At 43.1% G+C, this 144,179-nt stretch overlaps 2 protein-coding genes across 3 annotated transcripts in view; both read right to left on the minus strand.

Annotated features, from left to right (window-relative positions):
• Positions 1 to 24,435: 24,435 nt before the first annotated feature.
• Positions 24,436 to 94,958, minus strand: NPS (neuropeptide S). The gene is made up of 4 exons (XM_084845657.1): positions 94,854 to 94,958; positions 68,862 to 69,007; positions 32,753 to 32,834; positions 24,436 to 24,615 (listed from the first exon to the last, which is right to left on the minus strand). The coding sequence occupies exons 1-4, from the start codon at positions 94,956 to 94,958 to the stop codon at positions 24,436 to 24,438; spliced, it is 513 nt and encodes a 170-aa protein (XP_084701783.1).
• Positions 94,959 to 121,683: 26,725 nt separating this feature from the next.
• Positions 121,684 to 144,179, minus strand: part of DOCK1 (dedicator of cytokinesis 1) — a 556,714-nt gene continuing 534,218 nt past the window's right edge. For both annotated transcript variants that reach the window (XM_084841443.1, XM_084841442.1), the window contains exons 50-52: positions 137,757 to 137,907; positions 131,939 to 132,084; positions 121,684 to 123,114 (exon numbers count right to left, since the gene is read on the minus strand). In XM_084841443.1, the coding sequence (XP_084697569.1) occupies positions 123,019 to 123,114; positions 131,939 to 132,084; positions 137,757 to 137,907 (393 nt within the window). In that variant the 3' untranslated portion in view covers positions 121,684 to 123,018. The remainder of the gene's footprint in view (positions 123,115 to 131,938; positions 132,085 to 137,756; positions 137,908 to 144,179) is intronic.

Below are 144,179 nucleotides of genomic sequence, written 5' to 3' on the forward strand. Positions count from 1 at the left end.
AAAGCTTTGAAAAGAATCCCTTTGTCTGTGTCTGGACTTGGCTACTGGATTAGACTGAGAGAGGCCTCCAAGGAGCCCTTGACAGTGACTTCCTTTTGTTCTTTTGCTGTTCGCATCTGATTCTATGCCTTTCAGAGGGATGGATCATCTCAGGCTCTGCTTCCAGCATTTGTGGAAATTCAGGAACTGCTTGGTTGCTCCTGTAATGGTTCCAGGGGAGGACTGTCAGCCAAGGCCTCCTGTTCCTTTCTTAGCTCTGGCTAGGGATGGCGGAGAATTCTGCCACAGATTTCAGTGAGGCCGAATGCACAGGCATTCAGCCCCCCGAAACCCGTGGCAGAACAGTCTCCCCGCCCCCCGCAGAATCCCCCACGGGACGAAAGCTTACCTGGGGCGGATGTTCCAGTGGTGGCGGCAGCAGCGGCAGCTGGTCTCTTGGCTGGCTGCTGTGGACTCAAATGGTGGCCACCACACCATGTGTGTAGCTGCCTTTGCTGTGATAGGCTACGTAAGTATCATGGCAAGCAAAAAACAAAAAACAAAACCACATATGCAAATGGCGGCGGCTATGGCAGCCGCCATTTGCATTCCTTTTTTTTTCGCCATAATAGCTTACGTAAATATTTACATAGGCTAAAACAGCGAAAAAAAGGGAACGCAAATGGCGGCTGCCATAGCTGCTGCCATTTGCATAGGGGGGGCTGCAGAAGGCTGCCCAGCGGCCAGATGTCCAGCTGCAGGCGGCCCTGGCTGGCGGCTCTGTGGAATCTCAGCAGAGCGGAGCCTGCCGGATCACAATTTCAGGGGGAGGTGCGGAGCTCCTCCCCCCCACTGCGAATCACCCCGTCGAAAAGGTAAATGACTTTTGTACATCCCTAGCTCTGGCTGGGCCCATTGTGCTGCTTCTCCCCTTCCTCTTCTTCTTCAGATGAATCCTCCTCCAAGTGAGGCATGACAACTTGCTCCCTGATCCTTTTAACTTAAGATGCCAGGAATTGAACCTGGACCTTCTGCATGCAGAGCATTTGCCCTACCACTGAACTATAGCCTCTCTCCTATCTGAACAGTATATCAGATGTTGAGGACCAACAAAGGAAGGCTGTGGCCTTCATGCCATACTTGTAGCTTCACAGTAGGATCTGGCTGGTCACCACTGAAAACAATACCAGACTAGATGGATATTGGGTTGGATCTAGGGGTCTTTGCGTGTTCTTAAAAATCTGCTGGCTTCCTAGTCAGTAGTGCAGCTAGGTAATTTTAGACCCTGGACTTAATGGTCTTACAGGGGGACCCTTTAGACAGCCATATGTATGACTTCAGTTGTGAAGCACACAACTAACATGTCACTTTTTCCCCCCTTCAGCCAGTCCCTTCTTTAAAACTGCTTCTACGTTCCTGACACGTTAGTGAGCAAACACACAAAGAAACTGGTTTGCTAACCCTGACTAGTCAAAGAAATGCTCTGAGCATGTGCAGTTTTGAATTTTAAACTCACTTAAATCACAACACAGCCATGACTGCAGGAATAAAATGTTTGCTTTGGCTTTCCTGATGCTGAACACATTTATTTGGAAAGAAGCACCATTAAAAAAAAAAAATTGAAATGAGCATCTGTAAACATGTACATGCCTGTCTAGCTGCCCCATGAAAATAAAATGTGTTTTTTTTTAAGAAAGAAAGAAAGAAAAAGAAAAGAAAAAGAAAGGTTCCTTCAGAGAGCAGAGTCATCTCTGTTGGGATGGGGCATGTCGCATGCCCATGCTGACCAAGGTGCTGATGCCAGGCTTGGATGCTTCTGCCTCCTTCATCTACCACTTTCTGAGTGGTCATTTGGGAGCTGCTGGGCTGTAGGGCCTGGTCAAATTATTTTTCTTTTCATGGGTCATTCTATTGGCAGATATAAGGGATAGCCATGGGATCCCCTATGGCATCAGGAGTGGTCAACCTACATATGGAGATATATTTTTTTTTAAGATAAATGTATTTTTACCTCTAATAATCTATATTCTCGGGATATTTTGAAATGGTGGCGTTATATTGATGATATTTTTCTCATTTGGAATAATGATAGCAATAGATTGTATTCCTTTTCTGAGTGGCTTGGCTTGAGAGACTCAAATATTAGATTTGAAATGCATTTCAGTAACACCCATATTAATTACTTGGATATTATGGTTGGAAAGAGAGCAGGGAAATTACAAACAGTAACATACAAGAAACCTGCAGATTGCAACACCTGCTTACATTTTCAGAGTTCACACCCTGGGCACAAGAAGTAAAACATTCCTGTGAGCTGGTTCTTGTGGGGAATTAACTTGGTGCAGCTGTTTCTTTTTTGACCCTGGACTTCAGCCCAAGGACCTTGGTTCTAAAGGAAGCAAAAGCCGAGTGTAGCCAAACGGGTACCCTGGATTTTAGGAAAGCCAATTTTAATAAACTCAGAACAATCATCAATAAGGTCCCATGGCAAGTGACTCTAACGAGAAAAGGAGTCCAAGATGGGTGGGAGCTTTTAAAAAAGGAAATTCTCAAGGCACAATGACAAACAATTCCAGCAAGAAGAAAAGGTGGAAGACAACAGAAGAAGCCAATGTGGCTTCACAAAAAGCTTAGAGATGACCTGAAAATAAAAAAGGACACATATAGGAAGTGGAGAGAAGGCCAAGCAACAAAGGAAGAGTACAGGCAGGTAGCACAGAATTGCAGGGATGGCATCAGGAAGGCTAAAGCTGAAAACGGGCTGAGGTTAGTGAGGGATGCTAAAAGCAACAAAAAGGCTTTCTTCAGATACGTGCATAGTAAAAGACAGAGGAAAGAAATGGTGGTTCAGCTATTAAATAAGGATGGCAAAATGATAACAGATGACAAAGAAAAGGCAGAAGTGCTCAATTCCTACTTTGGCTCAGTCGTCTCCCAAAAGAGAGTCTATAAGCCCCCTGGCAAAGGCAAAGTACAGGCTGAAGGGGCAGGATTGCAGCCTGAGATTGATAGGCATATGGCCAAGGAACACCTCATTACTTTGAATGAGTTCAAATCTCCAGGGCCAGATGAACTGCATCCTAGAGTAATAAAGGAACTGGGAGAAGAGCTCTCAGAACCACTGTCTATTCTCTTTGAGAAATCATGGAGGACGGGTGAAGTGCCAGATGACTGGAGGAGGGCTAATGTTGTCCCTATCTTCAAAAAGGGTAAAAAGGAGAAACCTGGGAACTACAAACAAGTCAGTCTGACATCAATCCCTGGGAAAATTCTGAAGCAGATTATAAAGCAATCAGTCTGTAAGCACCTTGAAAACAATGCAATGATTACTCGAAGCCAACATGGATTTGTCAAGAACAAATCCTGCCAGATGAATCTGATCTCATTTTTTGATCAGGTAACCTCCCTTGTGGACCGTGGGAATGCTGTGGACATAATATATCTCAACTTCAGCAAAGCTTTCAGCAAAATTGGGCGGGATAGCTAATACCTTGGAAGAAAGAAACAAAATTCAAAGTGATCTGGATAGACTGGAGCGCTGGGCAGAAAACAACAGAATGACATTTAATAGGGAGAAATGCTAAGTTCTGCACCTAGGAAAAAGAAACCAAATGCACAGTTACAAGATGGGGGATACATGGCTCAACAACACACAACAAGCGAGAAGGATCTTGGAATTGTTGTCGATCACAAGCTGAATATGAGCCAACAATGTGATGTGGCTGCAAAAAAGGCAAATGCTATTTGGGGCTGCATTAATAGAAGCATAGCTTCCAAATCCTGGGAAGTACTAGTTCCCCTCTACTCAGCACTGGTTAGGCCTCATCTGGAGTACTGTGTCCAGTTCTGGGCACCAAACTTTCAGAAGGATGCAGACAAGCTGGAGAGAGTTCAGAGGAGGACAGCAAAGATGATCAGGGGAATGGAAACAAAGCCTTATGAAGAGAGACTGAAAGAACTGGGCATGTTTAACCTTGAGAAAAGAAAACTGAGGGGAGATATGATAGCGCTCTTTAAGTACTTGAAAGGTTGTCACAGAGAAGAAGGCCAGGATCTCTTCTCGATCATCCCAGAATGCAGGACACAGAGTAATGGGCTCAAGTTACAGGAAGCCAGATTCTGGCTGAACATCAGGAAAAACATCCTGACTCTTAGAGCAATATGACAATGGAACCAATTACCTAGGGAGGTGGTGGGATCTCCCACACTGGAGGCGTTCAAGACGAGGCTGGACAGCCATCTGTCAGGGATGCTCTGACTTGGATTCCTGCATTGAGCAGGGGGTTGGACTCGATGGTCTTATAGGCCCCTTCCAACCCTACTATTTTATGATTCTATAATTCTATGACCAGCCCTAGAAGCACCACTGTTCCTAGTTCCTTGTTCCTTCATTGCACCCTATTTTCCTAATGGTACTACTGTTCCTAGCCCTGTCACGACCCCTTTGGGAGCGGGGGGTGGGGGGTGGCAAGGCATCCCTATTGTTCAATTTTTCACCTCTATTCCCATTCTTTGTCTGATTTGTATATGTAAATTGGAAGCCTTAGTCTTTCACTTTGGTGTAACTCCCACTGCAATTTATTGTTGATTTCCATCAGAACCTGTCGATGATTAAGACACCCTGAAGAAAATAAATATTCGGGGAAATAGAAAGTCAGTGCATTTTTCTGAGAATGTTTGGCAACAGTTTCTGAACATGATCATTATATATTCAAAGCCCTGTATCACTCACTTAATGGACTCAGCATGTTCAATTTATGCTGCTTTGAACGATCTGGAGAGACTGCTGCCAACTTGTTGTGCTGGACTTGTCTCAGACTCAGCCCAAGGACAAGGTAGTTACTGGGGAGGCACCATAATTATGAAGGGATTCTTTTGTTTCTTTCTTTCAAGTCCCACTTATTGAAGAATACTTACTTGGAGGTCAGAAACAGGTTAATAATTCTGGCATTCTTCTGACCTCACTCTTCCTGTGGAAATCTGTCCACTGGATTCAAGAGAGTTTCAACTGGCAATGATCTTGAAACAGCAGCACATGCAATTATCATACCACGAAGCCTGATTACTGTAATTCTCCTTTAGCACTGGCTTCCCGTCTAAAGCAGTTTGATCACACCATGGAAGTTGGCAGCAGCATCTGCAATGTTTTGTGTTCAGGCTTGAGCTGTCATTATCACCTTGATCCCGTTCTATAGCATGTCCATATACTAAAGCTCCTGGCCTTGAAGTTTTAAGGCTGATTTCTTCCAGAGCTGTTTATTATCACTTTTCCTGTCACCAATTTCCCAGAGATGCCTCAAGTCCCCCTGGGGAAAAATCACTCTCCAGACCACCCCTACAGAAATGTCAAGATGGTGCTATGTTTCCTTAAGAACAGCTCGGAGGACTGAAATCGGGACCAGAATTGGCTTCACCATTAGACAGAAAGGCAACCTAATTTGCGGAATCATGAAAGGGCAGCGCATTGTTAGTTATTTCATTGGTTATTGTTGTATTTTTACTGCCAGGGATAGGGGGAGAGGCAGTTGTGGGATTTCCTGCCTCAGGTACAGAACAGGACTTGGATACTTTTAGGGATGGACGGCTCAGTCTCACATGTGATCAGTTATAAGTAGGCATGGCGAGGAATTCCGCCATGGATCTCAGTGAGGCCGAATGCCAGCGCATTCGGCCCCCGAAATCTGTGGCGGAATGAAGCCCCCTTGCTCCCCCACCCAGCAAAATGGGTCCAGAAAGGAGCACCTACCTGCTGCTGTCCGCGCTGCATTGCGAATGCAATGCCACGCGGCCACCATTCACTTCTTCCATATAGCCGTGATAAGCTACGTAAATACTTACATAGCCTATCATGGCTAATGCAGGGATGCCATTTGCATCCCTGTGGAAGCCATGATAGGCTACGTAAGTATTTATGTAGCCTATCATGGCAAAACTAAGGGAACGCAAATTGCGGCGGCTACAGCAGCCACCATTTGCATTCCCTTTTTTTCCTCCATGATAGGCTACGTAAATATTTACGTAGCCTATCACGGCAAAACAGAGGGGCGGAAATGGCGCAGTGCTACTAAATCCCCTACGCCATTTGCGTTCCCACTTTAGCCGTGATAGGCTACATAAGTATTTACATAGCCTTTCATGGCAGAAAAAAAGGGAACGCAAATGGCGGCCGCTGTAGCCGCCGCCATTTGTGTTCCTTTTTTTTTTGCCTTGATAGGCTACGTAAATATTTACATAGCCTACCATGGGCCAGTGTAGGGATGCAAATGGCATCCTCTACACAAGACGCCATTTGCGTCCGCACCAGCCCGGCAGCGGCTGGAGGCCCCGCTGCGGGTTGGCCCGGCTGGCGGCTCTGTGGCCTGGCCATGGAGCGGAGCCAGCCGGGCAGGATTCCGGGAGGAGGAATGGATCGCCTCCCGCCCATCGAGGATTCCGGGGGGAGGAACGGATTGCCTCTCCCCACCTGCGGAACCCGGCGGAGCCAGGTAAGCGGGGTTTCGCACACCCCTAGATAAGTCCGTTTGGTCCTGTTTTCTATGCATTTTTTAAAAACATGCAAATTTGCTTTTAATTTGCATCTACTTTCCCCTGAAATACACATTTTTGTATGCATTTTGGAGCTCAGAGCAGCATCAGAGAAGTGCGCAAGCAAAATGTCTTGGGCTCCATGATGCAGCTGGGTAATTTTAGACCCTGAACTTATTGGTCTTAGGGGGAGCCCCTTAAGACAGCCATGTGTATTACTTCAGTTGTGAAGTACACTACTAATGTTTCTCTTTCTCCCCCTCCTCACTGCACCTGCCATTCCATGCTTTAAAACTGCTTCCACATCCCTGACATGTTAGGACAATAACAACAACAACAACAATAACAACAACAACAACATTGCTGACCCTGTTTAAAAAAACAAACTGAACATGTGCAGTTTTGCATTTAAACTCACTTAAGTCATAGCACCACATGAATACAGGAATAAAATGACGTTTGCTTCTGCTGCCCTGATGCCCTCATCACCTTCCACTCTCTGGGTGGTCATCCCCCCCCCCGGATCTGGGGCCCTGAACTTTGGCCCCAAGCTCCAGCCCTAGTTGCCCCACTGCTTGGGCCAGCCCTGGGGGAAGGTGTGTGCAACAGTGTGTGTAGCGGAGAGTGCATTAACTTGTATGGAATAGATTCCGTTCTGAATATTACCATTTCCAAAATATTTTGACATTTGTGAGGGGAGGCTGTTTTTGCATGGGACACCATTCATTAATAAGAGAATGGCACCCTACATATGCTTACATGCTTCCACCCTTCTTTGACATAAAGATCAGAGTGACATTAAAATGCTAAAAAAAAAAAAAAATCATAAAACGCGCATGCAACCTAGAAGTACAATAAAAAGCAAGAGGAGTTAAGAAAATTAAATCAGTTCAAAATTGTCAAAACTCTTTTAAAGCATCGGTTGAACACCCATCTTGGGCAAGAAAGATGAAACTGTATTCTTGCTTTGTTAATTTTCTGTTTTTAGTGCAAGTTGCTGTAGTTGTCATTCTTCAGGGCTCATCTCTCTTCCCAGGGTCTCTAGAAGTTGACAGAATGATCCAGTGTATATCTACTCAGATGTAAGCCCCACTGAGTACTCCCAGGTAAATATTCATAGGATTGCAGCCATAGGGACAGGATTGTGCTGTGAATCTCTTAAGCTGCAACCCTAGAACCCCTACCTTGGAGTAAGTGCTACTGAACTCTGTGAGACTTATTTCTGAGCAGACATGCATAGGATTGCACTGCTGGGTTCCTTAATGATGAAAAAAGGCAGGATCTAAGTGTAATGTAATGTAATTAATTAATTAATTAATGGGTAGCTGTTGTGGATGCATTTGTATAGTGCATAGGCATGTAAAATGCATGCACACAAACACTAAGGCACCATGCAGTATACAGCCTGCCATTGCAAACACTGGAGCTGCTGAAGTATATTTTGCTTACATATTGCAGGACAAATATGTTCTGCTACTATTTATTTCTTATTTTTTAACAAGATTTATATACTCTCCATCCAAGAGGATTCCTGAGCGGTGAACAAAGAAAGAAAACAGAATCAAAGTACAGCACTGAAATACTTAAAATCAGATTCTAACAATAAAACCATAGAACTGTGACGGGTCAATTGGGGAAGGCTTGTTTAAATAAAAACACCTTCAACAGGTGCCGAAAACAAAACAATGCCGGTGACATCCACAGGCAGGGAGTTTTCCACAGGGAAGGAGCCAGTACACTGAAGGCTCTACTCCGTGGCCTCCAAATGGACCACAGATCCACAGGGAACCACCAGGAATGCCTCATCTGATGACCTCAGTGACCAGGCAAGCTGGCAAGGGAGAAGGCACTCTCTCAAGTATCCTGGTCTCAAGTTGTTTAAGGCTATGTACACCAGTAACAGAAACTTAAACCTGGCTTTGTAGCACATAGGCAGCCAGTGTGGTTCACTCATTGAAGGAATTATATACTATATCTTTAGCATAAAAGATATAGTATGTAATGATCCTTGTTATGAAAGGGTAGGATGTTACAAGCTGGTGTAGCATAGCGGCTAGCAGACTGAGCTGAAAGTTTGATTATTGCCTTGGCCATGGACTCTCTAGGGGCACAATCCTATGCATGTTGACATGGAAAACTCCCAGCATGCCCCACCCAGCATGGCTGGCTGGGGAATGCTGGGAATTGTAGAACTTTTTTCCATCTATACATGCATAGGATTGTGCTTTAGGTGGCCTTAGGAAAGCCACTTTCAGCCTCAGTCCCCCTAACTACATTCCGGGGGATAATAATACTGACTTACAGGGTTGTTGTAAGGATTACAACTAAATAATGCACGTACAGTGCTGTGAACACTTAAAAGTGCTATATAAATGTCTATTAACATTATTATTATTATCATTATCATTATCATTATTATTATTATTATTATTGCTGCTGCTGCTGCTTCTGCTGCTATCTCCAGTATGTCCCTGATTTAATCTGAGAAATGTTGGAAGGTGCTCTGATATTCACATGTGCAGACTTCCTTGAGAGTTCACCATGAAAGGTGTACGAGCCATGGGGAGGGAAGTGATGGACCAAGTGATCGAGAGCAAAATGGGAAAGATGGTGAATGAGCAGTACCTTAGGAAAAACCCAATTTCTCTTCATAAGTAATGGCTAGTGGTGCATGTCTATGCTATTTCATTCTTATCACACTCTCCCTCTCTCCATTAGTTTGCAAAGCCTGGTTTGACTGGTTTCCTCCTAGGACAAGTAGGACCTGCAACAAAATGTGTCAGAGTGGAGCCCACCTGTTAAGGGCTCCAGTCAGCCAACCATGCCTTTTGTCACACACTGCATGCCACCATCACCCTGCATTTTTCTGTGCCTGTATGGTGCCATTTTGTCTTTTGTTTAGTTTAGGGAATTTTTATACCGCTTTTCGTTTAAAATAAACAAATCCCAAAGCAGTTCAGAAGATAAAATTATGATAACGCACAAGCAAACCAGTCGTTAAAACAATAAGGCAGTGATAAAAACAATAAGAGCTCCATTAAAATTATCAGGGGTAACTGAAAATGCTAGCAGTCAGGGAAACACCTGGGCAAACAAGTGTGTTTTCCATTGTTGGTGGAAGCACTCCACGCTAGGAGTCTGCCTGATCTCAGTGGGGAGATCACTCCACATGGTGGACACCACAGTTGAGAAGGCCCTCTGCTGCAGCACGGCCAGACAAACCTCCATTTGTTTGCGGCATAGCCAGCAAGCCTTCCCACTCAGAATGTAGAGGCCTCTCAGGTAGCCTGGTCCTGAGCTGTTTAGGGTCTTCTAAACCAGCAATAACACCTTGAACATGGCACGGTGGCTAATAAGCAGCCAGTGCAGAGCTTTCAACACACTGAGCAATCTGGTTGCTGCATTCTGCATTAGCTGCAGCTTCTGAACCAATCTCGAGGGCAGCCCCATATAAAGTCTACATATGAATCCACACTTGGAGAATGTGTTTGCTGTTAGCATATGGTATTTTTGAGCTCAATCTTATTTTTGACAGCTTTTCCAGATGTATTTTGTCTTTATGCAGATATACAATAACTCAAGGGCTAAGACAGGTGGGACACGCAGTCCAAACAAATCCATGTAATGTTATTTTAAAGATATTATGCAGGTATATATTCCAGAAATGTCACCTGGACAATTTTCCCCTCAAAAGCATAAAGGATTATTTGATTATTCCAACAGGTGATGTGATGAGTTAATTCAATGTGGATCTTTCATTCCACTGCAGAGTATTAAACTAACTGTGCCTCTAAAGGTGACTGGCTGTGCTTAGTTGTGTGATGAATTTTCCAAAACCTTAACTTCAAACATGTTTTTGAATCAAGGAAGAGGGAGAGAAACCAAAGTTCAAAATGGAAAACTGTCTTTAATATGTGCAGGAAAAAAAATGTGTTCCTGAGTCAGAGACTCTGTTTCATAGCCATAAAAAACATAAACCATCTATAATCCCATTCTAACATTCAAAAGGGTAATATTCATCTATCAAGGTGCTGAGGTGCTTTTACCATTCAAGGTTGTTTTTTTTTAAGGATGCCATCTGTCTTTATGAAAAAAAAATTGTGGAATACTAAACCACTGTGGCTTCAGCCTTACTCTAAAAAAAAAATTAAAAAAAATGCACCAAAATGTAAAGAGCTATGCTCTTGCTCTTGAGAACAGGGAAAGTAAAATATAGAAAAAATATTGGGTTGGATCCAGGATCTGTCTTCCTTTGACGAAAGGAAGGTGCCTCTGCTCAATTCTCAGGAATCCCCTCTCTACCTCAGCAGGGTCCCCTTACCCTCTGTGTAGAGACAGGGGATGCTGAAGCCTGGAAGAGCTACTATGGGGAGGGGGTGGTGAACTCCACTTCCAGCAGTCCAGTTGTACGTTGCTAAATCTGGATCCAACCCATTGTAAGGTATACCTTTGTCTGTGCCTGAAAGAGCCCTAAGTGTAAACACTACTGAAACTGCTTCTGTCATAATGGAAACCTTCTATCACCTTCTGTTGTTTCCTAGATATGAACTCTTTATAAATACTAGCAAGGCCTAAATTAGGCACCCACATTGTACAAGGCATTGTACAAACCCCGAGCAATCACTGGGACTTAAGCATCTTAATCGTGTCTAGGTTGGCAGGCACAGGGCATAACAATGGCCCTAAGAATGGGCCACTGTCCCGTGAGGCCACGTTGGCTTCAGTGGATCTGGGACTCACAGTGAGACACTACTGTTCTTCTACACCAGTCTTTTGTGCTACAAAGAATGGAAACTCAGCATGATACAGATAAACGAGCTGAAGAAATTGCAGAGTTCCAACATACATGCCAAGAAGCATCTGCAGAGCCAGGCTGTTCCAAACAAACAAGTGAGAACACGTAAAAAGTGTAGAACGATTGGATCAGAAACTGCCATCCTTGGCCTGACTGAACTATACCTTTAAAATATTCTCCCAGATGTCAGTGGGACAGATTAATAGTGCTGCAGCAAAAGTGGGGGAAACTATAATTCAGCCGTGCAAGTGATGTGGTTTAAACATCTCTCTACATACTAAAGTTAATTCACTGCCTAGGTCGGTATATCAGTGAAATTAATAGTTCCTCAGCAGTATCTAATCATGTCAAATGATGCATCTCTCCCAGTCATAAAAGTCTGCAAATACTGTAGATTTTCTATATCTTTGAATGCAGAAGCAGGCTCTTCCTAAAACAGTTCAAGCCAAAACAGCAAGAGTGAAAATGGAAGGATATCATAAGGAAAATGTTCAAGTAAGGGTGGTGGAGGTGGAGGGGAAATCTTTCCTAGTTCTTCTGCCCTTATGGAGTTTAATCCCATAAGACCACTGTCCATTGATCAGTACTGTGCTCCGGAAAGCAATACAGTATTTGAACACTGCTCTCTGGGGAACAGAGATAGCAACCTGTACTGTGTTATACACTTGCTTTCATCCTGACATCTTAGTGAAGATAAATGTAGTTCATTTCCCAAGTAAAGTGTATAAATAACACCGTAATTACTGATCATAAGGAATGATTTGCAGGGCTGGAATGCCAAAATGTCTAATCTGCTACAATACATTGTAAGGAAAGAGAAGGGAACAATCTATTCTTAAGTGAAGCTTCATCCTCAACCTGCAGTAAGCCTTAGCTTTCCGTGCATCCTCCCCTTGTCTTTGAATAATACATTTTATGATGATCTTACAGTGGCGCATCACTCAGCATCTTGATGTGAAAGTGGCAATTTTGCAGCAGTTGGTTAAAAAAAAAAAAAAGGAAAGGGGGGATCTAAATACAGTAAAAAAAAAATCTTATCTGAAAGGTTGAGTTTAATTCATGTATCTGTTCAAGGACAGTAGTTGTGTCATCTGAACCCAGGTGGCATTGCTTGTTGAAGGGGGAAACAACCCTCAAATAACCCATGCGCTGTTGTTGGGTTATTTGAGGGTTGTTTCCCTCTCCAACAAGACATGCTGCCTAGGTTCAGACAATACGACAAGCCGCACCCAAGCATGCAATTAGGCAAATGGCGCCCAGCATGTACTGCATGCTGGGCACCATTGTTTAAGCCATGGTGATATTTGGAAGTGTTTCAGGCTTGGAGCTTTCCTCAGTAGGGCTCTTTGATGGACAATTAAATGGGTGCATCTTGGATGGCTTGATTGCATTAGGAGCCCAGCAGGCAGGAAGGTATCCAGAGGTCTCATGGCTGCTGCATAGATAGCAAGAGTCCCTCCCAATCTGAATTAATGATGGAGCACAAATGTACACTATTCATACCCTGGGTGCCTAAACCTCAGCTTGGTGTACCTTCCCACACAATATTGGAATTCTGGAGTCAAGATGCTAGGAGATACTAAAAATGGCAGCAAGGCTGAACTGCTTGATTTGTAGTGTGTGTATATACACTATACAATCAAAGGTAAAGCATCTCTAAATTTAAAAAAAAAAACCCTCTTAAACTATACCAAATAAAGCTGTAGACCTCCTGATTACTTCAGGCTCAAATAACTTTTGGGGCATCATTTATGGAGGGGGCCCACTCTGTCATGTTTCAGAAACACATATTCAGAAACACAGCCAAGGCACCAATATTTATTAGAGTTAGTACTCTTGTGAGATATAAAAGATAACCACAACAAATGCCCTTAAAACTCAATGTTGGAGGGCGCCTGTGTGCATGCAGATTAAACTTGAATTTATCTAAGAACAGGCTTTTGAACCTCGCTATTAAAGTTGCCTCGCACAATTAACTGAAACCTAAACTTGGTGCTTTATCCTGGCTATGTGTCTTTTTTTAAACTTCCATGCAGGGCAGCAGGTGAATTTCAGAAAAGAAGTGGCTGGGTGGTTTAACCTCCCTTATCCAGGCACAGTGGTCCCAGTCCAGATCAGGGCCCTGCACGCTTACGCGTGAGTATAAAACAAAGAAAGGGTCAGCTGCACAAATATTTAATCTATCGTGTTGTTTGACCCTAACTGGTACTTTAAAAAAAAAAAAACTTGAGATGCCAGAGATTAAACCTTGGCTCTTCTGCATGCTCACCAGCCTCTTTGCTGGGGGGGGGGGAGCACCCCCACCCTTTATGGCATAATGGGATGCAGCGGTGTGGTGGGTTCATCCCACTTGTAGGCCATGAGTCAATGGAGCCTGTTTGCCTCTTATGGCTGATTCCACCCTCTGCTTGGCCTCTTTTCAGAGCTGCACAGCAAAGTGTGAGTTTGGGATTAGCCATCCGCCTTGAGTAGGATTTTTGTCGGGGGGGGGTGTGCCTGATTGGCCTTTGGGGAACCTTTTGTCAAGGGCTCCTTGGAGGCCTCTCTCAGTAGCCAAGTCCAGACACAGACACAAGGGATTCTTTTCAAAGCTTTATTCCTCTTTTATAACTTAACAACTCTACCATTAGCAACTAGATATGAGCAGCACAGTACCTATGCCCTAAGTTGGAACAGTTGGTCCCCGTTTGAAAGGGAATTACTGGCAGACCCCTGAACTTAAGGACTAGGGAGAGTCCCTCCCCTTTTCCCTTGGATCCTCTGGGCGCAGCCGTTTTTTGCGCGCCAACTGGGCACTACACCTCCTTTCTGCGCCCTCCATTTGGCGCCGCTCTCTGCGTCAGCGTCACGCATCCATCAAGTCTGCTTCCTGCGCTCTGTCACTCCCAGGACTGCTATCTAAGCTAGGAATGCTGGTGGGAGGAATCTCCGTCAGCTGTTGGCCCTGGGAAAGAGGAGCGCGCTCCTCTCCCAGGAGCGACTGCTCTTCCTCAGAATCAGAACTACTCTGGGATTCTATGGGCTCAGTCTCCACCCTGACACCTTTTTTCTCCTACTCCTTACTGGACCTCATGGTGGTGAGATGAATTTGGCTTGATTGGCTTCATTCAGTCATAGCAGGCAGGTAGTATAGGCACCCAGTCATGTTAATTAACACGCCTTGGTAAGCACCCCAAGGGACCTGGAGCATGGTGGGTTCATTCACCAGCCTAACTGTCATTGCTGGCTGTCTCGAGAGGGAGTAGAAGGCTTGGGGTGGGGCACCTTCACCCTAAATGTTTACCCCATTGAACACTGCCTGGTGGGGGTGCGGTGGAACACCTGGGGGCCCTTTGGCCCACTTTCAAGGTGGGTTGGCAAGGGAAGGCCCATGTGGGATAACGTCAGTCACAGAACCGCAAGCCAGGGTAGGATTGCCCTGCAAAGGGCTGATGGAGGCTTTCATCAGCCACAGACCGGGCGTCCACTCTTAGCCAATTTCACGTTGTTTCTTGTTGCAGATCTTTCTGCTGTTAAGCTTAATAAATCTGTGGTTCTTCAACACATTGCTATGTCGCATCACCATTCTGATAGGGGAGCAAATACGTGCTCTGCTACTAATCTAAGGTCCCTCCATGAGCGAATAACCTTGGCATTCCTCCAGTGGAATGAAATGGATGGAACAGAAATTTTTTAAAAAGTTCTAGAGCACTTTGTATGTTGTGCTTTTCACAATCCTGATAACAACCACACTATGAGGTATAAACTTTGAGGCTTCTTTCAGATGTATCACTTGCAATCACTTCATGCCAATGGGCTACATTTGATACCGAACAACCATCCAACATGAGTGGGGTTAAGGTGCACTGTTCCATCCTTTCAGGACATGTTTTTAGTGAAGTTAGATTTTAAAAGCAATTATGAACATGAGACCAATGAGTGGCAGTTACTTTGGATTAAATAATGCAGAATAAAATGGCGTGATACAATCTATGAGGTATGTGAGAGGCCAGAAATGGTATGCTTTTCAATAAAAAGAAAGTTATGTGAAAGAGGAGGAGGAGGAGGAGGAGAAAAAATGTATTCCACAAAGAAAGAAATCAAATATTCTCTTCTCCTCTAACTTTGGCGTTTTTGAGTCATTGTGCGGTCAATTCCCTGCCAATTCCTAATCATGTGACTGACTTAACATCCTTATTGACATGCCATGGTGTCTAGCACAACACAAATATTGCCATAATCCTGAACATGAAAATGAATTTAAAACTATGAAACATGAAGTGGCAGTTCACAGAATGCACTTTTGTAGGCATCGCTGAACAATAGCAAAAGCCTAGTAAAACATATCCCTTGTCATCACGCTGGTGAGCTGCTCAGATTTAGGCTGAATCTACACATAGGAGTTATACCATTATCATACCGCTATCATAGTTATTGGTGCCCATTGGTGTCATGTGTACCAATAGTTATGATAACGGTATGATAACAGTATAGCTGCTATGTGCAGATTCAGCCTTAATAAAGGAGAACTTCACAGTCCAATGTCTGTGATGGAATCGCTATTTAGAGTCTACAGGCAAGGGGTATTTCTTTTTGATCAAAGACATTTTAATGGTCACAAATATTCTTAAATCTAAAAATACTGGCTGACCATATACTCAAATTTATATCCCACCATGGTGATCCTGAGCTTGCTTGACAAGGCTACTGCCATTTTATGGCACCCAGCCTCCCTTCTGAGATCCACTGAAGCAGCTAGAGCTCCCTGGTATGTGTGCATGCATGTATTCATATCCGGTGTCTGGATCCTGTCTCTCACACCTATGGAGCACATAGTCTATCTTTGTTTTTCTTGCGTTCTCAGATTAAATGTTAATTCAATTCATTGTCTAGCAGAAGTGTGGTTTTTTGAGCTCTGGTGTATATAGCTATTCATGACTTGCCAAGCTCTAATACCCAGGGCTCTGGCTGGAAGTATGGAAGTACGAGCTTGTTACCAAAGTGGGACAATAGAAACCATGTGGTCAAAGTAATCTTGGACCCTTTGAAATGGCCAGAACCTTAACCAAGAACTTTTCAAATGTATAAGTCTGAGCTCTGCTTGATGGTTCCATTCTTAGGGTCAAAAATGTATTTAACAAAGACAGAAATCAAATATTCTCTTCTCCGCTCCTCATTCTCTGTTCTTGATTCTCCTAATCATGTGGCATGTAATGGAGGCTTTTCTTACTTTTTACTTTTGTGTAAATGCACACAGTCCTGATTCAGATTGCAACAACAGCACTCCAGGGGGGGAATGTTAAAAATTTCCCCTGCACCTCTTCCCTCCCCCCAGAAATCCCTCCCCATGGGGGAGGGGGCATTAGAAAGGAAAAAAGTCTCAATTGACTATAATAGAGATCTTTAACAAACCCGTGTGGGGAATTTGTGAGCAGGGGGGAGAGGGAAGGTTTAATCCTCCCATCCCAGAGCACTGTGGTCTCTGAATTGAGGCTGTTGAACACAGTGACAGCAGTGAGAAAGACTAGTCTGCAGCCCTACAACCCTGCCTGTGCGGCCCCACAACTCCTTTGTTGAACACATGGAGGGCATGTGTATATCTCCCTTACATAAAGGAGGGGGTCATGTGTATACTCCTGTAAATATGTCCCTATAAGATGTCCTAGCACCTTTGTCCCTAGGGTGCTACTTTTCTTCTTGCAGGAGGCATTTTTTCATAGGAAAGCAATAAAAAAACCCAGCATCCTCCCCCTGCATTCTAAAGTAGCATAGTCCATTCATAGGACCTCATTTTGCTACATGTATATTATGCAAGGATTCTAAGGCAGCATTCTCATGCACCCTTGCCCATGAGTAAGTCCACTAAATTCAGTAATACATATTCCTAGGAACATCTCTGTAGGATCAGGCTGCATACGACATCTTCGAAACCATTTCTGGGGAATAAATGGGACTTGCTTTTGATAAATGTCCTTAGCACTAAGATTCTAACAATGATTCTAAACATCACCTAAAACTATAATTCCCCAGTGACATTTCATAAAGACATTTTTATTTTAGAAATTTGTTCTTACGATGAAACTTTTAAATCCTGGAAATAAGACACAGTAAGGTTTTTTTCTTTCTTTTTTTTAAATTGCTTTGGAAGGCAACCTCCTAATAGATGTGCCAGTTTCTTTCTGCTCAGTGATTTTTATTTGTATTTTATTATGCTAATAATAACTAATATACCCTTTTCACATCTGTCTTGATCTTTTCTGCAATCAAAATTATATTTAGATCTAAAAATGGCAAGAGACTATTTCCTATTCTGCTTACAGTGGTTTGTGATAGTAAATTACCCATATATATGCAAATAAAAGCAAATTAGCAAATCTAAACAGAAATAACCTCTTTTTAAATATATGCTTGGTAATCATCAAACTCGCTGTATGCCATTACAATAACTAAGTTTCAATCTTGTAAGTAAATAATGTGTTTTTTCCAACTAGCTATCTAATTGCCTTTTTTTTTGGCCAATAATCTGCAAGTGGGAAAATGCTCCTTCTTCCCATTTCCCATGTTGCTGTCTCAATGGATTTATTCCTTTCATACATTCTTTTTTGTATTTAGGCCTGATTTGCACACAGTGAAAGCAGTGCAGCTGCAGCTTGAAATGCTACTGAAAGAGAGGCTAACTTGGACCAAAGAACTGATGCAGGTTACAAATATAGGGCAAAGTCATCCAATATTGGGCAATGCTGCAATCAATATCGTTACTTGTAAGGGAGTTCGTTAGAGGATTGGCTGACAAGAACCCAACCCTCAAGGTCTGACCCAGAGGCCTCCTAAATGCAGCAGATCAGTCACTCGCAGCCATGATCTTGTGCTGAGAAACTGGGTTTGATTAAGCCTTTCTGGATTTTATTGGGCCCTTGTGATTGCTCATTCATGGTAGTTTTCAGGTCCTTTACATGACCTCGTCATCCTCCACAGCCTCTCCCATGCTTTGCAACCATTATCACAGGTTTTTTTCTTAATGAGGAAAGTCTGATATTTTTTTTCTGAATGGCCTCTATAATGCCATAGAAATCTGGTGTAATTGCTCAATTCTGCGTCACCACAGTGCCACCTAGTGGTTGTATAGTGGAACATACAGAAAGGTAGAGAAAGAAAAACCCCAGCAAAAAACCCCAACAACTTGTAAAAAGTAGGGATGTACGAATCCCTTAGCTGGCTCCATGCAGGGGCATCCGCAGTGGGGGGAGGCACTCTGTCCCTCCCCCCAGAATCCTCCCTGGTCGGCTCCGCTCCACAGCAGATCCACAGAGCCGCCGGCCAGGGCCGTCCGCAGCCGGAGTTCCAGCTGCGGCCGGGCTGCTGCAGCCACAAATGACGGCCATTGTAGCAGCCGCCATTTGCATCCTTGCAAGCAGCCATGATAGGCCATGTAAGTATTTACGCTATTTGCACCCTTGCTCTTTGCCATGATAGGCTACGTAAGAATTTACGTAGCCTATCACAGTAAAGGCAGCCACGCAAATGGCATAGTGGCTGCCATTTGCGTGGCTGCCTTTACCGTGATAGGCTACGTAAATACTTACATAGCCTATCACGGCAAAGAGCAGGAGCGCAAATGGCGTAGCGGCCGCCATTTACGTCCCTGCTCTTTGCCGTGATAGGCTACGTAAATACTTACGTAGCCTATCACAGCTGCAAGGACGCAAATGGCGGCCGCAGCAGCCCGGCCGCAGCCAGCCGGGAGACCAGCCGCCTCCGCCGCCGCTGCTGCTGGAGCCGCCGCCGGAGCCGGTGCCGCATCCACCCCAGGTAAGTCCCGTCGTGGGGGGATTTCACCGGGGGGGCGGGGGCAGGAGGCCGTTCTGCCACAGATTCCGGGGGCAGAACGGAATCCGTGGGAGGGAGGAAACGTAGATATGCAGACGGGAGATCACACTGCATACTGGAAGGCGGATTCTCACTGGAATCCGTGGCGGAATTCTCTGACATCCCTAGTAAAAAGTTGATCTTAATCCTTCAAAGAATCAGGAAACTGAAGGCTTGGTAAAGGTGCAGAGTAAAAGCTTATATATTGTATATTACCTCCACTTATAAGTGTCCAGTCATGCATAGGATCAAGGTGTTGAAACTGTAGTAAAAGTGGGACAAATTCAATTTCCCAACCTTGTCACAGCATGTTTATGGGTAAAGTGAAGATTTTCTAATTGGTGTTAGGGGGAGCTCTTAAGAGGTGAAACATGATTGGTGCTCCCACATGGATATGTCCCAGGCAACTCCATAACAGCTTTCTTCACATGGAGCTTTTATCCTGCGATTGAGATTGCTCCTTCACAGACGTTTGCAGGCTCTTTACATGACGCCATGACCCTCCAGGGTGTCCCCTGCACTAAATGCCCTTTGTTCTGTTTTTAAATAGGTGGCAGATAATGAGCTATCAAATTACCCTCTTGTGTTCTGCTTCAGTTTCCTCCATGAAAAGAGGAAAAGCGGCAAGAACGAGATCAATGAAAGATAATGGATGACTCAGATAAGGGGAGAAGGAGGGGGGAAAGGAAGCAGTTGAAAAAGGGAGTCATTGTGACTCTGTATTTAAAGCAGAAGCAGAAAGCCCCACTTTAAATGCAGGATTTTAGGCTGGTGTAGAGATGCCCAACATTAGAAGTGCACATCAGGAACAGTCAACAACATAGTTTTTTATCTCAAGCTGTCATGTATGATCACACCATCTTATTGCAGGTGCAGCTCATTATGTTCTACTTTTGCTCTAAATGCAGAATTTCATGTTACCTATCACACTACCAAAGTTTTCCTTCTGCCTTCCAGTATGCAGTGTGATCTCCCGTCTGCATATCTACGTTTCCTCCCTCCCACTGTCACCTCTTCTCCATCCCTCCACCACCATTTCCTTCCACCCCCTTCTGTCTCCCTCTGTGGGCATGTGCGCAGGTGAGTCAATTCATCTATGTGCACAACTTTTTTTAAATGAGGAGGAATTGCCCAAGACTGTTATGGTGGAAGTTTGCAAATGCGCATTTTCAAAAGAGGGTAACTCCAGACGTGCGCAAGTACTGCGCCATAAAAATAAGGGGGAAACAACTGTTTTTGTACTTCGCCAACTGGAAATGGAATAATGCAAAGGGGAACAAAATTGTGCTATGCTGACACGCCCATTCAGAAACATCACACTAAATGTCATAAACCCCCCCCCCCTCAGAAATGCCTCAGAGTCCCCAAAACAGGGACCACGCCAATGGTTCTTTGCAGTACTTTGGCACACCAGAAAAAAATAATGGATTTTCCTTGTGAAAAAAATATGGGCAAAGCAGCGGCTGCAGGACATGACAATGTCATGTGGACAGCTCACAAAATCATGCAAGCAGGACGGGATGATAGCACGTTAAAAGCCTCCTCTGATCAAGCCCATAGTCTCTGCCCCTCTCTCTCCCTCACACACACACACACACACACACGTGCATGCACGCGCACAAACACTGGAGAGGGGCAACACTGACAAAGTCAACCTGGAAATTGGCCATGTGATTTTGCTGATCTCGTATTACAAGAATGATTCTTCCAGCAGCGCCTATTGAGTGGGAGGATGGTACAGAAGGACAAATATCACACACAGGCAAGGGATGGATCACAAAGAGCACAACTTTATTAATCACAGCATACAGAGTTTGGGGGTGGATAGGACACAGATCTAGTCACCAGGCAACCCACCTGCTGAGGACCCAGTCCTCGTGCTGGGTAATGCAAGGGAAGGTAGGAACTGAGCGAAGCCACATGGGTGTCTTCTGTATATGCCCTGGAAGCAAACAAGAGGGAAGACTTCCCTTCCTGGCTCCAGTGCCAGGGTTCCGCCCCCAGGACTCAACCAGCGTTGCTGATTGGCTCCTGGGGAGCCTCACTCTCTGCCACTCTCTGCTTTTCCCCTGGGTGGTCAGCGAGTTCATTATAGATCCAGATTGCAATTGAGCTCATAATGAAGGAAGTACACTATGTAAAGGTCATCACAAGATGGCTGGCTCTCTAGAATATAATAAACCACTCAGACTATGACAGAAAAGTATGCTTGAGTTGATTTCACTGATGTTCCATCAGGTTAAAGTGAGCACATGACCTTAAGGAAAACAGGCAACCCAGCAATTCTCCATGATTTCACTGGAAAAATTATTGAGCTCCCCTACCGGTTTCTGAGTTTGTCTATAGGTGTGTAAGGAAGCCACTCCGAAGACAGACGTTCAAATTGATGTGAGGACGGCTGGGATTAGTTTCTGAAGTGCCTAGTTTCGAGCGTAATACAGTGAATGACAGTTCAGTCTTCCCTTTCTCTATGTTGCATGTGCCCCCATCCTCCCCTGGTCTCCAAAGTCACTTCATGGTTACAGATTTTACACATCACAAAAATGGCCCCATGCAAAGCTGACATGGTTGGGAGAATGCTGAGGCCCATGCCCCAGTTGGGGCCCACTTCCCATTTCTGCTGCTGTAAATCCCTGCTGTTTTTGCTTGTATTTTTCCCCCCAAGAATGTAATGGGAGGATCAAGAAGAAGATATTCACAGTAACCTCTGCACACTTTGGGCCAAACAAAATGTTTTTCTAATCACACTGAAGTGAAGCTATGTGTAATAGGTTTCTTTACTCCAGTGTAAGCACATGCAGCCCTGATCTTTATCAGTGGAGTCAATGGAGATTTTTTCGGTTTTTAACTCCTCCCTCCATTGGGGGGGTGGATATTTCAGGAAGAAGATGGGTGGGGGAAAGGCTCCCTCTTCCTGGAGCACCATGGTTGCTGTGCGTACTTACACTGGAGTAAAGACACCTATCACACACAGCTTCAGAACACAGAACATTTAGTTTAGCCCTTTGTCCTCTGTCTCTGGGAGGGAGGTAGTGCTGATTGGGCCCAGAAGGAGAGTGACAACAGTGGTAAGGAGAGAAGTAGGTGGACCCAGTGAGGGAGGTGGGCCTACTGAGAACATCTTCCCTTAGGGCCCCCCAAAATCTGGAAATGACACTGCTCCCATATTGTTTATAAGCCTTTCTGCATGAGGCATTTATTGTGCGCTTGTGTTTCCTCACTCAAGAAAGTGTTTTACATGATGTCACCATTCTCCAGGGCCTCTTCCGTTCTTTGCAACCATTATAGCGTGTGTGTTTTCTAATGCGGGAAGTCTGGCATTTTAATTAATGGCAGCATGAACGCCTGGTGTATTTACTATACCACAGCACCACCCACTGGTTGTGTAATGGAATGTATAGAAAGGCAGAGAAAGGAAAACCCCAGAAAAAAACCATGTAAAGGAGCCAGTCTTAATCCCAGAAAGAATCCGGAAGCAGAAGCCTAAGTAAAGTGGTGGGTTAAACGCCTTGTGTAGAAAAGCCCTTTATTACTCTTCTGTTGAAAGATCCCTCATATGGGGACTCTCAATGCATGCAGAAGTTCTTAGCTATATAATAATTGTATCTAAACAACCAGTGACTATCTCCCCAAATCACTGGTTGTCCAAAAACATGGAAGACCGAAGTCTGAGAACAACACTCTTTGTTTTATTTGTTTGTTACACTGACTCAATGGAAATATTGGTAATCAACATGTATTAGAGGGAAGCTTTGCCTCTAAGGGCCAAAACAGCCATCACTTTAACTCCATATCTAGCAGCTACATCCTTTTTTCATTTTTATTATAGTGGTGGTACAGGGGACCCAGTCCAGATCAGAACCCGTGTGTGTGGGGGGGGGGGTTCCAAATTCGGTCCCCTGCATTCTTCTAGCGGAATAATGAATAAAAGACATAGGTATAGATTTAAAGTAATGTCCGTTTTGACCTTAAAATATACCAACGATTCTGCCAGTCTGGTTCCAGGTTTACTAAAAGCCTGTCACTCTTGTTGGTGATTTCTGCCACAAAACTGTCCACAAGTAAGCATGTACACAATTTTTATTCATATGATAACAGTGATTGATTACACTGTTCCCTTTTATTGCACTTCAAACAAATTAACTTTATTATTCCGCTTCCGCATCTGCTGTTACTAACAAAATTTTCTTCTTTGTGATGCTTAAACGAAACTCTTGAAACTACCCCATACAATGATGAATGTTTTGCTTTGCATTCAAAAAATACATCTGATCAAGTGCCTTCATAACATCTTCATTCCAGCACTCAAGGTTTGTTACATCACTTCTCTAAGGAAATGGCCACAAGATAAAAGTCACACAAATAATGTATCTCAGCAAATGACCTTTTCTTGTTGACAAAATCTACAATGTTTTGAGACTGCACAGCTAACCAGGTCTATTTTTGTACAGCAATGAAATAACGAGGAAGACCTAAAGAGGGAAATTTCTATCATAGACTCATCTCTATCATAGCACAGCCATAGTTTTGAAGAAAAAAACCTCATTGGATAAAACATTTGGCTCACCTCAGTATACATTTCTATAAATGAGAATATGATCTATAAAATGCTTTGAGGAAGAATCATTGACTGCCACATGCCTTGATGTAGTTTCACTGATGTCACTGTGACTCCAACCGAATCGCTCAAAATGTACTTCAGAATACTTTCTTGAAGAACCTGTGTAATGGAAAGCCTAGTTTCCTAACTCCTTTGTTTTCTGAATTTGCACTTTCTGTTCCATATAGGCTAGCCCTATATATTTCCCATTTATCAAAATGTTCAGTGCTTTCTCTGAATGAGATTGTACCGAAGTGTTATCGTCATGTAAATGAGAATCATGTCAGCAAAACCAAACAAAAAAAGTGCTTCTGTATACTAGCGATAAGCACATGCAGATTATTAAGATGATTTCTTCACAAGATTTCTTCACAACTGGTTCCAAACAAACATGTTCAAACCTGTTATGGATTTTGTGTTAAGACAGGTGGAATTAAACTGAATATACTTTTTATACCAATGCAAAAATGTATGATATTATGAATTTGAAAGAAACGCCTGTTCTGAATAATCACATTTGCTTCACTTGGCTTGCACCATTTCAAATAAACATCTGTTTACATTATGAACACACTGATAAATTTGTCTCTATTGGTTTCATTTATCATCTAAAATGCACTACAAACAGTTTTAAGCACATCCAGTTAAACTTTATACATTCTGACTTGTGGATATTTCTTCAGGCACTTGTTTACGACTTGGTTCTTCGAAAGGAAGCTTTTTTAATTCCTGATCCAACCCCATTCCGGAAGGATCTTTTAATATAAGACTTCTCCAGAAAAGGCTTTAACAATGCCAATTCTTCAGACCCATCCACCTGGGGTAAGCAACTATTCAGCAGGAGGAGACAGTAATCAGATTTCCCAGACAGCTGGCAATTCAAATAAAAAGGATTATTGCTCTGAAGATTAAAAAAAATCTTCGATAAGGACAAGCCATGTTACGGATTTATACATTTTTGACAGGTGCGCACACGTACCTACACACACAAACCCATTTAGGCTTTAAAAGACATGGATGAATTTGTATTAGCTCTAGATTAGGGCTATAGAATGTCAGGTAAGGCCCATGGATATGAAAGCACAGCTTGCCTGGAAGGATTGATGCTACTGCAGAGATTGTGCTCGGAAGCAAACTATTTTCACTGTAACATTAATAAGACTCTATTGTTCTGGCTTTCCTTTGAGACAGTTACTGGAATTTTTTTGCAGCTAATCATCTAACAATAATGTCATTCTTGGTGAAAGGAAAACCTTTCTGCAGCCAAAGCATCAGGGTACACTAGTGGTGCTTTTCAGGGAGGCTTGGGATTTTATCTTTTCCCACCCTGGCTTAAAGGCCCAGGAAGGCTCACGATATACATTCACCTCATCCTTACAACCATCCTTTGAACTCAGATAAGCTGATAATTAGCACCTGGCCCTGCCTATGTCACTTGCACTGGAATTTTCGCCTCCCACATTCAAAATAAAAACAAAACCTCAAAACCACTATGGCATGCCTGCAGAAGCAGGGCATCAGGGTGTGCTGCTCGAGTCTGGCTCACCATGCTATGGTGGCCAGGTGTCCTTCTTTACAGAGGACAGTCCTCAATTTGAACAGCTGTCAGATGATAGTCTTCTGTTTGAAGGTTTCCTCTGCTTTATGGAGGTGTCCAGGCCAAGTCTGGTTTAAAGTGAAAGAACCATAAGGAGGGATTTCAGGGGCCTCAAAATTGCCCATCAGCACTTCATACCTGGACGGCAGCCTGAGCAGGCACATAGGCCGTTGAGTCAGTCTTCCCCACTGTGGTGAAATGTGTTGTATTTCTATCGGAATTATAGTAATTATGTCTGTCTGTCTATCTGTCTGTCTATATCTATCAGCATCTGCAAATGTTATGCAAATGGGTATCCTTCTTTGTACTTTTTGTTGGTGCTGCATTTCCTCTTTTAGGTGATGCATATGTCACCACCCTAATCTTTACTGAGGCCCAGAGGATGTGGAAAGATAACCAGCCTGACTGCATAGCTCCAATCACTTGGCTTCTCCTCTGAAGCAAGAAGCTGAGTTGCAAGGGGAAACGGTGGACATGGGACATTTCTGGCTATGCCAGCACCAGGGTCGGGTGGAATTTCATTATGCCAACTATTGTGAGCCAGAACCTGTGCAGCTCAGCAAAGTGCTGAGCTGCTCATGGGAAGGAAATTCTGACCAGCCTTCCAGTCTTCTGCCTGGCTTTGCTTAAGCGCTGCTGCTTGGCCCAGCCTCTTCCTTGCATCAGTTGCATCTTCCAGGGCTGGCTCCAGGTTCCAGGGCACTCTGGGCCTCTGCTGCCCCCCACCTTGGTCAGTGGGCCCTGGTGGGCTTACCTGGTGGGCAGCAGAAGCAGTGCTCCAAGCAGCACTAGGAAGGTGGGTGTACCCACCATTTACATTTTCCACAATGAACCCAGAGAGGCACTATGGGGGCACTGTGAGACATTAAAATGGTGGCTAAACATAGCTGCCCAGCGCTACTTGGAGGGCCAGGCCAAACCCAAGAATGCGGAGTGTGAATGCCAGCCCTGACATCTTCATTAACACTGAGAAGCATGCGTCACCTACACCACTCAGCTGAATGGGGTGCATTCAGGTTCGGTGCAAGAGTCCAGAGGGCCAAAGGCTTCCCCTCCTCCTGCTCCTCCTCCCTGCTTTCTCCACCCCCCACCCCCCCACTCACCCCCCATTCACTCTGTAGTCATCCCCACCCCCTCCACTCACTGCCACATGTGCAGGCTGCAGTCAGTGCCTGGTTATGATGGATCCCTTCCTCAGAGCCAGGCAATGACTGGATAGGTGTCCAAGGAGATTGCCAGTGCCATGGGCGACATCCCTGGACACCTCTCCTCCTGAGCACCCATCCATCCTCTGTTTGCTCTTGCTAAACAGAGATCAGGCAGCTTCTCCAGAGCACAGGCAGTCTCCTGGCACATTTCTCCAGTCTCTACAGTACCTGGCTCTGAGGAAGGACCCCATAAGAGCCAGGCATTTGGGTCTGGCCAGCTCTCTGAAAACCTGTAGTGGCCACTTTCTTCTGCCAGCGCAACACTCCAGAGGATCAGTGGCGGTGGTGGTGAGTGGGGGTTCTTAAAGGTCAGCAGGGATGGGCCCTCCTGAATCCATTGCCCCCCCCCCAGGCCGATGGAACCTTGGCAGCTGCCTGGCCTTGCTGATCCCTGACACCAGGCCTGGGTGTATCAGCCCTGAAAGCAACCAGAACATTTGGACTCTACTTGCTTAGAGATGAGGATGCATTAGGCTGTATTTTAGCAATGGGCTGAGTTAGGAGTTCTGGGATCATGGGTTAAAACCTAAGCTCCCATCCCCAACATCACTCTGCAAGATTCCTCATCATGAGCTCTAAATCTCAAGGTATCCTTGCAAAACCATCTGTGTGCCCTACACCTGACTTTCTTTCCAGTGATTCTGAACAGCTGCAACACGGTTCATGCAAATAAACCTGGATTTCTAAAGATGTAATAACCAAACAGGGTTTATAAATAATTTATAATAGAACCTTTTAGAAATATATTTTAAAGGCAAATAGACAGTGAATATATGGAAAGAAGGTGACAACGAATGCTCTGAACATTTCATATTCTCACAATGAGACCTGGAAAGAAACATAGCTAATAAAAATAGTTGAACACTATAATCAATATTTAGGGAGGTGGTGGAGAAGGATGATAATTCTTGCACACAAACAGAAGACGATTGTTAGATAAAGGTTAACTGAAAGTCAATGAAAGTGGCATACTAGTGGGTTCGACTTTTACAGCCAATATATTTTATTAATTAAAATGTGATGTCATAATTGCAGTGGTGAAACCTCTTTTAGATCCATTTTGGTTCTCATGCCCTCTATAAATTGAAACATGGCCTTGAGATTGCCATAAGAGGAAGGTGATTGGTCACTTTTCAGGAATGGCACGTGTGCCCCCAGCAGCCTATCTCAAACCTCTTCTCTTTTCAAACGTAGCATGAATCCCACCCATCTGATAAATGCCCTGGCAAAAATAAAAGGACATCTCTGCTTGAACATATATTCATTTTCTGTCCCTTATACCTTTAGCAATCAACCCACTGCTTTAGCAATCAACCCGTAGCTGCCGCCGTTTGCATCCCTGTATTCAGCCGTGATAGGCTACGTAAAGACTTATGTAGCCTATCACGTCTGGGTTAAAAAAACAACAACAACAACAATGCATATGCAAATGGCGGCGGCTACGGCCGCTGCCATTTGCGTTCCTTATTTTTGGCCGTCTTATTTTCTTATTTTTGGCTGTCTTAGTCTACGTAAATATTTATGTAGACTAAGATGGCGAAACTAAGGGGGAACGCAAATAGCGTAGCGGACGCTATGACGAAAATAAGGGGGGACGCAAATAGCGTCCGCTACGCTATTTGCGTTCCCCCTTAGTTTCGCCGTCTTAGTCTACGTAAATATTTACGTAGACTAAGACAACCAAAAATAGGGAACGCAAATGGCGGTGGCTGTAGCTGCCACCATTTGCGTACGTGTTGTTGTTTTTTTTTTAACCCAGACGTGATAGGCTACGTAAGTCTTTACATAGCCTATCACAAATGGGGGGGGGGAAGACTGCAAATGATGGTGGCAGCAGCCGGTCAGAAGACCAGCCGCCGCCTCCACCGAAGCCGCCGCTGGAGCCGCTGCCGTCCGGAACATCTGCCCCAGGTAAGTCTCATCCCGGGGGGGATCCGCGGGGGGTGGGGGGGTGGCAGGCCGTTCCACCACGGAGTTCGGGGGGCTGAATGCACTGGCATTCGGCCTCACTGAGATCTGTGGCAGAATTCTCTGACATCCCTAGGAGAAAGCTGTAATCAGAGTACATCTGACCCTGTGTAAAACGAGTGGTCAAACGCCCTCAGGTGACTGCTTTGTGACAATAATATACCTGCCTGAGAGAAGAAAAATTGAAGAATGAAGAATTGTACAATATATCCTTATAGTTGTCAGAAATGCAGAAACAGAGAACGTAATTGTTGTAATAAAAGACGTTCTAATTGGGCATTATAAAGCATGGATGATCATCTTGGACAATATATCTGCTTTTCAGTAGTAATTTCTTTTGGTTCACAGACAATTAATTCATTTCACTGTACATTTGACTCTGGTCCAAAGAAACTCAGGAGCATCTGGATATTCCAGCACATTGTGTAAACAGTATCTATTCTATGCCGACTGGGCACATGGGGAACCTCTGGGGCTAATGAATGGGGATGGGCACGTGTTATCCCAGTGCTGGATGTGGTGCTGTTCCCCTACCTGGTGCAGTGAATACATACATGGAAAATTGTTTCAGTGCAAGATTTCATTTTTGGATCTGGAAGCATCATCGCCTTTTTCTCCACTGAAATATTCAGGCACATGTGACTCAACCCCCCTCTAGTCATGGTTTTAAAAATGCTTCTGTGCATGACTATTTGCAGCACAGCGTGGAAGGGGATGCTCCTGTGTATCTCATCAGAAGCAGTGCTGTGTGCGTAGAAGGCATCAGCACACTGACTTAGAAATAAGTCCCATCGGTGTCAGGGCCTAACTGCACATTGTGCGGAAGCCTCAGATTGGTTCTCCCAGTGTTTTTTTCTTTTTCTAAGAGCAGGTGCTGATGGATGGAGTAAGTTTAATCAGGACAAGAGTGCAGGGATAGGGGGATTTACCCACCCCCCCTGGCCCCCACATATTAATTCCCTGATGCAGGCACAATGCCAGTGCCTTTATGTTTTCCCCTACACAGGAAAGAGGAGGTGTGTGATTTGCATCGGGGAATCAGCACAGAGGGGAAGGTTGTAGGGTGATGGATACACACAACACACCAGGCTCATCAGGGGTTGTTTAACCCCTGATAAGCTGTGGGGCATGCTGGGAAACATTTTGAATATGCAAGCCCTGATTGGTGTAATGGGGGCTGGGCTTGTCATGTCATGCAAACCCAGCCACTGTGGGATATTTGTGGGTTAAATAAGTCTCACATAATCCTTGGTTTGTTGTAGGGTTATGTGAGAGTTGTTTAACCCTCAAATAACCCTTGGTGGCCTGATTCGCATGACACAGCAATCCCCAAGTGGGGATTGCATATTCAAAATGTCGCACCATATGCATCGTGTCTCATCATGGGTTAAACAACCCCCGATGAGCCCGGCATGTCATGCAAACTGGGCCAATGGGTTGTATTCAAAGGTTCCCCGCCATCAATAGAGGGCACTTTCTCCAGAGAAAGGAGTCTTTCCATCAGCAGGTGTTCTTCCATCAAAGGGAAAGAACCCATTGTATCCATCCTTTTAGCTGAGCATGGGAAACCCAGCGTCAAATCCTTACTCATCCTCCATAATACTTACATCATAGAGTTATCAATATAAAATATACATTGGAAAACACAGAGTACAACCAACACTGAGTACACCATTTCCAATAACTGCTGGATCATTAATTACAATGAAAATTGGAGATTAATTTCTTGGAACCTTTAGATTAATTTTTCTTTTATTAGAGTTTTCATTTAAAACTTTCAAATTTTATAGAAGGTATTTTGGAGTACCAAAAGGACAAGGAAGCATCCTGAGGGTTTTTAAAGCATGTTCTCAGAGACCACTGAAATAAAATCTTTAGTTTCCTATAGGAATGTAACGGTGTTGTCCATAGGTTAGTTTTCAGAGATAAAAACATCCCAGATGTAGAAGAGATCAATTTATTTTTATTAATGCCAAAAAAGAAAAGAAAAGAAGATTGGCTATCTACATATACTGAAACTATGATTAGTTAAGGCTACAATCCTAGGCACACCTACCTGGGAGTAAACCCCAGTGAACTCGATTTGCATGATTGCAGTGAAGGAAATAAGCTACAGTGACTTATTTCCCCTGCCATACTTGCCAGTTATGTGCTGGCTGGATTTCCCTAATTACCCTCACTGGTGCGGCTTGCCATGTTATCCAAACCTGGGTGGCATGCTTTGTTTGGGTTGGGGGGGGGGATCAACCCTCAAATAACCCAACAACAACCCATGGTTTATTTGGGGGTTGCTGCCCCATCAAACAAGCCATGCCACCCACATTCAGACTACATGGCAAGCCGTGCCAGAGAGGTAATTAGGGAAATGTGGCTGGCACACAACTGGTACGCATGGCAGGGTTAACAAGCTACCGTGGCTTGTTAACCATGCCGCAACTGGGTGAACCAGGTCAATAGGGTTTACCTCTGAGTAAACCCACATAGAATTATATTCTAAGGGTGCAGTCGTATACATATTTATACAGAAATGACTTGCTAGGGAATGCTGGGAATTGTAGGACTTATTTCTGTCTAAACATGCATAGGATTGTGCCCAAAGTCCTTTTTTTTTACCTACAACAGAACATTGTGCCTGTTTGAACAATCATGGAGGGGGAAAGAACTCATGGTGGCTTATTTCCTCTGCTGCACATGTTGGGGGATTTGCATAATTACCCTCACTGGTGCAGCTTGCCATATTGTGAGAACCCAACGAGGGTGGCTTGTTGCCATGGTTAACAAGCCACCCCAGAATCCTACAACAGCTCATGGGTGGCTTATTTTCTCCTCTGTGATCATGCGAACCCAGTTAATGGCTGGGCTTGCATGATCAGTGGGGGAAGCCATGTAGTATCGATTGTTTCCCCTGCCCCTGCCCCTGTCCACCATTTGCTTAATTATCCACACCACATTGCAGGTTGCCATGTCATCTGAACCTGGCATGTGATGTGGCAGGGGTAGCTTTTAATCCATCCCATGACCCATGGCTTGTAGTAGGGTTTGTGGGGTGGAATAGAAGCCAAGCCACCTCTGCTGTGCCACATACAGAGTTTGGACGACAGGGCAACCCATGATGCGGCATGGATAATTAAGCAAATGCCGGGCACCGGGGCACGCAAGCGGCACATGCAGGGATAGGGAAAACAACGCATAGTGCATGGTTTCCCCCTGTGGTAATACAAACTTAGCCATTGTCTAAAGATGATGTTCTACAGCTAGTTTCCCGGCCAATGGCACTATGGTTTAAGGTACATTGACACCAATAATACACAATAATACATAACAATCATTATTAAAATATTATTTACTGAGTTTACATCCCTGAGTCTTAAACTCTGAGAAATACTTTGTCTATCTCTCTCAGTTCTTAACCAAATGGAGTCCTTTGGTTGTTATATACAACCACAACTTTCAGAAAATATTAGTACTCATTTGCCAAAATGTCATTGATTTAGGGCACAATCCTATGCATGTGTAGACAAAAAAAGGTCTGACATGCTGGCTGGAGAATGCTGAGAGTTGTATGACTTCTTGGTTTAAACATGCATAGGATTGCACCTTATTTATATAACATCAGCAACAATGCCATCCTACTGTTTTCAGATCTATAACAGTATGCTTGACATTATAACAAGTCTCACTCATAGAATAAGTCTTCTCAGGTTTTAAGTAAAAATAGACATTTACAATGCAGTCCTATGATGTCTACTCAGTTTTAGGTCCCATTGAGTTCTGAAATAGGTCTCATTGAGCTCTAGGCAGCAATCCTATACAAACTTACACAGGAGTAAGTTCTATTAAATTCAATAGGACTTACTGCTGAGTAAATTTAAGTAGGATTGCACTACTAGTCATATTGAAAAGTAGTGATGAAATAAAAAAGGATCTATACTAAATCAAGTCTATAGCATTTAGCATCTTAATTCTCAGTTTCGTGCTTCGATCACTGAAACAGCATACTTCACATAAAGTGAATAAATTCACTTCATGGAAATCAATAAGTGGAAAATTCTTAGAATTCTAGTAGACACACAAAAACAATTAATAGAGCAAGTCAAATGCAAATATGTAGTTAAATTTACATAAAGATTGACAGTCAGATTTATGTTAAATATGTTTGATAATGCTTTTTTAATATGAAGTTTTAAAAATTAATCACATAGTATATCTCTAGCTAAGTGAAGTTTATTACTTACCGTAGAAGGGACAATAGGGTAACACCTCCACATTTGCATTGTCGAAATCCAGAGAAGTAATATAACATTTAGCCTGAAGAGGCTGCAAGAAAGCTCATATTAATTTGATTTTCAGAAGGCAAAAATGTGCATCATTGCTGATTTTCCAAAGATAAAAGTTTAATATATTTACCTGATCATTTCTTTTATTTTGTTTTACAAAACTTTCAGCTGTAAGTGGAAATTCACAGATGTATAACCACATTCCTTATCTTTCTCACTAGTCATTTCCTAAACGACCATTTTATACCAAGAGTTCAGGAACAAAAATGTCACCGAATCGCATTTAAGTATGACTAATTGGTCATGGGCTGGCCTTTATTCTTGCTAAGTGGAAAAGTGGCAAGGACACATCTTCATTGCCAGTGTGGAGCTACCGAGCACCAAATGACTAAACTGACAACATTGCCATTAAGAGGCCTTTTAAAATAATTCACATCTGGCCTCTATCTTTATGGCATAAATTGTCAAAAGTCTACTACACACACACACACACACACACACACACTTTATGCTAAGATAGATATAGATATATAGATATAGATATAGATATACACACACACTGTATGCTAAATTACCTCTGCTTGGTGTATATACCATTTGGGATAAAGGAAAACGACAATCCCTGGTGTCAGGTTTCCGTATCCCTCCAGCACACACGCTCAGGCATTCTGACACCAGACATCTAAATCAATGAAATTCCTTTATTGTAGGAAATCCCATGGCAAAAGTTTAATGGTTACATTCTTCAGAAATCATATAGCTGATGGTCAGTAGCTATAGGCTCTATGTAATTCCAGAACGGTCCAAAGCTAAACACTACCACCGTGACTGAGATCCTCATCAACATGGTTTCCCCACTTCCATCTCCAGGACTCTGAACACAAGGGAAGGGACTCAGGATTCCTGGTGTATGTAACCCAGGTAATCCATATACATGGGTTTCCAAACCTCAGACAAGGAATGGGAATGATTCCTGGAATGATCTCTCAGGCAATCAAGGGGTAAATTCTTGAAAGGCCTAAACAAAACCATATCCACAGAGAGTTAGTCCAACTTTGAATCTTTTGCTGATAACTCTAGGCTGCATGGCTGAGGCCTATCAAGACCAAGGGAAGGTTAAACCCAGACATGCAAGGAGTTCTGAGCCACCAACTTTGCATTGGTAACTCCACAGTGCATGAGTCCAGGCAGACAAAAGTCCAAAAGTCATAGATCAAACCCATCCTGCTGGTATGCTGAGCTGATGACAAACAAAGATTTGTCTGATGACAAATCTGAGCTGATGACAAACAAAGATCACAGCAAATGAGAGTTCAAGTCTATGAAAAGCCTCACACTACTTTTCATGGCAAGTCTTTAGTAAACCAAAGTTCCAGTTAAGGGAGAGTGAAGAGTGCCTCCAAAAGCCCAGACGATGATGGATCCAAACAGAGAAGGCTTCATGCAATGAAGATGAGATGTTCTTAGCAAAGGCTCTTTGCCTTTGCATCAGCTTATAAGGGGAAAGCGTGATTGTACAACACCCCTTCCAGATCCTTTGACAGACAAAGGCCTTTAGCCTTTCAGCAAGGCTGCTGTCTAAACAGGGCGTCACTGCTCAGCCTCCAGTATTGATGCTTCAACCTGGGTGACCCTTCTGCAAACCCTACCCCACCCACCTCTGTCAGGTTCTCACGGACAGCTTCCAGCCTCTCTGCCTGCCAAGGCCAAACTAACAGGTGGACAGGCAGTTGGGTGACTCCCCCTGGCACTGCTCACAGCACACTGACAGAGAGAAGCTCACACAGATTCTGACATTCCAGAGGCTGAATAAACTCAAGCACTTTCAGGCTACTTCTAATCAAATTTGTCTATAACCTACAAGGCCCACTGCAGTGCTGAAGCTGAGCCCTGATATCCGGCCACTTTATCAGACAGTGAAGCATGGGTATTTTAAAGAATTTTATTTCACTGATGAGTATTTTCTGTTGTTTTATACTTGTTTATTAGACACCAAAAAGCATATACAGTACTAATTCTAACTCCCCAAAATGCAATTATTAATCTGAATGGGACTAAATCTGATCAAATTTTGCTCTTTAACAACATGAAGCTACTGGGACAGGTTATTTGGGGTTGGGTCTCATCTCATAGCTATGCTGATGGTATCTAGCTCTACCTCTCTTTTTCAACTGATACCAAGGCAACCGTGGAAATCCTGAACCATTGCCTAAATGCAATAATTGGTTGGACTGGGAGAACAACTTATTCTATATAGGGTTACACTCCCTCTGAAGGATCAGGTACAATGCTTGGGAGTGCTCCATCCTGGATCCAGCTTTGCTCTTGGATGCTCAGGTGATGGCTGTGGCCAGGAGCACATTTGTCTAACTTCAGCTGGTGTACCACTTGCACCAGGAGAAGACACATTTGGCCACAGTGATGCCTGCAGTAGTCATTTCCTATTTAGACTATTGCAACATGCCCTGCATGGGGCTTTTCTTGAAGAGTGTTCAGAAACTACAGCTGCTGGAGAATGCTGCAGCCACACTGCTTTCTGGGCAGAATCTACACTCACGGGTTGTCATGTTTCCAAAGCATTTCCACTCGGCACTCCCCCCCCCCCCCCCGTAATTGGCTATGTAAATACTTACCCCTTCTAAAATGCCGTTTTGGAAAAATATCTGAAATTAATCCAAAATGGCAGGTGCAGTTTCAGATCAGCTTTAGTGATAGAATATAAATTCACATTTCGCCCAACCCCACAAAAGTGCATCATTATTCATAACAGTCTTGATATCTATATGGAAATTGCCCACTTTCCCCCATTATCATGATTTTCTCATATTCTATAAGTATTAACAGGCTAAAGAGGGATACAGTGTATCCACTGGGGAAGATAACTAGTAATAAATAAACTATCACTACTGTTGTGGATATTGTATAAATAACTGCAACACAATATCAGAAATGTGTTTTCTCTTATTCTTAGGCATTCCCAGGTATTTTGAACTTCAGTTCCTGAAGCCTGACTTCTTTCCCTCAGTTTAAAGTTATTCTACATTAAAAATCAAGGTTGCAATCCTGTGCACTGTTACCTGGAACTAAGCCCCGCTCGGCCTAGTGAGACTAACTTCTGGGAAGCTTAGGATTGGGCTGCAAGAGTCTTATACATTTGCACAACTCACTAGACTAAAAAATGGCTGCTATTAAATATATACCTTTTTTTTTTGTTTACCTTGGTTCTTACAGACACTGACAAGCAGCTTCAGTCATGCAGACTGTCAGGGGAATATTTGACTATTTAGATATTCAGCAAATTAAGCCTTATTCAGAGAGAAAATCCTGTCATTTGACTGGAACAGCAAGCTTCAACAGGTGCACTAAGTTCAGCCCTGAGAGATAAGCGGATTAACTGGATGGTTCTGGCACAGTGCAAAGTTGTATAGGTTTGAGTCATCTTTAATAAATTTTACTCGCGGTTTTAATTGTATCTGCATTTACTGAGCTCCATTTTCATGCAAATTATGGCTGATATCCTATTGGTGAGAGCAAGGAAGCAGCTTCAGCCAGCAAGGAGCTGAGGGAATCAAGTAGCGGAAAAAAATGTCACGGGCTCACTGCATATGCTTCTCTGTGATGGAGCCTCCTCTTTTGCAAAGCATCAACGAATCCCTTCAATCTCATGTTCCATGTCCTCCAAAAGTCCTGAGCACAGACCTGCAGATTTATGAAACAGACAGCACAGTCCTCCTGACACAGCTCTAAGCTGGCCAGCTGTCAAAAACCTTCTGGCACTGGAGCTATTCAGAAACCATTCTTGACAGGTCAAGCACAAACACTCAACCAACTGGCTCTTGCCTACTATGCACCTTCCTAGCTCTATACCTTTTCTCTGGTCAGAACAAGGAGATGACCACATAACCTGCTTTCCTTTTCTTCTCTGCACACTTTATTCTATTGTTACCCTGCAATTCTATTTACCATCTTATTCAACTGCATCACATGTGGCCATTTGACATGTTACACAGCCTCCATCATGTTGGCTCCCTGCCACATATAAACATGTATGTGCCACCCTTCATCATGTTAGATTTCAGGGAGCTGTACACTTTGCTCTTCGTGTGCATCTGCTATCACATTGGTCTTCAATGGGTGGTTCAGCTGGGGACCCATATATGGTTTTAAAGAAAAAAAAAATCAAAAGTAGGTCTCATACTGTAGAGGTTAATGTTACACATGGGTTCCAGGTCTAGAAAAGTTGGTAGAGGATACTGCAGTGCCACATGCAGAATTTGGCTTTTGGCACACCATGGCAAACATTGCTTTTTGAGCATTTGCTGTAGTGTGCAAAAAGTCAAATCCCAAACACAAAGATGGGAGAAAACATGAGAACAGCCTTTCCCACAAGCTTCAGTTTCTAAGTGTTTATGACAATAACCCTTCATACTTCATCCTTCTTTCTGAGATGAATCCCCCTGCCAATGAGCCTCTGGCATGTTTTCCAACAATGGGGATTATCCCATGCAGTTTGATTGCAAGGTTGTTCATTCAATGAGAATTCCTTACACCTAAGCCCACTGTACCCCCCGAAAAGCATCTCCTGAGAATTGGGGGACCCTCACACAAGTGGCCTCCACCCATTTTTCCTGAGTCTTCACTCCTGCTGCGGACCCTGTGCACATTCCAGGCCTTTCCTCTACATCCACCAACACCCAGGGTAACTTTTTGGGGTGCATGGAACTGAATTGGGGAAGTGTGAGGAATTCCTCTTGCACAATAATCCTTGCACAAGTGCTCCATTGTACATAATGCCATGAAATCCAGGGCCAGTTCACACATTACTTGTTGTTGTACAACTGAAGACCAAGCTAGACATCATCTTGTCAGTCCATGTGGGGACACCAAGGGATCCATATAAAGTAGGGGTGGGCCCTGAAATGTTTCTAATATATACCAAGAAATGTCAAGTGTGAATATGACAAGCATGTGTATCATGTAGGTGCTGTTGTCAGGCAGCTATGATTATCGGGCAGATATCCATGCTGAGCATACACGCGGCAGCAAACCCAGGTTTGCTTATGTGTAATGTGTGAAATTGCCCTTCAGTTTCTGCTTACCTAGATTCTCCCATAACATTCTTTATTCATGTCTCCCATCACTCCAATTGACTTTAATACAATATCCCCAAAGTGGCTCACTACAGAATTGTCCTGCCCCAAACACAGAATTTCAAGAGGGGCCCAGAAGTCAACGTCATCTTCCATTTGTAAACCTCCATTGTTTTCCCACTGCTTCTCCTGTCTTTTTTCTTATCATGAAAAAACTCTATTAAGGAGGGAAAGATGGAATAGCTCCACAATGCCCTTTGATTGGTAGTGCTAAGACTTGTCTGTATGGAAGCACCTCCAGTGTGAAATCACACCAAAACCTGCTTCTTTTCTATCACATAATGCAAAGATTTCAAAAACAGGAGCCAAAAACATCCGTGGCTATGACGGGTTGTGTGCCTGTGTACATCTTAAAATATAATGATTCAAGACATTCAAGGACAAGCCCTAGAACTATTAGTGAAGGGGGAGGTGTTGGGAGTTTTTTCTTTTCTTTTTATTGTGTTAGCAGTGAAGTCTCAAGGACAATCCAGAATTATTGCATTAGTGTGTTCTTGTTCTAACATTAACACTAAAAGAAAAATCTTTTTTCTCAATGATTCTTTTATCTCTTAGCTTTGCTCTAAAGCAATTTACTCTCATCTTTTTAAAGATGTGTCATTGCCTCTCTTTTTTTCATACCATGCACCCATTTAAGCTTTATTGCTTTTATTAGACCTTATTCATGGACAAATAAACAGATGGTGCTTGAAACGTTATCTAGGAGAAGTTTCTAATCCTCAGATACTAAAAGCCTGAAGAAGTTCCGCTAAAGTGGTTTAAGCTAATTGTCTCCTAAAGTTATCCATTTATAATTGCTGGTCACAACATTAAGACCTTGCTAGCATCCTGAATTTAGCCGCCAGTTAAAGACCAGAGGAAAGTGTTAACAGTGAGTAACCTAAACCACAAATTGTGAAATCCTCCATTGCCTCAGTGCTGTCTCCAAAACAAACAACAGGAAAATTTTCTCTCCAGTTGTTGTATATCAGGAAAGGACATTGTGGAGCTAAGCACTACATTAACGATGATAAAGAATTATATTTTTGTTATTTGGTTTACTGGCAACTTCAGTTTTTATTGAACTTTCTGTGTATGACTTAATAATGGGTTTGTTGTTTATTCGTTCAGTCGCTTCCGACTCTTCATGACTTCATGGACCAGCCCACGCCAGAGCTTCCTGTTGGCCGTCTCCACCCCCAGCTCCCCCAAGGTTGAGTCCGTCACCTCCAGAATATCATCCATCCATCTTGCCCTTGGTCGGCCCCTCTTCCTTTTGCCTTCCACTTTCCCTAGCATCAGCATCTTCTCCAGGGTATCCTGTCTGTGATGGGAGGACTACACATATACCTAGTTGTAATTAGTCCATTGAATATGACATACTTGAGAGCGTAATACAGCTTGGAGGATTTTTGGAATCTCTGGACCCAATTTTGGGGCTCCTTCACACCAGGCTTTTATCCTGCAATTGAGATGGCTCCTTCAAGGAAGTTTGCGGGCTCTTTACATGACACCGCGACCCTGCCATGACCCTCCTGCACTAAATGCCCTTTGTTCTGTTTTTAAATAGATTGCAGATAATGAGCTATCAAATTACCCGCTGTGTTCCTCTTCAGTTTCCTCCCTGAAAAGACTTAAAGTAGCAAGAAGAGGAGTGAGATCAATGAAAGATAATGGAAGACTCAGATACGGGGAGGGGTGGGGGGAAGGAAGTGCATGTAAAGGATTCAGTGGTGATCCTGCATTTAAAATGGAAGCAGAAAGCCCTGTTTTAAATGCAAGCTTTTAGGCTGATGTAGAAATGCCCTTAGAGTCTACAGTCCTCTTCAAATCTGCTACATCACTAGCATCACTGGTATGAGATGATAGCACATACTTCTGATGTTTCTCTAGCATTCATACAGCTGAAGCAGGCCTTCACAAGGGTGAGGACTTCATGCTGATCGGGCAGTCAGTGTTTTGCCATCAGCAAAGCCAGCTGCTGCAGAAGCCAACAGGGTGTGCATGGGAAATCTAGAAGGAGGATGAAATTTGCCAGATCTTAAGACTGAGAGAGAACCTGTTTGCAGGGAAACAGGACATTGCTAGGCCTGGTCCCATAGGCCCAGTCCCCAAACGTATTTCCCAGGGCCCTCAAAGCGCAGTCCTATACATGTTTCGGCAGAAAAAAAGTCCTTAGGGCATGCTGGGAGTTGTAGGACTTTTTTCTGTGTAAACATGCATAGGATTGCACTCTGAGTGTCCACTGGTGCCAATAGTTTTTTTTCTCAGCTTAATTGCCATGCAGGGGGGTGATTTTCTAGGGTGATTTCACTAGGGTGGGAAGGGTTAGATCTCCCTTCCCACATGCTGCAACACACACACACACACACACACACACACACACACACACACACCTCTCCCTGCGTGGCAATTAAGCTGAGAAAAAAACCTTTTCCATTGGTTTGGGATGATCTGAAGCAGGGTGCAAATGAATTCAAAATTTATTTTATCTGAGTGATTTGGATGAGAAATTAATTGGCTGGCTGTGAAATTTAATTAAATCCTCATAATTATTTCTGTACTTACATTTACAGATATAAACATATGCACATTTTATGTCGATTTCTGTCCTATTGAGCCTGCAGCCCGAATCTTTTAAGTGCCTAGTGGAGCCCCCGTTGGGAAAGGAGGATGAAATCCACTGAACCCAGGCAAAGTACTGGTGTCAAAACCATTTTTAAAAAATGATCAGCTTTATTTTAGGCACTTAACTCACTCCTAGGTTTTAAGCTTCATTATTATTGTAGTTATAACAGAACAATGTGTTAGTTTGTAAACCCCTTTTTCGCAGAAAAAAAGGACTTGGAACTGCAAAACATTGACTGGATCATGCCCTGTGTTAGACTACAACCAGACAGATTCTGTTTCATTCACTGGGGTTCTGAACTTGCAAGCGAAGGACTGTGCTCCCGGTCAAGATCCTGCTGTGTAACATTATTCTAACCTGTCGGAGTTCAAGGTGTCTCCTGGAGGTAATATCTAATTTGGGTATAGCTATATATTCCATGTAAAACAGAACCTATGTAAGCTACAATTTGTGTTTGCTACAAATCTATGCTCATACTTTGGGTCACCAGTACAAATATTGTAATGGTTGGTCCCCAAATTTTGGCTTATGTAAACCTAACTAGCAGAAATTGAATCACCCTCAAATATTACGCAAAATAACAATGATAACAATAATAGGGCTGCAGTGCATTGTCGCCCAGCAAACGTAGGTCATGATAAAACACTTGAGATGCGAACAGTGATTTTCTTAGATCTGACTTAACCACAGCTGATCTGTAAGATGAAGTGATCGCAATAGTGTGTTCCTGACCATAGGACCAGCAAAATGTTTGAAAGTTTGACCTGAAGCTGTCATTTGTCATCCTACTGAGATGCCCTAAATTGAAAGTGTCAAGTCTTCAGCCTGTAGATCTAACCTTTGCTATCTTAACTTACCCTTCTTGTATTATATACAAGTTCCAATATGGTTCCTTCTACTAGCAAGCATTATAAGTCACAGATAATAAAGAAAAGCTGTGCATTAAAATGAGGTACTGTTAAAAAAAACTCAAATGGGAATTATGCAGATTCCCATCATATTCAGATGAATTCTGAATCCCAAGCCAAAGCCATCTGCTTTGGAAAGATTCAGGAGAAATCTGAGGAAAAGTGAATCTGGATCCTCTTGAAGCTTCATGAGAGACACAGAACATTTCTCCCCAAACTTTCTATATAAGGAAAATGCCAGAGGGAGGGGGAGAGGGACAGGGAGGGAGGGTTGGGAAGGCGAGTGACATGTGAGTGACATGTCTAGCTTTTAATCACAGGAGATGAGTTTACCAGGGCTCTCCAGTCACCATGCTTTGGGGGGGGGGGGAGATGTTGAAGAAACATATCAACTTGGTTCTAGTCTGTTCTGTGCTCTTTGCTAGTTCTCTGTCTTCTGAGTTAGGCCACTAAATGCATTTAGGTGGTTTCTGGCTTGTGTTTCATATTCTACCAGTTTCCTTCGTTATTCCAGCCCTTTTCTTTCCAATCTAGCCCTATCCTAAAGCCGTTATCCTTTCCTCCAATCCAATTCTTGGCTCATTTATTTTCTGCTGTTATTTGAGACTGACTTGAGTATTAGTTATTGTTGTTTTTAGTAGCTACAGAGGCAGAGTTGCTTCCTTCATCCTCTGTCTCCCATCCCCCCAGGAGTATTGACCCTAGTTGTACAGGTTTGATTTTAAGTTCAGTGTTCTTTGTTTTGGGGCATCTCTACACCAGCCTAAAATCCTGCATTCAAGACGGGGCTGTCTGCTTCCATTTTAAATGCAGGATCACAACAGACTCCCTTTGCACCCACTTCCCTCCCCCCTCCCCTTCCCCCCCTTCTCCCCATATCTGAGTCTTCAGTTATATTTCATTGATCTCATTGCTCCTCTTCTTGCCGCTTTAACTCTTTTGACGGAGGGAACTCAAGCGGAACACAGCGGGGTAATTTGATAGCTCATTATCTGCAATCTATTTAAAAACAGAACAGAGGACATTTCGTGCAGGAGATGCCCTGGAGGGTCATGGCATCCTGTAAAGAGCCCACAAACCTCCGTGAAGGAGCAATCTCAATTGCAGGATAAAAGCTTGGTGTGAAGGAGCCCTTGGTCTGTGTTTGTCTCTAGTCTCTGAGTATTAGAATACTTCCTATCTGACTCTGTTTTTGGGCGCAGGGGAATGAGTGTGTTGTGTTTGACCAGTGGTGTAGTGGAAATGTTGAAGTGCAGACACTCCTCATGACGGTCGCCACAGCTATGCAAGGGGAGTCCAAAAGTTCAGGCGGCTGTGTTGACCCATACCAACAAACCAGTTCTATGACTTTTCATCTCTACCAGGAGTGGGTCTTTTGTAAAGCTAATGATTCTTAATTGACTATTGATTCTTAATTGCCAGAAAAAGCTAATTGTATTAATTGGCCTTTCAAGACTAAGCCACCACAAAATACTTTGCATTACAACTAGGGATGGACGGAACACTTACCTTCCATTCCGTTCTGTTTCCGCGGTGGGGGGAGGCGCTCCGTCCCTCCCCTGGAATCCTCGATTGGGGAGGAGGCGATCCGGTCTTCCACCCCGGAATCCTGCCTGGCCAGCTCCGCTCCACGGCCAAGCCGTGGAGCCACCAGCCGGCTCTGGCCGCCCGCAACCGGACATCTGGCTGCTGGGCAGCCCTGCAGGGATGCAAATGGCGGTTGTCGTAGCCGCCGCCATTTGCATCCCTGTATTTAGCCGTGATAGGCTACGTAAGTATTTATGTAGCCTATCATGGCAAGGGGGGGAAAAACCAGCGTACGCAAATGGCGGTAGCCGCCGCCATTTGCATACACTGGGTTTTAACCCCTTCCGTGATAGGCTACGTAAATACTTACGTAGCCTATCATGGCCTCCGCAGGGACGCAAATGGCATCCCTGCATTAGCCGTGATTGGCTACATAAGTATTTACGTAGCCTATCACGGCTATGAAGAGGAGGAAGCGAATGGCGGCTGCAGGGCGGCCGCCATTCGCAAAGCAGCGTGGACGGGAGCAGGTAAGTGCTCCGTTTCATGTGCCTTTTGTGGGTTGGGGGCGGCAGAGACTTTGTCCCATGTGCCTTTCATGGGTTGGGGGGTGGGGGCTTAGTTCCATGACAGATTTCGGGGGGCTGAATGCACTGGCATTCAGCCTCACCGAGATCCGTCGCAGAATTCTCTGACATCCCTAATTACAACAGGGGTAGCTCACAACAATGTATTGATGCTGGGAAAACTCATTTTCCCCCAGCTACTGTGACAATTACAGCTAAGCTCAAGGCAACAAGAAATTACATAAGAAGAACACAGGAAGAGCCATGCTTGATCAGACCAAGGGTCCATCGAGTCCAGCATTTTGTACACATACCGGCCAACCATCTGCCCACGGGAAACCCACAAGCAGGACATGAGTGCAACAGCACCATCCTGCCCATGTTCCCAGCAACTGGTGTACATAGGCATACTACCTCTGATGCTGGAGGTAGAATATAGGCATAAGGACTAGTAGCCATTGATTGCCTTCTCCAGGAATTTGTCAATCTCCTTTTAAAGGCATCCAAATTGGTGGCCCTCACTACATCTGGTGTTAGTGAATTCCATAGTTTAACTATGCGCTGTGTGAAGAAGTCCTTCCTTGTATATGTCCTGGATCTCCCACCAAACAGATTCATGGGATGACTCCGGGTTCTAGTATTATGAGAGAGGGAGAAAAATGTCTCCCTATCCACTTTCTCCCTGTCCACCCCCAAATTCTGATGGGATGGCAGATGACCTCACTGACTCTGCTGAATAAAAAAGTGCCAGCTCTGCATCCCTGCGAGCCCTGGCTTCAGTACACCACTATGTGCGACCATGATACAGGCACACTGTCCTGTACACAGTGTGCACAAGAAGCCTATAAAATATGCACACCGTAATCACGTTTTACACACTATTAGTCTGCTCAGCAGCATGACTCGGGATGGCAAATTGCATGGTGTCCCCAGAGGCACAGATGGCAGAGTGTTTGGCAGCGGCCAGATCATATTCCCCTCACCCACCAAACTGAAATTTACTGTCTTCACAACCGTAGGCAAAAGCAATGACAGCGTGCAGCCTTGACAGAGTTCTATACTTACGGCTTTTCTACATGAGGCTTTTAACTAGGAATGGCACGGGCACCCAATTTAGTCCAGGAATCTGGTGGACCTGCCTGCGCACCCAAGCCCCGCTCGCTGAGCCCCTGCCCCTGCTCACCCCCGCCCACGCTTGGCGAATGGCCTGCACTCACCCCAGCAGCCTTGTTGAGCTTCGCGGTCGCCATTTTCTGAGAAATACAATGGCAATTGCAAAAATGCACAAATTTGCGCACACACAAAAATGTGCATTTTGCAAATGTGTATATCCACGCATGCGAAAATGCACATTTTGCTAATGCGCAAATTTGCGTATGCGTGAAAACACGTATTTTACAAAAAATGCACATTTTCGTACACACAGTAATGTGTGCCTTTGCAAAACTGTTCATTTCACACATGAGAATATGCACATTTGCAAAATGCACATTTTGTGCATACAAAAACGTGCACATTTTTGCAATCGCCGTTTTATTTTTTTTTAGAAATGGTGAACGCAGAGCTCGACGAGGCTGCTGGGGTGAGTGCAGGCTGCTCACCAAGAGTCGGAGGGGCTTAAGTGCAGTCCAGGGACCAGTGAGTGGGGGCAGGGGCTGGGCAGGAGTCTGGAAAACCCAGACAGGGGTGAGTTCACACATCCCTACTTTTAACCTGCACCTTTACTGATGGTTCTGCTTCCAGATTCTTTGCAGGATTGAAATCAGCTCTTTTAAACGTGTTTTTTTTTCCCCCATGGTTTTTTTCTTTCTCTGGCTTTCTATATGTTCTATTACACAACCACTAGGTGGCCCTGAGGTATAGAGGAATTGCACAAATACACCAGGGTTTCATGCCGCCATTTGCAGAAATACCAGACTTTCCTCGTTAGAAAAAAACCCTGCTGTAGTGGTTGCAAAGAACGGGAGAGGCTCAGGAGGATGACGATATTGTGTAAAGGACCTGCAAACTACCAGGAGTGAGAAATCATGAGCACACAATAAATGCCTCATGTAGAAGGGCTCTTAAAGGTGGCCTAAAAATAATTTTAAATAAATAATTGCAGCAGGGAGAGCCCCAATAGATTCCCCCATGCTCTGAGGCTGCTACTCTTGGGAGCCAGCCCACTCCCACTGCAAAGAGGGCTCCTTTTGTTCAGGGCAGCCAGGCAGAAAGTGTTTGCTCAGCTGCCAAGGAGGACAGAGCCAGGGAGGATGGGCTTCACCTCCAATATATGGGGCAGGCAGGGTGGAGTGCATGCGGGGAAAGGAGCATCTAGCATTGGTGCGACTCAGGAGGCAAGACACAGGTGGGCAGAGGTCCTTCGGGCAGCAGTTACGGATCAGCCCCACATGGCAGCTGAAATTCCGGCAGACATGAACCACACGGTGGATGGGTGGATGGCTGGGCAGCAGCTCTGCATTTATATGGTGACAAATGTGTGGGTACAACATAGTCATGGCAGTGCGTGATGATGGGTTTGTGAGCATTTTGAAGTGGAAGAAAAGCGGGGGCTAATGTGACATTGGTTGGTACTATCTGAGGAAGTCATACACTCTGTCACTAAAACAGGGTTAGGCAACCTTTTTAGGGCCATGGGCACATTTAGCAATTTGGGATACTGTTGTGGGCACCACCTCAAAATGTCTGCCATGGGATGCGTGGCTAGTCACACAGGACTAGTAACCTGCCCAAATGACTGTGTACAAGGCAGAGGTGGGGTCTGACCTACAAAACACTAAACAGCTCCACTGGACCCACAGTTTTCAACATATTTTTCTCTTTCCCTTCTTTTTCTTGGTGGCTGGGTGAACAAGAAAGCATAAGTCCCCTGGGGTGGGGGTTGGCAGGGAGAGAGTGGGTGAGGGTTAGAGCTGAAGCCCAGTTTTCTCTCCCCTGACCACCACCCCTCAACTCTACATCTGTTAGGGTGGGGCTAGGGAGAGGAGTGAGGAGGGAGAGGGAAAGGGAGGGGGAAGGAGTTGTTGTCTTTTGTGATTTGACATTGTCATGACAGCAAAGGACTAAGCCATGTGACATATTTGAAGTGCTTAACCACAAAAAAGGGGCATAGACCATGGCTGCTTTGCATAAAGGGGAGGTGTCTGGGGTGGTGTAATCTTAAAGTTTGTCTGTGGAACTAAGCCATCTGCAATACTGACTTTTGCCAGTAGGGGTGTTGTGGTGTTGGGACAGAGGGGGATGCACAAGATGGTGGATTTTCACAAAATGGCTGCCATTCTTTGGATCTCTGAATCCGAGCCCTGCACACCCCTAATAAAGGGTCCCAGAACCAATTCTTGGCATCTCCAGATAGGGTTGGGAAAGAGTCCTGTCTTAACCCTGGAGATGCAGTGCCTTTCAGTGTAGATAGACAAGACTGAGCTAGATGAACCAATGCTCTGCGTCGATATAAGGCAGTTTCCTATGATCTATATTAATTCAGTGTAATCTTTACCAAAAAACATTACTCAGCTGTGGCAACTCACCTGATCTTCTGGTAGATGGTCAGAAAAGAGCCCAACCACAGTTGCCAGCCATCCCCCATGTCTTCCTCTCGCCAGGGAGGACTGCTCAAAACTAGCCTGCATGGAGACAGTGGTGAAAAAAACCTGTGTACATCTGGAAGGCTAAGCACTTCCACTTCAGCTGACTATTTGGTCACTTATGCAACTACTGATGTGGAAGCGAAATAAGCTGATGAGAAATGCCACAGCGGGCAGGACCCGGGCACTATGAGGCTGTGCCAAGGGGCTGCAATGTTCAACTGCCTCCAGTTTCAGGTGGCACTGCTGATGCCTGAAATGGCAAGAAAAGAGAACACTGAAGCAAATGCGTAACCAATCAAGACTTTTGGCCAGGGTGTAGCACTCCTGTGCAGGAATTATTTACTCTCGATGGGTTTTGAACAGGACAAGTTCCTGGTGGATTTTGTCCATAGACTGTATTTAAAGTTCGTTCTCAACGATTTTGTGATACTCTCACGACTCGGTTGATGTTTCCAATCATAGAGCTACAGAGCCGAAACTTGTTTTCTAAGCTACATGCTTAGTTCCTTTCGGAAGACAACTTTTTTTTTTTTTTAACATAAGGTGTTATTGTTAAGCGTTCAACAACAAAAATCCCCCATCAAAATGGTATGCCTTACCTGTCACTAGCTAGGCTATGCATTAAATTATTGCCCAAGAAATCAATACACCACAACAATTTTGTGGTTGGTGGGTCAAAGCAAGGAAAGAGCAATGTTTCTTCTCTCTGAATTGGAATTGCTGGGTACCTCAATATAAACATTACATTGTATTTTGCTGTGGTATGTTGGTGTAAATACCAGCTTGCTTCTTTATTTTCTGAAATGTGTTGATCAAAAAATAGAAGAGACAGGATTGTTTGGGTTTGGACCATAGCAAAGTGCAAAATGGAAAGTAAACAATCTCTGGCAAGTTGCAAATGTGGTTGTGACTTGGTGATAATGGAAATCACAGCAAGATACAGAGCTAACAGAGAAAGACAATTTGAGAAACAGGAGAAGGCTCATTCTACTGAAGAGCTTGTTGAACACTCACTATTAGTAGTGGAGAGTGGAGAATTTTATAGTAGGAACATAGCAAATCATTTAACCTTTTGTGAATCAATGCACTCATTTTCAAAAGGTATGCATCTCCTTGTTTACATGGCTGTATGCGTATTCTGTGGCAAGAAGAAGAATGGCAAATACTCAGCCAATGAAACCCAAATTTCATTAGCAAAATGTGCAATATAAAGTAAGCAGATCAGAAAATAGCCACTTACTCTGTGTACATTGTTCTGCTTCCAAGAGCTACACGTCCAAATAACTTGGAATGTTTTCTGTTTGAATGGAATGTGTATATATAGACACTGAAATAATATTGAACGTTCAATAATATTATAAAATGTAACTGAATAGCCTAGTTTATTACCATGCCTTAATTACATTATTGGGATGTTTCTGAGCCTTTTCTCTTAAAAGATGAATTTGCCCCACTTGTCCATGATAATGCCAAGGTCTACACACAGTTTCCAAGCCCAGGTAATAAAATTTTCCTTTCTGAGCAGTACAGTGTTGATGATTTCTATTTTCAACTTTTATTTTAATCATCTTCTATTTTCCCAAGCAGAGTACTAATTTCCTAGGTTCCACGACCACCACCACCACTTCAAAATGACCACAAAAATCTCTAGGCAGAAGAAGCTGTGGCTACTTCCACAGATTTGTTAAAATGACAGATCATATATGATCTCTGGGTTGCAGTCTGGCAACCCAAATGTAATGGAATTTTTTAGCTTTTGAAATCCATTCCAGCGCTATGTGCTCCCTCCCCACCCAATTCTATCTATTAATGCTATCTAAGCATTTATCTATGGTGCTCAGCCTTTCCCCTTTGAAAATTCATTCTTTGACATTTGCAGTACAATCCCAAAGTCTACTCAGAAGTAAGCTCCACTGAGTTCAGTAGGGGTTACTCCCAGGTAACTGTACAGGACTGCAGCCTTAAGGTAGGAATATATAGGAAGAGGCAAAACAGTGGTGTTGTTTTTGAGTCCACATTGCATTGTCAACAATTAGCATTAAAAACAGGAGTCCTTGCTCTGATATTATAACCAGGCATGTAGTTAATGTAGATCCCCCCCCCCCCCGGCTTGTCACAGCATGATCATTTAACCAAAGTGTCTGCTCTAAAAATGACAGAAATAGAAATTATCTGTACGGTTACATTTTGTGGATCCTGTCTTAAGGAGATGCAAAAATATTGTTCACTGTGTCATAGTCATAGTTCTCTTTTTATAAAACTTAATTCCTAATATGTAATTATATTCTTTCTTCCCTCAACTTCCCCACCCCATTACAGTTTAAATACACAGGAAGTGTGTGGGAAGACAACGTGTGAGTTCCTTTGCATAACTCTGACAATATATGTCAAGTCTGTCTTGGTCTGTCTCTGGGCAGAAACTGCCAATTATGTCAATTGTGCTGGGTTTGGGGCCCAATCCATCTACTTGACGAACATAAACATCCATTGACATCTCTCTCACATGCCTTCTGCAAAAAAAGAGTAGATTTCCACAGGGACTTCAGTGGAAGCAACCAGACCCATATTTATATAATCTGGCGCATGGCAACAAGAATCTATTTTCTAAAAATATCTAAACTGCAACCAAGCATTCCAAACCTAAAATGTTATAAATACTCTCAAAATTCCAACGGATAACTAAAGTAACGTTACTACCTGATCTGAACACTATGGAAGCTTTCGTAAATCATGGGCTTATGGTGGGGGTTTTGGTTTTGGCTCACAATACTCCAAAGTACAGGTCTATATTATTAGATAAGATTGAGTATTGGCAACAACACCTCAGCAAGCAAAATTCACACAGTGAAATTTGAGAGCCACTAATGATTAGCATATCTGCTCTGTCTTTGTGTGTGCGTCAATATAAATTAGGCTTCCTGGAGTCTCTCAAATGGATTGCTAAGAAAACTGCCATCGTCAAAGGAGATATCAGCCTCCAGCTGAAGACATCTGTCAATGCTGAAACTTAATTTTGAGTCAGATGAGAATAGGTGTTCCAGTGGTCATCTGTGAAAAGATGGCAAACAGTTTTGAATGGGACAGCAAAGATGAGTCCCTATTCAATGAAAAGAAAATATAGCATAGCACAACCGTGAAAATCGATGTTTCAAGCAATGTCAGGAAAGCTGCTGTCATACCGGCAAAAGGAGGGAAAATGAGATCCCACTTCAATAGCTGAATCCACAACCTAGTTAAACCAAAATATCTGAGTTGAAGCCAGTTCTATTCCTACCGAAGGCACTGGTGGTAAATCAACTTAAATCCAAGCACTTCAGCTAAACTGGATTGAACTACAAAGAAAGCAATAAAAAGCATCTATACAAACTGTATGGAGAGAGGCTCAAATAGCAACAGGGTAAATATGTTCAAAGAAAAGCTTATTAAGAATGCATCCTTTGCTACATGCTAAATTACATCCCATTCCCATCTGTTCCAAGAAACAAATGTAGAGGAACTCCTTGGCTCCAGACAGGTTCATACTGAAAATGAAAGAGAATCAAGTCTCAATCCAGTGGGAAATTCTCCAGTACAAGCCCCATTTAAATGAACGGGAGTCGTGACACTGCACAGTATTATATCAACCCTTTTTCCCCTCCATTTACCCTACGGAGAAAACATGCAGCCTAAAAGAAAAGTCTTAGGCATTGCAAAAAAGAAAAGAAAACGCATCCTCAAAAAGAAGACAAATGAGACAAAAAGCATACAAAGATTTGCATAGATTTCACATATGCTAATTGATATGTAAAGATGCACATTTAGAAATAATGATGGTAATTGAAAGATAAACACAATACATCACATCATAGCCAGGAAGACAGTAACCAGGTAACCTGTGTATCTCAGGGATGGGCGAATTTTAATTTTCTTCAGTTTCTCATTTTTCTGACCATTAATTCATTTTGGTCTGTTTCTGCATCAGTTTGTGAATTTAGCCCCCAAAAGATGGAAAATTCATATTCATTTTCATGGGCATTTTTTCTAATATGTGCATTTTTGTACACCCCCTGCCTTGTGTGTGCACTTTTTGCAAGCAAGATCTCAGAAAAGATGTCTCAAAGACTTTGAATCTAACCAGTACAATTATGGGTACAGCTGAAACGATTTATGGAAAAACTGCTGCTTACAAATTATGTCACCAGTGGCAGGACTTATTCTTCCAGACTACTTTTCAGAGATCTTTTCAGGTTATTTACAAATTCTAAGTAAGTACACGTAGACACACTATTAACATGTTTATGTAGTCTAATACGATATTTTAAAATGTTTGATGTATACTAATGTGTTGTGTGTAGGGATGTTGTTGTTGTTCAGTCGTTCAGTCGTGTCCAACTCTTTGTGACCCCATGGACCATAGCACGCCAGGCCTTCCTGTCCTGCGCTCTCTCCCGGAGCGTGCTCAAGTTCATATTCATTGCATCCGTGATGCTATCTAGCCATCTCATCCTCTGCCGTCCCCTTCTCCTTTTGCCTTCAGTCTTTCCCAGCATCAGGGTCTTTTCCAGGGAGTTTTCTCTTCGCATTAGGTGGCCAAAATATTGGAGCTTCAGCTTCATTATCTGTCCTTCCAATGAGCAGTCAGGGTTGATTTCCTTTAGGATGGACTGACTGTGTAAAATCCACTCTGTCTGTGTTTCGCAGATTGTCAGGTACCTTTTGTTTTGTCATCTGCCCACAGACAGATGCAAATACTTTTTTTTGCCATGCGGAAAAATACGCAAATAATTATGTAAGTATTTACATAAGTATTTACATAACTTACCTTAGTATGTAACATTTAGCATATTGTCCCCCATTCCATTCAACATTTTCTCAGCAGAAACGTGCATATTTTCCTACAAATTTATCTGCGTAAATTTCAGGAAAGTAAAAAATCATCTGAAGGTCCACGGACTCTGTGCAGCCTGAGAGGGTTACTCTGCAGCAGATTCCTCAGTTCAGATGCTTAGAAATCCAAGCTCATTTTAGTCCATCTCGAATTTCTCCAGCATCCCTCATTGTGTGTCCATATGTTTTTATAGGCCCTAAAGAAGGCCTAGAAATATATGCCACAGGGCTGAAACAGACTGAGCTACTTTGAAGAATAAATCTTTATTTTCCTACATCTTGAGACTTGTTCTCCCTTTTCCATTGGCCTTACCTGATGGGCAACTTCAATGCTCCTAGTCTCCCTTCTTCTGTTTCTTTATCATTAAACCAGATTTTGACTGGGCAGCCTTCAAATGGAGGATGCCTTCAAATAGGGGACAGTCCTTTGTAAAACAAGACGTGTAGCCACCCTAAGAAAGCCTCCATCCTTTTTGATGCCCAGCAGGATGGAATGCGAGTCCCCTTTCTCACTCTGTCCACAGGAAATAACATAATCTGGAAGAAAAGTGTTGTATCCTATGTTAGTCCTACTTAGAGTAGACCCATTGAAATGAATGGGACTTAAGTTAGACTAACATAGGATATAGCCCCAAAGGCCCATTCTGCTGGATCACTATTGGATAGCAGTTCAGCACCTATCCTCCTCTTCTATCATCTCACAGGAATGGCCAGCATGGGCAGAGCAGAAGGACAACCTTGCCAAAAGCCTCTAGCAGGGTCTTGCTGTTGGGATATCTTTGTTTGCTGAAGCCCTATGTCAAGTGGATGAAGAACATCTGGACATTTTTTAAGGGGGAGCAATAAATACTAGAATTCACTAACATGTCTCACAGATGTCATCCATTTAAATTTCATCCTACAGAAACTCTCGCACTGGGAGATTTTGCAGCACTGAATAGAAGGGAGCAGGCTCTCTCAGTGCGGAAGAAAAGTTCCATCCCAATCCAAGAAGCCTGTAGGCATTTGCCTGCCTGATGACTTGTGGGTTGTCTCCACAGTCAATTTGCTGCAAGCTGGCTCCATTTGGAGGTCGTTTGGGGCACATGATATTGTGGCTATCCCGCAGCTACCCTAGAGCTTTTTGCAGAAAAACTGGGTTTCCTGGGATTACTTTAAGTCCTTTTCCTTAAGTCAGGTTCTCCGCACTATAGTTGCTGTGTGCCCCAACCTCTGCATTTACCTCGGGTATGCTAGCCCTGCACAGGGGTGTGCCTTTCACAGTGACCCCGGTCAAGGGGTGTTTCCCATCCCTGTGTTTCCCATCACAAACCAATTAGTGTCTACTCAAAAGTAACTGCCATTGTGCTCAATGAGGCTTGTCCCCTAATGCGCACTTCCAAATTTACCGACATCCCCCTCAATCAAAATAGCATATTTTAAAGCACTAATTTCCTAAAGGCTGTGAAGCGCTATCTGGAAGATGCATTTCTTTGATGTTTGGTTGATTGCTCTTAGGAAGTAATTAATGCACAGCTTCGATCCATCGCAGCATCGTGTTAGAAAGGGGGCTGGTTAGAGCCACAATTAAGTGTTTATAGAGATAGATGCTGACTGGAGTGTCCCCTAAACAGGAGCTTAAGGGGGAAGGAGAAAGGGAGTTAGAAGGGTCTGGTTGGAGCATTTATAGAGTGAAAGGCTGATGGAGGTCCCCTAAAGGTTGTGAAGCACTATCTCAAAGCTGCGTGTCTTTGATGTTTGATTCATTGCTTTTTGGAAGTAATTAATACACAGCTTCAATACTTCACAGTATTGAAGTATCACATACCGGGAGCTGGAGGGGGGGGAGGGGGCTGGCTGGAGCCACCGTATATCAAGTTTTCATAGGGTCACATGCCTGTGGCCCTATGAAGTACACCCCCCCCCCCATGGCTGTGAAGCGCTAGGTCGAAGCTGTGTGTCTTTGATGTTTGGTTTACTTTTTGGAAGTAATAAATAAATAAATTCAGGGAGAAGGAGGAAGGGAGGTAGAGCCTGGATGGGGGGGGGGGTGGAGAGCCTCTCTTATTGGTTGAGCAGCCCCTGCCAGTCTGATGATGTTCACTCCAATCCCTCCACCCCACCTGGAAGTATGTTGCTCTGAAGTGACTTATAATGGTACAGCGCACTCATTTGTGGAGCCCTGTGCAGACCAAAGCCGATTCCTTGAAAAATCCAGGTAATCCTCCATCCGTGTCTGCTTCTGTTTTCGTGGAGATCCCCACTTAGTGACAGTTTGATGAGGCCTTGCTTGGACATCGGGCCTGAGAGCAGAGTCCAGTGAACAGCATTGCCCCTTGACTGGGGTGGGGAGTGGAAATGAGAGGTCCCCCATGCCCAGGAAAGCCCCCCCCCCATGCCCCAGGAAAGGCCCCAAAGTGACCTCAGTGGTGGTGCCAAACTGGCTTCAGCTTGAAAAATGGTGACTATCAGTGGACCATAAGATCACACGTCGGCTTCTTTCTCTGTTCTATGGCTTCTCCAACCCAATCATGTGCTACCTTTCACTCAGTCCTGAACAGTGAACTGTGTGGTTTAAGCCCCCTGTCTGGGCTGCACATTCCACCTCTGCCCACTTCCTTTGCTTCAGGTCATCTGCAGCTTTTCCAGACACTGCCCCCCTCAAGGCCTGATGTACTGCTGAGACCATGGCCCAGGTTGCACGTAATTAGAAGCCACCATGGGTGATTTCTCATCACATGGGTGATTTCTCACTGCAGTGGTGGCCACCATTTTGAATATTTGGTGTGCAGCAGGGGCATGCCATACGTAGCTTCTTGGTAAGTATGTACCTGGTAAGGGTTGTTTTGGGGGGTGGTAGGCAAGCCACCCGCAACCCTAAAACAGCCCATGAGTTTGGGGTGGTTTGTCAGCCACCTCAACAACCCACCCTCACCGGGTTCACACATAAAGAGAAACAAGGGGGTGCTTGGATGGGCTATGGCTAATAAGCCACGGTGGGCTGTGGTGATGGTGCCCACCAGGTTACTGAGTAATGTGACTGCCTCTATTTGTCTCCTTTGTGGCAAAATGGAAGAGTTCAACAGAATCCCTAATTTCAAAGGAAGGGAGACGAACAAATCCTTCCAGAGTCTTGAAAAGGACTTCAGTAAGATGTAGCCAGCAGGCGGCATCTCTTTAAATTTGCATGAACCCTTTCAGCCTCTCACTTCCACAGCAGGTATTCTTATAGGCAAGATTGTGCTTCAGAAGACAGCGCCCACCCCGAATCAGCACAAAGTCCTTTCTCTCAGGCTTCTCCTTTCCATAAAGATGGAAGAGTGCAAAAAGCAGGAAGGCTGCAGAAAGCCATTGAGCAGTTTTCCGTGGCCACCTAAACACCAAGGCGAGCGTCACAGAGAAAGCAGGGAGAAGGCATTTACATACATTTCTGCTGAAAAGATCAGAATCAGACCTTCATTGGCCTTGCCAGGCAGGATTCAAGCTGGAGACGGAAAGACGAAAAAGCAGAGAGTAAGGAAAGGGAGCAGGTAGCACAAAACCTACACATTTCCAGTTGTCACGTATCAGACGTTACCCTTTGTTAAACTGATGAGTGACAGCCAGGAGCTTTACTACTAGTGGAAATGTCACCACCAGATCATTATTTGATGACTATCATTGCTGGCATAAAGGTCCTTGTGTAGAATAAAGCTAATGTTGCTGTCGTACAATTCAGTGCCCAGCCTGACATGCCTTTTGTCTGAATATAAGCTACTGAGCCTCTTCCCATCACATGCCTCAGCCAAGAATATCATGTATCAAGGGATGGGCGATTTTACATTTCTCCTTTACAGTTGGCTAAGGTGATGGAATGTTATCCTCTTGTGTGTGTGTGCGTCATTTTAGCAAATAATGCTGTTTTCTCATACTAGCCCAATTCACTTCGTAAGGGTCCCCTTTCTGTTCTCTTCCCAACTAACCGTTATTTAGTTTATCCCTCCTCATCTTGATTAAAATTTTAATTATTCTTAATGTTGATATAAAGTTTACAGATATTTAGAAGACGCCTTGAAGAGTTTTCCCACATGCTGTGATGGTTCAAGGGATTAGAAAGAGCCATGAGACGGCGTTCACGCACATGCATTGGGACTTTGGGATGCTCTGCTCCCACAGTATCCCCACCCAAAAGCCCTGCCAGTGCAGCACAAGGGGCTACAAGCAAGAACACGCCTCAGAAGATCATCCAAAGCCAGTACATAAAACCCAAAGTGATTGGACAAACAAGATCATACAACTCTGTAGTGTAATGGGGATGCTTTTGGATGGTGCCAGGTGAAGCAAGACAACCCCTGCTAGGTGTGTGCATAACTAGGTAAAGATGTTTGTTTCTTTATGGGTTCCTGTGGCTGGTGACTATTAGCTATAACGTAGCCCTTTCCTGGTCAGGTAGGTGCCGGACAGGAAAGGTTTGCCTGTTGGAATGTATCCAGCAAAGGAATTTGAGTTTTTCTGCTGGCTGGCTAGCACTATTTGTCAAGATGCATGGCAGTTCCATATTTCTAAATAAACAGTTGTTACATATTTATTTATTCATTTCATAGATTTATATCCCACTTTTTGACTAGAGTCTCGAAAGTGGATTACAATATTTATAAAATACAGCATACAGAAAGAACCACATGCTCAGAAAGCAAAACTGAACAACACAATCAGCTGGGCTTGAGCAGATGCCAGCATCTGATGTTCCTTCCCAAAGGGTAGATGATGTTAATTAGGCCTATTGGGGGTAGGGGAGGCCAACTGGAGTAGGCCCTGATGTTCCCTTTGCTTGCTCCAGTCTCCCTCGTTCTTTCTTTGTTCCCTCAGAGCAGTTGTTATTAGTTGGTCCTTACAAGGGACTGACCTGTAAAATGTTGTTCCACTGAAACTTCCTACCACTTGGAGAGCCATGAAGCAAGTTTTAAAAAAACATACACATTTTAAGGTTTCGTGCTTGCAGCATTTTGCCAGAGCAAATTCATTCATTCTACTCTGACAGAATTATTTGAGGATCAGGTTTCCTGTCGCAGTTTTAACTGCAGTTTTTATTACAGAGATTAGTCAGAACAGAAGAAACACATTTTATCTTTTATTTGAACTCAGTTCACAGTAAAAACAAAAAAAGTCTACATTATTTTGAGAGATTTCTCTTTGAGAGCAGCTGGCTAAAATAAGTAGAATTTTTTTAAAGGGAATGTTATCTGGAGAGCGGCTACTAAATAAAATGGCATTTAACCAAGAAAGTATGGCATGTATACAAATATAAAAGCAAGCTGAAGTTGATGGGATACTTGTGAACTGTCTTAGGTTTGGAAGAGGTTTTTTGTTTTGTTTTTGCACGAGTATTTAATGATCAAGGTTTGCAAAAGAAAATACATATAAAAAGTGAACGTAGAGCTTAAAAGGGGCTGATAACAAGCCGGACCTGAAACAAAAGGTTGCAGTATGTCTTCACCTCCTAACACAAATGACTCCAGCCAACCAGCCAGGATATTGTACAGTGTAAGGCACCCAGGTGTGGCATTCCACTCTCTCCCCATCCCAAACAGACATACACACACACAAGCTTTATGTTTGTATTTTTCAACTGACACTCAACATTTTATGGTTACTGGGCATGTTCAGTTCTCAGTGGACTGTTGTGGGGGACGGTGTTCTGCTTTTTTAAAAAAAGAATTGTATGGCTACAAACATTGGTGTGCCCCCCAAAATGCTGATAACCGCTCTAGTTTCTACACATCCCTGTTTGGCATCAATTCCTGTCAACACTCACCATCTGAGTTAGAGGGAGTGATTATAATATTGTTCCATTCATAATGTATTTTACCAGACCTTTTACGAAGTACTCCAATTCTAATAATTTCTGCTAGCATATCTTCCCGTGACACCGAAATGTAACATCACTGCGATTTCAGCATGAAGTTAATATTTTGGAGTGTTGTACCGGTGTAACAATTGATATGCCACACTCTAAGCAAGCACTTCTATGCTGGTGCAGCAAATCTTAGTCAGGAAAGGGAAACATCATTATGTCGCTTATTTATGCATGATAATATAAATGGGACAGAGCTGATATAAAGTGTCATAATCATTTCAGAAACAAATACAGATAAGAACTTTGTAATCTGCTCAGAAGCACTCTGTCAACAAAGATAAAGGTGTTGTTTGACAAATCATTCGTTTTGCTTTATTATCCATTCCAAGCTACACTCATTTGTTCTACAAACCTCTAGGATGATATCACTTGTAAATCTTATATTTAATATTGGAGATACCAGACTCATGATTTCAAAAAGTCTAGACAGATGAAATAAGGATGAGGACTTCTCATCCTGCTATGTGGAGGGGCAGAGGAAAATCAAATTATGTGCAAAAGGACATTTGAACCTCAAATCATAACAGGGAGGGGACCATACCATGGTTAATAGAAATCTTTCTTTTAAATTCACTCTGTATTGGTATTTCTGGCATACCAAGTCTTGCAGTGGTGAATTTTGAAGTGCAGGCACTCATCATGACATTCCCCATAGCCACACACCCCAAGGAGAGTCCAAAAATGCAGGCAGTTGTGTTTATCAACAAACTGGTTCTAGCAGTTCCCATCTCCACCAGGAGCAGATCTTTTGTAAAGCTAATGATTCTTAATTGCCCACTCAAGACCAAGTCAGTCCCAAAATACTTTGCATTGCAACAGGGATGGCTCACGACAATATACTGTTGCTGGGAAAATCCACACACCCCCGCCCTGCCATCCCCTGCTATTGTCAAGACTGCAGCTAAGTTCAGAGGAAATAAGTTCTGAGGGGGTGGCAGATGACATCAACGTCTCCTCTGCTTATCAAAACATCCTGGCGCTTCGACCCTGCGAACATCAGCTCTACTAAAACATTGTTCGCACCTTTAACTCAAGGCAGATGGCAACTTTCATAAGAGAGAGACCCTGCTCAGGCATTCTTCTTCCCAGTTTCACTGACCATGTGAGGAAAGGAGTGCTCCAGCCCTGTCCCACTCCTTGTGCGTTTCTGTCACCCTGCGTGTGTGGAGGGCCACAGGGTGAACAGGAGAGCCTCCTGTATGCGTGAAGGTCTCCAAGCGATCCAGGACCCCAATTTTCCAGGGCCCCAAACCATTTAGGGCTTTAAAGGTGATGGCCAGAACTTTGAATTCAGCTCAAAAATAAACTGGGAGCAACGGAAGGTCAAATAATATTAGAACAACATGTTCTAAAAAGCTGGCCTCCAGCTATGGACACAGCATTTGGCAGCACCAGCGGAAATTTCTGACCATTTTTCAGAGGCAGCCCCATGTTGAGTGCATTGTGTTAGCTTCAGCTAGATGTGATCAAAGCATGTGGACACTGGCCAGATCTGACTTCCTGAGAAAAGGGTGCAGGTAGCGCACTAGCTGAAGCTGTCCAAAACCACAGCTTTGGAACTGTAGTTGGTATTTCTCATCTCCTCCTGAAAGTGGCCCTTAATCAGCCCTAGTTTTTCTGGCCAATGCATCCTGCTGCTTGCCTGGGATCCCTGCACGTCTGTAAATGTATTCAGGCGTTCTGTCCCCATCGGTACCGAATACGTGAAGGGGCTGTCCAGAACCCATCTGCTGGCCCGGCCCCTTAGACAACAACATGCCCTCTCAGCCCACAAAGGATCAGAAGCAGTGTGGAAGGTACCAGATGTACACACAGGACTCTCTCCTTGGTGATGGGAACCCTGACTGAGCAGGCCTCCCATCACATGGAAGGAGCCCTGTGCTTCTACATCCAGGCCCCCTTCAGACTGGTGCTGATCATGCATCGGTCAGGGTGCAAGCGAACATGTCAGCATCTAGGACAGCCTCCCCACACTTGGTGTCCTCCAGGTGTGTTAGACTACAACTCCCACAATCCCCTAGCCAGCATAGTGGGAGTTGTTGTCCAACACATCTGAAGGGCACCAGATTGAGGAAGGCTGATCTCGGAGGTGAGCCTAGCCCATGCATTCTCAGTAGCCCCAAATGCTTGGACAGGGTGTACGTCTCTGTCTGTTTCTATTCACCTTGAACCATGAGAGGTCTTCTCCCTACACCAGCTTTCCCCAGCCTGCTGCCCTCCAACTATGTGGGACTACTGCTCCCATCAATCCCAGGCCATACTGGCTAGAAATGATGGAGGTTGTAATCCATCATGGGAGGTTGGTCCCAACACATTGGGAGGGCTGATAGCCAGCTACCTATACATTCTGACAGCACATACCACACTTTTGCTGCTTTGACATGGGCGCTAGATGAATCATTTCAATTTTTAATTGCTGCACAATTATGCTATGCCAATGCACATCCACAAGTTTGCTTTTGGTATTTACATGTATTGATTGGTTAATAAAGCCATTTGTTGTTGTTCAGTCGTTAAGTCATGTCCGACTCTTCGTGACCCCATGGACCACAGCACGCTAGGCCCTCCTGTCCTCCGCTCTCTCCCAGAGTGTGCTCAGGTTCATATTCATTGGATCGGTGATGCTATCTAGCCATCTCATCCTCTGCCGTCCATCCCCTTCTCCTTTTGCCTTCAATCTGTCCCAGCATCAGGGTCTTTTCCAGGGAGTTTTCTCTTCGCATTAGGGGGCCAAAATATTTGAGCTTCAGCTTCAGTATCTGTCCTTCCAATGAGCACTCAGGGTTGATTTCCTTTAGGATGGACTGATTTGACCTCCTTGCAGTCCAGGTGACTCATAAGAGTCTTCTCCAGCACCACAGTTCGAAAGCATCAATTCTTCGGTGCTCAGCCTTCCTTATAGTCCAGCTAATAAAGCCATTATAAAACTTCAAAAGGAGTGTGACATTCTTTTGTCAACGTCAAATAAATACTAACTTTGCAAATCCAATATATTACCTTCCCCTCCTCGACACCCGTTCCTCTCTTAGCTGCTGCTGCATGAGCAGAACTATCTGAACTTTATGAACTGATCCAAGCCAAATGAATGTTAATCTTTTGTGCTCTGAGAAATGTGAAACTCTCAAGCAGGAAAGGCCGCAAAATGGCAGGAGTAGATGCTCTCCTGCAGTGCTCTCAGTCTGTTTAATCTCCTCACAACTCAGTATTGGATTTCAACAGCATGCAAAGGCAGAGAAGCAACACCCGCACATCCAAGGGCTCCATGCTGCATGTTTCAGTGAAGTAATGATGATGGCCTAAGTATGTGTCACTCTTGAAGGCCATCTATTAAAAAAACAAGATAATGTGTCCTTTATATTATTTGAATTTAATGGCCATATTTCTAGGGACTATGATCAGAGTGACAAATGTCTGTTTCTAACATTATATACCTCATCAATCACACTCGTGCCGAAAAGACAAAAAGGCATTCTTAAGGGTGCTCCACACATCCTATATTCAATACAACACAAAGGGAATCCAAAGGCGAAATATATACACTAGGCCTTATGGTATGGCACAATGGTTTATTTTGCAACAAGGAGATGGCCTCAGAAAGGTGTTTTATATGCTGGCCCATGTATTCACACCAAATTAACTCTCACATGACATTTCAGAAGTGATACTGTGTGGTTATCATTACCCTACATAGGGCTCATTACTGTGGAGGAAAGATTCCACATGTGAAATGAAATGGGCGGTGCGGGGGGGGGGTGCAGTCAGATCTTATGCATGTTGGAATAATTCCTATTGTGTTTGATGGGACTTCTCTCCACAGAATTTCAACCTCAGTAAAAATTCTGAACACAGAGCTACTTATTATCTGCACAGGGAGTAGAAGTTCAGTCTGTTGGGAGCCACATCAGTCTGAAGTTCAGTGGCTCCCAACTACATCTGGTGGCTGCACAGGGAGTAGAAATATGCTATTTCCTAAATGCTTGCTCTTTCCAGCTCCCTTAGATTAGCACTACATTGCAACAAACAAAGATTTCCTCTAGACTTCTACAGAGAAAAGTCTGAGGGATGGGATAAGGCCTCCGCAGCCACCACCAACAAGGGTAAGAGATTTGTTTCTATGTCATACCAGCCAGGAAGCAGCATTTCCTTGAAACCATGAAGACATTTTTGTTGCCTGGAAAACTTCCCCCTTTTGTTTGCAGTATCACAACTGACATATTGTATATATTTGTCTTTAGCTAAGATTATCGCCTTGCCTCTATATTGCACCTAAAGGGGGAATCCCTCTAGAATGCTTTCACTGCAGTCTGCTCAAATTCATCTCTATGTGGCCTTCTTGATTAAACATATTACATTTTATCCTTATTTACAAATCACAGCAGCTAGATTCCTGGGGTGTTAAAGCTAAATCTAGGAGTCTAACCACATGTTACACACAAATGTGTGAATTAACACAGCGACGCCTTTTTTAAAAATAGGAAACGCTGCTTCAGAGAGGTGATGAAGTGCAGAACAGCAGCATGGGAGTACTTAACTCTTTCTTGGCAGCTATTTTTGCACTCCAAATCACCCCTCCAAAGCAGCCATCCTGGTGGGATTCAAAGTGCATGTTTGTGAGAACAAACATGCATTTTAAATCCTGCAAGAGGGGAGAAAGATGCTAGGGGCAATTTAAAGTGGGAAACAGTGGTGGGGCTGAGGGATGGCAAGTGACTGCCCTCCACTTCTCTGTTCTCAAATTGCGTTCTCCAAAGCACATTTTTTTAAAAGATATCAGAACTTCAATATAAAAACTTATGTTGTTAAACCATCTGTATTATCAGCAGTTCAGGTGAGATATATAATTAAAAGGAGTGGATTGTTTGTTTTGTTTTATTGCATTTATATCCCACCTTCCCCCCCCCCTCTGGGAAGGAACCCAAGGCGGCATACATAATCCTCCTCCATTTTATCCTCACAACAACAACTCTGTGAGGTGAGTTGGGCTGAGAGTCTGTGACTGGCCCAAAGTCACCCAGTGAGCTTCCATAGCCGAGTGGGGACTAGAACCCGGATCTCCCAGCTCCCAGTCCAACACTCTAGCCACTACACCACACTGGCTCTCAGCTGGCTCTCTAGCCACTCCCATCTTGTTTGAAAGCAGAGTTAATTCTGTTTAGGTAGCTTGGCTGTGAATTGAATGCACATGCATTGAATGAGCTTCACTAGAAGTGTACTTTCATTGAATTGAGGAACAACCTTCTCCATAAGCTATGCCAGCGGTACTCCCAGCTTACCACCCAAACACCATCTCGATATGTCTTTATTCTATTTCTTATGTTGACCCAAGTGTCTGGATTAATTTTGGCTTTGTGACTGCACGTTCTGCAAAAGGGGTATGTACCAGTTCTGATAGTTGGTCAACTTATCATGAGGACTGAGCATGGCTCTGTGAAAATCCACTCAAGAGATGGCATACCACAAGCACAGTGAGAGCAGCTGCTGTTGTAGACACTCCAGGTGTACAGCAGCAAGGATAATACTGTCTTTCCATGGAGTACATGTCACTTGTTTCTCCTAAGATGGTGGCCCAAGCACATTCTCTCTTTAAGGCCATCTGTTCATAGAAATAGTATAACATGTATCCTCCAGTGTATTAGAATTTGAGGGCCAAATTTCTAGAGCCTACCATTCCATGAAGCATCATGCACACTGATGGCATATCATTATCATTAGAATTAGCATTAGCATTCCATTGTATATATAGAACATTATACATACAAGTTGCTAGATATCCCACATAACACCAACATTAAATGAGGAACCCATTCCTTAAACCCTAACTTGCAGCATGGGGGTGGGGCGGAGGCTCTTCTATGGAATGCTTGACACAGTAGCGCCTGGGCAGGGTGTTCCAGCATGCTTTCCTCCTAAGTACTTTCTATTTTTAAGGACAGCTTCCTCCCCTTACTTTTGTTGTTGTTGTTGCTCAGTCGTTCAGTCGTGTCCGACTCTTCGTGACCCCACGGACCATAGCACGCCAGGCCTTCCTGTCCTCTGCTTTCTCCCGGAGTGTGCTCAAGTTCATATTCATTGCATCGGTGATGCAATCTAGCAATCTCATCCTCTGCCGTCCATCCCCTTCTCCTTTTGCCTTCAATCTGTCCCAGCATCAGGGTCTTTTCCAGGGAGTTTTCTCTTCGCATTAGGTGGCCAAAATATTTGAGCTTCAGCTTCAGTATCTGTCCTTCCAATGAGCACACAGGGTTGATTTCCTTTAGGATTGACTGATTTGACCTCCTTGCAGTCCAGGGGACTCGTAAGAGTCTTCTCCAGCACCACAGTTCGAAAGCATCAATTCTTCGGCACTCAGCCTTCCTTATAGTCCAGCTCTCACAGCCATACATTACTACTGGGAAAACCATAGCTTTGATTAGATGGACCTTTGTCTGCAAGGTGATGTCTCTGCTTCTTACTATGCTGTCTAGGTTTGCCATAGCTTTTCTCCCAAGGAGCAAGCATCTTTTAATTTCATGGCTACAGTCACCTTGGATCTTGGAGCCCAAGAAAATAAAATCTGTCACAGCTTCCATTTCTTCCCCTTCTATACGCCAGGAAGTGATGGGGCCAGATGCCATGATCTTAGTTTTTTTAATGTTGAGTTTCAAACCAGCTTTTGCACTCTCCTCTTTCACCCTCAACAAGAGGCTCTTTAGATCCTCTTCGCTTTCCGCCATTAGGGTGGTATCATCTGCATATCGGAGGTTGTTGATAATTCTCCCAGCAATCTTAATTCCGACCTGTGATTCATCCAACCCGGCGTTTCTCATGATGTACTCTGCATATAAGTTAAATAAGCAGGGTGACAATATGCAGCCTTGTCGTACTCCTTTCCCAATTTTGAACCAATCGGTTGTTCCATGTCTGGTTCTTACTGTTGCTTCTTGACCCTCGTACAGGTTTCTCAGGAGACAGGTAAGGTGGTCTGGTATTCCCATCACTTTAAGAATTTGCCACAGTTTGTTGTGATCCACACAATCAAAGGCTTTAGCATAGACAATGAAGCAGAAATAGACGTTTTTCTGGAATTCTCTTGCTTTCTCCATGATCCAGCGAACGTTGGCAATTTGATCTCTAGTTCCTCTGCCTCTTCGAAACCCAGCTTGTACTTCCGGTAGTTCTCGGTTCGCATACTGCTGAAGCCTAGCTTGTAGGATTTTGAGCATCACCTTGCTGGCATGTGAAATGAGCACAATTGTGCGGTAGTTTGAACACTCTTTGGCATTGCCCTTCTTTGGAATTGGAATGTAAACTGACCTTTTCCAGCCTTGTGGCCACTGTTGAGTGTTCCAAATTTATTGGCATATTGAGTGCAGCACTTTAACAGCATCATCTTTTAGGATTTTAAATAGCTCAGCTGGAATACTGTCATCTCCGCTAGCTTTGTTGTTACTAATGCTTCCTAAGGCCCACTTGACTTCACTCTCGAGGATGTCCGGCTCAAGTTCAGTGACCGCACTCTCATGGCTATCAGGGACATTCAGATCTTTCCTGTATAGTTCTTCTGTGTATTCTTTCCACCTCTTCTTCATCTTATCTGCTTCTGTTATGTCCCTGCCTTCTTTGTCCTTTATCATGCCCGTCTTTGCACAAAACGTTCCCTTGAGATCTCCGATTTTCTTGAAGAGATCTCTAGTCTTTCCCATTCTGTTGTTTTCCTCGATTTCTTTGCATTGTTCATTTAAGAAGGCCTTCTTGTCTCTCTTTGCTATTCTCTGGAACTCTGCATTTCTTACTTTACTTGGCCCCAAATGGCATCATCCTGGGATGGATAAGCAAAAGGTGGCAGATCTTGTCCTTCTTCCCTCTCCTCCCAGTTCTGGTTGGAAGGGAAATAATTTAACATTGCCCCACCTCCTGACAAAATCAAGAAAGGCATAAAAAACAAGAACTGGCCAAGGAGGATTTTAATTTTTCTATAGCAAGCTATCTAGGGAGGCCTGCCTTGCACTTTGGGAGCCATGCCACTGGATGGATCAAGCATCATGATTAAAAGAAAAATAAATGGACAGACTGCACTGAAGTGTTCATCCTGCTGCATTGTCCTCTGCAGAATGAGTACTGCTTCCGTACTCTGTTAAATGCTTTTTTTGCAGTATGATCAGCCATCTGAGCAGTTTCTGAGCTCCAATGAGAGACTTCTAAACAGGGTCTGGACATTGTGGATGAAGACATGAAATGCTTTAGCACCAGACACACATTTTTTGATGACAAGGAATGAAAGGGAATGTGAAGATGATGATGATGATATAATTTTATTCAGCAGCTCATGCCAGTTTCTGCCTTTGGCATTCATTGGCAGTTTCAGCTGGCTGCAGTGGGGATTGCATACACTCATCCTGAGAACAAAAATCACCTGTATGTCTTGTGCCCTACATATAATGAGCATACAATAGGGAATATTCAAAGAAGCATGTAAGGATTGAGAATGAGCCGCAGCTTGCGGAAAAAAATATTTTGCAAATAAAGAAGCCTGTAGAAGTGAGATCTTTTTTTATTTCAACCAAAATACAACACAGGGTTTTAAAAAGTTTTCAGAGTGTGTAGCTGGGCTCTTTACAACTCTGATATATGTCTCCTTCTCTCCAGCACAAAACGTGGGTGAAAAAGAAAAAAAACTGAAACCTAATACATCACGACTAGCAGCATTGTGCCCACCTGGGAATGTTGCATTGGTGCAAAAGTGTGCAGTTGGCCCAGGAGGAGCATGCAAGGAAGCTAAAGTAATGGAGAGGGGGCATGGCAGATGTCATGATAGAAGATTACTCACATGGCCTTCAGCCACTCTTGAACAGGACCGGCGTCAAGGGTAGGCAAGGCTAGGCACCTGCCAAGGGCCCACACCCCAGCAGGGGCCCACTGACAACAGCCCCCTGGAGCTGCTCCTCCTCGTCACCATTGCAACCTGCTTGTTCACCTGCCTCTCGCTCTGTTCCTGACAATGGTGGTGGTAAGAAGGAGGGGCAGTAAATGCCACTGCCTACTTGACCATTTTCTCCCTGTATGTCACACATGCAAGTGATAACAATGATGAGAAAGAGGGCGCAGAGCAATAGCTGGTGACAATGGTGGTAAGGAGCTAGATTCACTGAGGAGGGGGCCCACTGAAAGTGTCTTGTCCTAGGGCCCTCAAAAACTTGGAGCCAGCACTGCTCTGGAGCCAGTCTCATTGGTGAAATCCTACGTACGTCCTGTTCTATAGGAAGCTGTTGAATTGCAACCAACAGGTAGCAAAGCAGGATGAATTTACCCTGCATAAGTAATTTTTCTATGCTATTTGGTGTTGCCAAAGTTTGTGCTTCCTTGGCTTGCGATATGAAACATGGTAACTCAAATGCTCAACGTTAAGCTGAATGCTGCAACCCCAGAGTTCTTTCTCCTACTCAAATTTTAATTCAAGCCAGAGAACAACTCAACTCCTTCCTTCCTCCCACCCACCTGCTCACCTGGCTGCTGCTCAGGTCATGATGATAAGAAGAGAGATCCCACAGCCATCCTCTGATACTTGGGGCACTGCTACAGCAGTAACCAAGGCACCAATATTTCTGGGAAATGTAATTTCCCCAGCTCTACTGATGTCCATTGGATGTTCTATGAATATCAGTAGCCCTGGGAAAATTGCATTTCCCAGAGCAACCTGTGCCTGGGTTACCATCATAGAAGGTGCCAGTGGGGTGGAAGAGATCTCTTTTTTCCATCTGCCGCTGTTGAAGCAGCAGCCAGGAAAGCAGGTGAGAAGGAGGGAAGTGAGTCTGGAAGTTGACAAGTGCATGGGAGAAAGGGATGTTAAGGTTCTTGGATGGTTTGGGAAAGGGGCCAGAATGGTTCACATGCCCAGTTATTTCAGATGGAGTGCGAAGTGGTTTGATATCACTTGTTACTGAGCTCAGAATTAATCACACTATTCTCCACTGGAGGCAGGGAGCTCAGTTTGCTGGACCCAATGACAAATCAAATTGGGAGGGAGGGTGACACAGCACTCATTAGAACATGAAAAAAACTTTGCCGGATGAGACCAAAGCTCCATTGTGTCCAACCTTTTTTATCTTTAAAAAGCAGCACCACCTGGTATTTACCCCCAACATCCAGCATTCAGAGACATACCATTGGTGTACATGAAGGTTCCAGCATCTGTATGAGGACCATGGTGCAGGATGATGTTTGACCATTTGTATTCCATAAGGTTTCTTCTGTAACAGTTACTATGGTGGAATTAGGGATGTCAGAGAAATCTGCAACAGAACCAAATGAGTTTGGATTTTTATGAATCCAACCTGCAGATTCTGCAGTGGGACCATTTTTCCCATGTTGGGAGGATTCCATGGACTCACAGACCATTTTTCTAACTTTCCCAAATTTTACCGAAATTTCATCGTAGAAAAACACACACACACAAATTTTTAACCAGCCAAAAACACACATGTCCACAATAGGCTAAAGTGTTAAAATGTGCATTTGGAGAGTATTTGAAAATGTGCATCTGGGGAGTATTTGCGCATTTTGGGGGTATTTGTACTTTTTTTGCATGTGCGAATTTTTGTGTAGATTCGCATTTGTGCAAATGTAGATACGAAAAGAATCTGAGTGTATTGACAGGTGGATGCCAAAATGAAAGGCATCTGACAATCGACGAAACACAGACAGAATGGATTTTACCCAGTTTGTACATCCCTAGTTGGAATGAATTGAATGCCATGCCTTACATAGTATTTTCAGCAGAGGTACAGATGCCTAGCCCAGCACTGTTTCTCCTGCTATCAGTGTTCTTCTCATCTGGATCCTCCACCTGCCACAGCCAGTTATAATTACAAAAAGGGAAATGATAGGAATAAGAATATAAAACCAGGACTTCCTATGTAATAATTCTATCATTAATTTGAAGGGTTTCTCTTCTAGCACGGGTCACTTAAGAATCTATTAAGCTTAGCGCAGAATCCTTCATACCCTGTAGGCAGCTTAACTGCAGGATAAAGGAGTGTGTATTCCTTCAGAGTTGATTGGCAGGAGTCAGGAGTGCTGTTTGATGTCGCTTTTTCTTCTTCTTGCAAAACCATCTCAACAGAAATATTACCAGAATTATTGGGATCATGCTGTTAACACAGATGAAATACAGAGGATAAGGTGCTTAAGGGTGTAATGTTGATAGGTGCTTCGTTTGCCTGTTTGATGCGCTTTTAGTCAATTACGCAGGATTTGCATAAGCCCTTCAACTATCTGGCACACCATAAACCACAACATATACTTACGATGCAGGGTATATATCACTAAATACTATCTATATGCTTCCAATGATGGCAGTCATTTCAGTGTGCAAGCTTCATTCATTTCTACTGCTGCTGGTCCCTATATCATTGCACTTGGCTAATGAAGTGTAATATATAATTTTAACATTTTGCGCTTAGTTTTCAATTTTGTGTCCTGTTTTTCTCTTTTTCTTCACATTACAAATACACGTTTGAGTGTGTTGCCATCACCTATGTGCCATGCAGCGTTGGTCTTGGATCAAGGAGACCTGGGTTCAAATCCATGTTCAGCCATGGAGCTGACTTAGATAATTTGGGCAATTCCTTTTCAGTCTAGCCTACCTTCAAGTCCATGGGGGAATGGAGGATGGAATATCCAGGTTGGCTTCAGAAGTATTAAACTGGGTTCTCTGGCAGCAGGACCTCCTTAGTCTCTGCACATCCATGGCAGCTTGCCAGAGGAGGGGGCTGCTAGCTCGCAATGTGTGGTGTTGTAGCACCACCCCTAAAGATGGCAAGAGGGTGACATTGCAGCTAGAAATTAAGAAGCGATCATGTGACAGAAGGAGCCAGTAAAATTCAACCTGTCCTATAAAGCTGCTAATCCCAGCCTAGCTCTCAATCTCAATTTAGCACTCACTCTCAGACTGAGGTGATCTCAGACTGCCTATCCCACCTGCCTGTATAACATAACCCAGATACACTGCTCTGAACTCCTTAGAAGAAGAATGGGATACAAATACAATAAATCTCTCCCTCCTCCTAATGCAGAGATGCACAACCTTTTTCATCCTGAGGAAGGGGGCTGGCAGCTACAAACAAGCATGCTCTCATATATACACCCTCTCCCCAACACACATCTCAGTGTACAGGGATGAGGAAGTTTAAACCACCCCTCCCTGACTGCTGAGATCTAGGGATCTAGGAAAGTGGGGTTGCTGGGTATTGGGAGAGTCCCCCAATGAACCTCAACAAGATAGCTGTTTCTCCACCACCAACAGCAGTTGGAAAACAGCGGTCTTGGATGCAGTGTTGCTGGAGGTCAGGAGAGTTTTTTGCCTTTCCCATCTTTCAAGCTTTTCTACATGAGGCTGTTAATTGGCTGTTAATCCACTGTATCAACTTTCAGTTTCATTGCAGAATTCATATCCAAGCACTACACAAGGAGCATTTCCTTTCCAGCTTTTCCGGTACATAGCCTCTAGGTGGCACTGTGGTATAGCAGAATAGTGCAAATACACAAGAGGAAATTGCACTTTCTGCCAGTTTCACAATTAAATGCCACATTTTCTCTACTCTAAAAAAAACTCACCAAAAGTGCTGATTAGACACAGAAGCAAAACTGGAGGGTCACAACATCATCTAAAGAACCCGTAAATAACTGTGAGTAGGGAATGATAACCACGCAATAAATGTCATGTGTAGAAAAGCCCTAACTCTCTACAGAATTGGTATTGACTATTAGGGGTGCAGGGGTCAACTGCCTGGGCTTTCTTTCTCTAGGAGTGATGTCTTTACACCTCATGACAGAATGACAGTTTCACTGGAGATCCACCACCAAGTAGGGGTGTACAAACCCCCACTTACCTGGCTCCGCCGGGTTCCGCAGCTGGGGGGAGGTGATCCGTTCCTACCACCCAGAATCCTTGATGGGGGGAGAGGTGATCTGTTCCTCCCCCCAAGAATCCTGCCTGGCCGGTTCCGCTCTGTGGCCAGGCTGCGGAGCCGCCGGCTGGGCCAACCCGCAGCAGGGCCTCCAGCTGCTGCCGGGCTGCTGCGGACGCAAATGGCATCCTGCAAGCCCGTCATAGGCTACATAAATATTTACATAGCCTATCACAGCTAAAGCAGGGACGCAAATGGCATCCCCTATGCCATTTGCGTTCCTGCTTTAGCCGTGATACGCTACGTACATATATACATAGCCTGTCACGGCCGGCGTAGGGATGCAAATGGCGGCTGCTACGACGGCCACCATTTGCAGCCGCAGCAGCCCAGCAGCAGCCAGAGCCGCCGCCACCGGAGCCGGAGCCGCAGCCAGGTAGGCTCCGTTCTGTGGGGCTTTCACGGGGTGGTGGGGCGGGTGGCTCTGTTCTGCCACGGATTCCGGGGGGCCGAATTCACTGGAATTTGGCACCCCGGGATCTGTGGCGGAATTCTCTAACATCCCTACCACCAAGCAATGTAGACAATACTGAGATAGGTGGACCAATGCCAGTTTCATGCCAGGATACTTCCTTGGGCATGACACCCTTAATGGGCCCTTCTGCTCCAGTGAGTCTGCCTTCTCATCAGCATTGTCACCTGCTGCTGCCGCTGCTCCTCTTCCTCATCGCTTTTACCATCTGCTCACTGGCCAGGGAGAGAGCCAATAAGCATGCACACCGTGTCATCTACCGCTCCTCCTTCACACCACCACTGTTGTCTAAGCCAAGTGAGAGGCAAGTGAAAAAGCAGGTTGCATGGTGAAGAGGAAGAGGTGTCAGTGGGCCCTCAGCAGGTGCCCAACCATGCCAACCCTTGACATTGGCTCTGAAGTGGACCAATGGCCTGACTTGATATAAAGCAGCTTCATATATTTATCTAGTGGGATTTTGTGTCCCGTGGCTCATAGGCCCAGGTCTTTATGTTCCACTATAATAGTATAATACTGCAAAACCTCTCGGTAGCTTTTGTATAAAGCATACTTTGAAGGCAAATTTGCAAATATATACTTACATAAAGATCTAAAAAAAAAACCCTCTACAACGCCGACGAGCACCTAGCACTATAATCATACTACATAGACTTTGCTCGGTATATAAACACATGTTGTTTGCAACAACAAGACAACCAGCGTGGTGTAGTGGCGAGAGTGTTGGACTGGGAGTCGGGAGATCTGGGTTCTAGTCCCCATTTGGCCATGGAAGCTCACTGGGTGACTTTGGGCCAGTCACAGACTCTCAGCCCAACCCACCTCACAGGGTTGTTGTTGTGAGGATAAAATGGAGGACGAGGAGGACTATGTATGCTGCCTTGGGTTCCTTAAGGAGGAAAAAAGGTGGGATATAAATGTAATTAAATAATAATAATAATAATAATAATAATAATAATCTGTTTTCTGTCCTTTTTCCTGACCATCTCATAACTTCAGAGAAGTATGTGTTAGAATGTGCTATCACATGGTGAACAGAGTTCTGGTTAGAATACAGATGTACAGACTTTGTTAAATCTGTTCCATCTGTGTTTCACAGATTGTCAGGCGACTTTCGTTCCACTCATTAAAATAATTGGATTTTTTTCTTTACCAGAATTTTCATTCTACTTCGCTAATTCAAATCAGCTCAAATCTCACCCCTTAAAGTGACAAACTGCTACACAAGTCCACAGAATCCACATGACTTGGAAAAACTAGTCTGCTACAGAAGCTGCCGATCAGATTCATAGAAATCCAAACCCATTTGCATCCCTTGTGGATTTCTCCGACATCCCTAGGTTGGAAGGCTGTATCCAAAACAGGAGTAGGAATTAACAGCCTATTACCATGTTGGGAGATCCATTCAAAAGTAGTATGTTCTAGCTGTAGTGATCATGCTTATTGCATTCAAAATTTTTATTAATGACTTGGATGAAGACATGGACGATATGCTATCAGATCTTAAAATGATACTAAAGCGGATGGGACTCCAAACAGCACAGAGGCCATGACTAAACCTACCATGATATATGCTAAATCTATACAAAAGGGAAGGAAACTAGCTAAGCGATAGTGAAGGCCACATTTATGGAAACTAATGTGACAAATATGAAACAATAATGAGGTAATTGCATTGCAAATATAATTTCAGGCTGCATAAACTAGAGACTTCATATAGTAGAAATGGAAGGTCATCGTAAAACCTATGCTCATTTAGAATGCAGGCAAAATGGTATCTTGGAAGAAAAAGTGGAATCTCAAAGAGAATGTTGTAGCTTGGGGTTCAAGTTTGTTGAAAAGGTGTTAATATTAAGCAAAGGACCAAGGGCACAAAAGATACAAGTGCTGCAAATGGAGAGGTTGTAATACTGCACATTATGGGTGTGGGTGTGGGTGTGGGTGTGGATGGGGGGAGAAAACCTGTATATGGGATAATTCTGGCTTCCATACCTATGTTCTAGGTCAGCCTTCCCCAAGCTGGTACCCTCCAGATGTTTTTGACTTCAACTCCCATCATCCCCAGCCAGCATGGCCAATGGTCGGGATGTTCGGAGTTGTAATCCAAAACATCTGGAGGGCATCAGGTTGGGGGAGGCTGTTCTAGATGGCTAAATGCTGGTGCAGTTAGCCTTGTCTGTGTAGCAAGATTCTGTTATGGGGAGCTATGTGCCACAACCTGCCAAATACAAGAACTGTCTCAACCTGGCTAATTCAGCTCAACCATGTGAGAGAATGCTAATTAAGCCAAGCATCCTAGGAAATTAACAGAAACAGTGTGGTCTATTGGAATAGGTAAATGTTTGTCCTAGGCCATAAAGGCACAAATTAGTCACTGTGGTACGCTGGCTTTGCTATATTAAATTTGTCCCATGTTGCTTATCATACAAACTTTATTCATAGAATTATAGAACAGCCGGGTTGGAAGGGGCCTACAAGACCATCGAGTCCAACCCCCTGCTCAGTGCAGGAATCCAAGTCAGAGCATCCCTGACAGGTGGCTGTCCAGCTTCATTTACATGTGATCTTTTAAGTGAGCATTAAGACTTTCTAGAAGACTTTTTAGAACATTTACCATGGTACATTGATTCTGAGTTTTTCATATTTTATCTCTGGGTTGTTGGTTTTTTACCCTGGCTTGATTTAATTGGAATCCTCACACTGGATTCAGTGAAGTGCTTCGTATATGAAGTAGGCCTGAGATTATTTTTTTTAGAGGTTACTTCAGATGACAACCTAATAAAAAAAGGTTACTTCAGATGACAACCTAATGCTATAACAAGAGAGGAAATTTTGGAAAGAACAACCATTTTATTATCTAAAGAAGTCTTGTTTAGGGTGCAATCCTATGCAATTATTATTATTATTATTATTATTATTATTTAGGGTGCAATCCTATGCTATTATTATTATTATTTAGGGTGCAATCCTATGCATTCATTATTTATTATTATTATTATTATCGTTGTTGTTGTTGTTGTTATGGATGCAGTCCTATGTATGTTTAGGCAGAAATAAGTCCTACAACTTCCAGAATCCCCCAGGAGCCACACTGGCTGGAGAATGGTGGGAGTCATAGGGCGCATTTCTGTCTAAACATGCATAGGGCTGCGCCCTGGAAATAACTAGCAAATACTGCACCTACTACACATATTCACACCTACACAGGTCTGTTGAACTCAGTTGCTGTAGCACAGCAGCACATGCTTTGCGGTGGAGCGCCTTTGGAGCTCTAACTTGTTCTGACTGAAACCCGGAGCAGAGTCACCACCCTACTGACATCGGAGCCACCAGCCCCCACTGATGCCTTGCCTGCAGAAAGGTAGTGCATCAGTCCTTGCACCTCCAGATAGTGCTGGCAAAGATACCTATCAGAGACCACAGAGAACCGCTTTCAGTCAATGTGCCCAGGACTGACCTAGATAGACCAATGACTTAGCATGAAGCAGCTTCCTATGTTCCTAAGTTGATTTTAGGTTTCCGAAACAGGCACGTGCATTAGGAATTTGCAGGGCAGTGCTTGCAAACAGCAAAAACCTTTTTCAACAAATAATGACCTAACTTTATTCTCTTTAAAGACTCTCAGATATTGATGGCTTCAATGGCATATGTTCAATTTCTGTCCATACTTTGAATGTTCAAATTAATTAAAGTAACATTTTAGACATATACTGGGCAGTTGGATTTGTTGGGTCTATTGTGGCTCCCAACTATGATTTCAAACCGTTATTAGGACGGTTTGTTTATTGCATTTTGTACTCAAACATCAAATTACAGCATGCCCATATATAAATTGTCAGTTTTGACTGCCAATCACCCAACAACCTGATCCTTTCAAAATCACTATCCTTGTGTACTTTGCAAGAAAAAGCCATGATTTATCTACATGTGGGCCTTTCATTATATATAAACACACACACACACACACTATATTGTTCAGTGAAACTTCTCAACTGTCACATTGTATGACACCAAACAAACAAATCTTGTTATTTTATATGCAGTATAAGACTAACTTCCCTCTCCTATCTAGTGTCTCCATGGAGGCCTTTCATGAATGATACTGTATGTGTGTGTTTTCTATTCAAGAATTAGCTTCATATGAAAGACCTCTGCAGGCTGACAGAATTCTAATGGAATACTAGTGTGAACCAGCTAGGTCATCATTATATTCTTAAACCTCCTTTGTAAATTTGTTCCTGATTAAACAGTACATTCTAATTAAACGTGATACTAGTCAACAGAGAATACTGAAGTTGCCCCTCGCAACCCTTTCAGCATGGCTCATTTATGAATGAAAGAGAAGCCTCCATGGGGTTGGAGAGCAAGTCAGGCACTCTGTTCAAGTTCTTCTCTACTCAGAGAGAGAGAGACGTTGAGTTTCTAATTAGTGCTGTCTACAGCGCTGTGTTGTGGCATGGGTGCCAGTCATCAAGGCTACCGAGTGCCCTCACAGAGATTACCACCAAGCTACTCTATTTCACGTGGGCAGGATTCAAGCTCGCAATCAAGAAGTGACTGAATTAATATCCATGTACTAATTGCACAATGGCCGGGTTTGGATAACATGCTGCAACTCGTTGTGGGTTGTTTTTTAGGCTGCAGCGCCCTAAAACAGACCATGGGTTGTGCGGCAGTTGTTTTACCCTGACGTAACCCATGCTCTCTGGGTTCACACAACATTACAACCCCTGAGCAGGGGTTTCATATTCAAAATGGTGGCCACATGCACCACAGCACAGCCTCACCCTGGGTAACCCTGGAAGGTAGATGAAATAACCCACAGTAGGCTGCCATGCCATGCAAACAGCCCCAATATATCCGGCTTCTTTCAGCTAGCTTTGCTTTAAATGGGGGCCACAAGACAAGGATATATACACATCCTCAGAAAGCCTTTGCATTTTGTTAATAGACCAAGTTCAGTTTTTTTTTTAAAAAAATTAAAGGATAGTTCACTGTTTCCTTATAAGTGAAAACTGAGACATAAAACAACTAGTCCTCCCAATACACATTTTCTGTGACAGTGATTAATAGCAACCACTAAAAGCTAAATGTGTATTTCAGTGCATGTAGTCTAGAGGAAAATGTAAGAAGACATCCTTCATTTCTTCAATCTTCCCTCTTTCTATACTCTACTATGGTTACATATGAAAATGTCTTTGAATTTCTAAGTCCACAATTCCTAGGAAACCTGGAATTCTTCATGAGGGAGGGAAAAGGAAAGGAGCTTATGAATATACTGTGTATATTGTAATTAAGAGGATGAATTTGGAACTGAAGGGGTTCCAGACCAGTACAGAAACCCTGTCCCAAAAATGACCTGAGTCCAAAGCATATTGAATTGAACATTAGCCATCTCTCATCAATTCCTATCCCCATGCAAGCAAATTTACCTCTGTAAAGTGGGGGGAGGGCATGTTGCAGAGAGATTAGGGCTTCTAGGGCTCATCCTCAAGGCCTTTATGGAGGGTCATGGGAGTTGTAGTTTCCTATAACTCACATTTCAATGAATTGGGCTGGAAGGCAGAGGAAACAACATATCACATACATAGGGATGGCAGAGAAATCCGCCACAGAATCCAGTGAGGCCAGATTCTTTAGAATATGGCCCCCCGGAGTCCATGGCGGAATGGACTACCCCCCGCCACCCCCCAAAATCCCCCCGGGACAGACCCTACCTAGCGGCGGCTGGTCCGGGTCGTCATCTTCATTCTGCAGCCATCCGCTGCCAGGCTGCAGAACAAAATGGTGTCCAGTGTTGTTGTTGTTCAGTCGTTCAGTCATGTCCAACTCTTCGTGACCTCATGGACCATAGCATGCCAGGCCTTCCTGTCCTCCGCTCTCTCCCGGAGCATGCTCAAGTTCATATTCATTGCATCAGTATCTAGCCATCTCATCCTCTGCCGTCCCCTTCTCCTTTTGCCTTCAGTCTTTCCCAGCATCAGGGTCTTTTCCAGGGAGTTTTCTCTTTGCATTAGGGGGCCAAAATATTTGAGCTTCAGCTTCAGTATCTGTCCTTCCAATGAGCACTCAGGGTTGATTTCCTTTAGGATGGACTGATTTGACCTCCTTGCAGTCCAGGGGACTCGTAAGAGTCTTCTCCAGCACCACAGTTCGAAAGCATCAATTCTTCGGCGCTCAGCCTTCCTTATAGTCCAGCTCTCACAGCCATACGTTACTACTGGGAAAACCATAGCTTTGATTAGACAGACCTTTGTCGGCAAGGTGATGTCTCTGCTTCTTACTATGCTGTCTAGGTTTGCCATAGCTTTCCTCCCAAGGAGCAAGCGTCTTTTAATTTCCATCACAAAAAGAGCAGGGACACAAATGGCATCCGCTACGCCATTTGCGTCCTTGCTCTTTGCCATGATAGGTTATGTAAATATTTATGTAGCCAATCACGGCAAAAGGCAGGGACGAAAATGGTGTCCCCTACACCGGACGCCATTTGTGGCCGCAGTCCGGCAGCGGACGGAAGTCCAGCTGCGGGCGGCCCTGGCCAACGGCTCTGCGGACTCACCGCGGAGTGGAGCCAGCCAGGGAGGATTCCAGTGGGAGGAACGGATCACCTCCCCCCCCCCCGCAGACTCCCTCAGCGGACTGGTGAGTATGTTCCGTACACCCCTACACATACTTCAGCTAAGGTGGCCAAATATGGTCAAAAAGAGGACAAAAAAGGATGCCAATCTGTATAAAATTTGCATATGCTAATTTTTTTATGTAACAATGCAAACTTAGAAATAATTGTTATAATTTAAATAGAAACACATTATATCTCACCACTGGGTGGAAGGTTGTGACTAGGTGACCTCTGTGCCTCGCTCAGTCTGCTTTGATGGCTGACTTCAAGGCCCAGCTCCTCCTTCTGATGCTCCTTTATCATTAATCCAGACTTGGACTGGATTGCCCTTTAAATAGAGAATGCGCCTTCAAAATAGAGGGCTGCCCTCTGTAAAAGAGAACACATGACCACCCTGGACAGAAATGACAGTCCTGAGCATGTTCAGGAATATGCAGGCCTTAACAATAAGCTCTATAAGAACTCTTCTGTCCACAGTTACCCCCTCCCAGCCACTGCTGCTGTCTCCCCCCACCCCCTACCCCACCTCTTCACTGGAAGCTGGAGGTAAGATCCTTGCAGTGTGATGTTTCCAGGGTCTTCGACAGAAAACTCAGAAAGACCCAAGTTCGATATCTTGGGGGCAGGGGCATTATTAGGTTCTTAAAAGATACTGGGCACAGGCCCATAACACAAATTTGCATGCATGCATATATATATATATATATACACACACACACACACACACACAGTCTAAGCGCACGTTTAATGTGTGGTGTGGTGTGGTGAGTTTATAGATTAAACATCTTCTGATTAGGATCTCTAATCCTCTGGGTGACTTGACAGTTTTTACTTTTTGTTTTAGATTTTGAGAAAAGGAAACTTTATGCATGGCTAGCGCAAAAGCCACTGTACCTAACTGTCTGAACTTTGGCAGGCTCAGTCATCTCTGTAGGGGCTGCCAGGTCCCCAAATTCCATGCACATATGTGGAAGCACAAAAAATATGTATAGCTCTTTGCTTTGACGCATTTTCTTGAAAAAAGCAAACTTTACCTGTGGCTAGCACAAAAGTCACTGTACATAACTGCCTGAAATTTGGCAGGTTCCATCAGCTCCATGGAGGCTGCCAGGTTGCCAAATTCCATACACTTATGTGGAAGAACAAAGAAATTATAGATCTTTGCTTTGACACATTTTCTTGAAAAAAACAGATTTTACCTGTGGTTAGCACAAAAGCCACTAGGCCCACCTGTCTGAAATTTGGCAGGCTCAGTGAACTCTATGGGGGCTGCAAGATTCCCAAATTCCATGCACATATGTGGAAGCACAAAAAAATTATAGCTCTTTGCTTTGACAGATTTTCTTGAAAATAGCAAATTTTACCTGTGACTAGCACAAAAGCCACTGGACCTAACTGCCTGAAATTTGGCACATTCAATCAGCTCCATGGGGGCTACCAAGCCTCTAAATGTCATGCATTTACCCTACAAACTAAAAAGGTTATGGATGTTTTTGTTTTCCAATGCAAGTCAATGGGAAAATGTAAAAAAAAAAAAAAAAAGGCAATTAGGACAGCTCAAAAGATGTGGGGCACAGCTCAAATGATCTGGGGCCCATTCCCAGGTGGCCCCTTCTCTAATGATGCTCCTGCTTGCGGGGGATACAATTGTGGGAGCTAAAAAAGAAAAGAAAAGGGGGGGGAGCCCTTCCATTGGTCCCAATGGAGGCTTTTTTTCTTTCTTTAGCTCAGGGTCGGGGGAGAAGGATTTAGGAAAACAAGTGATCAGGAGGCTTGTATAACCAAGGTTTATCTAATAGGGCATTAACAGTATAGATTCCCTCCCCCCATCCCAATTAAATTTCTTTATTAAACCACATGGGAGACAGATATTTTTCATGTATAGCACAAAAAAATGTGTCATCTGAATAATTTTCTTATAAGCTTTCTTAAAGAGTTCTATTTCATCAATGCATGGCCTTGATCTAAAGATAATAATAGACAAAATTGTACTATGCTCTGTACTTTGATGTGATGAGCTACTCTGTGAGGACAGATAAGTTATCTGTCTTATATCATTATTATGCCCATTTCTGTACACAGAAATGGATCTGCAAACTGGCTTTGCTAATCCAAGGACTGATCTACACTTATGGTTTTTTTCATTTCCAATGGGGTTTCACCACCCGTCTTTCACACTACACAATACCCACCTCGAATTGGAACCGGAATTTCCCACTTCCATGCTCCCATTTTCAATACCCTGATATCCCGGTATTTCCCCTTAATGTGCTCTGATTTTCTGCCTTCACTACCATATCTGGTTATAATCCCCTCCCCTGCCTGTCCATATACGGCGGTGTTTGATTTCCCTCCTGTCCAATCACAGTTCTCGACGGCCCCATGTTGACTTCCGGCTACTGATCACATAGCTTCCTCAGCACTCAATGTTTCCTCAGCAACAAGCAAAGAGCTGGATGTGCGCGTGCTTGTCTGATCTCAGAAGCTAAGCAGGGTCGGCCCCGGTCAGTAGTTGGATGGACGACCACCTGGGAATCAGCCTTCCTGCATTCCTCCAGTTTTACCCCCTTCTATCCCCCGCTTTGGCTGTGTTGTTGTTTTTTTTAATTAAGGCGTTATCTTCTAAGAATTGTGGCTTCTCCACAATTTTTTTTCCCTAATTCAGGTAGGGATGTCAGAGAATTTCGCCACAAATCTCAGGGAGATCTCAGGGAGACCACAAATCTCTGGCATTCAGCCCCCCGAAATCGGAGGGAAAACGGTCTCCCCCCCCCCGCCCCCCTGGGACAGGACTTACCTTGGGTGAATCTTCCTGGTGGCGGCGGCTGCAGCAGCGGTTCAGCGGCGGCCGGTCTTCTGACCAGCTGCCGCCACCGCCATTTCCAGTAAAAAAACAAAAAACACAAAAAAACGTGATAGGCTACGTAAAGATTTACGTAGCCTATCATGGCTAGATTTTTAAAAAATACCGTGATAGGCTATGTAAATGTTTACGTAGCCTATCACGGCTGATAGGCTATTTGCGTTCCCCTTATTTTCGCCGTCTTAGTCTACGTAAATGTTTACGTAGACTAAGACGTGTCGAAATAAGGAACGCAAAAGGCTGAGCAATGTACCTGCTCTTATTTTCCACATGGGTGGGATCTGAATTTAGGGATGTCAGAGAATTTCTCCACGAATCTCGGGGAGGCCAAATGCCAGCGCATTTGGCCCCCCGAAATTGGTGGAGAAATGGTCTGCCACCCCTCCGCCACCCCTCCGCCACCCCCCCCCCCGGGACGGGACTTACCTTGTTCGAATGTCCCTGGCGGCGGCGGCTCCAGCGGTGGTGCGGCGGCGGCAGCTGCGGCGGCCGGTCTTCCGACCGGCTGCCGCTGCCGCCATTTCCAAGTAAAAAAACAAAAAAACAAACAAACGTGATAGGCTATGTAAAGATTTACATAGCCTATCATGGCTAGATTTTTAAAAAACACCGTGATAGGCTACGTAAATGTTTACGTAGCCTATCACAGCTGACTTTGGGGGGGGGGGAAGCGCGTACGCAAATGGCGGCGCCCATGGGCGCCGCCATTTGTGTTCCTTATTTTGGCACGTGTAGTCTACGTAAACATTTACGTAGACGACGGCGAAAATAAGGGGAACGCAAATAGCGTTGCTCTGATTTTTGCCGTAGTCTACATAAATGTTTACATAGACTACACGTGCCAAAATAAGGAACGCAAATGGCGGCGCCCATGGGCGCCGCCATTTGCATACGATTGGGGGCTGCAAACATTAAACTGTCCTATGAATATGTCCCTACTGCAAATGGAAGAGGAGTTACTGGATTGGGAGCACATCTTTAGTTTGGGTTCCAAATACACTGCTGTTCTCCTTGTTTCAAACTACTGGACAGGGATATGTTGGGTCACCTAGGGTGGAGTTCATGGAGAGCAGCCTTTATATGGATGCTGTAAAGCCCGACTGTTCTCTGTAGATTCACCTGAGTTTTCAGCATTATCACTGAAAATATTGTAAATGACAGTTTGTTCTAATGCACACCAGTAAAATAAAAACCATGTTCCCAACAATGTGGAAACTCTATGGATAAATCTGCTGGAATGAGTCAGCATGAGAAATACCAAAATACAACAGAGTATTCATTAGCAAGGACTAGGTAATTTTAGACCCCGGACTTAATGGTTTTATGGCAGCAGGGGGCGGGGGCTTCAAATGGCCATTCATATTACTTCAGTTGTAAAGCACAAAACTAACATTTCTCCCCTGCTTAAATCCCCCCTTCCATGCTTTACAACTGCTTCTGATATCTTACAGCAACAACACTGTTTGCCAACCCTGATTTTTATATATATATATATATATATATATATATATATATATATACACACTCTGAGGGTGTGCAGTTTTGCATTTTAAACTCATTTAAATCGTAGCACCATCATGACAACAGGAATAAAATGCCCTCATTACCTGCCACTCTCTGGATGGGGGTGGGGAGGGGGCTAGGTTGCAGTGCTGCACCACCAGCAAGAACGGCAGGCAGAAAGTACCACACAGGTTTTCTATAGATCAATACTGCAGACCCTAAATACAGAAGAACATTTTGCTATTTCAAAGGTTCTTCATTATGCTATGACAGAGGAGACAAGTGAAAACTGGCAAGACAATAAAACTGAGATTATAACTTTGCATATCAACCTTTATAACATTAATTGGGAAGGTCTGGAGATGTGTGGCATAATGATGGTGGAAATGACGGATGCAATTAATGATTGTGTTTCAGAGGCATTATTGGAAGCTGTTAATGCTAAGATCTTGTTCCAGCTAATGACCAGGACAGTGCTAGGAAATTAGAAAGAGTTGAGATGCAGGGGTCATGAAACCACATTGTGATTAATATGATCCAGCAGAGCAACCATAAACAGAGAGTGCCTAAACTCAAAAAGCATGACTTCAAAACAGGCAGGCCAGCTATGAATGCAATATTCACACGTTGATTAAAAGCATCAGCAGATATTGGGGGATTGTTATTTTTTACTTTATTTGGTAGAATGGCTACCAAGCAAAATGTCCTGTTAACCTCTGTGCATAGTACAGATTGAGTTCCTATATGACTTTTCCAAGACTGCTTGCCAGAGAAATAACATCTCAAAGTGCCACAGTTTAAATGTACACCATACTTGCACTATGTGATGACAGAATTGTTCAAGTATTTTACAATGAGCAAGTGACAACTGTTCCTGGATGGTGCTGTAGCACTCCCCCCCCCCCATAACAAAGCAGAATGCATTGCTGTTATATAAAAAATAAAGAATTCATATACACGTGATTGAGGTGGTAAGTGCCATATGGGTTGCTTTTGCTATTAATTCACCACACACCAAAGGACAAGAAACAAAGGCAACCTTAAATGGAGTAGCAGATGGAAGCTGAATTACAGAGTGAATGTGGAAGGGAGAAATACTGGAGGTTTCTTTGATGTTTCCACTGTGGCTGCCGACATTGCTGAAAAGGCAGGATGCCTTTCCAGTTTAAGAAAAAGGATAGCCTCTTCAGCAGCTCAAGTGGCTGAAGTGGGACTTCTAAAGAGTCCCTGTCTGTGCTCACGGTGCTTGCTGTGTGGTTTCTGCTGCCTCTCATTGCATTCTTCAACTTCCAACCCTTAATAATATTTTAACCCTGTTATATTTCCCTTTGGCTGTTAACTGGATCTGTATTCTTCCATTTTTATTTCGAACAGTGTATAAGGAGCAGAAAAGTAACTAGCAGTGCAACCTACAGAGCACTTACACCAGCACACATGCACTTAAATCGAGTCAATTTCTTCTGGTTAAGTACACTTAATAAACGGTTTGTCCATCACACCCCACGGTTTCATTCTAGCAGAGGGTTGAAGTTGGACCACCTGCTGCCAGACACAATTGAAGGGTTCTGACGACATCATCTAAAAGACCAAGCCTGAAGCCCAATATTTTCTTTTGGTACAATCTGTTTGTATTCATAGAATCACAGAATCATAGGGTTGGAAGGAGCCTACAAGACCATCGAGTCCAACCCCCTGCTCAATGCAGGAAGCCTGATTCTCAGGAAGTCTCTCATCCAAGTACCAACCAGGGCTGACCCTGCTTAGCTTACCACAACCATTTCCAGATGCATCAGAAGTAAAGTTTTTTTTTGGGGGGGGGGGGTTAATAAAAAGTGTGCAGAATGAGCAAATCTGTCCTATTATTCATTATTTTTATATATTCAGTTAGGGCCATCAGTGTAGAAAGAACTGTACAGAAAACAGAGCTGGGACTGGGTGGGGGGAAGGGGGATATGAAAAACCTAATGCTAGGAAAACCTGAAGGTCCTCAAAGCAGAAGGAAAAGTCAAAGAAGTCAAATGCTAGAGATTAGTGTGCAGAGAACTGTTCCCCCTTCATCTACTGAACAGATGACCCAACCAACAATAATCGTTGTGAAAACTGACAGAACATAGCATAGATAAACCACTTGCAGCATAAACCACTTGCATAGATAAACCACTTGCTTATAGAGCATAGATAAACATAGAGCATAAATAAAGATAGAGCATAGTAATGAAAAATAACAGAAACATAGAACATAGATAAACATAGGGCACAGAGCACAGGTAAACCACTTCCAGCACAGATAAACTACTTGTTTATCTCCATGCACATGGCATGAAATTGAGAACAGGAACGGCATGTATTAGTATTACGTCCATTGCCAGCTTCCTGGATGTGCAGTTCCAAGAAGGACTCTGCACATGGAAGCTTTCCTCCACCTACCTCGTACCCCAGGTGGATCAGAGCCTTGGTATTTAAAATATGTCCAGGTCTTCTGACCCAATATCATGATTTTTCTGAAATGTGGAAATGAAAGCAATACCAAGCTTTGTACTCCTTGAGCTGGTAAGAGATTTCAGCATCCTGCAAATTGTTTTCCCAAAGGAAATATGCCACGTGCCCCAGTTTTTGTTATGGCAGTGTACATATTGGTACAATTTCATTTCAGTTTTTTTGAGATTTGATAGTTTCCCTCAAAACAACTGAGGAATTGGCTCTTTCCTTGCTCAGGAAATGGTAGCAAAATCCTGTCATCTCCTTCAGCAATGGCAAAATGGCTACCACCATATATCGTAAATGTGGTCCCAGAGCACATGACGCAATCAACCTGCTGAAACTAAGCAGGTCAGGGTCTGGTCAGTGCCTGGATAGGAAACTGCCTGGGAACCCCATGTGTGCCACCTTGAATTCTATGATGTTAGAAAGGCAGGATAGAAATGCACTAAACAATCTAGCAATTAAATAATAAAACCCAATTCAACTATGTGCAAATTAAAGCATGCAAATGGGATGTGATTCTTTCTAGAATATAGAAGCCTTTGATGTATAAAGGCATCAGCTGTCCATCCCTTAAAAAATGTACTCCTTTGTTATATATATTGTACATAATATACTGCACAGGGCATATGGCTGTACCACACAGCTAGAATGATATGCAGTGGTATTATAAAGTCCTTAAGGAGTTAATATTTTTGCTCTTGGCAAGACTAGGGCAAGGTATTTCTCCTTTTCAAATCAGCCAGCAGAACGTCAATGGATTTTACTGCTGCTGCAGAATAATACTGCAGAAAACTATGCAGGTGGTGTTTTGTGAGTATATAAATGAGAGATTACAGATGCATATTTACTAACTGTGTTCAAAATTGTGTGCTAAATTATGCCAGAAATCTTTACAGGCCTCAACAGCTTGTTCGGCTGCGATATTAAAAACAATGCAAACACTATCAGGAAAGCAAAATGAGAATAGTTCATGTATACTAAAACTCCAGAAGGGCACGATCAGCATGGAGAAACTAGCTAATGGCCCTGAATTCCTTAAGAGGGTTTAAGACAGTGATAATGACAGCGCATACATAATCGTTTATTTTGATTTGCAGAAAGACATTGATAGACTGTTCCTCCCGACAGGATTTTACGTAAGATGTGAGCTTTTGGACTGCAGCTCTAGAACACAGAAAATTGATAAAGAGCTGGGTCATATGATAAAGCAGATGTTATTTATCTGTGGAAAGCCCAAAATGAAAACTTTGCCATGGATGCACATCAGAGGAATTGCAAGCATAAAATATGAATCAAGCGCTATTCAACAGGTTTCAGAGCTCATTAATAAATGGAACAAGTGGCACTAATAAATGTGAAGCATGGCACAGAGTATAAAGCTAATCAAATGGAACTCCAGTGGAAGGAAAGGAGAGAAAAATGTTGGAGGATTATTTGTGGTTGCAGTGGGGAGTAGAGAGGAAAACACCAGAAAACACCAGCACATAGCTGGAATGAAAACAGGCCTCAGCCTTTAGTAGTTCGGAAGATAAATGGCAAGAACCTGAGTAGGGTGGCCACTTACACATTGCCAAAAATAGAGGAAATGCATCACAAAAACAAAGAGGACAAAAAAGGACACTGATTTGCATTAAATTTACATATGCTGATTTGTGTATAGAGACATATTTAGAAATAATTACTGTAATTTAAACAGAAAGTCAAGAAATTTCACCATAGTGGGGAAGCCTGTTACCAGATGACCTGTGTACCTGCTCAGTCTGCTGTCCAGGTGAGGGGCAATGTGAAGGCCCCTCCTCTCCCTTCTTATGGTTCTTTATCTTTAAACCAGATTTGGACCACACTTCCCCTCAAATACAGGACACCTTCAAACTGAGGACTGTCTTCTTTTAGTCCTTCAGACTGTCTTCCTTTAGTCCTTTACTGTCCTTTGTAAAGTAGGGCAAATGGCCACCCTCACACTTGAGTGTGATGGTGCCCATTCTGGCTTCTGGGTATGAAACTTGGAGAAGAATGAGGCAAGGAAGAGGCTGATGTATGTCCTTCCATAGGCCCATATCCAGCCCCAGTGGGCATGGCTCCTAACCATTCCTCAGTCATGGGACTCACTCAAAAATCACCCAGAAAGCACAGCCCTGAGATGCCCAAAACAACACACTGTCTGCTGACCAAGGGGGTCTTGTTACTGGAGGAAACAAGAGATTAAATTGAAGTATACTATCTGGATGCCTGTATTTGCATGTATCACCTTTGCAAGCAGGTGTAAAGGTATATCTACCCCTAGAGTGCCATCAACCTATGTGCTTGAATCAGGTATCAACCATGATGTTTTCATATCATGGTTGATATGAGAACATATCATGTTTCATATGACGAGTCAGTAATTCTGCAATTTCATATCCAAGTTCTTTAAAAGCTTTTAGATAAAAGCCAGTAGGGTCTGGACATCCATTTTCTGCTTAAACTATCAGTTTGCTCTCAGTCCTCTTCAGAACCCAATAAGTGAAACTTCCTTAGATTTGACATTAAGGAATAGTTCAGGTGCTGGCACTGGTTTTGCATGGATTTTTTTTTAAAGGAAGACAAAGAATTGCCAGTAGCATTGCAAATCTAGTGACTGGAACGTGGTGTTTTAAATCTAGTGACTGGAACATCTAGTGACTGGAACGTGGTGTTTTAAATCTAGTGACTGGAACATTATTGTATCCCAAAAACATTGATTGAACTGGATGTTTGGATAAACGGGAATAAGGTTTGCATACGGTTAAATTGTCGTATCTCACACAGGTGACACAAACTCAGTTCCGACAGGACATTTGGATAACTGAGGTATGGATAATGAGATTCTACAGTATAATCAGTGATCTATAATACTGTAAACATATTAATTGAATTACTTCTTCAGAAGACATTAAATGCATCAGGAAACACATCAGGCATTGACATGGCAAATTTGCCATATAATAGTTGACAATGAAAATAATTGTTTTATTATTAAACAGAAGGTAGCTGTGATAACAGCATTAAATAACCTTTCATTTCTGCAATCACTTTCTATTTGCATATTATTACAGGATTAAAATAAAATGAAATATTTTCAAATATATATGTCATATATATTTAACTTTCAAATATATTTGAAGCATATTTGAAAACTATTTGAGAAATGTTTAATGGGCTGCATTTAAACACAGGCTCCCAACAGTAAAGAAAAATAACGGAGAATGCTTCAGCAGCAACTAGAATCTAAAGGAACCATATTTTTTTTCCTGAAGCAATATAATGTGAAGGCATGAGAATGTGTTGCGACATAATTGTCTCTCTTGGATGATAAACTCAGGAACCATGCAGGAATAACAAGGTCAAATGATTCAGGGCGTACAGCTCATTCATAATGATCTATCCAACACTGAGCAGCCAGAGAGCATAATGACTTGAAAAAGCATAAACATTCAGAACTGTACGTTGGCAAACTTATAATCATCATCTAGATTCAGATGAGGACACTGACAGACACTCCTTTTGGCAGAATCACCTAAGAAGGACAGAAGTCCTCCCATGGTCCCATCCTAACAACATTTAAATTACTTCGGTGGGATCCTACTCCTAGCCCCACATTTGCTTAGAAGGAAGCACCGTTCAGCTATATGGGACTTGGTGTGAGTTCTCTCAAGTATGTTCATTATGTGATAACTGCAGCTGTGAGTGATGACTGCTACATGCCAAACAGCCATCGCAAATCAACCACCAGATGCAGAACTTTCCGATCACCTGATGCTACTTCAAACATAATACTGCTACCCTTGCCTACTGCCATCATTTGCTTTTCCCACCTGCCTTTGCATGCTTATCACTGTCATTTTTATTTAATGATCATGCGTAATAACGGCTGGCTAATGCTGCCAACTAATAAAGGTGGCATTGTCATATTTATGGCCAGTAGTCCTTGTTAAACACATGCATGCACGTTAAAGTAGAAATGACAGTAACAGCCAGTTATCGTAGTCAGCTGCTGAAGCAGAGGGAAAGATGGGGAGGGGGAGAGCAGCCGGAGCCAAATAACCAGGCCTGTTTCATGAGCATCATGCAGCTTAGCAACTTTTGCCACCACTGGTAAGTAGAAATGCAAACCCACAAAGAACTACTCTGAAGGTTCAGAGGCAATTCATAGTAAATATTCCCCCAGATGTCATATGGATATGTGAAAGATTTGTCTATGATAGCGTAGCATTAAGACACATGCCTTGTGGCTTAAAACAGAGAATTATAATCAGCTATGCAATGTATGTGCAGTAAAATAATAAATCTGAATAGTAAAGGATTGAATCTAAATCCAATAAAAATGTAGAAATTGAATTATGCTTCCCCCTCAACCTCTCCTAAAATTTAGGTGAAGTTCACCTTAAGCATTAGGGACCTTGATTCATTTGTAACTGGGAAAAGTCACTCCTAAGATTTAGTAGAGGGCAAAGCTGCCTCAATTACAACTTGCTCAAAGTAAATGTCTCAGTGAACTGCAAACTGATTACTTTGTCCCCTTGGGCCATTATGACTGTCACAGAATTACAAAAGGCAGAAAGATCTAGATCAGCCATATTGGTACCACATTGCTCTCATCTTGGTCTTTTAATTATAAATTAGATGGTAACATGTACTGTTATCAGCTCACCCAAAATTATCTAAAATGGATTACTTAACCCAACATAAAACCTTAGTTTGGAAACAGAAGGTACAAAGGTTATGGGGGTATAAATTAAAATTGTGGCTAAGAAGTCTCCACAGCTTGTGTTCATTGCCTAACATGGCAGAAAATATAGAATTTGTTCCAACAGGCATATTAAACAGTGTTTACATATTTAATAAATAAATCTTGAATAATTCCGCCATTGTACAAAACAGAAAGTATTTGCTGCAATCGTTCAGTTAGTTTTGCTAATGAATAAGATTAACTACAAGCACAAGTCTCATAACCGTGGCTGGATCTGTTCATTAGATAGTGCTATATATTGCTGGATTTTTCCCCCTTCCATAAATCTACTATGCACAATGAACTTAAAGTGTCAGCAGAAATTCAGCTAATCCTATAGCAGAGAGAGGGTAATTTCAAAAGGTAATTGATGTCTTTTTAACCTAGAAATGTCAGATTGTATTGAGAATAATGGGGCCTGACAAGTCTAAAGTTAAAAGAGAAATTGCAAAATTGATCCACTTTGGGTTCTGAATTCTTAAACTAAGTTAGCATTGTACTCCTACCAAAGTATTATTACATGAATATTTTCCTCTAGGTTTTAAGGCTAACTCCAGAATGGCATTTGGCCTGCTGGAGAAAGGCAGTAACTTCTCTCTCTCTCTCTCTCTCTCTCTCTCTCGCTCTCTCTCTCGCGCGCGCACTCTTGCTCTCTTGCAGAGCTCTGAAAGATTGGTTTAAGACCCTATTTTGTTTGGTATATGACTGCTTTTCCACTACCTGGCAGTGATTTGGACTTTTGTTGTTGTTGTGTAAGCATGCATAGGATTGCACCCTAAGTCTTTTTATAGCCCCTTTTAAGTGTTACATCGAACATGCATGATCCAGCTACATCCACCACCCAAGTTCAGTGTAACATATGAAAAGAGTTGCATTTGACAATTTATTCATTTCAGCTCTTTAGTTACTAGTGAAGGACAAAGAATGAAGAACTGATCATTTTGGGGGTTGTTTTGACAGGATTTGCAATAGAATATTACTAAGAATTCTACTGTTATAGCTTCATTGGGAACAGCAGGAAACTCCAATAGGGACAAGAAACTAGCTGTAAGGGATCCGGAAACTAATATGTAATACATAGCCCTTCTCATCAGAGCTGGGCAATATGATGAAAAACAACTGGGCTTTGCGGTGATTCCTATAAAGCACCATTTGAATCATGTGGGGAAATTTGCAGTAAACTAATTAAAAGCCAGTGCTTCACAGTGGGAATTCAGCGCCACATCAAACATTTGCATAAACCTTCCTAGATGGAGATATTCTATCAATAATTAGTTGTATGACTGAAGACACACCCACGTCCAGTCGATTTCCAGCTGTCCAGTATCAGCTGGCCAACTTGATACCATCTACTGTTGAAAGTACATGAAGAAACTGCTAATATCTCTGACACCTCAAGTGACATTTGCTCTGTTTCCCTTTTTGGCTTCTTTTAAAACTGAGACCTTTCAAGAATTTAAAACAAAATAAAGGTTAATATTTTTGCACAAATGCCTTGGATTTCTTAGTAAATTTCCATAGTGTCATTTGCTGTTGATTACACAGCTCTAGTTCAGATAGAATGTTCTCATAAGCCATGGTTTATTAGATGACAAACAGGCATTGTGACCACACACTCTATCCTCCTGCATACAGTAAAGCATCCAGGGATTATTAAATCACAGTTTCTCATTACAGCTTAACTTGGAAACGATGGTTTAATTTTGGAGTACTAACCAGGATATGAAACCAGAATGTGATCTATATTACAGAGCACAAGGGAAGGGAGGAGGGAAAGGGAAGGTGGAGTGCATTTATTAGCACAACTTTCATTCCAGACCAAGATCATTCCATCTAAACCACGCTATAGAATCCTTTCTTCCTTAGTCTCAAATATCTCATTCTAATCACTTCAAAAAAGCAGTAATATTCAGAGTCTGGGGACATGGGATTTTTTGGTTTCTGGGCTCCAAGGTTGGAACCAGGGCTCCAACCTTCGAGCCCAGAAAGTGCCCCTTCATAGCTGCCATACTTCTCTCCGCACTGGCTTTGTCTCCATGCTCCATGCACAGAGACGGGGAAAGGGGTCAGGGAGGGGAGGAGACTGTGGAAGCCACATTTCACAGCTTCTTATGTATGTCCTGACCTTCCCCCTCCCCCTCCCACTCTGAAGCTCCCCAGCTAGACAGGCAAAATTGCCTGTCTAGCCAAAACTGCAGGGTGGTCAGAGCACAGAGGCAAGGGTCACCTCCATGTTCCGGCTGTCCTGCACTGGATAGTTGTCAGCCTCCAAGTTCGCAGGCAGACAACTATTTCCATAGGATTGCACTCCTAAAGTGTATGGAGTGGTGGCAATTGCAACTGAGCTAGCATGTTATTTAGCTGCATGATTGCCCCAAAATTTTCATTGTCAACCATTTCCTCAAAATGCCCCAGTTCCTAAAAAATGCGGGTTCCGGTAAGTCAGCACCAATGAGCCCACTGATTCCTTAATATGTGCAAAGCAATTTTTTTTTGTTCATCATCACATACTATCTCCTCCCCTACCTAACCAATAGCACCACACCCAAACCACGAGCAGCACAAACTGTTAAAAAATATTATTATATTATTATTGTTCTTATCACAACAAGAACAATCCCTATAAATGAATAGTTTTGCTAACTCGACTGCCTGTGCCTACTATTAAGACTTCATCCTGAAGACATCAACACTTTGTATTGGAATCAAGTCCTTGTTTCCTTCCATACCCAACTCATGCAATCTGACAAGGGCTCCATCAACACGGAGACGCTTTATGATGCGATTCCATTTCAGACCAGATTTTCCTGAATGCGAATTTGCTCCAGCCGCAGCACACGGTGCCATTAATGCGGTGTATACATTGGGGGGGGGGAAACACCCCTTGTCACAGGGCAAACAGCACCTGAAACCGCATTAGTTCAGGGCTGGGTGGGTGGAGTCCTGAAAGTAGAATGGAACGTCACCAACTGCGTAGGTGCAGTCTAGTGCATGAGCAGAGAATGAAATATTATCCCCCAAACAATTCCCAGTTCCCCTTCCCTCTCTCCAGTGTCGAGTAAGACAATGTGATTTACTCCCAAGTAGATGCAAAAGCAGAAAGCAAAGCAACCCCACCCATATGCCCGTACGCTCCTTCGGATAAGCGGAGATTAAAGGCAAAGCAACTCACCGCCCCAGCATTGCTTCTAACTGTAGGCAGGAGCGATGCATCGTGTATGTGTCTGTGAAGCTGGACTGGCTGGGTTTTAAAACAGGAGCAGGTAGCTCCCAACAATATGATTGGGCACACTGTGCAGGCAGTAAACATAGCCCAAAGGATCAGGTTTGAGCTGTATTTCTTGCTTTCCAACATCCTCTCTCTTCTCCTACAGCCAGCCCCTCTGTCCCCAGCCATGTCACTCTCAAAGTAAAAGAAAAGCACACACCCCTCCCTCCAATGTAGCGGCCCACCAAAAGATCACAGTGGTGCGACTCTGCTGCTGTCCCCAGCTGGGTCTCCGAAGGGAAGCACGGGCACTGACTGCCCCTTGGCGGCTCTGTCTCCTCCCAGGAAGTCCCCCGCTCAGCAACTCTGTGTGACTCTCCCCGGTCTGCAACAGAGTGTGGGCGAGAGGTGCCTTGTGAGAGGGGGAGTAAGTGCAACTGAAGTCAATGTGATTTACTTCCAAGCGGATATGTCTTACAGAGGCTATCCACACTGATTTTTTTAAAAAGCCATCCCAAAAGCAATTTCCAGTTCCAACCCCTCTTTCCTGTGCTGAGTAAGTATAGCTGAAGACAATGTGATTTACTTCTGAGTAGATGCAAAAACCTTCTTGGTCAGTGGACGGTGGACAAGGAAGGGGTTAACATCTCTCCTCCAAAGTGTCCGCCCTTCACTGCAGTCAAAACTTTTCTTTAATTCCTCCCCCCTACCCTCCGCTCCTCCGCCTTGCACCTTGACAGCGTTGCATAATGACAGCTGCAGTTTCAGCGAGCTGTAGAATTAAATAGAAATCTTCGATCTCCTGATATGGGGGTGAGGGGATCACATTAGGTCAAGTCATAGGAAGGAACTCTTGGGAAATGATAAATAGCAAACACAAGCTGTGAAGGGGTGGATATACAAATGCTACAGCCGTTGCTTGCTGAATCTTGCTGAAGGTGCAGCCACCATTATGCGACACTGCAAATGGGTAAAGTGGAGAAGAGCAGGACTGAGCAGGGGGGAAAGAAAAAGAAAAGGACAGCCCACTTATGGTGATGCCACATTGGGGCACAGGCACACCCCTACCCAAGGCCACTAATGCACATTTGCTTCAGGGATACAGGGTACACTTGAACAGAACCGTGCAGAAGCCACAGTAAAGAAAAAATCCGACAGAAAACATCTTTCTGAGAATGTGGCTTTTACGGCAGGAGAAACTGCACTTCCTGCCAATAGGGGCATATGTTATGTGCTAGAATTGTTTGTGAGGCACAGTAGCTCCAGAGTAAATTCTCTGTATAGATGAGGCCGAGGAAAGGAAAGCTGAATCAACAACGTTCTGTATGAAATAAGGCCACCAATCAAAGCACCGTGGAAACTTCCAATGGAACTACAGGAGCAATGGAATTCAAATTAGGGGTTCCATGAGAGGTGAATACAATACGCAGCACGACAGCCAAATCTGCAGGATCCAACAACAGCAATCGAAACGACCATGGATGATGGATCTGAAGCAGGAAATAAGTACAACTATTAGTTGTTAATTAGATCTCAACAATGAAGCTCAAGATCCATGAAAACAGCTAAAATTTAGATTTCTATATTATACATTTCTATCCTCCATTTGAAGGATTCATTTTTGTTCCGCATTTTCCTATATACTTTGAACCTCAGCTTGCTACATATCACAATCTCAGCTGGCATTAGCAGATTTCTCTGAAATGGTTTTCTCACTTTACAAGCACTGACAGGGGGTCAGAATCATTTAGAAGTCCAGTATTGAGTAGTTCTTTTTTGCTGTTGTCACGGTACTGTCCTTTAATTTCACCTGTATTTGAATGCAAACAAAGTCATTTGTACTGATACAAAAATGTTTTTTTCAGGTAAACAAAGCCAGAAAATTTACTTGTTTGTTCAAGATTTTACATCTAAGTCTTTAATCTTATGCCTACCTCAGACATTATTTTTACAGTGTTGGAGCTGCTCCAAAATGGTCACATTCTATGTTGCTGCAGAAAGATTCCTAAAGAAGCCAGTGGAGGCTGGTGGCTCTGATTTCGGTTTTAGGATCTGATTTTAGGATCTCAAGGTACCCATCTGTGACCACAATCTTGGGGGCGGGGGGGGTGAGCCTGCAACTTCTTAAGCTTTACCTCATAAGGCAGATGTACCACATCCATGATAATTTCAATTGTCCTTTCTGTCCCATCTTTAGCTCTGAAATATCGTATCTTGAGGCAATCACCTCTATTGGACATAGCGCTATGTCACTGCACATGCCGGGTTCATACAGTATCTAAAACAGCTTCAGTACCTTATCACTCAGTCTTTCCTCCATAGCGATGCTTCAGGCTCAGACAATGCGACAAGAGGCTTCACCACCGTAAGGTCATCTTCCCCCTGATCTCAGTGGGCCTTACATTCATCCACCTATGTTTAGAATCCAGTAAGTTGTCCCCCCCTGCCCACCCCCCATAACTGCTTTACAGATTACAGATTACAGATTTACAGATTTACAGATTACAGATTGCTTTACAGATTTTTTGTGAACCGCCCAGAGAGCTTCGGCTATTGGGCGGTATAGAAATAAATAAATAAAATAAATAAATAAATAAATAAAAGATTATTATTTGTTTGCAGAAACTCATATTCCTTTTCTCTTTGTTGTTGTTGTTCAGTCGTTAAGTCGTGTCCGACTCTTCTTCGTGACCCCATGGACCATAGCACGCCAGGCCCTCCTGTCCTCCGCTCTCTCCCGGAGCGTGCTCAAGTCCATATTCATCGCATCGGTGATGCTATCCAGCCATCTCATCCTCTGCCGTCCCCTTCTCCTTTTGCCTTCAGTCTTTCCCAGCATCAGGGTCTTTTCTGGAGAGTTTTCTCTTCACATTAGGTGGCCAAAATATTGGAGCTTCAGCTTCAGGATCTGTCCTTCCAATGAGCACTCAGGGTTGATTTCCTGGCCAAGTAGCGAGCACCTGCTTTGCATGGTTCAGTCCCCAGCATCTACAGGTAAGGCTAGGAAAGGATCCAGACCAAAACCTCAGAGAAACACTGCCAGTCAGCGTCAGCAATACTGGGCTAGATGGACCAATGGTTTGACTCAGTATAAGGCAGCTCCCTATGTTCATGTTGATAGACCCTGACTTCTGCATGCAGCCCCATAACAGAAACCATCAATGGAGCCGCCACTGAACCTTGTAAAGTGCCTGAATTTTGAATATGATAACGTCTATTTCGGTATCAAATTAAGAATTTGAAACATTTAATTGGTGCAATAGCTCCCCTACCCCTCCACACAACTGATTTGAACTTCTATTGCGTTATTTTTAATTAGTATCCAGGAACAAATTTATTCAAAGATGTTCCAAAATAGATAACCCAATAAACTAAGAGATTTTAGAAATTTGCCTTCTCAGCCTGCAAATAACTGCAGCGGTCATCAAGGGATGGCCGCATGTGTATGTTCTCTGGGGCAGTTTGTTAGTTAAGTACTTTTATGTTGCTCTTTTAGAAACACAGCTGTCAAAGTAGTTCACTGCAAGATGCAGGATGCGCATGCATAATTTCCCAAAGACCACAGTGCTAGCATGTGTTTTATTTTGATCTCAGCTGGCTTTGTTCTTGCCTGAAGGTGTGTTCCTCTTCTCTATCATTTTCTTTTAAAATGAAAGGAAGACGGAACGGAGATATTCAACTATAGGTAAATTATCACATTATAAGTAGGCATCCGGTTCTTCCCCCTCAGTTGTCCTTATTGCAGAAATAAAATGCTACAGACATATTGATTTATTACTTTTACAACGTAGTCACTGGCCGAAGCCGTATTTTCAGCTATTAAAAACCATTATCTCTTAATGAACTCACCTTGCAAACAATTTAAATAGTCCAGGTTTAAAAATCATTTTGAGACAAAAAGATGGGTCTATACTAGGGTTCCCCCTCCCAATTGCATACAAAGATTTTGTGAGGTCTTTCAAATAGCTGCTAAATTATATTGTATTATTTTTTTCAGTTGGAAGATATATTTTTCTTGGCACATAATTGCAGAATGGTGGAATAAAAACAAACAAACAAACCTCTTAGAAATATTTATGTCAGAAATTTGCTGGCTTAAAAAAACAACAACTAGTATTTCATACTGTGCCATAATTTAAGGAAGCACAAAAAACAACCAGGAAATAGGGTCTGTTGTAGAGAAAGGTGATGAACAGATAAAAAATAAGCCTCATTGAACACAGTGGAACTTATTCACGATAAGGAATAAGTTGATATCAATTGATATCCCATATGTTTTAATATAGACTTTCAAAATTAAGTCAGGATTGGGCCTGTGGGCAGTGTTAGGCCTGTCCAGAGGCCTCTGGGGTTTAGTGCTTGAACATGATCTTTGGGTTGCATAGTCTGGATGCCTCAGACCCTGGGACAATTCCCATGTTCCTTCGATATTATGTGATCTTGAGCCTATACCCTTAACTCATGATGCAGTGTTCTATTGCCACAGTTTAAGCTAGCTGGAAGCTCTAGATGTACAGTAATTCCAGAATTGTTATGAATTCAACAGTACAACAATGGACAATTGGAGGAGGTGGGAAATTACAGAGAAGCATCCTCATTGCAAACATGATTTTAAAAAGAAACTTCCTCCCACACAGATTTTTTTTGGTGTGGTCACTGCTCACTTCCAATTATGTTGTACCATCAGCTAATGCCTGTTGTCAGCCAGAAACAAAGAGCACCAGAGGGGAGGGGGGGGGAGTTCTAAGCACTGAAATTGTTTCTTTTTGGTACTACAATGGCCTACAGAAACAGAAAACATTCCTGCCGAAGTTACATAATTATGTGTTACATAACCCTGTCAGAATCCCAGAGGAGTCCCAGCAATGCTGTTTTATTCCCATTAAAGATCAGTGCCCTCCTGTCAATTACCTGCCAACTTGAGGTCAGACTGCTCTGGGGACATACCTTTCCTGAGCTAAAAGCAAGCCAATTTGCACTGAAGCTCCTGCTAAATAAGCGCCTATAGAAAGCGGGAGCAGAAGAGGTTAAAATCCCTTTCATAAACTGCAGCTCAATATCCAGATGGATAAGCGAGCCAGAGAATCTGCTCTTTGTGATCTACAAAGGCAACTCTCCTCTTCTACTTGACAAACAGAAAGCTATTATTTCCTCTTGTTCCAAATACCTGGTAAAAGAGAGGACCAAGGGCCAAAACAGGCCCTTTATATCTGTATCTTGCAGAAACAGTTTCCCTGCCCCCATTTTTACTCTAGAGTAGGTGCAGGGCCCCCAATTCAGAGCAGGGCCATAGGTTGGGGGTAGTGTCTGTTCTAGAATAAAAAGGAGAGGAAAGACAGCTAATAGGTTTTTAAGTAATACCTGTTTGACCCCAATAATCCATTTTAAAATTAAATCCCAGGATTCTAGTCTGTAAAGGAGACTGGAAAGAAGACTCCCAAGCATATTAAGACATTATAAATTACATGTTATTTTTCTGAACACCCATGTTCTGGATGAAGGACACCTGAGCAGAAAATAGTTTGGGGCTAGCAAACAGAATGTAGCCTCGGAAACTTTAGATAGAGACCAAAACATATCTGTTTCCAGCTTTTAACCTGGCAAATTATGCCATTCAGTGCACCATTGGGGCAAATCAGGCAGAATGTCAAGGAGCTTATTGAGACCACAGTTTAATAATGAGCAGTGGAAAGCATCATTCTGATGATTAAAGACAGAGTTAAAAAATATGTCATTAATAGGTGGTCATTATAGCCTTCTTCGTAGGGTGAACACCCGTGAATGGGGGAGCGGGAATAGGACTGAAGTAGCAGGACCTACTCTCAGCTATACACATTCATTATGGGCTGTGAACAAGCTGTAGAGTTCCAGATCATGTGTACAGAGCATTCATGCATTCAGTGTATATGTACATAACCTCTCCTGCTAGTGCTGGAGAGGGTTCAGAGGAGGGCAACAAAGATGATCAGAGGACTGGAAACAAAGCCCTATGAGGAGAGACTGAAAGAACTGGGCATGTTTAGCCTTGAGAAGACTGAAGGAAGATATGATAGCGCTCTTCAAGTACTTGAAAGGTTGTCACAGAGAGGAAGGCCAGGATCTCTTCTCGATCATCCCAGAGTGCAGGACATGGAATAATGGGCTCAAGTTACAGGAAGCCAGATTCCAGCTGAACATCAGGAAAAACGTCCTGACTGTTAGAGCAATAGGACAATGGAACCAATTACCTAGGGAGGTGGTGGGCTCTCCCACACTGGTGGCATTCAAGATGAAGCTGGACAGCCATCTGTCAGTGATGCTTTGACTTGGATTCCTGCATTGAGCAGGGGGTTGGACTCGAAGGCCTTGTAGGCCCCCTCCAACCCTACTATTCTATGATTCTATGTCTTGGCCTGGCTTGGCTGAAGGTTTGCAAATCTGTATCTTTCTTTATCTTTCTTTAATAAATGCATTTAGCCTTTGTCATTGGTCTAGTCCTTGTTTGTAGAATTTAAGTAAATCTGAGTGAATGTGAGCACTTTATCTCACTCCCCAAAGAAACCTCACCTCCAGCATCAGGGCCAAGCTGAGGCTGTTTAAAGTAAGTGCGCCAAGGTATCCAATACCAGGAACCCTGAAATTTTAGCCTCCAGTTTTTCCCTTACAATCCCAGGGTTTTAAGTGTTAAGCTGACACTTGTGGGTGCCCTGCTTCTGTTCCACACTTGCCCAAATCTCCAGCAAGTCCTTTTAAGAGAGATCTAGGAACCACCCCCTTTTTGTGGCTCCCATTTGCAGTAACTGCTCCATTTCCTGCCCTGGTTTTCTCACCCCCCGCCCCACCCCCAAGTAGTGGGACATTCCATAGCTCCTTAGCATGCTTAGTCCTCATTGGGCTATTATGGGGGGGTCCCCTCCCCACTACAGGTCTTAAAACTTTTTTGCATTTCTGCAAACGTTGAAGTTGCCCCGTGCTGATACTTCCCGCTTGTGTATGGATGATGCCATTTTTGCTACATAAGGAGTAGCACTTGGAGAACTGAGTTCACTGTTAGTGGAATTCCATGATTTGGAATACAGAAAGTGATTATATGAAGAACTGTAGTTCTCTGGGCTTTTAAAAAAATACACATTCTTCAAGAAAGCTTTCACAATCCCCTGCAGCAAGTGTATTACATTTGTAGAAATAGTATGTGCTGTGGCTATTATATTTCCCTAATGGACTTGCAATTTCATTACACTGAAGAGGTAGCCAGTCAGTTTAAAGGATACTTTTACACTGGACAAAGTCTAGCAACTGGAATAAAATGCTCCTCTTGGATAGAGCCGTGAATGCTGCCTTCAGTTCATTTACATAGCTGCATGTCATATAATGAGGGCCAAGGTAGATCTGTTGCAAAACTGGTAGGAAACAGGCACTTCACACTTTTGCCGCTCTTTCACATCAAAACATAGATTTCCATAGGACTACATAAAGAAGTGGGAGGGACACATCAGCGTGGGTGACCCATAGAGAACTGAGGAAATTAACACTACAGGTTTGATCACAGACATAAACTTTAAAGCTGAGGTAGCTGGCAGTCAAGACAGAGCTGGTGGTCCCAGGCCGCTTCAGGTGAAGGCTAAGGTAATCAAGGCTCAGACAGGCATGTGAGCCAGGGGAATTTCCTTGGCACACCCATTCCTCCAAAGTACTGCAGCTTCCTAAGGTGTCTCTAAGATGGGGTGGGCAATGTTTGGCCCTCCAGATCTTTGGATGGGTTGATGACTAAAACATCTGGAGGGCCACAAGTTGCCCATCCCTGTTCTAAGAGTCAATAGCAGGCTCCATATTCTTTTCTTGCTATCAGAATGTGCTTGACTGCTGGCTGCCAAAATATGGCTTCTGAGGTATTTGAGGAATTTGCAGCACACTCCTACTGGAAACTCTTTGGGCTCATGATAATTTCAGGATCTGTGTACTGGACCAGAGGAGCTTGTAGTGTGGGGTGAATGGACTAGGGATGGCGGAGAATTTCTCCCCGAAACTTCGGGGGGCCGAGCGCCAACGTGTTCAGCCCCCCGAACAAGTTTCGGGGAGAAATCCTCTGCACCCCCCCGCCCCCCGCACCCCCCCGGGATGGGACTTACCTTCACCGAATGTCCCTCCCGGTGGCTGGTCCGGCCGGCGGTTCGGCGGGTGTTCGAGCGAGGCAGGAGCGGCAGCTGGTCTTTCGACCGGCTGCCGCCACCGCCATTGCAATGAAAGAAAAAAAAAACGCCCCCTGATAGGCTACGTGACGATTCACGTAGCCTATCACGGCTAGATTTGCAAAGTCAGCCATGATAGGCTACGTCAATCGTCACGTAGCCTATCACGGGTGACTTTAGAAAAAAAAAAAAAAGTGTGTGCGGATAATGGTGGCCCCCATAGGGAGCCGCCATTCCCCTTCCTTATTTGGTCGCTGTAGTCTACGTAAAGATTTATGTAGACTACGGCGACTAAATAAGGAATGCGAATGGCAGCTCCCTATGGGGGCCGCCATTAGCGTACGCGATTTTTTTTTTAAGTCACCCGTGATAGGCTACGTGACGATTGATGTAGCCTATCATGGCTGACTTTGCAGATCTAACCGTGATAGGCTACGTGAATCGTCACGTAGCCTATCAGGGGGCGTTTTTTGTTTTTTTTTTTAACTTTCGCGTTCGCGGCCGGGCGAGGCGAGGCGCCTCCTCCCCAGGCTGAATTTTGGCCGGGCGAGGCGGGAAGCCTCCCCCCCGGCCTGAATTTCGGCCGGGGCAAGGCGGGAAGCCTCCCCCCCCGGCCTGAACTTCACGGGGGGACCAGCGAAGCGCCTCCCCCCCACCGCGAACGTCCTTCGAGGACAGGTAAGTGACTTTCGTCCACCCCTAGAATGGACTGAAAGAATCCTCATAATAAAACACACTTGCATGATACAAATACCACTCCTTGCTTAGTTATAATTCTCTTAGGGCACGATCCTATTGTGAGAGTCTGAAATCAGTGGTTGAGTATCCAATGCAGGGCAGCGGTAGCATGGACATGATCCTCATATTCATGCTCTGGCCACTCTGCATTTTTGGCTAGGTGGCTCATGGCTGATTTTGACTGTCTAGCTGCGGCTTTGGGGAAGGGGAGAGAACGATGCGGCATGGCGCATAGGAATCTGCATAACACAGCTTCTGCAGTCTCCTCCCCTCCTGGCCTGGGATCTCCCCCTTTTCCCCATCTCTGCACTCCATTTCCAAGCGCGGAGACATAGCCAGCACAGAAATAACTGCACCAGCTATGAGGGGGCAGAGGAGGAGGAGGGGAGGGCAGTTTCTGGGACCCATATTTGGAGCCCTGGCTCTGACCTCAGTTTCCAGAAACTGAAAAATCCTATGGCCCTCTAGCCAGTGTCTAGTGTCCATAGGATTGCTCCCTTAGTGGTACAAATATTGCTATGAATATACATTTATATGTTGAAATAATGCATTGGATGTGATTGGTACATACCATTTTTATTCTGTCCTAATTTATGATGGAAATTTTTTTTTTCTGTTTCTATCATCAAACTGACTGTGTTCAGACATCATGATAAGTTATGGTTCATCATGATGGGAATATGCCTGTGCAAGTCTTGAACTCACAAAACCCCTCCCCTCTTCCTGTGTGGCCATGAGGAGTATGGAACTTTTGCTTCTGTTTCTGATTACTACAGCTTGTTGTGTCAGCCAAACCTGACAAACTGTAGTCAGTCTTAACTGTGGTTCATTTGAAACAAACCAAGTTCAAACTATGGGTTATGAAGCTAGCTTGTTTCAAACCATAGCTGAGATTAACCATAGTCTACTATTCAAACTATATGCTAAACTGTGGTTAATCTACAATGGAAACTTCTCTCCTTGATCTCTCCTTATAGCTGCACCAGAAGAGGAGAGGAGCAAGGGCGAGTGTGTGAGCCCAAAGTCTGCACAGGCCTAGTCCTGTCTCGATAAACGATGGTTTATTGTGACATCAGCATGCAGACATTTTTAACAGAAGAACAAATAGATTTATTATTTTCCACGAAGCACGAAGATTTTTATTGCTCCAAGTTATTCAGCTGCGTCTGAGCAGCTTTGATTGTCACTCATACTTCCTCTCTTCAGTGCATTCGTTCATTCGTTCATATATTTCTATACCGCCCCATAGCGGAATCTCTCTGGGCGGTTCACAAAAATTAAAAACCATTGAAATATATTATATAAAATATAGAACCATTCACGTAATGGCATAGAACAAATAGCACACACAACAACATATATCTAAAACAAAAACAATCAGCTAGAGACAATCAAGAAACTCATTATATGCTGCCAAATGCCTGAGAGAAGAGGGCAGTTTTAACTCCGAAAAGTTTATAATGTTGGTGCCAGGCAGACCTTGTCAGGGAGATTATTCCATAAATGGGGAGACACCACCAAGAAGGCCCTCTCCCTTGTTGCTGCCCTCTGAGCCTCCCTTTTGTGATATCTAAAGCCATTCTCATGTTAATTGCACTTAGAATACAGGGTGTTGCTCTTCATTATATAACTCTTTTGTTGAAGAATGGTTGGGAGAGTATTTTAAAGGATAAAACATGGAATTATTTTTGTTTAAAAAGGGGGTGGGGAGGCAGACTCCACTGCACCGAATTCCTGACACTGTTCTAACAGTTCCTACTTGTACAAGAAATGAAAACTTTTTTTAAAAAAGGAGAAATGTTGCAAAGTCACAATTATTGAAACAATAAATGTTTCAGCTTGCCAACTTCCCAATAAACTAATGAAAATATCCCACTTTTAAAGTTTACAGATCAGGAAATCTGTTGTACATGCCTGCTCCTCCTTCGTAACTAACATCACAAAAACTGAGCTGGGAAATTTTCTCTTTAATTTTTCCTTATAAGCTAGCTTTCTTCTTCCAAAGATCTCCCCCTGGAATAGCTTTTGTTAAATGTGAAGGTCACCTCTTGCATTACACACACGCACACACACACACTGATCTAGGGTTCAATAATAGTTCGGCTCTATAGCCTATTTAAAGTAGGGATGTACGAAAGTCACTTACCTGATGACGAAATTGATTTGCGGTGGAGGGTAGGTGCTCCGTCCCTCCCCCCGAAATTCTGGCAGGGGGGGGAGGCACCCTGTCTGTCCTCCCCGAACATCTGGCTGGGGGGGAGGCACCCCATCCCTCCCCCCCGAAATTCTGGCCAGGGGGGAGGCGCCCCGTCCCTCCCGCCGCGAATCCTGGCTGGCCGGGAACAGAAATGGAGGTGGCCGTAGCCCGTTTGCGTCCCTGCAGTCAGCCATGATAGGCTACGTAAATGTTTACGTAGCCTATCACGGCTGAGTAAAAAAACAAATAAACAAACCGTGTGTACGCAAATGGCGGTGCCCATGGGCGCCGCCATTTGCGTTCCTTATTTTGGCACGTCTAATCTACGTAAACATTTACGTAGACTACGGCAAAAATAACGGGAACGCAAATAGCGTAGATGCTACGCTATTTGCGTTCCCCTTATTTTCGCCATAGTCTACGTAAATGTTTACGTAGACTAGACATGCCAAAATAAGGAATGCAAATGGCAGCGCCCATGGGCGCCGCCATTTGCTTACGCATGGGGTTTTTTTTTTACTCAGCCGTGATAGGCTACGTAAGCATTTATGTAGCCTATCACGGTATTTTTTAAAAATCTAGCCATGATAGGCTACATAAATCTTTACATAGCCTATCACTTTTTTTGGTATTTTATTTTTTACTGGAAATGGCGGCGGCGGCAGCCGGTCAGAAGACCAGCTGCTGCCGTGCCGCCGCCGGAGCCGCCGCCGCCGCCAGGGAGATTCGTACAAGGTAAGTCCTGTCCCGGGGGGGGGGCGGGGGGCAGATCATTTTGCCACCAATTTGGGGGGGCCAAATGTGCTGGCATTCGGCCTCCCCGAGATTCGTGGCGAAATCCTCTGACATCCCTAATTTAAAGTATTTCCAACATAAGGTGGCCCCATATCCCCCACTGAGCCAGGACATAAGTTCTAGAGACACCAAATGTTAAACAGCCTTTTAAAAATCCACTGCAAAATCCTCTTTCATCTCTGGAAGGATGATGAAGTTATTTATGAAAAATTTGACCTTTGGATCTCCTATTTACATTTTACTAGCATTACCCTCAGGACACATATATCAATAGTAGAGAAACAACAGCACACACCACTGCTTAGTAATAAAATACATGACAAATTTAATAAATAACTCTTCTAAAATGTCAGTGGAAGGAAATAATCTCAGCAAGACCCACCTTGGCTTCATGCACATATCAGCACATGCTGTTTTTGAATGGCAGTCGCATTAGCAGAGCTCTTGCTTGGTTTTTTTTTTTTCCAAAGTACCCCACACAGCCAGACAGCTGTGACCACAACCCATCTAGATATGGTTCCCTACATGCAAAAGGGTCCAGAAACAGTCTTGCATCCAACTCCTGGGGATTGATGGTACTCTAAGGCTGGGCAGAAGGTTGTTCATGATTGGTAGATCATGCTGGATCATTTGCAGAAGATAGGAAAGGGTTTTAAAAGCAGCAATTAAAAAAATTCTGATTTGTTGTAATATAAATTTGTACTTGTATATGCAGGTTATCATGGGAGGCAGCAGATAATTGTACTCTTTTGCATCTGGATCCTGTTCATGGACCTGGGAGGCTCTAGCTATGGATGAGTGAGCCCTCTAAGGCGATCTTGGGATTGGCTGTGGATTTTGCCAGGCTCCATGGAAAACCTGGAAAAATCCATAGTTAATCCAAGGGCTCACAGAGATGCCCCCTGCTACCTGTCTTCACAGCACCCCCTCCATCCCCAAAGCTGTCCCTACCATGACAGATCCCCCTTCCCTTCAGTACCATGAGAGCACCAGTCACAACAGGAAAGGCAAAATGGAAGGTCTTTTTCCTTCCCTCTGCCCTTCACCTTCCATCACCCAGACTTAAAGTGATGGGGTGAAGTGAGTTACAGTAGTTGCAGTTCTTTCAAATGCTCCTGCAATTTTCTGGAAAACCCTGGGAAGAACTACAGCTACCATAATCTACCATACTCTGCCATTATTATTTTTTTTACTGTGTGGGTAATGGACAGAGGAGGGCAGAGAAGGGGCAAAAGTCTCCCTTTTTGTCTCTCCTGTTACTGCCAGCGTTCCTGTGCCACTAACAATAAGGGAAGGGAAGGGAACGGAAGGGGAGGGCGGTGGCAGACAGGTATGAAGGTAGGGAAAGCCAAAAAGGTTGGGATATGGAAAACTCACCTTTTATTTTGAGATGAGATCTCTGGCTCCTCCTGTGGTGCAGGAGAACTTTGACTGATTCATGAGTTCTAGTAGAAAACAAAGTAGATTCTAGAAGCCTGAAACCCACCCGCACCTGTTCCAGCACTGTAACACTATCCAACGTAGGTTCTGTCAGTCATCTCAAACAGCACTATTTTCTGTGGGGAAGAGAATGCAAGCCCCCCCCCCATGTTTGGGGGTGGGTGGAGAGGTGGAAATCCTTACATGAATCATAATGTGTGTAGAGTGATCAGGACCAATTTTATACAGTAGTGTTCTTTGGACTTGAATTCCTTTGGATGGGACATACCTATAATTGTATCAACATCACAACATGGATGCTACACTAGGTGTGACAGCATAAATCTATAGGATTTGAGTGTTCAGCCTGGTCCTAATAACAATTGCACCAGCAGAATTCCAAGAATGTGACATCAAACCAAATTTATTTTCAAATGTCATAACACGAGATTTGCAACAACATAAAACAGAATATAGTGCAGGGGTTTCTTGATCCTAGAATGCAAGTACTCCTGGCAAAACATTCAGAACAATACTGCCCATGGGCCGCATGTAGTCCTCAGATGCCTCCTGGGTAGTCCACCATGACTGCCCAAGGTGCCTTCCCAATCCTCTCTCCCATGGTGAGGTGGTGCAATTGCGCTGGGGAAGAAGGTGAGCAAGGATTACTCTTCTCCACGCCCTCTTCTCCAGCAGAATTGATTCTGATGCAGTCAGGATTACCATTCCCCTGCTGCTATTAACATTGGGAAATAGTAATCCCAACTGGGCTTTAGCCTCCCCTCCCGATGCAGCCAGGATCAAGAGTGCTGCTCTTCCACTGCTAATAGCAGCAGGGACCCTTATAGTGACCCTAATCGGAATCACTAAAACCTCCCCCTCCCCCAGTAATCCCGTGTTCGTGTACATGCATGCATGTGTGTGAACATGCATGACCCCGCCCACCACTCAGCCCCCTATGTTCTCGTTGCCCACCGCTGGGATAGGGCATGCCGGGTGATTCTATAATGATTTTACAATTGAAAACTGTGAAAAAGGGCTGTTGAAATTCACTTCATATGTATATACTCAGAAAAAAAATATCAGAAAAAATACCATCTTAACTGAGCATAAACAGTTCTGCATTGACTTTTTCCTTAACATTTTCATACTCTCAAACTGGGTGTTCATAATGTCCAACTTTTTATAACCACTGTAACCTATGCTAGCTTAGGAATGAATTTTGAAGCATTCAGATACCTCAGAAACATCAAAAAACATAGAAACTTTACAAAGTGGTTACAGTTTTATATTTACAAGGTTTGATTTACTGCCGCAATGCATGTAAAAATGCCTTAGAAGGGTTTGGGGCACCCATTATTTTCCACTCGTTTTTCGGTCCTATGATTTTGCCTGAGTGTTTTAAAGTTAGACTAGGTTTGGTTTTCAATTGTGCTAAGTTCTGCACAATTCCTAGTATGATCTCTCACTGTTTGCCAAAATGACGAAAATGGAAAACTTAAATTAAGTTGTGTTTGCAGTGCTGAGTCCATAACGGAGAACAGCCTTTAAGGAAATAAATTGCTTTGACATCAGGGTAATACCAAGTGTGAGCTGGGGAAGACCCTGGGGACAGGCCAAATACATTTATTAAGGAGAAAAACATAGCCAACAAAGAAAGCCAGAAAAGTTCCATTTCTTTAGAATAGGGCTGAACCTACACATAGCAGTTATACCGTTATCATACCGTTACCATAACTATTGTTACACATGACACCAACGGGCACCAATAGGTATGATAACAGTATAACTGCTATGTGTAGATTCGGCCTAGGTGTGTCAAGAACCCTCCAGCTAGGCTCAGTGCTCCACAGGACCCTTCCTTGTTTGTAACAACCAGATTTTGGAAACCACCCCAGAGAGCTTGGAGATCGTCCAGTGTGGCCCATCTGTGTCTTAAGGAGCATGCTGGCTAACTCTTTGTAGTAGCCAGCAGCTGGATTAGTTAAAACAAATCATGAACCCAAAAGCTTGTGGGGGATTGGGCAAACACCTCACCATGCTGTTCAAAACTGACTTGGTTACCAGCTAGCCATTGCTGAAGCAACAGTATCAACTCCTGCCCTGTCCTATTTCCCAGGCCAAGCAGCTTTAAGCTTAAGCCGGTTCTGGCTCAGGCTGGCCAACAGCTCCTGATGCTGCAGTTCCCTTAGACTTGGTCGCTTTGCTCTATATCTCCTCTCATCCCCTACTTTCACCCATACTGGGCAGCAGCAGCACCTGCTCTCTGCCTAAGCCTAGATTTGGAGTCTGGACACACCACCTGCCATTCCAGTTCAGCGAGTCTCACCAAGAAGGCCTCCGGTCAGGCCCTCATTTTATATTATGTATCTATAGACATTTGTGTACCACCCAGGATAGAGCACAACACTGTTGTGGCTAAAATGCTTTCTCCTATAGCAACTGGCATTCAGAGGCATGCTACTTCTGATCCTGAAGTTAGCATGTAGTCATCATTACTAATAGCAATTGATAGCCTTATCCTCCATGAAGCATAGCCTTATGTTCCCTCAGCCTGGGTTTGGAATCAGAATAAGATGGGATGGAAACTATGTGAATTACTTTTTCCCAGGTTCAGGATTCTTGCCATGAAAGGGTTATATCCAATACTAGTCTACCTTAAGTCCCATTCATTTCAGTGGGTCTTCTCTAAGCAGGACTACCATTGGATACAACCGAAGACAGCCTGTTCTGAAAACTGCTTCTGTCAGAAAAATAAACTGTAATGGAGAAATCTGTGTTTCTGTATACATCAGTGTTGCTGAAGAAATTATAGCATGCAGTTCATTCCTCCCAAAAAAATCCCAGCAAAACATCTTAATATATGTGTGTTGCTCTGCATCTTATTACATAGCTGTGAAGACTGACATGGTATTAGGATTTCCCATGTTATCTCACTGCTACTTGGCAATTTCCATAACAAATTATTTGAAACCCATCACCAGGGCAGCCATTTTGGAAAATGGTTAGCACTATCTAATGAACACAAATGTATGCTGGCCCTGTATCCTATTTTAATCCACTTAAAACTAAGAATTTAAGCTAAATATTATCCTTAAGAACATAAGATCCATGCTGGATCAGACCAAGGGTCCATCTAGTCCAGTATTCTGTTCCCACAGTGGAACAGTGGCCAACCAGCTGTTGACCAAGAACCCACAAGCAGGACACAAGCGCAGCAGCACCCTCCCACCCATGTTCCCCAGCAACTAGTGTACATAGGCTTACTGTCTCTGGTACTGGAGATAGCACATAGCCATCAAGACTAGCAGCCATTGATAACCTTCTCCTCCAGGAATCTGCCTAACCCCCTTTTAAAGCCATCCAAATGGGTGGCCATCACTACATCCTGTGGTAGCGAATTCCATAGTTTAACTATGTGCTGTGTGAAGAAGTGCTTCCTTTTATCTGTCCTGAATCTCCCACCAGTCAGCTTCATAAGTTGACCCCAGGTTCTAATATTTTGAGAGAGGGAGAAAAATGTCTCCCTATCCACATTCTCCACATCATGTATAATTTTGTAGACCTTTCCTTCAACTACAATGCAAACATTTTTGTTTTCAAACAACCCTTAACAGCAATCCTATTGCATGTACCACCATGGCTGTACGAAGGCTAGCTGCCATGGCAGTCTAATCCCATATTATCCACCTGTTTTGTATGCCAAGCATTATAGGACATGCATGGAACAACAACAGCAACACCTGTTCCATTAATTTAAAAAGTTACTTCAGGTAAAAATTATTTCCCTTCTTCATGGGCAACCCTCAATTACCATAATTATTTGAGTCTGCCTATTGAGGTTTTTGTTCTGTCAAACCTTTTGCAAAACTGGGAAAAAGTTAAAACCCACCTTCAATGCTATCTCAAGTAGATTAGCTACTCGATTATTGTACCTACCATTTATGAAAAGGCTATTTATCCCCAAAGCCACATTCTCTGGTATCACCACAGCAATTGCAGTTGTAAGCCCAACAGTGTGTGTGTTTGTGTGTGTGTGTTGTGTGTGTGTAAGAAAATTGAAATGTCAGGGCAACTGGACCTTGCAGATAAAATGCAGTATATTAATGCTGAAAGTTGAAGATATGTGCAGAGGGAGAACACCTTCAGTATGCTGTCTCCTTTTCATACATTCTGTAGATCTCTTTTTATGTATCTCCTGTATGCAGCATAATTTATAGCCTGCAGAATCCAAGTAGGAAGTGAAAAAATTCTTCGCTTTTCAAATTCTATGCAAACAGAGTTGGACTGTACATTAGTACAATCCATAACAGAAGAATACCAAGACATTCTCTACAATTAACTTTTCCCCACAGAGTATCTAAGACCGGAAAAGAATGGAAGAGTTGTTCCTTCAGTTAAAAATAAGAACCTAAGAATTACTTCACTGGAACAGTTCAACTGCAGTGATGGGCAAACTCCCCCAGGTGCAGTTTGAATTGGAGGCAGCACTTGTGAGTAACACTGGAAAACTCTCAGATCTCCCCGCCTTCCCCGATAGTAATATATTTGCTTGTGAATGCTCCACCAATGGTAGCTGCTGCTGTCCCAATAAAAGGAGGGAGTAAATACTCCCCATCTCTTCTCCACTCCCTAGTATCTGGAACACTCCTGGAATGAAGATGAACTCAAGAAGTTGTAGTGCTTGCCTCATATTAAATGTGAGCATTACAAGTTGCAGAGGGATTTTTTGGACTGAGGAATTGCTGACTTCAGCAAGATTGCATTCGGCTTCCAACAGTGGCCAACCAAGTGTGTCTGGAAAGTTTACAAGCAAGACATCAAGGTAATCCAGCATCAGAATTTGCTTCCATAGAATGTAGCGATGGACTGGTCATTAACCTATATGGCTTTAAAGGGAAAGTGGACAAATTAATGGAGGATAAGGCTCATGATGGCTGCCAACTCCAGGATCAGAGGCAGCCTTTTATTTTATTTTATTTTATTTATTTCATTTCATTTCTATACCGCCCAATAGCCGAAGCTCTCTGGGCGGTTCACAAAAATTAAAACCAACACACAATAAAACAATTTAAGTTCTGGGGAACAACCACAGAAGATGGCTATTGCCCTCACATCCTGCCTGAGAGCTTCTCATAGGCATTTGCCACTGTAGGAAACAGGATGTTGAACTAGATCAGCTTTTGGTCTGATCTAGCAGGGCTTTTCTTATGTTCTTCTGGGTACTTAGAAATGCTATCACAACATGGAGGTTCTAATAAGCTATGATGGCAAACAACCATTGATTATCCTCCGTGAATTGTCCAATCCTTTTTGAAAAGCCATGTAAGGTAGTGGCCATCATCACATCCCGTGGCAGTAAATTTCAGAAGTTTAATTTCATGTTGCCTCCTCTCAGTGAAAAAGAGAGAAAATGTCTCTCCTGAATGATGCTGATCCCACCATTAATTTAATCCTGCTGCTTTTAGTTGGTTCTGTCTGTTGCAGTTGTCTCTTGTATTGTTGTTTGTTTTATAATATTTAGTTTTTAAACAATGTAAACCATGTAAGTGTTGTAGTGCGGGGCATAAATTACCTAAAATAGATAACTGTTCCATGTTGCCAGTTTAAACATATGGAAAATTGCAGAGGTGGGTGCAACCTCACAAGCAAGAGGAGCTATTTTAGCAGCACAGCAACACATCCTGCTTCCACTTATTAGTTGCCATTTGGTGTTAGGAAGTATCCATGCAAGGAGACACTCAAGCGTCCTGAACTTGCTGCTTCATACTGCACAGTAGACATTCTGTAAATATATAACATGGAGCTATGTATCTAGTTTTGCTTTAGTTAATTACAGGTGTGAAGCGGGACAGTCTTGATCAGAAATGCCACACAGAGAGGGGGAGGCTTATGTCTTTACCTCCTGGCACTATTAGAATCTAAATGCCACCCCCCCTTCCTGCCCCATGGGCATCGAGAACACAGAGAAGAAAAAAATCTCATCAGCATTCTATCCATGTGGACGTGGAGATTTAGACTTCAATCATGCTGCAGAGTAAAGACATATGCCTCCCCACATACAGTGTTTCTGATCAGAATTCCTCTTCCACCCATGCCTGTAATTAACCAAAGCAAAACTGGATACATAGCTGCATGCTATGTATTTAGAGAACATCTGCTTTGCCCTTCACTGCCTCATTATCTCTGCAGCTTCTCAAATGCCTTTGATGCTTTTTCCAGTCCACGTTGGTCCAGTTTCCCAAATCAGCTGCCCACTTACCTCCAATTCTCTGAGGCTACTGACAAAATGTCTCTCAGCAGTCAGAGCCTTGTTGTTCAGTCGTTCAGTCGTGTCCGACTCTTTGTGACCCCATGGACCATAGCACGCCAGGCCTTCCTGTCCTGCGCTCTCTCCCGGAGCGTGCTCAAGTTCATATTCATTGCATCCGTGATGCTATCTAGCCATCTCATCCTCTGCCGTCCCCTTCTCCTTTTGCCTTCAGTCTTTCCCAGCATCAGGGTCTTTTCCAGGGAGTTTTCTCTTCGCATTAGGTGGCCAAAATATTGGAGCTTCACCTTCATTATCTGTCCTTCCAATGAGCACTCAGGGTTGATTTCCTTTAGGATGGACTGATCTGACCTCCTTGTAGTCCAGGGGACTCGTAGGAGTCTTCTCCAGCACCACAATTCGAAAGCATCAATTCTTCGGCGCTCAGCCTTCCTTATAGTCCAGCTCTCACAGCCATACATTACTACTGGGAAAACCATAGCTTTGATTAGACGGACCTTTGTCGGCAAGGTGATGTCTCTGCTTCTTACTATGCTGTCTAGGTTGGCCATAGCTTTCCTCCCAAGGAGCAAGCGTCTTTTAATTTCATGGCTACAGTCACCGTCTGTGGTGATCTTGGAGCCCAAGAAAGTAAAATCTGTCACTGCTTCCATTTCTTCCCCTTCTATATGCCAGGAAGTGATGGGGCCAGATGCCATGATCTTCGTTTTTTTAATGTTGAGTTTCAAACCAGCTTTTGCACTCTCCTCTTTCACCCTCAACAAGAGGCTCTTTAGATCCTCTTCGCTTTCTGCCATTAGGGTGGTATCGTCTGCATATCGGAGGTTATTGATAATTCTCCCAGCAATCTTAATTCCGACCTCTGATTCATCCAACCCGGCATTTCTCATGATGTACTCTGCATATAAGTTAAATAAGCAGGGTGACAATATGCAGCCTTGTCGTACTCCTTTCCCAATTTTGAACCACTCGGTTGTTCCATGTCTGGTTCTTACTGTTGCTTCTTGACCCTCGTACAGGTTTCTCAGGAGACAGGTAAGGTGGTCTGGTACTCCCATCTCTTTCAGAATTTGCCACAGTTTGTTGTGATCCACACAATCAAAGGCTTTAGCGTAGTCAATGAAGCAGAAATAGACGTTTTTCTGGAATTCTCTTGCTTTCTCCATGATGCAGCGAATGTTGGCGATTTGATCTCTAGTTCCTCTGCCTCTTCTAAACCCAGCTTGTACTTCCGGTAGTTCTCGGTTCGCATACTGCTGAAGCCTAGCTTGTAGGATTTTGAGCATCACCTTGCTGGCATGTGAAATGAGCGCAATGGTGCGGTAGTTTGAACACTCTTTGGCGTTGCCCTTCTTTGGAATTGGAATGTAAACTGACCTTTTCCAGTCTTGTGGCCACTGTTGAGTGTTCCAGATTTGTTGGCATATTGAATGCAGCACTTTAACAGCATCATCTTTTAGGATTTTAAATAGCTCGGCTGGAATACTGTCATCTCCGCTAGCTTTATTGTTACTAATGCTTCCTAAGGCCCACTTGACTTCACTCTCTAGGATGTCCGGCTCAAGTTCAGTGACCGCACTATCATGGCTATCAGGGACATTCAGATCTTTCCTGTATAGTTCTTCTGTGTATTCTTGCCACCTCTTCTTAATCTCATCTGCTTCTGTTAGGTCCCTGCCTTCTTTGTCCTTTATCATGCCCATCTTTGCACAAAACGTTCCCCTGAGATCTCCGATTTTCTTGAAGAGATCTCTAGTCTTTCCCATTCTGTTGTTTTCCTCGATTTCTTTGCATTGTTCACTTAAGAAGGCCTTCTTGTCTCTCCTTGCTATTCTCTGGAACTCTGCATTCAGTTGGGTATATCTTCCCCTTTCTCCCTTGCTTTTCGCTTCCCTTCTTTCCTCAGCTACTTGTAAAGCCTCATCAGACAGCCCCTTTGCTTTCTTGCATTTCTTTTTCTTTGGGATGGATTTTGTTGCTGCCTCCTGAACAATGTTACGGACCTCCGTCCATAGTTCCTCAGGCACTCTGTCTATCAGGTCTAATCCCTGAAATCTATTCCTCACCTCCACTGTATATTCATCAGGGATATGATTTAGGTCATACCTGAACGGTTTAGTGGTTTTCCCGACGTTCTTCAATTTAGGCCGAAATTTTGCAAGAAGCAGCTCATGATCTGAGCCACAGTCAGCTCCAGGTCTTGTTTTTACTGACTGTATGGAGCTTCTCCATCTTTGGCTGCAAAGGACATAATCAATCTGATTTCGATATTGACCATCTGGTGATGTCCATGTGTAGAGTCGCCTCTTGTGCTGTTGGAAAAGAGTGTTTGCTATGATCAGCATGTTCTCTTGGCAAAACTCTATTAGCTTTTGTCCTGCTTCATTTTGTACACCAAGGCCATGCCTGCCTGTTATCCCGGTGATTTCTTGACTTCCTACTTTAGCATTCCAATCCCCTATGATGAAGAGGACGTCTTTTTTTGGTGTTAGTTCTAGAAGGTGTTGTAGGTCTTCATAGAACTGATCAACCTCAGCTTCTTCGGCCTCAGTGGTTGGGGCATAGACTTGAATTACTGTGATGTTGAATGGTTTGCCTTGGATTCGTACTGAGATCATTCTATCATTTTTAAGATTGTACCCCAGTACTGCTTTTCCCACCCTTTTGTTGACTATGAGTGCTACTCCATTTCTTCTAAGGGATTCTTGCCCACAATAGTAGATATGATGGTCACCTGAATTAAATTCGCCCATGCCTGTCCATTTTAGTTCGCTGATTCCCAAGATGTCGATGTTCAATCTTGCCATCTCATGTTTGACCACCTCCAGCTTACCTTGATTCATTGATCTGACATTCCAGGTTCCTAAACAATATTGTTCTTTACAGCATCGGATTTTCTTTTCACCACCAGACACATCCACAGCTGAGTGTCCTTTCGGGTTTGGCCCAGCCGCTTCACTCTTTCTGGCGCTACTTGGAAATACCCTCTGCTCTTCCCCAGTAGCATATTGGACACCTTCCGACCTGAGGGGCTCATCTTCCGGCGTCATAACTTTTAGCCTTGTGATACGTTCCATGGGGTTTTCTTGGCAAGAATACTGGAGTGGGTTGCCATTTCCTTCTCCAGTGGACCACATTTTGTCAGAACTCTCTGCCATGACCTGTCCGTCTTGGGTGGCCTTGCACGGCATAGCTTATGGCTTCACTGAATTACGCAAGCCCCTTCGCCACAACAAGGCAGTGATCCATGAAGGGGATAGTCAGAGCCTAGGTGCAGCCATAGGTATGTTCTTCCCATTGTTGACAAAGGAATCACACCCTCAAGATTGTTGTTGTTGTTCAGTCATTCAGTCGTGTCCAACTCTTCGTGACCCATGGACCATAACACGCCAGGCCTTCCTGTCCTGCGCTCTCTCCCGGAGCGTGCTCAAGTCCATATTCATTGCATCGGTGATGCTATCTAGCCATCTCATCCTCTGCCATCCCCTTCTCCTTTTGCCTTCAATCTTTCCCAGCATCACAGTTTTTTCCAGGGACTGTTCTCTTCGCATTAGGTGGCCAAAATATTTCAGCTTCAGCTTCAGTATCTGTCCTTCCAGTGAGCAGTCATGGTTGACTTCCTTTAGGATTGACTGATTTGACCTCCTTGCAGTCCAGGGGACTCGTAAGAGTCTTCTCCAGCACCACAGTTCAAAGGCATCAATTCTTCGGCGCGCAGCCTTCCGTATAGTCCAGCTCTCACAGCCATACATTACTACTGGAGAAACCATAGCTTTGATTAGACAGACCTTTGTCGGCAGGGTGATGTCTCTGCTTCCGACTATGCTGTCTAGGTTTGCCATAGCTTTCCTCCCAAGGAGCAAGCGTCTTTTAATGTCATGGCTACAGTCACCGTCTGCGGTGATCTTGGAGCCCAAGAAAATAAAATCTGTCACTGCTTCCATTTCTTCCCCTTCTATATGCCAGGAAGTGATGGGGCCAGATGCCATGATTTTAGTTTTTTTTAATGTTGAGTTTCAAACCAGCTTTTGCACTCTCCACTTTCATCATCAACAAGAAGCTCTTTAGATCCTCTTCACTGTCTGCCATTAGGGTGGTATCGTCTACGTATCTGAGGTTGTTGATAATTCTCCTGGCAATCTTAATTCTGACCTGTGATTCATCCAACCCGGCGTTTCTCATGATGTTTGTTGTTCTTTATTCAGTCAGTCGCTTCCGACTCTTTGTGACTTCATGGACCAGCCCACGCCAGAGCTTTCTGTCGGCCGTCGCCACCCCCAGCTCTCCCAAGGTCGAGTCCGTCACCTCCAGAATATCATCCATCCACCTTGCCCTTGGTCGGCCCCTCTTCCTTTGGCCTTCCACTTTCCCTAGCATCAGCATCTTCTCCAGGGTATCCTGTCTTCTCATGATGTGGCCAAAGTACTTCAGTTTTGCCTTTAATATCATTCCCTCAAGTGAGCAGTCTGGCTTTATTTCCTGGAGTATGGACTGGTTTGATCTTCTTGCAGTCCAAGGCACTCTCAGAATTTTCCTCCAGCACCACAGTTCAAAAGCATCTATCTTCCTTCGCTCAGCCTTCCTTATGGTCCAGCTCTCACAGCCATAGGTTACTACGGGGAATACCATCGCTTTAACTATGTGGACGTTTGTTGTCAGTGTGATGTCTCTGCTCTTCACTCTTTTATCAAGATTTGTCATTGCTGTCCTCCCAAGAAGTAAACGTCTTCTGATTTCCTGGCTGCAGTCAGCGTAATCTTTGCGCCTAGAAAGACAAAGTCTGTCACTGCCTCCACGTTTTCTCCCTCTATTTGCCAGTTATCAATCAAGCTGGTTGCCATAATCTTGGTTATTTTGAGGTGTAACTGCAACCCAGCTTTTGTATTTTCTTCTTTCACCTTCGTCATGAGGTTCCTCAGCTCCTCCTCGCTTTCAGCCATCAAAGTGGTATCATCTGCATATCTGAGATTGTTAATGTTTCTTCCAGCAATTTTAACTCCAGCTTTGGCTTCATCAAGCCCAGCACGTCGCATGATATGTTCTGTGTACAGGTTGAATAGGTAGGGTGAGAGTATACAACCCTGCTGTACTCCTTTCCCCAATCTTAAACCAGTCCGTTGTTCCATGATCTGTTCTTACCCTTGCTATTTGGTCTTTATACAGATTCCTCAGGAGGCAGACAAGATGACTTGGTATCCCCAGCCCACCAAGAACTTGCCACAATTTGTGATGTTCCACACAGTCAAAGGCTTTAGAATAGTCAATAAAACAGAAATAGAGGTTTTTCTGAAACTCCCTGGCTTTCTCCATTATCCAGCGGATATTGGCAATTTGGTCTCTAGTTCCTCTGCCTTTTCTAAACCCAGCTTGTACATCTGGCAATTCTCGTTCTATGAATTGCTGGAGTCTACCTTGCAAGAACTTGAGCATTACCTTACTGGCATGTGAAATAACTGCCACTGTTCGATAGTTTGAACATTCTTTGGTGCTTCCCCTTTTTGGTATGGGGATATAGGTTGATTTTTTCCAATCTGTTGGCCATTCTTGTGTTTTCCAAATTTGCTGGCATATGGCATGCATCACCTTGGCAGCATCATCCTGCAAGATTTTAAACAGTTCAGCTGGGATACCGTCATCTCCTGCTGCCTTGTTATTAGCAATGCTTCTTAAGGCCCATTCAACCTCACTTTTCAGGATGTCTGGCTCTAGCTCACTGACCACACCGTCAAATCTATCCCCGATATTATTATCCTTCCTATACAGATCTTCCATATATTCTTGCCACCTTTCCTTGATCTCTTCTGCTTCTGTTAGGTCCTTGCCATCTTTGTTTTTGATCACACCCATTTTTGCCTGGAATTTACCTCCGATGTTTCTAATTTTCTGGAAGAGGTCTCTTGTCCTTCCTATTCTAGTATCTTCTTCCGCTTCCACGCATTGCTTGTTTAAAAGGAATTCCTTGTCTCTTCTGGCTAACCTCTGGAATTTTGCATTTAATTGGGCATATCTCCCCCTATCACTGTTGCCTTTTGCTTTCCTTCTTTCCTGGGCTGCTTCCAGTGTCTCAGCAGACAGCCATCTTGCCTTCTTGGTTTTCTCTTTGGGACTTTTTTTTTTTTTGCCGCCTCCTGAACAATGTTGCAAACTTCTGTCCATAGTTCTTCCGGGACTCGAACTACTAAATCTAGTCCCTTAAACCTATTCTTCACCTCCACTGCATATTCATGAGGAATATTTGTGAGCTCATATCTAACTGATCTGTGGGTCTTCCCTATTCTCTTTAGTCTGATTCTAAACTGTGCAATAAGAAGTTCGTGATCTGAACTACAATCAGCTCCAGGTCTTTTTTTTTACCAACTGCATAGATGTCTGCCACCTTTGGCTACAAAGGATGTAGTCAATCTGATTTCGGTGTCGACCGTCTGGTGAAGTCCATGTATAAGTCGTCTCTTAGGTTGCTGGAAGAGAGTGTTTGTTATGCACAGTGAGTTGTCTTGGCAAAATTCTATCAGCCTATGCCCTGCTTCATTTTGTTCTCCCAGACCATGCTTGCCTGTAATTCCAGGTGTCGTTTGACTACCCACCTTAGCATTCCAGTCTCCTGTAATGAAAATAACATCTTTTTTTGGCGTACTGTCCAGTAGGTGCTGCAGATCCTCATAGAACTGATCTACTTCTGCTTCTTCAGCATCTGTGGTTGGGGCGTATATTTGGATCACTGTGATGTTAAATGGCTTACCCTGAATTCAAACTGAGATAATTCTGTCATTTTTTGGATTGTATCCAAGCACTGCTTTAGCCATTTTATTATTAATTATGAAGGCTACTCCATTTCTTCTGTGGTCCTTTTGTCCACAGTAGTAGATCTGGTGGTCATCTGATGTGAAGTGGCCCATTCCAGTCCATTTCAGTTCACTGACACCCAAAATGTCTATATTTAATCTTGACATCTCCCCAATAACCACATCCAATTTGCCCTGGCTCATAGATCTTACATTCCAGGTTCCTATGGTGTGTTGATCTTTAGAACATCGGATTCATCGTTCACCACCAGCACCATCGGCTGCTAGCCGTCCTTTTGGCTTTGAGCTAGCTGTGTCATCACATCTGGGGCTAGTTGAACTTATCCTCTGTTCCTCCCCAGTAGCATTTTGACCATCTTCCGACCTGGGAGTCCCATCTCCCGATGGTATACCGACATATCTCTGGTTGTACTGATCCATTTAGTTTTCATGGCAAGAATACTGGGGTGGGTTGCTGTTTCTTTCCCCAGGGATTGTATTTAGTCTGACCTCTCTGCCATGACCTTCCTGTCTTGGGTGTCCCTTCACGGCTTAGCTCATGACATCATTGAGGTGCTCAAGCTCCAGCACCATGACAAGATAACGATCTCCTTTGCTGAAGTCTCGTGATGTACTCTGCATATAAATTAAATAAGCAGGGCGACAATATACAGACTTGTCATACTCCTTTCCCAATTTTGAACCAATCGGTTGTTCCATGTCCGGTTCTTCTTCCGCTTCCGCGCATTGCTTGTTTAAAAGTAAGTCCTTCTCTCTTCTGGCTAACCTCTGGAATTTTGCATTTAATTGGGCATATCTCCCCCTATCACTGTTGCCTTTTGCTTTCCTTCTTTCTTGGGCTGCTTCCAGTGTCTCAGCAGACAGCCATCTTGCCTTCTTGGTTTCTCTACATGAGTGATTTATTACACACTCGTGGACATTTGTGGTCCTTTACATGCCATTGTCAACCTCCAGAATGTCTCCCGTGCTCTCCCCCCTTTATTCCACTTTCAAAAAGGTCAGAGATAAGCTAGAATAAACCTTAATAGCACCGTATCTGCAGTGTGAAATGCCACTGTTGCGCTATAACTCAGCCACCAGATGAAAAATATGTTTCATTGAACATATAGAGCATTGCAAAGAAGGGAAGTTTTCAATTCCAAGTCACGTGTTTGCCGTCTAAAGGAGCCCATCATAAACCCAGAAAGACTCCAGAAGAAGAAAGCCCCAGTAAGCATACAGGATTTTTGCTTAATGTAGAGAAGCCCAAGTTTCTCAGTGTAAGGCACCATTCCAGTTAGCAACTTTATAATACCAGCTGGTATCTTATGTCATCTGCCATCTGGATAAATTGTCTGGGTCTGCTGCTAATATCTCCAAGACCCCTGGGACATTATATTGACCACGTCTGGTCTCCCTTTTCCACATTGGCTACAGGGGTGGGCAGAAGGTAGATCTCCAGATGTTTTGGATTTCAACTCCCAGAAGTCCCTGCCAGCATAGCCAATGGTCAAGAATGCTTGGTGTTGAAGTCTAAAACATCTGGAGACCTACTTTCTGCCCACCCCTGCGTTAAGCTGTGAATCCATCTGATGCATTCCTCATGCAATTACATGAAATTCACATGACAAACATATGTCTTTAATGAATATTTCCCCTTTTTCAAGACTGCTCAGGGTGATATAAATTTTACCTAGTAGTGCTTTGGTAAATATTATTCTAAGGTCCTTGTTCCAGAAAATGAACTTATATTGCTGCATGTAAAATATTGGGAATTGGCTTCCTGGTTAACTAGTCATCTATAACTCTTCCTGGGCTAAACGTCTATTAATAATGGGTTGGATCCAGATTCCACAGTTAGTTATACTGGGAGCAGACTCATTGAAATCAATGGGACTAAATTTAGTCATGAGTAAATCCAAAGAACCATATAATTATTTTCCCATGCCTAATGCCAGCTTGTATTAAAAACGTTCAAAACAGCTTGGGATATGGCATGGGAACCTGAAGTTCAAAGACAAAAGACATCCAAAATCACATTGGGCATGCTCAAGCGCTTGGGCATACCTAAAATACATCATTAGATCTCAGCCTGAGCTTTTGTGATGAGGATATGATCTAATGGACAGAATTAAAAATAATCATCATATTAACCCATCTTTAGCTCTCCCTTTCCCATTTGCCTACCATAAGACTAATTTCTAGCTATATTGTTCCAATAAAATATATTGGCTTGGATATACACAACAGAGAAGTGGTAGTGGAAGGAGGTTAGTGGGAAGGTGGTTTCCCTCCTTCCCTCTATATCACCCCAAGTTCCCTGAAAAGCCCCTTCTGAGGGTCTGGGGACTATCCTGAATGGAGTGGGTTATAGCATGGAGGGTAGAAGGAGAAAGGTAGGATTGCCCAAATTCAGGCGGAAGCATCTTCCGTGAGCAGAGCCAACCCCCTTCCACCAGTGCTTCCTGGGAACCATGCCATTAGATCTTGTGTCTTAACCATTACAAAATCAGTATTTGTGTAGTTGAGGTCTTGCAGCTGATAACCATAATGAACTAAAATATGTTTTAAAAGAACAAGTACTCTTATTTTCTTAGAAAGAAGAAATATTTTAAAATAATTCTTTAATTCTGGAGCGAGTGAAATATTAAAACAATTGTTAAGATTATAAAGTTTGCTGATGATAAAAAAAGTACAGGGACAGTTTTAAAAAGTTAGTTTCTTTTCTAGTTTTCTTCCTTTTCAGAGTTCAGTTACTGGGAATAACATACAAGTTAGCCATTTATACATTTCCAGCGGTCACCAACATTTAAAATGTTGTAACACATTTGAAAATACATTATACCATTATGACTTTAAAAGCAGGTTCAGTGAAACTAAACACATTGTAAAACCTATCATATATACAACATCTCTGTACATAATGACACAGTTGTAAACCAAAACAACTGTTAAGTTTGATTTTTTGTTCCCAAAAGGTGTTCCACTTCCTATATATTTTTAGGATGATTACAATGTCTGTCTTTGCATACATGATGTTATTCCCCATAAATTAATGCTTTACCAGGAGCCTAAAACATATTCTACACTAAAATACAAGCAAAGGCAGGCTCAGCCAATGGTTGGTCCTTATTCAGATAATGGAACTAAACAAAACAAAACACACAAACATATGAGAGACTAGCATTAGTGGGAGCCGAGAGCAATTATATATATTCTTCATGTCTACTCTTGCTTTCCTAATTTATTGATGTCAAAGATGACAGAACTATGATACTAAACAATACTGCAGGCATTCAGACAATTGTTTTCCGAAGGCTTGTGTGTGCCAGTATAATGAAGGAGTGGACTCTTTCCCTTCTCAGTCACAATTCAACTTCTTCATTGTTCTATTGAGATTAAACTTCTAGAAGCCAACTGGAACATTTTTTTAACATTTAAAAATTGCTGGAATAACAATACACCTCAATAATACATATCTGCTTTGGAATGCTGTTGAGATCCATAATCTTGGTAACATTGTAACCAATGTTGAAGATATCAACATTGCTCTGAAAGTGAGAACCATTGCACTAAATGTTATGCACTGCTAATTTTAGGTAAAGTAAAACACTGGGCCTGGTTCGCACAATCAAACAGCCCACCATGGCTTATTTAAGCCATGGTGGGTTGTGGTATGGGTGGGTGGCCATTTTGAATATTCAAGCCACAGTTGGTCATGTCATCTGAACCTGGGGACCATGGGTTGTGTGAAGGTTGAACAACCTTTGCATAAACCTAAAACATGCCATGGCTTGAATATTCAGGATGGTGCCCACGGGTGACTCTTAAGCCACGATGAGCTGCGGCAATTGTATGAATCCAGTCACTGTGTACATCTTTAAGGAAAATAAATTTTACAGCTTTGTCTTTGGAGGTATTCTTTCTTGTTCATTGGACAATCCCAGAATCCACAGAGGTTTGCTTCCGAGTAGTCTTTGGTGGTGGCGGTGGCGGTGTTTTGCTTGGTAATGGAGGAGGCAGTTGCTAGAAGACAAAATAATTTGGAACAAAATATCTTACTGAGCATCCAGTGTTATAGCAACTGGTTGATTCAGATGTAATTTCCTATAACAGTGCTGTGACATGCAGGATAAAGAAGTGTACTGATTTAATTCTACTCCAACTTGGGTCTTATGAACAGCGCTTTGCTGCTGGCGGTTTACTAAAGTCTAGCATCTAATGCTGACATTAACTGTTTTTGCAGGATTTATTAACTAACTCTGTTTCAAAATAGTCTCTTATATAAGCAGGTATACTTCTGACTTTATTGGTCTTTATTAACCATCTTAGCCCTAAGCATTATCGAGCTGAGAGACCTGCCAGAATACATTCCCATCCCTTCTTTTATAGCCGGCTTCTAATTCTGCTCTTTTAGAAAGGTCTTGCCATACAAAAAAGACAAATTAATTATCTTATGACAGCCATCTATTTGTTACTATATATTCATTAAAGTATAATACTCTTAATGCTAAAATGTTTATTTGTTGAGGAACATTCTGTTTTGAGTTCTAGGAGATGACAAGGGCCACCAAGTTTGCTTCATCAAATTAATGACAGGCAGGACCTCAATTCATACATGTGGTAAATTGCTTACTTCCCTAAAGATCAAGCTATGTAGCTGATGACAAAAATCCATATTGTAAGTATAATGTCAAGCCACTGCAGAATTGCCTGCATGTAACTTTCAGGGTGATTTTCAGCAACTTCACTAAGAATGCAACCAATGTTAGTTCTCTGCTATAACATTAAGTGATTCTGCAGTGTTGTATCCAGCAGAGTTATCATCTTTCATGCAATCTTACCCTATCAAGTGAACATAAACTCTTCCTTTCTGTTTTACTGCCCAGCATCTTAATATCTCCTTTGCCACTTCACTCCCCTCCTATTTTTGATGTTTCCTTTTCCACCCCTTTTCACTTTTCATATGGTAAATCCATTCAATACTTTTTGTCAGATTTCCTAGCAGACCTGCTTCTAAACAGACGGTTATAGAAATGTTAGCCATGCTACACAGCTTCAGTGATTACAGTACACACATAGAATGTTTGCCAGGTTTCCTCATTGCTGCCATAGGGATGGTACAAAATGGTTGAGATAGCTGAAAAAATATTACTGTACCTACTTTTATTATCGAAGGCTACAATCTGATACCCACTTACCTGGGAGTAAGTCCTATTGAGCACAATGGGGCTTACTTCTGAGCAAACATATATAGGATTGCAATATTAATTTTGAGGCTGCCTTTTAAATTCTCAACTCAAGACACAATCATTTATAGAACTGTTTAGAAAAAAACACTGGATCAACACCTTCATTCCCATTCTGTGGATCAGATGTACTTGGGAGAGGAATGATTAGAACAGGGGATGCTCCATGTGTGCAATGGTGATACACGTTCAAAAGTTGATCAGTTTATTGAGTGAAGCACTAGAGAAAGGAAGGCAAAGCATAGAATCTTTCTCCATTGCTATTTTTTAGGGCAAATCAAATTGTTTTAGTGTAGGAATTATTCCACATTTACTAGAAGTGAATGTAAAATGACCGACACAAAGTGGACAGATGCTGTGGGAGGAATGGTCCAGAGAAGAAAAATCTCCTTTCTGGTACATCTGATTCTTTACTAGTATTTCCTTGCATTGTCCTCAAACAGAGGCTGAACAGCCAACCGTGGCAGATACCCTAGCTCCGGATTTCCTGTATTGTGCAGCAGTTTGGACTAGATACTCTACAAGTCCTCCTCCAGTTCTGTGATTCTGTAAGTTCTCCCATATCAGTCTTGGCCCACCAAGTCCAAATCTGCACTCATGCTTGTCATTGCTTAAGGTATTTTAACACTATGATAAAAGACCCAATCAAAAAAGCATCATGGACATCTGAAGGATCAATTCACAGCTATTTTACCATGAAATTGTCACAGCTGTTTTACCATGAAATTCAGGCAAACAGTACAACATAGAAATGCACAGGTGAGGGCTTGCTTCAATCTAAATTTGTTTTCTGGAACAAGGCTGAGGACGATGCCTCTGTATGTGTAGTGGAGGGGGGGAGGGATATATAATGCAAAGCCAGTCTGGTGTCATGTTTAGAGTGTTTTACTGGGACTTGGGAGTCCCAGATTCTAGTCTCCACTCGGCCATGAAGCTCACTGGGTGACTTTGGGCCAGTCACTGACTCTTAGCCTACCACACCTCACAGGGTTTTTGTGAAGATAAAATTGAGAGGAGCAGGATCATGAGCTCACCAGGAAAAGGTGGGACATAAAAGTAACAAATAAATCAATAAAACGAAGGGTTTGGGTCATGAAGGGAGCTCAGGTCAGAATTTTGACACGAAACAGGATCTGGTAGCCTAATAACAATATTAAATGAATTCAGCATACTTGTGATCCATAACACAGGTAGCTCTGCACCTACTACCTTGCTTGTTAATATCTTTGGAACTGGACGTGTGAAATGACACACATTTTAGGATTAGACTCTTTTAAGTGGTGGGTGGATTGCTGCTACCTGTGCTCTTATTCGTCTAAGCATGTTGCAGTATGGATGATACTCTGGTTTCTTTCAATTCCTTTAAAAGTGAATTGGCAAAAGGACTATTTAGACTCTCAAGATCCAAATCACTTGCACCCATAACATTACTGCTTGCAATCCAGCTGAAACAGAAACCCACATTTCCCTTACCTTTACATTAATTAAATGTCTGTGTTTATCTTTCAGTCGTTTCTAGGGTGCATTTCAGATTTTAGGAGATTGCTTTCTCTCTAAAGTAATGATAGAGCCTGCCAGTTCAAATTAAACCCAATTCTAGGCAGATTTCCCTCAGTCACGTGTACCTCAGGGGAAATGGAAACCTTATGTAAAAGGCACATCTGCAACATACAAGCAATCTGTCCTTTCCATTTCAAATACCAAATTGCTCTCATTTGTTTGGTTTCATTCTGTATTAAAGAAGCAATTGTGCTTCTTTTCATAGACTTGAAGAAATACAGCACAATGTATAGTCAAGGAAAAATGTCAGAATAAACCATGGCTTAAAATAAAATCTGAGTCCTACACAGAAATATTATGGGTATTTAAGAGAAGTTCACTTTACATAAAAATGTATATTCAGAGTTACTTGACTTCCTGTAGCTAGCTATAACATTTATTAGGTCCTCATATGGCACACATGGATATGCAACTCCTTATCATCTACATTTATTTTACTTTATAATTGCCTTTTCAGACGTAATATCAAGCTGACTCTCTCATTCTATAAATTACAGAATAACTTGAATGTATATTGCTTATGCTGTATAACAGTGCACTAGATTTTTAAGGTGTCATATGATAATGTCACCAGTAACTCATGGCAATATAGACCTTGTAAACGTTTGGGCCAATGCATATAGGGTAATGTTTAAGAACTGAGTGCAAAGAGCTATGCACAGCCTTTTATTTGAATTCTACATTCATTCATTTGCATTCTGCATTTCATGCTAATGTTTTATTCTGTTCTATACTACATTCCATTTCCCAGACTTTCACCTGCAGACAATATGTCAACTAAGGTCTACAAAGATACGCCATTGGTTCTATTCAGAAAGAACTCTCATCTCAGAACCTCCAGTCACAGAGATGAGGTGAGGCTCTTAGATATTTACTCCTCCTACCTTATCTCTCCCATACCAAGTGAAGAATGTAACTCCTAAAGTAGGCAATGCTGAGCATATTTATAAACAGGTTGTCATTAGTCCTGTGATCCAGGCCCAACTACATTTCTTCATACAGGTGACATCATGTTTGCAAATAATTTAAAGCACCAAAGCCAACATTCTCATGCAGCCTAAATAATTAAAATCTTTCCATTACACCTCTGAATAAGAGGAACAGTCCCCAAAGTGTTGATAGACAAAAGCTGCCTGTTATAAGGACTCATAAAAATAATTCACTGCAGTTGCAATGAACATCATTATATTTCAGTCAGTTAGGCTGCAATCATATATACACTTATCTGAGACTAACTCAATGAGGCTTATGTTTGACTAGACATATATAGGATTGGACTGTTAAACTGTTTAAAGAGGACCCATCTACAAAAGTTCATTACCCTCATCAATCTGAGGACAAAAAGTCTACTTGGTGGGGATTATCTGTCTCCTTACCAGAGTTCTATTGACCTATTTACCATGCTCCTGGAGACCTATCATTTGGGGATCATTGTTCATAATCTAAAAGGTGTGCACAGCTTTCTGTTTTCTTCTATGAGAAAGAATATTCCTTGTGTGCTGGGACAGAAACGTGTTACGTCCATCACAGTTCTAACAAAAAGATAAAACAGGAAGTCCTGATTCATACATCTCTACACTGTGACCATTTATTTTACTCTCCAGTGGATCCATTCAGTGAGAATGAGATAGTGAGAATGAAGTTATGTATACATTAATCTCCCCCAACCTGGTACCCTCCAGAAGTGTTGGACTACAACTCCCATAATCCCCAGACAGCATGCCATGCTGAATGGGGATTATTTATTATTATTACATTTATATCCTGCCTTTTCCCTTCATGCAAGGAACCCAAGGCAGTGCGCCTGGTCCTCCTCTGCTCCACTTTTATCCTTACAACAAGCCTGTGCGGTAGGTTTGGCTGAGAGTCAGTGACTGGCCCAAAGTCCCCCAGTGAGCTTCATGGCCGAGCGGGGACTAGAACCCGGATCTCCTGAGTCCCAGTCTAACACTCTAACCACAATACCACACTGGCTCTTTGGGTGATCCAGTGTGGTAGAACATTATGGGTGTTGTAATCCAACACATCTGGAGGGCCCCAGGTTAGGGAAAGTTGGTATACATGATCTAATGAGATGGCATCACCACTCAGTTTCCTAAGAATATTCAAATGCTCTTTAATCATATATTTCATCATCATATCCCACTTTCTCCTTATCAGTGATAACTCAAAGTGGCTTCACTGTCTGATGAGAGGTGAAAAGCAGACAAAGATGTAAATGAAGAAGCACTGCAATGACATTTAATATCTTGTATTCTAGATAGTGTTCTGAGTTGTCAATATGATTTCCCTTGAATCTGGAAATGAAATGGTATTCACGAATACTGAAGGGATGGGTGGTCAAGTGGTACGTGTGAGAAGCTTTTTCAGCTTACTGTACACAGATGCATCTATTTATTCTCCACAAATGTTTGCTGTGACCAGATTGGTTTAATAAAGCATTAGAACTGGTGGAAAGCTATCACACACCATTCTTGTCTGTACTCAGTCTCTTATTATGCATTGCTTGATCTCTTGCCACATTCATCATCAAGCTTTTTATCTACTTTTGGATTAATGGAAATCAAGCCATTACATGTGTACTAAGTAAGCATCAGAGCCAACGTTATACATTTAAGTGCTCCATTGTCTAGTTGCTTTGAGTTTCTCCTCTTGATTTTGTATGCGAAGTATGCAGCTGACTTTGTATGCAGTGATGTGTGCAGGCCTCTGAAAGAGCAGAAAAAACCTTGTGGAAGATTCTATTTTATGTTCAGTTATATTATTAAGAAAGCCTTTCATCAAAGAAATTTTGCCATGCAATATTATGTATGAGGTGAGGGTGTATCTGCATATATCACAATAACTGTTCCAAAATGACAGTGGGTAGAATAATAATCCAAAAACAATTGTGAGTAAATTATCATAATAAAACAGCTTTTCTCAATAGATTCAAAAGTGGCTAAAATAAAATTCTGATACAATAGGCTGCAATTACAACCCAAATACTTTGTGAGATGACCATTTTTGTCTAAGTATTATTTTGTGCCATTTTAACGACTAATAGTACTGAGCTCACAACTTCATTATAATGCAGAGATATCTGCAGTTCTGTGCTATGTTATTGTCTATGGCAGGGATTCTCAAACTTTCTACCTCAGGAGCTGAAAATGACCAAGACCCACCAGTCACAAAATGGCAGCAGATGGAGACGGGGTTTGGCATTATCACCTGGCAATTACGGATATAATTTTATATTGACACCTAATTCCTCTTTGGTAATTTTTAAATTCTTTGCCATTGTGTTTTCCTTGTAGCAGGGAGCTCCTGAATTCAGCTTTCCTCAGGTTATGTATAGACATTGCCTCTGGAGGTATCATGACTCAGCCTCCCCATTTCAGGCAGAATTTACTAATTCAGCTGCTCTTATCTAAAATTTATTTTAATTTTTATTTAAAATATTTACAGGCTGCCTTTCAGGGCAGAAGCCCTCCCAAGGTGGCATACAACAATAAAATTCATATAATAAAATTCATAATAAAAAACCTGATGTTGTAATAAAAGCAGCAAAAGTTCCACAGAACAGCAAACACCAGCATAAGACAGATCCTACAACACAACTGCAGCTATAACCCAGTCTGATAAAAATAATCAGGGGAAGGCCAGAGTAAACCAAACAAGGCCCTTCTTAAAAGCCTGGTGGACCCCAATGGCAACTTATTCCAGAGGTCTGGAGTCACTGGAGAAAAGGCCCTCTCTCATGTACTCGCCCACCTAACTGTTCTCACAGCTGGGCTAATGAGAAGGGCCTCTCTAAAGGGTGGCCAAGCTGATAAAGGTGAAGGCAAATAATTTGGTCCCAAACTGTTTAAGGCTTTAAAGGTAAAAACCAGCCTTTTAAAATGGGTTTGGAAACACACTGGTAACCAGTGCAGTTGGTGCAGTATAGGTGTTATATGATCTGATCACTTCACCCCCCACCAAAACTTGGGCAATCACATTCTGCACCAGTGAAGTTTCTGGACTGTCTTCAAAGTCAGCCCCACATACAGTGCATTACAGTAGTCTAGCCTGGATCTCACTAGCGTATGAATAACTCATGCAAGGTCCGTCCTCTAAAGATAGGGCTGCAGCTGGAGTACCAGCCTGTTGGTAAAACGCACTCCTGAACACTACAGCCACCTGGACCTCCCCAGTTAGTGCAATGTCCAGGAGGACTCCCAGATCCCAGATTGGTCTTTTAGGGGGAGTGCAACCCCATATAACACCAGTTGTAAACCTGCATCCAGAAAAAAATAATCATTTCCCAACCCACAGTACTTCCACCTTGTCTGGATTAAGTTTCAGCTTGTTCACCTTCATCCCTCCTAAAAAAGCCTCCAGACACTGGTTCAAGAGTTCCATGGCCTCCCTGGGATGCATAGATGGAAACGACAGGTAGAGCTGAGTATCATCCGCATAATAATGACCCTTCAGTCCAAACTTCCTGATGACTTCCCCCACCTGGATAAGATTGGCTGATACACTTATAGACAATTGTACCCACTTCGTATGAGTGGCTAGGTAATTGAAATTACATTCTATGCTTTCCAAATAAGAAGAATAATTAGAGGGAGCTGCTGGTTTATAAAAGGATTGTTGAGAGTCAACGTTATTATCTTTGGAATTCTACACAGTTTCCTATGTAGAAGGGAAACTAGTTACTGCATAATAAATCTTAGGTTGGATAACACACTGTGAATCTGTGTAAAATGAAGGAGAAGACCCATAGCTAGTGTGGTGTAATGGTTCGAATGTTAGATTGGGACTCAGGAGCTCCGAGTTCTAGTCCCAACGTGGCCATGAAGCTCACTGGGTGACTTTGGGCCAGTCATTGACTGATTCTCAGCCTAACCTACCTCACAGGATTGTTTTGAGGATAAAATGGAGAGGAAGATGAACATGTAAGCCACCTTGGGTTCCTTAGAAGAGGGAAAAAGGTGGGGTATAAATGTAGTAGTAGTAGTAATAGTCGAAGGAAGAGGAATGGTTCAAGCTGGATATGGAGCGTTTCTCTTCTGCAACTCTACAACCTCAGCCTCTCTTATACTGCGTTGTATTTAACAAAGTCAATCCCTTAGCGGGTGGAGCTGCCACTCATGGAAGGCACCTCCACTTGGTGTGAGATTGGACGGAATGTACCATTTCTTGCTGTCCAGGTGTACCAGTATATCGATATTCTCCATATTTAAGTTTTTTAAATTATCTTCCTGAATGTTCCCACAATAGAAACATACTAAGTTTTACATTAAAACCATAGCCACATCTACCACTCAGGTCACGTAACAACTTGTTTCGTTAGGTCAATAATTCTAGAAATGTCGAAGAGTCAAATGTACGTGAATGTTAGAATGTTAGAAACAGAAATCTAAGAATTTAGGTAGTAGTTTCTAATCACCAGCAGCAACATATTTGCTCAAATATTTAGCAATCCATTAGGTAGAGTAGCAAAATTGCTTGCCTTTAGAAAACTGGTGAGTGAATGCCTGTGAAACAAAAATCATATATTAAACTTTCTTGAAATATACTTTATTCCCTCCCTTGAAATAAGATTGGAAAAACATAAAATCTAAGTTGCTGCTGGAACTCTCCTCTGTCTTTTTAATAGCCTCTATTAGTCTGCTGTACAATACTTTGCTTTATGTATAGCTCTCACTACCCAATGAATCTGTGTTCACATACAAGTCCCTTAGAGTGAGTCTCCCTACTCCTTCCCGTCCTAACAGAAACACTGCTCTGTAGCAATATGAGGCGCAAGTTCCTGAAGAGCACCATCTGGCTTCCTGTTTTACAACTCCTTGGAGATATCTTTTGATATAGCAACTGGTATATAAACTGATTAAATAAATAGATTAAATGAATAAATGCAACCCAGAAGCAAGCAGAAGGAACAGTGGCAGTGGCAATTGGAGAATGGAAGCTGGCCTTTGGTCCGCTTCCATCTATTCTCCCCTTTATGTGGTAATTGTTGACCATTATGTAGAGTTGTTCTGAAGAAAGTCACTTCTAGCAGCAAAACTTACTCTTTGAGGTACAGGTGGGGATGTGGCAGGGCTAAGAGATTCATGGCTCTCCATGAGATTTCCATAATCTGCCATGCTGCCTTTCAGAGGCAATGGAGGAGGAATGTCCGTCATTTCCAAACTATTCATGCCGTTTAGTTCCAGATCTGAAAATACACGCATATTTGACCATCAGCAAATCATTTAGAGCAATCTCCAAATTCACAGTGATTGTTGCAGTTCTAATTTTATGAATACACAGGTGCACCGAAAGAGCAATTAAAAAAAAAAATTCACAGATCTCTTCCAACATTTAATTTGTTGTTTGAGAAATAAAAGAAATACAAGGGTCATATCAAGTAATATACGACAGAATGTTTAAAAAGTGAGTGTTACTGTGTAACAGAAGATTAACCAGGGTTGCCAGTTGTCATTTGTTTCAGAACACCAATATTTCAGAAAGTATAAAGGATGCCCTTGATTTTGAAATGTGTGAGAGGCCTGCATGCACACTGGCAGGAAGACCTCTGTTTCAGATTGGGGAGGAGCAGACCAAGATGCACAGCAACACTGAAAGGCTGGCTTGTGCAAACATGAAAGATTAAACTCAACAAAAATAAGCATTGTATTTTAAGTGCATCTCTGGTAGTTACTTTTCTCTAAACATAATAACCAGAAATGTAGGCGCTCTTGAGGAATAATCACACGTGCTAGGGGAGTGACTGGAGAAGGAAATGGCAACCCACTCCAGTATTCTTGCCAAGAAAACCCCATGGAACGTATCACAAGGGGAGTGACTCAGCTCTTCCCAAATGCTGGTTCGGCATATTGGGACGGTCACTGTACCTGGGAGAAATCACAGAGTCAGGTTATTTAACATCTAGATGTATGGAGTGCCATCAGTCTTCTTTGCCTATGTATTCTTAATCAAAGAGGAAGTTGTACCACATTGTTCCTTTTCTATACGTCTGCATAATATTTGCAATTCATTCTTAACCATCTGTTGTAGTTTCTTGGCCATTCCACCTTCATCAGTATCAACAATCCAACAGAGTTCAGTGTATGTTATCCTAAGGTTTACCACACTCTAACGGAATGAAACTTTATTTACTCTTCCACACAAATTTCAGCAATTCAATGCACAAATGAAATTTATAATTAGCTATGTTTCTTTATGGAAAATTACGATAATTACATTAAATGAGAAAATTTATAAAATAGAAAATTACGATAATTACATTAAATGAGAAGTCATTCATTGTTTGAATAGCTAGAAATATTTAATCAAGGGGGGGAAGCAAAACATTGTTTTTCTAAGTTAACTAAATTAACTACACAATAAGCTTTGGAAATATCTTTGGAAATAGGTTGAGTTATAGGACTTTTAAGTCTGTTATGCAACTCTACAAACTTTTACTTCCAAAAAAGTGCAACATTCTGCCAAAGGAAGAGTAAACATGATTGGATCATGTAAACAATATTCCTGATACGCTATAAGGTCCCAATTCAAATCCCTATTTAAGCCATAAAGCTCAGTTTGTGACCTTGGGCCATCTCTTAACTTAACCTAGCTCACAGGGTTGCTGTGAAGTTAAAAGGCCCATTAAAAGAATAAGGTACACTGCCTTGAACTCCTTGTAGAAAGGGTGGGATATAAATGAATAAAGAAAAAAAGATGGTTCACTTTCACTTAGCAACCAGCTCATTTTTATTTTGAACCACAAAGCAAGAAGAGGGACAAATTGGGAGAATCTTAGGCTCTCCAGGTGTTCTAAATGTCTCAGGAAGCTGCACCATAGAGAAAAAAAGGCATGTAAGAACTGGGAGATTGCCTCATTGAATCTCAACCTCACACTCATGGAGTAGGCCCTTCTCAAAGCTTACTCTTCTTTTTTTAAGCTTACTCTTGCAAAGAGCTTTATGCAAGATTAATGGACAAGAATTTAGAAAGCCAGTTGAGAATGGTGGCATTGTCAGTCCCGGCTGATAAATCAAAGCTCACTAAAGAAAAGCAACCTCACACTAGGAAACTGGGCCCAACTGGAGGAGAGGGGCAGTTGGAAGGGGAGGTGAAGGCTACACCCAGCAGACACAGCAATTTACTACACTGAACAAAGGTAAGAGTTATACCTGTATCTTTGCTCACTTTGGGGTTTAGCACCTCCCGGTGCTGGCATCCACCCTCTGACAAGTTTCCAACAAGGTAATGTAGCTCTCAGACCAAAAAAAGGTTTCCCACCCCTTGAGTGGGGTCTTGATTTATTCTAACTCAGTGTATGGAAAGCCAGTTATTACATTCTGGCACCCTGCCTCTTGGTTCAATCAAGGCGCATGCTGACATGTTTGTGCATATTTGATATGGACCCCCCCCCCCGAAAATAGCCTGTATTTGCTTGAAGAAGCCTACTTCATATAGTGAGAGGTTCTTCTTTTTTTACCTGTTGCTGTATGCTACCATGTGTCCTATCAGCTTTGTGTTAAGACAAAGACCACTGAAACATCAACAGAAATATAGCAATGCATCATACTTCCCCAGCAGAGGCATTTTTAGAAAAATGCTCTAGTCTTCCTAACAGATGCACCATCCTATTTTACCTTCAGTTCTTCAAATGTTTCACAAAAGTTTCATTTTACTTCTTTGCTAACCCTTGAGAAACTTGCAATTTAGGGAACTTCCAAGTAGCCAAAAAAGTCCAGAGCCTGGGCCCACCTACATCCTTTGTGTGCATGCAGCAAACCTTTGGTTGTATTAGGGTCACTTGCCCTGCTTGCCATGGCTTAGATCCTTAGTTTTCATTCCATGAATTGAAGTAGACTCCTCATGAGCAAATCTAGGCTCCAAATTCATGTGTTTATGAGGAGAAGAACAAAACAGCACTCTAAACTAGGCAGAGTGTTCAGGTACCGTAATTTCAGATACAAGCCATTGTGGTGGAATATGCATTGTACTGTGCGGAATTGATAATAATGTATTGTATTTTGTAGATGTGACTAGTTCCATGTGTGTGTGTTGTGAGATAACTGTGAGTAATGGAATATATTCTTGGAATTGAAGGAAGGTTGCTACAAGTGGGTCGGTAAGGTACTGGAAGCAGTGTGCTGCTTAGTTTAGCAGGGATATGTTTGTCTAGGTGTTACTGGTGGCAATGGCAGGCCTCATTACATTGAGAACAATGGAAATAGTGGTATGATCAGGTCTGAAATGAAGGATGAGGTCATTGACTTCATGGGAGTTATAAAAGACCAGGGCTTGATTTGTTTGGGAGAGAGATCCTGGGAGAACGAGAAACCCACCATACGTGCTTAGGTTGGCTTTACCCACCATGCCTTCCATTTAGGTAAATATGAAACTTTGATATTGTTAGAGAGGAACATAGGTTTTACTATGTTAACAGTATGGTTGCTGTTGTGGTCATTTTACTTTTAGTGATTTACTTTAGTGAAATACTTTTCTGTATTTAGGGATGTTTGTAATATGCTGCATCTTAGCTAAAGCTCGTTATTCTCTTAGGCTGTTTGAGCAATAAATATATGTTCTTTGATACCATATTTGTGTTGTCTGGCTTGAGAGAGGTTTCAGGGACCACCCACCCATACATTAATTCTTGAAGCCGTAAGCACTTGGTAAAGATGTGCAAATCTATCACTCAGTGGGGTCTGTCCTTAAAGCCACCATATTCTCTCTTGATCTGGTGAATCTCAGATACACCCATTCAAGTTTGGGAAACAAGCTAGTCAGATGGAGCGAGAAGAAGTTACTCGTCTCACCATATTAAGGTATGCCCTTTGTCAATCACTAAACAATTTGGACGCATGTTTGTTGCTACTAGTACCTATTACAAAGGAATTGTACCCTATTCTATACTTCAGTGGAATTTCTGAAATCAGTAGTCAATAAAAGATTACTTCTTTTAGAGACAGCATATGCTACTTATTAACTTTCTTTAGAAGCTTGTAAAAGGATTTCATGCGTTGGGCCTGTTTGCACATCACAACAGCCCTCCATGCCTTGATTTACCTGCAGGGGCTGTCACACTGTGCCAGGCGCCCATGGTGACTTCTGTGCCCATTTTTGCATGGCACCCACAGGTGCATGCCTTGTCATGTCATGCGAACCCAGGTGGCAGGGGTTGTTTGAGGGTTACACAACTCTGAAATAAGAGAACCAACGAGTTATTTGAGGGTTGTCTAACCCTCAAACAATCCCTGCCTCCTGGGTTCGCATGACATGACAGGCAACAGCAAGCTGGGCACCATGCAAAAATGGCATCTGCAGACACTTAGCACAACTTGACAGCTCCCATGGGTAAATTAAGCCACGGTGGGCTGTCCGTGCGAACCAGGTCATTGCCTTGCAGTACAGACATTTATAGTAGCCAGAGGCTTTTCTTGCAGCCCTTCAAGTATAGAATATCATATAAGATAAAAGAGGTTCAGCTATTGGGCAGTATAGAAATGAAAATAAATAAATTAATAACTAAAACAATTGGACAGTTTCAGTGAAGCAATTTTAACTGCCCATTAAGTCAAACCCCACAGAACCTGATACACAGATTTTGACATGCAGCAGCAAGCTGAATGGATATTGCAGTGTGCAAGACTATCTACTCACACACAGGCTGAACAGAGTCTGCAATAAGAGCTTTTACAGCACCAAATTCTGTACTGAGATGGGGAAACTTTTTTCTGTTGAGGGCCACCTTCCCTTTGGGATAAACTGTTGGGGGCCACATACTGCTGGCAGATGGTGGCAGGGACAAAAATAGGACACTTTTTCTCTCTTTCTGCCAATGCCTTCTCCCACACTTTCTTTCTGCCATCCCATTCTCTCTCTCTCTCTCTCTCTCTCTGTCCCTCCCTTTCCTCTATCTTCCTATTCCTGACACCCTTTTCTCTTTCTTTCTTTCTTTCTTTCTTTCTTTCTTTCTTTCTTTCTTTCTTTCTCTTTCTTTCCCTCCCTCCCTCCCTCCCTCCCTCTCTTTTCCTCACCCTCACTCCCTACCCAGAAGGCTGCCTGGGGAGAGGCAGAGTGCTCTTGCTGGAGGTCAGGATTGGTCACTTGCAGGTGGCCTCTACCCCACCTCCCAATTTCATTGCTCTATCCATTTCACCTTCCCCCACCTCAAGGGGAGGGAGGTTCCCTCCTTGCCAGAGGTCTGAACTGATTGCTTGAAGATTGATTGATTGCATTTATATGCCGCCTTTTTTCCTCCTGAAGGAACCCAAGGCGGATTACATTATTTTATTTTTATTTATTAAATTTATTAATCGCCCATCTGGCTGGCCACCCATTATCCTCCTCCTCTCCATTTTAGCTTCACAACAACCCTGTGAGGTAGGTTGGGCCGAGAGTCTGTGACTGGCCCAAAGTCACCCAGTGAGCTTCCATGGCTGAGCGGGGACTAGAACCTGGATCTCCCAGTCCAACACTCTAGCCACTACACCATACTGGCTCTCATGAAGAGAGCTTCCCTCACTCTCTTTCCCTCACTATGTTTCAGCTCCCCCCGCACCCTTTTCCATCCTAACTTTCTAGAGGCAGGGAGGAGCAGGTGAGCCCCCAGCAGAGTTGTAATCCTCCAAACCACTGACTGAATGGTACCCTGCATACACTAAAGGTTATCTTGTGTACACAGCCTGGGATGTTTTGTTCGTTTTTAAACTTTGTACACAGTAATTCTTCACTTAAGCAAAGGTTAAAAGGTGAAGACGATCCTGATGGGCATACTCTGTTTAAGCCAATTAGTCAGCTGGTCATAAAGCATTTCAGAGATCTCAAGCTCCAACTATAACTCAGTTGGATGAAGTATGTCAGAAACAGTTTTGGAAAGAGACTTACTGGACTGTAAAGTGAATGAAAGCTTGGTCCTTGGAGTTATTGGTGGAGGGATGCTTTGAGAAGGTGGTGATGGGGAAACAGAGAAACGTTTTTCACTTCCCATGACATTAATAACTTGGCTTTTTGGTCGTTGTGGCCTCAGTGGACTGATCTGCATTGGGTTGAAAAAAAAGTTAGATGAATTTGGAGCATGCTTACACACACACACACACACACACACACACGATATCTAAGTTGTCCTTGCAGCACCACTGCTGGATAGAAAGGAGAAAAGATTTCTTAGTGAGCTGTTGACCTTGTGATAAATTTGTTCCTAGATGTATAATGTAACATCACAGTGACAAGAAAAAAGTTTTTGTTTCAATGCAGTATTGTTTAAGTAGATGTCCTTGGCTTGTCCTCTCCTGAACACATTTCTCCTAAATATATTTTTTGAAGTTTTTCTTAGTTTTCTATACTAAAATGACACATGGTTATTTCTATCATAGCTACATCCTGAAACTATGATAGAAAGCTATCATCCTGTTATAAACTTAAGAAGAATTAAAAGATAAATCACTATGATTTTTAAATAAGAATTCCTGTTTTCTACTAGAACATATTATTGCATTTAGTGTCAAGTTTTCTCTAAATTGCAAAATATGCTTGATGGAAGTATACAGAACCAATGGAGTCAGGTTACTATCATAAACCATTTATATTTAGGTTTGTTCTTAAAATACTGACCAATATTTTCATGTTGGATGGGTTTTCTTTATTCTTACACCACTGAACTAATTTCCTGTGACAAGTGAACCATAAAACTCCACAAAAGTAACTGGAGAGGGGTAATGATCCATACACAATGGGAATGTTCTTAGTAGATTCTCATGGCTTTCATATCACTGAATATTGGTGCATCTGATCTTGTGTTCTGCCACTGAAAGTCAAGTGAACAGGAAACACTATAAGAATAGATTCCTATGACCTTCAAGAAGTCGTCCATTATTTTCTTAGCTAACCATTTCAGCACATTTCCCTTTCATGTACGTAGGTCTCTAGGCTGGTTTGCCCTGTTTTTAACAAAATATAGGAAACTGTCATGTAATTAGCCCTGTTTCTTGGCACACGTTATACCTTGACCTTTTTCCAATCTAAGGAATATCTTTTACATCACAGTTTTGTAAATGTGCACAAATAAGGTGCAATCAACAAGGAAAAATCAATGGGATTGTTGTCATTCATTGCAAGGGGGCGGTGGATTGCAGCCACAGGCTTACTTACTCTTATGGTACAATGATATCACCAGGTTTCTAAACACAATTAAGTGTATTTAAAATCACACCTACTCAAAATAAGGGACTGATTTGCACCTACTGGGGTTGAACAACAGTAACATCACCTTCCCCTGGAAGAAAAACAAAGGGAAAACTGAAAAAATGTTTTTGCTCACTCCTTTCCTTTGATCAGTTGTAAAGCTGTTGACTCCTACTCTGTCTTCTCTGTCAGGTTAAAAGAAATTGGTGCCAGTGCAGAACAAAATTCAAAGCCACCTGGATAAATCTAATCTTGTATCTAATATTTCCAGGAAAAGCCACAACAGAAAAATCACAGTAATGTCTTGACTAGAAAATATCATCTACATAAATAAGATAAAATAATATATTGATCAATTGTGACAGATTAGAAAATGCACAAGTGCATAGGAGAGAAGCGCACAGCAGGAAATGGCTACTAAAGCATGGGACTAGTACTTGATTTTGAAATACATATATTTGATATTGCTATAGCTTAGGATGAGACACTTGTCAAAGAACAGGCCAGATAGCATCATTGCTAGCAATAGAAGCAATTCATGGAAAGCAGACTTGTGAAAAGATTATTCAAAGCCTCGGACAACACAGAGAGATTCCTTATCTTGGACACATTATAAGTGTGATTTGGGAGTGGATGCTCCTATCTGGACATCTTGAAATGCGAAGTCCTGGGCAGTTTATTTCTGATGCCTCCCACTCCATATCCTGTTTTCCCAAGTCAATATTGTGGCCCCAAACAATTATACTTTGGGGGTAGACTGCAGCTGAAGTTTAAACAAAGTAATTCTAGCTTGGTTCAAATTGAGGCTAATTCAGTGTTTGGTAACCAGTTTGGTACACCCATGGCTTCTGCTGGGGCTGAATTTGACAAGAGAGTTCTCAACACCTTGCCTTTATATATTAGTCAGTTTCAACTTCTGGTTGAATCCTTGCAGGCTCCATACTTGTGCTAGGATTACATAGGTACAGAGGGGAAGTTATGTTGATCTTTACCAGTGATACTGTGAGAGATATACCCATAGTAATCAGATTTTGAGACAGCTTCTCAAAAATTGCAATGGGCTTGCTAGCTGGGGAAAGGTTCCTATTTTCCCAGCAACAGCTTAAATGTTGGGAAATGGTCAGCTCAAAGACACACTGCACAACTATGATGTACGAGATGCCTTCTTGAGATGAGTTAATTGTTTTAATGAGTAATTCTTTAGATCCTTGGGCAACAGTTAATTTCAAACAGGAGCCATATTTTGAATTGAACAAGAGCAAAAGGGCAAGAGACCTTGCTCTGTCACATGTCCTACTCCCCACGTGCGCCAATAAGGGTAAAGGGCACTGTAATTCACTGCTCCCTAGCATGAAAGGCAACAGAGGTTTTGCTGTACCACAGCAGCTTACTCCCATGCACCTTAATTGTAAGTTCATGCACTGAGTGAGCAGCTGAGGTTAAAAATAAGGGGAAGGCTCTGCCATAGCTTCTGTTGCTGTTCACACTGGGGAGGAAGGGGGTGGGATTAAAGAACCCTCTGCTGGTGTCTCAGCTCAGAAGGAATCGGCTGAGGTGTGTGGAGGCCCTTGGGATAAGAGATCAGACTGAAGGCCTGATAGGGGAACCTGGGAGCCAACTGGACTCTCTGGCTGCCACTTGCATATTCCTATATTAGATGCTATTTGGAGTTCACCATATAAATTATGCCCTATTTCTGCTATATCTCTGTTACTGCTGTTTATTATTTATGAAGCACTTTTAATTTGCAAGCTTATTTACAATGTTTATTGTAACATTCTGCAGATAAGGAACCAACGCTGAATAATGGTGACCTGCCCAAAGAGACACAATGGGCCCATTTCAGAGGTGGCACTTGAACCTCTGTGAGAGCCACACGCAAGTAATCATGTGATTAGCATGTATGTATGAACTAACCAGAGACAAAAATAAGTCTGCATGTCCTAACTAGATACCTTCTAAAGGAGAGTAGGCCATGGTTATTTCACCTTTGCCATATTTAAGATAAGTAAATTTAGAAGTATATGCAGTGAGATGTGGTCATCTTTTTTTAATTACTTAAACAGAAATATGCTGAGGACAACAAGTTCTGTCTTGTAGATTTTAAATGTGAATATTTGAACTTGCAAGAGAGTTCAATGGTGATCCACTACCTTATATCTGTACCATTATATCGCTAGTTGACCAATGGCACACTTATGGCCAGTTTCTGCTTGCTTGGAGAGGCCTATATATGTCTCTGTGAACCAAGACCACATTCTCCTGTGATTCAGAGAGCCACAACTTGTTTTGTACCTTATATTTTCTTAATTTATTGTTATATTTGCCTTTTTCTCTTAGGGAAGGAAGATATTGCAACTTAGACTCTTTGAACACATCAGAGTAAAAAAGATTCCATCAGGTTGCAGCAGAGGGGGATGGGAAGCAGAGCCATTCCATCAGTTCTGCTGGAAGACCAGCTTCACTGGACTCCTCCTCTCCCTGAACTGTTTCCATTCCAGCTGATCACTGTAAGAAGTACTATTACACTTTAAGACGTGGTGCTTGGGTTTGTGTTTTTCCTCTTCCCTCCCCATACCCTTTTCCTTTTGTGTCATGTCTTTTAGATTATTAGCCTGTTGGCAGGAACTGTCCTGTTTTATTGATTGTGTGTAAGAGACACTCTGTGAGCCTTCTTGGCTGAAGGGTGGGATGAAAATTCCCTAAATAAATAAATAAAGGCAATACAGCAACTACTTAACAATGCAACTACTTTTGCCAATATAAGCAGGTTTTGGAGGCTGTTGCCTCATGGCAGAGTCCCATGAGGAACCTTTCCTCGTAGATGGTTTTACTACATGCCTTGCTGTCTCACCCACATGGCCAGAAATTAACACTTGCGGAGCACATGTTGATGCAGCAGCGGGGCTCAGGGTGAGTACATCCCCAAGATGAGATTCTATGAAGATCTCTCCTACAAAATGATGGTCATAACTCACCCTGGTGAGTGTACTTTTAATTAAAAGTGTGCCCTACCATTTCTTAGAGAAGCTCAGGGTAGCGCGCATGGGTTGTTATTCCCAGAGAAATGGTGATGGGTCAGTGGTCATCCAGTGAAATTCCTGGTTGAGTCGGGATTTGAATGTAGGCCTCTCTAATCCAAAACTGTCCCCTACACCACACTGGCTCTTCAAGTGGTGGGTGAACCAGCTCTGACTGCGATTGCAATGAAGTCGTTTTCTATTTCAGCATGCAGGCTTTTAACTTATTATATAGTATTCAGGGTCACTCATGTTAATTAATATTTCAGGAAACACTTTATTCAGCTATACAGGGTCTAAGAGACTGCTAATCTAAAACGAAGATATAACTCTCTTTTTTTTAGTCTAATGAAAACAAAGTCAGTGGCTAGTAATTTTGCTTGGCATTAAATCAATAAAACATGCAGCCTGTCATTCTAATGTTTGACAAATACTTGGTACTATCACTGCTCTGAACAGCGCCCTCTGGAATGAATGAGGTATGAACGGGAGGTTATAACAAGGAAGTTTGTCTACTACATAGAAAGAATCTACATAAGGAATCTAAAGAACCATTGCCTCTAATAGTAAATATTACACCATTTAAATAATATTTGTGGAGCAGATCAAAATCATACAAGAACTCTTTAATTAGGAACAATTTTCTCTTTATAAAATTTGCAGTGTCTTTGTTTTTGATCACCCACTTAAATTACTATGGTAATTTACCAAGTGCATAGCTCAAAATGCTGAATACGTGTTTTAAGAACTATGAAATTTCTACAATTAAATACATTTATGACACTTTATGAAAAATACTGATGAACATTAATCATTGAGGGTGGGCCTGCCGGATCGGGTGAAGGGAGAAACTGATCAGTGGGTGGCAAGGGGAGTTGGGCAGTCATGTCTATGCAGAAGCCTATGAATCCTTTCAGCAGCCTTGTTGCAGGGTAAAGCCTTCACAGATAGAAAAGACCCCCTGCTTCAGAGGTTCATCCTGAACATGTAGACGGTGACAAGAACGGCAACCAGGAGAGAAGAGGACTCGGGTGGACAGTAACAATAGAAATCTTTAAACAGTAGCTCTACACATTTTGGAGTAAAAATTCCTTCAGGAGCTTGAGAGAAAAATGCACAGATTTCAGATGCAAGTAACTTGCTTGCACTCTAAGTATGCAGAAAACCTTGCAAAACTTAAGATAGAAAGCTGTCTTGTTCTCTGCACTTGTGAAGAATCACTGCAAGGTGTTCTGCACACCCCAAGAGCAAGCAGGTTTCTTATGTCAAAATCACAGCATTCTCTGCCTGCTGAAGTTTCCAAACACTTTTCAAAGGAAGCCCCACTTAACGCCCATTACAGGAGTCCAAACAGGATGTAACTAAAGCATGTGTCACCATGGCCAGATCAGACATTTCAAGGAACAGGCGCAATTGGTGCGCTGGCCTCCGCTCTGCAAAGGCACTCCTCGCCACAGCCAATCTGGGCATCCAGGTTCAGGGCTAAATCCAGGTACACCCAAACTGTAAACCTGAGTCTTCAAGGGGATTGTAACCCCATCCCGCACAGGTTGAATTCCTCCTTCCTGATCTGCCTTTTGACTAAAATAATTGCATTACACAAGGCTTCTCTGCAGGAGAGGCTGGTGGCTCTGATGTCAGTGGGGCGGTGTATCTGCTCCAAGTTTCAGTCAGAACCAGTCAGAACTCTAAAGGAGCTATCCAAGGTGCTTCCGCCCCATGACCCCACTGACAGTGGAGCCACCAGCCTCCATTACGTCTCTAGTATACATGTCACCATTTTGTATTTGTAATCCTGGTCATGATCCCAATTTTTTTTCTGCCAGCTGTCACTATATTGGGGACCACTTTTGAAGCTCCCCTAAGTTTCATGGCTGGTTTATCAGGCAGTACAGAGAGGCTGTCCCCGGAAAGAGAGAGTTAAGGCTGCAATCCTACATGCACTTACCTGGGAGTAAGCCTGCTGACTTCAGTGGGACTTACTTCTGAGTAGACTTGCATAGGCTTGCACTGTAAGAAGCTTTCCTGCATTTGTAAACCTTACTACATGGCCCTTTGGAACTTTATTCTATATGCTGGGCAGAAAATGGACTGATACTTGTTGAAA

Source organism: Heloderma suspectum, chromosome 3 (genome assembly GCF_057233095.1).
Source record: "Heloderma suspectum isolate Gila_16-S chromosome 3, 16-S_ref, whole genome shotgun sequence".
NCBI classification, from domain to species: Eukaryota; Metazoa; Chordata; class Lepidosauria; order Squamata; family Helodermatidae; genus Heloderma; species Heloderma suspectum.

What these genes read in the sequence shown, in the direction of transcription:
- NPS (XM_084845657.1), bottom strand. Translation starts at nt 94,958, where the DNA reads ATGTCCAATAGAGGTGATTGCCTCAAGATACGATATTTCAGAGCTAAA. An exon ending in GCAGTTAAGCTGCCTACAGG is followed by an intron (nt 32,835 to 68,861) that starts GTATGAAGGATT and finishes GCTTTCTTGCAG; the next exon opens with CCTCTTCAGGCTAAATGTTA. An exon ending in ACCCTATTGTCCCTTCTACG is followed by an intron (nt 24,616 to 32,752) that starts GTAAGTAATAAA and finishes TTGAATTGCCAG; the next exon opens with CTGTCTGGGAAATCTGATTA.